Raw genomic sequence first — 144,179 nt, 5'->3', positions numbered from 1 at the left:
GCCATGCCCCTAGGGCGGCATCCACGCGGCATCACCTCTCGTCTGAGGGACTATCACATGTTAGATAAGACTCACGCAAGTAGAAAACCTCGGTGTCAGGATTAGCGATGAGACAGCATAGAGTAGGATGCCAACATACTCACACTCACAAGGGATTCATACAAATACTGGGTTCTAGACCACATGGCTGAGTTATGTACACTCCACCCCTCCCAATCACTTATCTCTCAGACACCCTCTCCCTTTCCATGGTAATCAGGCCCACCACATGGTGTCAACCGGAAATACAACTGGCTAACGATATCACCATCATGTTTATAGTTAGTTAGAGTAGGCGTTTAATGTATTTTTTGTTGTTGTTTATGCTTCTGCTGTATCTCTCTCCCTCTTTTCTTCTGTTCCTCCATAACTCCTTTGCTGTTCGCTGCTTTCTCCTAATAAAAGAGGTACGTTGAATGATCACATTGAATGTATGTCATACTCCCATGTGATACATTAAAACTGTTCAGATCAATCAGAGACACTGATTCCCATTCTCAATGTCAAGCAGCTGAACAGGACAGGTTAAAAAAATGAATAAATTGCTTCCCAGCATCTCAGGCAAGATCAAACCTTAACGTCTGTCAATCATTGTTAACTTGTAAGCAACTCCACTGCACTGCCTGACCAAGAAAAGCGGCAGGCGCTAAAATGAGAGACTACATGATCGGATCGGGACAGCTCTATAAAATACGACATTTATTTATTTATTTTTAATTGAAAAAAAAAAAACGTGTGAATCCCACTCAAACGGACTGAAATTCATGCACGTTTGGAGAACATTTTCGGGCAACATATCCCTTTTAAATGTTAATATCTGTATCTGGGTGATTTGAAGCTGGAAAATTGGAAAGGCAATGATAAACTGTTGAAAATTTTACTAGCAGCCATTAAGAAATCTATTTCTAGGAGATGGATTAAAAAAGAATCACCTACAATGGAAGAATGGATAGATATTGTAAATTAAATTTATATCATGGAAAAGCTATCATTTTCACTCAAACTTGAGATTGATACGTTTTATTTGATATGGTCCAAATGGACAGAGTACATGAAACCAATTAGAATGGACTTCAATTGAGGCTCAAAAAAGAAAGTACCTCCTAAGCATGTTGTGTGAAAAAACAATACCTGGTGTGCTCCCAAATGTTTTAAGTTGCTGTTGGTTATTTTTATTTATTATTTTCCTTCTAAATTACGTTTATAATTTTTTGTTTTCCTTAAAAGAAAAATGTAAGGAATCGAGAAATGGACTATATTTACTCATCACTGTAAGTTTAATGTATATTATTTGTGAGATGTTAAAATATTAAAACAAAACAACAACAAAAAGAATACTACACAAACAATTTTGTGTTTATTGTACGTTATAGGTAGGGCTGTCAAACGATTAAAGTTTTGAATCGAGTTAATTACTGCTTAAGAATTAATTAATCGTAATTAATCGTAATTCAAACCATATATAAAATATGTCATGTTTGATATAAATTATTGTTGGAATGGAAAGATAAGACACAAGATGGATATATACATTCAACATACGGTACATAAGTAGTGTATTTGTTTATTATAACAATCAACAAGATGGCATTAACATTATTAACATTCTCTTAAAGTGATCCATGGATAGAAAGACTTGTAGTTCTTAAAAGATAAATGTTAGTACGAGTTATAGACATTTTATATTAAAACCCCTCTTAATGTTTTTGTTTTATTAAAATTTGCAAAGTTTTCAATCAAAAAATAAACTAGTAGCTCACCATTGTTGATGTCAATAATTACACCATGCTCACTCATGGTGTTAACACATAAAATCAGTTGGCCAGCAGAGGGCGCCAAACACCAAAAAACAAGTAACAAGCGGACATTATTACACTGTGCTGTCATTTTAATCTGTTTGAACGGGGCATGTGCGTAAATTGTGTCAATTATTTTAATGTGATTTATTTAAAAAATTAATTACCGCCCGTTAACGCGATAATTTTGACAGCCCTAATATGTGTGTATATATGTTTTTTTTGGGGGGGGGGGGGTATTAGCACACCACTATTGTGTAGCCCACTTGAGGGATTTCACAAGAAAACGTGTGAATCCCACTCAAATAATTTTGTGTTTATTGTACGTCAACTACTAAATTTGTAGCTTAAATTTCGAAGCATAAAGACAACATCTAAAGGATGGGTTAATTTTATTCATTTCCATTGAAAAGCGAAAGAAGATACTGACCAAAGCTGGCATGTGACCTGCATGTAGGTGGGAGGTCCGAGGTAGTAGGCGGGAATGGAGGTCAAGCTCCATTTGGCATTGTTTGGCGGACATAAAGGTCCCAGGTCTCTGGCCGAGGCCTGACCTAAACTGTTTACTTTTAAAGAGAGTCTCTGAAAGCAGCGTGATAGATGGCCAGAACTCCCCACAGGAAGGCGTAACAAGGGTCTGGTCAATAGATTATTTTTTATAGGGTTTTGTTCAACACTTGTTGTTTGATACTCTGATAGCGCCTTATTTGGGTGAACTCCCAGGTAAGGGCGGGATAGTATGAGCTTTGGAATTTTTTCAAAAATTTACAGTATGATCGACAAGATTTCCGGTTAACCAGTAAAACTGATTTGGTTTGATTTTTTAAATAAAAGGATCTGAAAATGACAAACATATTGAAAATATGTTCATCTAAGATATTCAGAACCTTCAACTTTAAAGACTTAATCCCCTACTTCTCTCCAGAGAGCCATTTGTGGTTTCGGATTTGTCCAAAATGCAAGCATGCGGTCAACCACAATTTTAACGCCAACGTAGTGCATTATATTCACATTAGCAAGTTTCATGGGAATGTAGAATACCATGTTGATAGGTCAACTGAGGCTCTTCAGTGAAGTGGTTGAACCAGAGCTCTGCAGAGCTCTGCGGGGCCCGAGGGAGGCTACGAGTGGGGGAGGGGGTGTCGGCTCCACTGCTCTAATGCAATATTTAAAATCCAGTGCTTGTGCATGCCCGGATGCCGTAAAAAATAGCTGTCCTGTCTTATCATCGTTCAGTGTGACTCATGCTATCCATGAATTTTCTTGACATTCTCTGCAAGGCTGGAGGGCGGCGTTGGCAAAGACACATGCAGCGACACGGAGGAACACATAGTTTGACCAACAAAACAGACGATTAAAGCTTGGCACTGGAAATAGAACAGTTTTGAGAGTAGTAGGAGTTCGTGAAGATGAAAGCTTAGTGGACTAGCGCTAACTAAAAAGCATGACTTTGACGGAATGAGACTGTCATGATCATGAATTTGAGACAGTGGCGATTGCTCTAAAAGTTAATCAAATGTATAGTGTTGTGTGTACTATAATTTGCGGACTATATTCCACAACTTTTTCCCTCATTTTGAATCCTGCGGCCTATAGTCCACTGTGGCTTATTTGTTGATTTATTTGGGTTAATAGGTAATGATTTCTTTAACAGTGGTGTCATAAGACTGTCATAGGACCGTCATAATTATGACATGACCAGGGGTGAAAGTGGCCAGAATTTCTTGTCGGAACTCCCCGACGTGAAGGTCGCCACGGAGCCAGAAATTTGTTTTAATTATTTATTTTTTCTTTCATTTTTTTTTTGGGGGGGGGGGGGGGGGGGGGTGTCAAACCTCTTAAACTATGCAAAGAAAATTGTTTTAACACAGTTATTTCTATAACACATGCAAAAACTGATTTTCATTCAAAATTGTATTTTTTCAATGATTTGGAAAATAAAAGTTAACAAAAACAGCAATAACCCTAACCTCCATCTCCTAATTTTTATTGTCCCTCATTTCCTCACATACTAAATGCCAAATCTCAATTTTAACTACTTAAGAACAAAGGATATATATTAAAATCGAAGTTAATGTAAATATTTACTTTAATAATAAAGATGTAAGTAACATACATTCAGAAAAATAAGTGCAAATGACTTATATTATGCAGAGTGAAATGGAATATATTTTGAAGATCACACAAACATTGACTTTTTTAAATCATAAGGAAATGAATACAGTAAGTAGCCTCACATAAATGAACAAATATAAGTCCAAAGTTCACATTGACAGCTAAGGTGTTGTGAACCTCCCCATCAGAGCAAATAAAACTAAATATGATAAATAAGCCTCCTCAACTCTTTCGTTGCTCTTAAAGATTTGATCCATTTTATGTTGCATTGCCCTTTTTTTGTCGCATCAATTCAACTAACTTTTTTTTTTTTTTTTTTTTTGCTGTTCCAGAAAACATGCAAATTTGAACCAATCAGAGCTAACCATCTCTGCTGATCACATGTCAGTATGTCAGCCTATTGAACGGATAAATGAGTCCAGGCGTTTTGCTTTGCTGTGTGCATTCGCACATTGACGTGACTCATCATCGTCAGACGTGGATAAAAACTGCAGCAGCTGGGGAAACCTCCATGCCGTCCGTGGAATAAAATCCCCAATACGTATTGGTGGAAACGGATTACGCAACACAAGCACTTTATTATGCTTGTTGTTAACACTTGTGTATGTAAATCTGATATTGGTAGATTGTTTTCTTCTTGGAGCTGAAATGCATGTGTGGCAGCTTAGCATTTTTTTTTTACATAGCGTTTTGACAGTTGCTGTCATCTTTTCGGAATCAAAGCACCGCGTACCGGAACAGCATTCCGGCCCTGAATCTTATACCGGAACTGCGTACCTGACCGTTCTGGCCCACTTTCACCCCTGGACATGACACTATCAGGGGCATGAATGAATGCTTATGACAGATGTCATTAAGTGTCGTCCAGAAAATTGTGCCAATAACTCCATTTATGTCCAGCTCGGATCTTTTATATTGATTCAAAAGTGAGACAATTTGCCGGATGACACTAAATGACATCTGTTATAAGCATTCGTTGATGCTCATGACATTGTTATGTCATAATTATGATTGAATGACAATGAATGGTAAATGGACTGTACTTATATAGCGCATTTATCTGCATGTTTACCATGCCCAAAACGCTTTACATTAGCACACATTTACCATTCACGCTCACACACCAATGGGACTGCTGCCATGCAAGGCGCTGTCAACCCATTGGAGGCAAATCAGGATTCAGTGCCTTGCCCAAGGGCACTTCGACAGTGGGCAGTCGCAGCTGGGAATCGAACCAATGACCCTTCGGTCCAAGGACAACTCTAACTACCAACTGCGCCATGGCCGCCCCAACGAATGATAGTCTATGGTGCCACTGTCAAATAAACTGTCACCAAATACCATAACTAGCAATGAATGAAACCGCTGGAACAGTAACTGAAGAAATAATTAGCACAGAACATGAATTCGACCGTTATTTTCATCTGTAGCGCTGCAACGCATGCTAGGAGGCATGTTGGACAACAACAGTGTTGACAGCAGGTGGCAGCAGAGGTTGACCATCTCCCCCAAGGAGCAGTGATGGCCAAATGAAACTTGTTGAAGCAATGAAGCTTTGCAGCCAATTGGTTCAAAGCTTCATGGTGGTTCGTTTGGTCCTATGACAGTCTTATGATGCCGCTGTCAGGACAACTGCGACTTATAGTCCAGTGTGGCTACCTATGAACGAATGTTGTTTTCGTGTCAAATTTGGTGGGCGGTGGCAATGAAATGAGCAGTCAGTGATCTTGTCGTATTAGCATCTGCGGGAAGCATTTTTCAATTTTCATTCCCTTGTTCTGAGTTGAACTGGAGACTTTCATAGTTGTCCTAGCAACCCTTGCTTTGTTAAATGGATCCTCTATTTTTGAGACAAGTAATTCTTAAAAGATAAATGTTAATATGAGTTATAATAATTTTATATTAAAACACCTCTTAACATTTTTGTTTTAATAAAGTTTGAAAATTATTTTAAGCGATAGGTCGCCATTCTTGTTACGTCGCAGTGCGTGACGTCACCTGGCCCGTTGCCGAAATTCCAGCGTGTCACTCGTTAGCTTTCCCAACATGTCGTCGGTTCTACCCTTCCTATTTGAACCAGATCTGAAAAGTGAGGAGCAGGACAGCACTGTTGGTCGTTCACAAGACGAGCTTCAGGGAAAAGGCGTGCAGCAAATGCTTGATAAGACAAAAGTTGGGCAAAAGTCTCAATTAAAACAGAGCGAGAGAGCGTATGCTGTTGGGAACTCCGGTTGGGAGCGAGAGTGTATGCTGTTGGGAACTCCGGTTTCATTAGCAGATATTCAAGGTAAGCATATTGCGTTTTCAAACTTATCCCAATATAATTGTGTAGATTGTTAGCATCCAGAGCTGTCGTGTGCTTTACATACAGTACAGGCCAAAGAGCACACCTTGTGTAATCCATATCTTGTACATTGTAACGCGTGGTAGCTAGGATACGTGTATAAAAGTACCAAAAAGGGGAGAACCTTCCACTATGCACATTTATTCACAAAAAATAATATTTCCACCTTCACCACTCTTCACTCTGTAGCTCAGCGGTGCGCAAACACGCATTCCCTGACGAACTCCAACATTGTTGTGAGGTTCATGTCAGAGTCACTGTCATCACTGTAGCGTGCCATAGTGCTTTGATTATTTGGTATGATTTGGGGAAAACTCCCACGAAGAATAGTCAACAAAAAAGATCCAAATCCGCGTTTTTTACTCACTCCGGGATCCAGGAATTAGACCAATCCCATGGCAATGTCACCGCCGCGATCAGGCCGTCGATTCCACAAAATACTGATCCGAAAAGCCGCTGTGGGACCGGCGAATAAAAAAAATAGACAGATCCCAAAACCAATATTGCAGATGCGGTGGGACCATCGGCTCCAGAAAATAGACGGATCCCTTACTTGACTGAGGATCCAGGAAAAATGTTCGGGCGCCAGTTGTAACGCGTGGTGGGTAGGATATGTGCATACAGGGACCAGAAAGGGGGAGAAGCTTCCACTTATGCACATTTATTCACAAAAAATAATAATTCCACCTTGACCACTCACTTCACTCCCCTTGTTTCCATTAGACTGGAAATTGCATCCAAAAGCAGCACATCGTGGCATTTTACTTCGCAAGTTTAGGCAGCAATAAGCAATTGTTGAACACGCTACACATTTGGAAAGATCCCAATGACGTCATCAATGCGAGCCCGCAAACCATGGCGCCAACTATTGGTCAAAATATGTAGTAAATATTATAAAATATTGCCATTGATTTAACATTTTATGTGTTTCTAACAACATATTTTAGTACAAGAGAACAATTGTGGTTTATTAGGGCCTACATGTATTTAAGGTAGAGGATCGCTTTAAAAATGACTAGTGAAAAATTGAGCTTTAATTTCTGGTGTTTTTTTTCTATTGCAGCTACATGTGTCTGGAGACTTGACTTCTGGCATCCTAGTTTCTTTCCCTACCAAGTAGCGGGTGCCGCCACCATCACAAAGCACTCACAGGCAGACACACTTTGAGCTTCCCTCCATTTAAAGACCAGCATCCGCCACTGCTTTGAAGCTACTAAAATGAACACCAAGATATTGAGTAGATGAGCTAGATTCAAGAATAAGACCAGGGTATGTGAGACTAAGTCAAAACCAGTACTTTGGAGAGTTGAAGACAAGTCCAAGAAAGCTAAAACCAAAACCTGGAGGAGTTGAGTTCGAGTAAGGACTGAGGCAAAGAGACGTTGGGAAAAATTCAAGACAAAGTGAGGTCAGGACCAAGTCTTTAAGCAACTAAATTTAAATCAAACCTAAAACCAAACCCAAGACGCCTGCCCACTGAATTGCTCATAAACAGGCTCTTTTCAATTCCTTACAAATGCAGCAGCAAGTTTTCCTTACTAGTTTTAACTGTGCCCCGAGAAGTCCCAACAGTCTCTGAAATAGAAGTCTGCTTGTTTTGTGAGAACTGATATTTTTATCTTTTCCCTCGCTGAAAATGGCAGTTCTGTGGCTTCATTCTCTGCGACACGTCGCTCTCTTTATGGAAGTAGTAATCAGAGAGGTTCCCGCCTGGTCTTCTTCACCATGCCGGCAGCAAACTCTGGAACGGAATCTTTGTACGGACTAACACATGCGACTAAAAACATAACTTGATTTAAGATGGTGTTGGGGTGCGACAGTATATTTAGTAACATTCTTATGTAAACAATGTTGGCCGAGGAGGCGGCAGCCCATACGCTCGAGCGACAAATCATGCCAAGGAGGAGAAATTCTCATCATTATGGAAATTACAGCTTTTCTGCTCAATCAGGCGGCATCTCATTTTGGGAAGAACAAAATAATTGCCTGTTGGGGAGGCCGCGGCGGATCGTTATCATGTGGAGACTGTAAATTCTGAGTGTTGACATGGGACTTAAAAAATCAACTGTGCTAGAATAAGTGTTTGTAATAAAAGCTGGTAAAATGCAAGGTTATTTTAGATCACGCGTAAAGGTGGCAAATGTAAGAATAAGGCAAGTTGACACTAAATTGAGACTGAAATTTTGCGTGGTTGAAATATCCAAGACTAAGGGGCCGTTTACATGGTGATTCATGTGACCATGTTGCCCAACGATAGCCCCAAAACATCTCTGCTCTAGAGGAGATCTGCATGGAGGAATGGGCCAAAATACCAGCAACAGTGTGTGAAAAGCTTGTGAAGAGTTACAGTAAACATTTGGCCTCCGTTATTTTCAACAAAGGGTACATAACAAAGTATTGAGATGAACTTTTGGTATTGACCAAATACTTATTTTCCACCATGATTTGCAAATAAATTCTTTAAAAAGCAAACAATGTGATTTTCTGCTTTTTTTTTTTTCCACATTCTGTCTCTCATGGTTGAGGTTTACCCATGTTGACAATTACAGGCCTCTCTAATATTTTCAAGTGGGAGAACTTGCACAATTAGTGGTTGACTAAATACTTATTTGCCCCACTGTATATGGGCCCGTCTCGATTCGAACAATGTCGCAATTCGGCATGAAAACAATGTAATATTCATGCCAAGCCCTAGGGGCAGTGCAGATTTACAAAGTGACAGCGAATGATGCACTTTGACCCCACCAAGCTCCTCAACCCGGAAAAAAATGCTTGCCCACTCGAAGCAATGGCATTTTTCTTTTGTTCAAAAAGGCAGAAAAATGGAAACATTCAACATATTTAATTTCAAAATATTATGAAAACTGTAAATTAAAGCAGACATTCTGCCATATTTGCTGTTTTTAATGTGTATTAGCACCGCTGCGCACGCCCAATGTGACGTGTACGAGTGCTGACGTTATCGGCGCAAGCCCCCCTAAATCCCCCGCAATCGGATTCTTCCACTTTGGAGGCAGGATTCAGAATCTTTCGTCTTCACCGACACCATATGCACGCGAGGCCATTCCGCTTCTCAGTCATTGCGTCTTTGTGTTGCAGAGTCGCCATGTAAACTACCCCTAAGTCAGGTTGAGACTAGGTTGAGGTCAAGACTAAGACACATTTTCAAACCAAGACAAGGTGAAGACGTAGGAATGCTGAGTGCTGTTCAATACTTTGTAATCTCAAGTATTTTTAGGGATTGAGACAAATCTATTTCACTCAGATTACAGTTTAACGGTTCACAATACCTGGCTGGCAAGGTGGGGGGGAAACAATAACTTCCAAGTAACATTGTGGGAGAGCAAATGATGGGTTACTCCATTTAATAATACATGCGAGAGGAATTCCTGGCAGTGGTAAATTATATATGATAGTGGGGGTTGTGGGGTGACTACAAAACAAAGGAGGCACACCACGTCGCTAGCTTCTAGGTACAGAGGAGGATTTGGGCTATCGTTTAAGAGATTAGGACACCAAAGATGGGCACCAAATTGAAACGAAGATATTAAGGGGGTCAAAATAGGGTCAAGACCGAGGAAAATTGAGACTAAAGCCCCTTTCACAAACATATCCCGGTAAATCCCTGCGTAAGGTGACACGGGATTTACTCGCATCATTGCTTTCACGCATGTAGAGACATCCCGAGAATGACAAGGGTTGGACACTTTCACAGATTGTCCAGTGTTGCCCACTGGTGCTCTCTGTGCAGGGAGGGTTGCTGGCGCGATTTTGTAATGCGGACATTACGTCATTTTTGGTCAGCATCGGCTGTCACGATGTTGGTCAAATCGTTTTTTGTTACAGAGCTGGTTGTGGGAGCGTTCCCGACATCGTAACTGCAGCCAATTCAAGCTCATCAAGACTGTATTTAAGCCCAGGCGAGCCAAGAGAAGGGTGCCGAGATATTAACTTGCTGGGCGCCTTTTGAGACCTCTGTTGCCCTTGTTTTGAAATCCCCTACGTTGTGCTGGTATTTGAGAGTATTCGTTTTGTTGTCTTTTATCGGCTGTCTGCCTACCGCTTAGGTTAGTATTATTGATCCCCGTCGACCTACTGTCAAGGACCAATTGTGTTATTCCCCCGTTTCTGCGATCGCGTGTATTTTTGTTTGTATTTAATAAATCTATGAACGCATCCCTCCGTTGTTTTCTGCTTTGAGATACAACCTTGTTTCCGCAGTTGCGGACCCTAATATTGGCAACAAAATAAACCACATATTTCCAAAGATGGACGATGGACTCTCTTCCTAGGCTCTACAATGTAGTAGCAATTTAATTTTGTTTCGTTTTCAGTTTAATTTAGCTATTTTCAGCTTGCTTTGTCGATAATTGCGATGGTTGATTACCGCTTTTAGTCTTATTGCGAAGAAAGAGGAAGTCACGATGGGCCCGCCATGATATTTACGTCATCAGCAATCGTATTTGCTTTCACATACGCCTCGTCCCGGGAAAGTCCCGGACATTATACTAAGACGCGACCAGTTAAATATCCGCGTAATCTCTGCGTCAGTCGACCCGGGAAATTGCTTTCACATACAAGGGCTGCCCGTTTAAATTCGGGATTTTCACGGTGATCAGGCGTGTGTGAACTATGAAAGGGGCAAAAAAAAAACTAAATTCAAAGGCTAGGGTATGTGGAGATCGAGTCGAGGGCAAGTCAAGACCAAGGCTGTAGCAGGCTGAGGCTAATTTGAGAGCAAGATTTTGAAATGTTGGGACCATGTCAAGACTACCAAGACAGAATAGGACTGAGTCGAGACGTAATGGATAAAACAAGGGAGACCAATTCAAGAACAAGACTTCAAGCGATTGAGAAGCGAAATCCAAGTTCAAGGCAGGTCGCTGACTGGACCAAAGCCTTAAGGAGTTATAACCAGTGCTTAATTTGTAAATTATAAGTCGCCGGAATGCAAAGTACGTATGACAGCGCAGAGATGACGAGACGAGCACAGGTCCCGGAACATACACAGAAAATGGTGTTGAAGACAACACGCAAATGCCCACTTGCCATGCTGTAGGATTTACAAGCCTCGATTTCAGATAATATCCATGGTATAAATGTTAAGACAACAATTTACAATTATTTAGGCTATACTCTGCACAGCACGGGCAATTGTCCACATAACCACGGTGGGACTTACATACTGGGACAGTACACAGTCAGCAATTAGTTTCTCAACAGGTCTCACTTAAAAAACATTTAAAAACAAAAAACAGAAATTATAATAAATAACACAAACCCATTCTTTTGCGAGTTTCATCCATGCCCATCTTCTCTGGGCTCAAAGTTCCCACCGCCTTACAAATTGTGCAGCCCAAACCCGAATTTTCCATAGGGGTACTGGCCTGTTGCTCTGGCTGTTGGTGGTCTACCTGGCGCTGTAGCTGGCCCCCACTCCGGGTGGCACTGAACCTGACCAGCTGCGACCAGTGTAGCAGCCTCCTGCCCCGGCTTGCCAGGCTGTCTGTGAACCTGGCAAGCTGCTGCGGCGCTAGCCTCCTGCTGCACTCTGTCCTGCCCGTTAGCATGATAGCTGCAGCTGCCCTCATCGCCGGTTGTTGCTTTTCTGACTCGTTTTGAACCATCTTCCTTCTTTTTGAAAAAAAAAAAAAACACAGTAAATACAACAGTCTTTTTGGCATGTTGAAATACCGTTTGATCCTGGCTGCTTGCTCCCCAGATGCCACTGTTTTTTGTTTTGTTTTAATGTCAGGGGCGTGATTTGTTAGTCCAGTTTTTCAGTGTATCAAAAAATCTCCGACTCTTTCAAATGACGTTAATTTTTCTATAAACAACATGCAATTCTTGGGATTTGTTCCATAAATGAATGTATGCATATTATCGTTTTATTTTATACATTTTTTAAAAACATTTTAATCATAAGCAGATTTTAAGGTGGGGTCAGGGGGACGAGCCCCCCCCCCCCCCCCCCCCCCCCCGTGTCCGAAAAGTGTCATTGCATGTAATTGACTTTCCTATATATACGTATATAAAAGTTGTAAAGCAATAAAACAGCAACAAAAATGAAATTAACAAAAAAATATATAGTTTTATAATGGGTCAAAATTAGTTTTCGAGCATCTTAGACAGTCATTTGCTTTGCAGATAATTTAAAATATATATATGTTAGAAAAAAAAAATTTTTTAATGATTTTTTTTTCTTTGATCGAAATTTTTATTTTTTTCGATTGAAGCAACTTTTTTTTAGGATTGAATGATTTAGACACAATTGTCCTAAACATAATATGGCCCAAACAAAAAAAGGATTGCTTCAATCAAAGAAAACGTTTTCAATGAAAAATTAAGTGTTCAAATGCAAAGTTTTCAATCTAAAATATTTTTTTCGCATTGAAAAATTTTTCTATGATTGAATTTTTTTTTTTTTTTTTTTTTTTGATTGAAGTGATTTTCTTTTGAAAATCTATATATTTTTTAACTTATTTCTTGATTGAATAATAAAGACAAAAATGTCCTAGCCAAAATGTTGCAAAATGTGTTTTTTTTGTTTTGTTTTGTTTTTTGTTGTTTTTTTTTTAGTTTTTTGAGTTTCAAATTATTTTTGCATTCAAACACTTTTTTTAAAATTTTGTATTGAAGCGACATTTTTTTGGTTGAATAATAAAGACACAAATCTAAATCCATATGGCTCCACCCAGGGGATACAATTTTTGACTGGTGTAACTACATTGGCACGACATCGGCGGGCGTACCATATTCAATGGATGACGATCTTCGCAAAAAGTATTGCCTAAGCAGCCTGATTTAGAATTCCCCTCAAGAATGATGGGGAAAAAAACGCTCATCGTCAACTTATTAGTATAAATATTCTTGTAAGTTAATTTTATTCCTGGCATTGTGTTTCGGGGTCATCAACATGTTGTCCCCCCCCAACCCAAAAGTCAAACTCCGCCTGTGGTTTTAATATTATTATTATTTTCTATACACGAGAGATGCCGGATCTGCCCAAATAAGTCCCGGAACACAGGGTGGCGAAAAACAAGAGGTGCCGGATCTTGTTCCGGCAGGATCCGGCACAAATTAACCCCTGGTTATAACAGAGTCGAGGTAAAGGCCAACACAGGTTCAGACTGCATCAAGACCAATACTTTGAAGGTTGGTGATAAGATGACGGACGTTAAAATCGAGGCAAGACAATCAACAAAGCAAGGTTTGATCAAGTTCGTCTGTCTTGACGACAGCTCAATCTCATGATCTGAACTTGGTCAAAACCAGCCTGGTTCTTAGTCCTACTCAATCCAAACCCCTCACAGTCTTGGCCTCAACCTTTACTCTCCTAATGTCCGAACAAGAACACAAATCAAATGATTTGTTGGAAAATTACGAGAGCAAAGGTTGAGTCATGATACTAAGAGTCGCCTTCAGCCCTTTGAGTGGCGTAACACACCAAATCAAACTCCATTTTAGTACATGACGGAAAAGAGGAAGAGAATTCGTGTTCCCCATTTTTGTCAGTTTTATGTCCATAATTTCTGTTCCCCGCCTGTCAACTTGTCCTTACACAGCATCTCATATCTCACGCGGCCTTGGCAAGTGTCGGCCGTCTCAGCCTTGTAGGTTAATCATAACTCTTACACAAGATCACTGGAAAAATACCAAGTAGGGAAGAAAATTCAACATTGTGGTTCACCTCTAGCATACTAAATAAAACACAACACTTACACTATTGGCCATCAGTGAAACATTAAACAAGTTTATACTAGTGAAACAGAGTTTTGGGGGATTTGTTTAATTCCACTTGTTCACATTAGAGGGCACAATAGCGCCCCCCTTAACTCATGTGGTGACCATAAATAGGTGGGCATGTCGCAGGCAGTGTTGTCAACTTGGTGATTTTCTTGCTAAATCTGGCGACTTTTTTGGTCTAAACTAGCAAAAAGCAACTAGCGACAAATCTCGCGACTTTTTCATGGTGTTTTTTTATAACTCACTTTTCGCTTCTCCCACTACGTTATTCTTCTCTCCTACATCGTCCATTACAATTACTGTAATTTTCATACTATACAGTTGTGGTCAAAAGTTTACATACACTTGTGAAGAACTTAATGTCATGGCTCTCTTGAGTTTCCAGTTATTTCTACAACTCTGATTTTTCTCTGATAGAGTGATTGGAACAGATACTTCTTTGTCACAAAAAACATTCATTAAGTTTGGTACTTTTATGACTTTATTATGGGTGAACAGAAAAAAGTGATCAAATCTGCTGGGTCAAAAATATACATAATATTTGGTAACATGTCCCTTGGTCATTTTCACTTCAATAAGGCGCTTTTGGTGGCCATCCACAAGCTTCTGGCAAGCTTCTGGTTGAATCTTTGACCACTCCTCTTCACAGAATTGGTGCAGTTCAGTTAAATTTGATGGCTTTCTGACATGGACTTGTTTCTTCAGCATTGTCCACAAGTTCAAGTCAGGACTTTGGGAAGGCCATTCGAAAACCTTAATTCTAGCCTGATTTAGCCATTCCATTACCACTTTTGATGTGTGTTTGGGGTCATTGTCCTGTTGGAACAGCCAACTGCGCCCAAGACCCAATCTTCGGGCTGATGATGTTAGGTTATCTTGAAGAATTTGAAGGTAATCCTCCTTCTTCACTATCCCATTTAATCTCTGTAAAGCACCAGTTCCATTGGCAGCAAAACAGCCCCACAGCATAATACTACCACCACCGTGCTTGACAGTAGGCATGGTGTACTTGGGGTTAAAGGCCTCACCTTTTTTCCTCCAAACATGTTGCTGGGCATTGTGGCCAAACAGCTCGATTTTTGTTTCGTCTGACCACAGAACTTTCTTCCAGAAGGTCTCATCTTTGTCCATGTGATCAGCAGCAAACTTCAGTCGAGCCTTAAGGTGCCGCTTTTGGAGCAAGGGCTTCCTTCTTGCACGGCAGCCTCTCAGTCCATGGAGATGCAAAACACGCTTGACTGTGGACACTGACACCTGTGTTCCAGCAGCTTCAAATTCTTGGCAGATCTGCTTTTTGGTGATTCTCGGTTGAATCTTCACCCTCCTGACCAATTTTCTCTCAGCAGCAGGTGATAGCTTGCGTTTTCTTCCTGATCGTGGCAGTGACAAAACAGTGCCATGCACTTTATACTTAAAAACAATTGTTTGCACTGTTGCTCTTGGGACCTGCAGTTGCTTTGAAATGGCTCCAAGTGACTTTCCTGACTTGTTCAAGTCAATGATTATTCAAGTCAATAATCACTCACAAGAAATTGCTAATTCGTGTTGCTGTATGTATATTTTTGACCCAGCAGATTTGATCACTTTTTCTGTTAACCCATAATAAAGTCATAAAAGAACCAAACTTCATGAATGTTTTTTGTGACAAAGAAGTATCTGTTCCAATCACTCTATCGGAGAAAAATCAGAGTTGTAGGAATAACTGGAAACTCAAGAGAGCCATGACATTATGTTCTTCACAAGTGTATGTAAACTTTTGACCACAACTGGAAGGCGCACCTGACTATAAGCCGCACCCTTCAATTTTTTCTTGAAAATGGCATTTGTTCATTAATAAGATGCACTGGACTATAAGCCGCAGCTGTCCTCATTGTATTATGGGATAGTTACACCAAAAGATACTAGTATTAACCGGTAACACTTTATTTAACACCGGCATCATACAACTGTCATAAGACCAAATGAACCACGATGAAGCTTTGAACCAATTGCAAAGCTTTATTGCTTCAAGAAGCTGGTCATCACTGCTCCCTTGGGGGAGACAGTCAACCTCTGCTGCCACCAGCTGTCAACCCTGTTGTCGTCCAACATGCCTCCTAACATGCATTGCAGCACTACAGATGTAAATAACAATCAGAATTCATGTTCTGCATTATTTGTCCAGTTACTGTTCCAGTTGTTTCATTAATGGCTAGTTATGTTATTTGGTAACACTTTATTCGATAGTTGCGCCATAAGACCCATTAGACAATCATAATTATGATATGACACTGTCATGAGCATTAATGAATGCTTATAACAGATGTCATTTATTGTCAAATTATCTCAATTTTAATGGATGTAAAAGATCCATGCTGGACATAAATGGAGTGACAGACCTGATTTGTTGGATGACACTTAAAGAGCATACGACAGGAGAAAAAAAGTCTTAAATAGCATTACTATGTGAAATACAATCATATTTTGAGACGATTCGACTATATACAACAATTTAGCAAAGCGCAGATGACGAGAAATTAGTCTTTTAATCTGCCGGTTAGCCACGCCTACCATTATAGGGGTCTAGCGTCCCCAACAGGTGGATGACGTCAGTGGGTGACTGGGCTCATCAGTTTTACTTTTCAGCCCATTGAGGGGGAATTATTCAGAACGAGGAAAACGCGACGAAGAGAGCCGCAAAATGTCATTGTTTCAGTCTCTCTACTCCAATATTTTTACAGGATATTCTTTTTATCCAAGTATTTTTTTCCCCAATAGCTAAATAAATGGCTTGAGAAGGACCAGTCAGCCCGTCGAGGGGGAACTATTCACAACGAGGAAACGCGACGAAAAGAGCTGCAAAATGTCATTGTTTCTGTCTCTTTACTTCAATATTTTTACAGGATATTCTTTTTGTCCAAGTATTTTCTCCAATTGCTAAATAAATGGCATGGTCATGACAAATAACAGTCTTGTGCTAAACTGTCGACTTCACCTTTACTGTCGCACCTCCCGAACGATATTTTATGACGCCTGAATGGGACATATGTCATTTCCCTGCCCCGGCTTCGGAGACTGTAAACAAACCAAGAGGCGTGACAGCTAGCCGACATGCTAACCCGAACCGAGTGATGTTTCAAAGTCTTCGAAGCGGACAATCACACATAACTAGCCCGGATTATTTGACATGACGACTGGGTTGTCGACTGTCTTCGCGGATCGGCAAACCACCCAGCGGAGAGCAATTTACATCTCGTACCCCGGAGGAGGGCGGCTGCAGGTATTGTGCAGCTAACGTGCAGCTAATGTGCATGAGGAGAGCTTTTTATATGCCTATCAATGATCAAAAGTAAGAAGTCCTTTATTTAAAGAAAGTTTGTAGTGTTTACTTTGTATTCGCTGTATTCGTATTTGACATAATACAAAACAAGATGTTTACTCACTTCCTCGTAAATCCACTGGTCCCACAGTAGTAGGGCTTGTTTTGGCCAATATCCACGGTGAATGGGAACCTTTTGAAACTCCAAAAAGGTGCACACGCCTCTCCCTCATAAAGCAAGATTTTTCTGCAGCCGTTTGGCTGGCGTGATGCGAAAAATAAACGTATTAATCCGCAAAATCAGCTGAATCCTTAGTCCTCATACACAACAGTATGGCTGTTTAGTGAAGAGGACGCCTTCACCCGTACACGTCACAGCGCCCTCCTCCTCAATGCAAGACCGAAGCCGGAAGTCACTCATTTTCTTGGCGCGGGATTCAAAAAACTAAGTAAATACAGCGATCGCTTCCACATACATCCAAGCGGTCCATATCATTCAGGAGCATAAAATACCGCGTGTATTATGAAATATACATTCTTTTTCGTGCCACATGCACTTTAAAGTGCCTATGACAGCAAAAAGCATGTCTATTTCATATTTTCTTCTGAATGAAATGGACTGCTTGGATGTGTGTGGAAGAGATCGATATATTTATTTAGTTTTTTTAATCCCGCGCCATGAAAATGAGCGACTTCCTGTTTTGACGAGGATTGCTAATGTGACGTCAGCGGGATAGTCATGTACAGTATACAGCCAATACAGTATGCACAACAACTGCGGATTCAGCTGGTTTTGCGGATTAATTTGTTTAGTTTTCGCATCACGCCAGCCAAACGGCTGCAGAAAAATGTTGCTGCACCAGGGAGAGGCATGTGAGCCTTTTTGGGGTTTCAAAAGGTTCCCATTTACCGGTGGATATTGGCCAAAACAAGCCCTACAACTGTGGGACCATTGGACTTACGAGAAAGTGAGTAAACATCGTGTTTTGTATTATGTCAAATATGGGATCATTTTAATACGTAGGTGGCTTGCATTTTGTGGCTGACATGCTAGTTGTCCCCTCGGCCGACGACTGGCGGCTTGTCGCACATCCCCCGCCGGGAGAGCACTGTCTTGCTATCTTCATCTGCCTGATGTTCTGTCAAATTTTCTACCCGATCAGAAATTGCAGTTTTGCATTAAAAATGGCCGCAGATACAGCGGTTACAAAGTAAACACTACAAACGTTCTTTAAATAAAGGACTATTTACTTACGGTTGATCATGGATGGGCATGTAGAAAAGCTCTCCTCACCTCCACATTCTGTCATCTTAGCTGCAGAACAACTGCAGCCGCTCTCCTATGAGCAGCCACTCTCTGTTTATATCTTCGCCCTGTGATAAGGCATTATTTTGCCATATTCGTGTTGACCATTTGGCAGCTACGCTCTCCTCCAACGTCGGTGGTTTGTCCGTCGGTCATTGTCCAGCTGCTTCCCTGCAAACGAGCCGTCTCCCCTCAGAGGGGGAACGACGAGCTCTATCTTGCTCGCTACCGGGCGGTTTGCCGATTGGCGAAGACAATCGACAACGCCGCCGCAATGTGAAATGGTCCGGGCTAGTTACAGTGGGGAGAACAAGTATTTGATACACTGCCGATTTTGCTGGTTTTGCAAGCCATGTAGAGGTCTGTAATTTGTATAATAAGTTCTCTTCAACTGTGAGGGACGGAATCTAATACAAAAATCCAGAAAAATCACATTGTATAATTTTTAAATAATAAATTTGTATTTAACTGCATGAAATAAGTCTTTGATACATTATCAAGTAGTAAATATTTCGTCTCGTAGTTCTTTTTTAAGAACCCCTCCTGTTCTCCACTCATTACCGGAAGTAAATGCACCTGTTTGAACTTGTTACCTGTATAAAAGACACCTGTTCACATGCTCAAACAAACAAACTCCAACCTTTCCACAATGGCCAAGACCAAAGAGCTGTGTAAGGACATCAGGGATAAAATAATAGACCTGCACAAGGCTGGGATGGGCTACAGGAAAATAAGCAAGCAGCTTGGTGAGAAGGTAACAACTGTTGGAGCGATTATTAGAAAATGGAAGAAGTTCAAGTTGACGGTCAATCTGCCTCGTTCTGGGGCTCCATGCAAGATCTCACCTCGTGGGGCATCACTGATCATGAGGAAGGTGAGGGATCAGCCCAGAACTACACGGCAGGACCTGGTCAATGACCTGAAGAGAGCTGGAACCACAGTCTCGAAGAAAACCATCGAAAACACATTACGCCGTCATGGATTAAAATCCTACAGCGCACGCAAGGTCCCGATGCTGAAGCCAGTGCATGTCCAGACACGTCTGAAGTTTGCCACTGACCATCTGGATGATCCAGTGGAGCAATGGGAGAAGTTCATATGGTCGGATGAGACCAAAATGGAACTTTTTGGTCTAAACTCGCCTCGTCGGGTTTGGAGGAACCCCAAGAACACCATCCCAACCGTGAAACATGGAGGAGGAAACATCATTTTTTTGGGGCTGCTTCTCTGCCAAGAGTACAGGACGACCGCACTGTATTGAGGGGAGGATGGATGGGGCTATGTATTGCCAGATCTTGGCTGACAACCTCCTTCCTTCAGTGAGAGCCCTGAAGATGGGTCGTGGCTGGGTCTTCCAGCATGACAACACCCCAAAGCACACAGCCAAGGCAACTAAAGAGTGGCTCCGTAAGAAGCATCTTAAGGTCCTGGAGTGGCCTAGCCAGTCACCAGATCTGAACCCGATAGAAAATCGATGGAGGGAGCTGAAAGTCCGTGTTGCCCGGCAGCAGCCCCGAAACCTGAAGGCTCTGGAGAAGATCTGCATGGAGGAGTGGGCCAAAATCCCTGCTGCAGTGTGTGCAAACCTTGTCAAGGACTACAGGAAACGTTTGGTATCTGTAAAAGCAAACAAAGGTTTCTGTACCAAATATTAAGTTCGATTTTTCTGATGTATCAAATACTTATTTCATGTAATTAAATGCAAATTTTATTATTTAAAAATCATACAACGTGATTTTCTGTTTTTTTGTATTAGAGTCCGTCCCTCACAGTTGAAGAGAACTTATGATACAAATTACAGACCTCTACATGCTTTGCAAGTGGGAAAACCAGCAAAATCAGCAGTGTATCAAATACTTGTTCTCCCCACTGTATGTGTGATTTTCCGCTTCGAAGACTTTGAAACATCACTCGGTTCAGGTTAGCATGTCGGCTAGCTGTCACGCCTCTTGGTTTGTTTACATTCTCCGAAGCCGGCAGGGAAATGACAAAAGCCCGACTAATTTCGGTGGCATAAAATATCGTTTGGGAGGTGTGACAGTAAAGGTGAAGTCGACAGTTTTACCATTATGGAGAAATTTTGCCATGTCGTACTGAATAAATGCATTTATATTGTTTCACATTCCATTTGGCACAAGACTGTTACTTATCATGGGCATACCATTTATTTTGCAATTGGGGAAAAATGCATGGATTAAAAGAATATCCTGTAAAAATATTGGAGTAGAGAGACTGAAACAATGACATTTTGTGGCTCTCTTCATCGCATTTTCCTCGTTCTGAATAACTTCCATTCACTGGGCTGAATAGTAAAACAGATTATTAAACCATTCTCCTGCCGACATCATCCACCTGTTGGGGACGCTGGAGCCCTATAATGGTAGGCGTGGCTACCGGCAGATTAAAAGACTAATTTCTCGTCATCTGCGCTTTGCCAAATTGTTGTATATAGTTGAATTGTCTCAAAATCTTGATTGCAATTCACATAGTAATGCTATTTAAGACTTTTTTTTCTCCTGTCATACGCACTTTAATGACATTTGTCATAAGCATTCAGTAATGCCCATGACAGTGTCATGTCATAATCATGACGGTCCTATGAAAGTCTTATGGCCACTGTCAAATGAAGCGTTACCCATTAAACCAAATAAATCAACAAATATGCCACACTGGACTATAAGCCGCAGGATTGAAAATGAAGGAAAAAAGTAGCGTTTTATCGTCCGAAAATTACGGTACATGCAAGTTGCAAGTTATGCAAATTGGGTGTTGAGGTCATTTAGCGACTTTTAGGACAGCCAATAGCTACTTTTCTGACTGGGGAGTCGTCAACACTGGTCACAGGTGTCGCCAGTTGTATTTTTACCATCATTGAGGTGAGTTGGATAGCATTGCTAATTTGCTATTAGCTTAGCGCCACAAAGCTAACCATTTTAATTAGGGTTGTTCCGATCATGTTTTTTTGCTCCCGATCGTTTTAGTTTGAGTATCTGCCCATCCCGATATTTCCCGATCCGATTGCTTTTTTTTTTTTTGCTCCCGATTCAATTCATATCATTCCCGATTATTTTTCCCAATCGTATACATTTTGGCAATGCATTAAGAAAACAATGAATAAAACTCGGACGAATATATACATTCAACATACAGTACATAAGTACTGTATTTGTTTATTATGACAATAAATCCTCAAGATGGCATTTACATTATTAACATTTAACATTTCTGTTAGAGGGATCCACGGATAGAAAGACTTGTAATTCTTAAAGGATAAATGTGACTTTGTATACTGTTACTAAATATTGCCATCTAGTGTATTTGTTGAGCTTTCAGTAAATGATTTTGTAGCCATTTAACTGTTCTGCCCAAATGCATGATGGGAAGTGCAACCATGATTGTGCGTAGTGGCACCAATTGATATATCTTCTCTGCGTTGGGAAGTAACATAGGGTGTTAAGGAAAAGATCAACCACTACCGTTCTTCCCCACATTGCTTCCCACAATATTTCTAATTGTTGAGAGAGGGATTTTAAGGCTTTAGCTAATTAAAAAGAGGCTCCAAAGCCTGCCAAAATTCTCTCTACTCATTTTACGCTGCCTGTTTGCTCTATTTATAGGTAAAACGGCACCATTATAGATTGAACGTGACAATGCCTGAGTGGGTCGTGCAGCGCATGCGTTAATTGCGTTAAATAATTTAACGTGATTAATTTTTGAAAAATTAATTACCGCCGCTTACGCGATAAATTTGATAGCCCTATTTTAAGCCAAAACCAAAGACTCTGGATGAATGTAAGACATTTTGTCTGTAACGTTAAATACAATTCGAAAACGATTTAATTAAAAAATATATATACAGTGCCTTGCAAAAGTATTCGGCCCCCTTGAATCTTGCAACCTTTCACCACATTTCAGGCTTCAAACACAAAGATATGAAATTTAATTTTTTTGTCAAGAATCAACAACAAGTGGGACACAATCGTGAAGTGGAACAACATTTATTGGATAATTTAAACTTTTTTAACAAATAAAAAACTGAAAAGTGGGGCGTGCAATATTATTCGGCCCCTTTACTTTCAGTGCAGCAAACTCACTCCAGAAGTTCAGTGAGGATCTCTGAATGATCCAATGTTGTCCTAAATGACCGATGATGATAAATAGAATCCACCTGTGTGTAATCAAGTCTCCGTATAAATGCACCTGCTCTGTGATAGTCTCAGGGTTCTATTTAAAGTGCAGAGAGCATTATGCAAACCAAGGAACACACCAGGCAGGTCCGAGATACTGTTGTGGAGAAGTTTAAAGCCGGATTTGGATACAAAAAGATTTCCCAAGCTTTAAACATCTGAAGGAGCACTGTGCAAGCCATCATATTGAAATGGAATGAGCATCAGACCACTGCAAATCTACCAAGACCCGGCCGTCCTTCCAAACTTTCTTCTCAAACAAGAAGAAAACTGATCAGAGATGCAGCCAAGAGGCCCATGATCACTCTGGATGAACTGCAGAGATCTACAGCTGAGGTGGGAGAGTCTGTCCATAGGACAACAATCAGTCGTACACTGCACAAATCTGGCCTTTATGGAAGAGTGGCAAGAAGAAAGCCATTTCTCAAAGATATCCATAAAAAGTCTCGTTTAAAATTTGCCACAAGCCACCTGGGAGACACACCAAACATGTGGAAGAAGGTGCTCTGGTCAGATGAAACCAAAATTGAACTTTTTGGCCACAATGCAAAACGATATGTTTGGCGTAAAAGCAACACAGCTCATCACCCTGAACACACCATCCCCACTGTCAAACATGGTGGTGGCAGCATCATGGTTTGGGCCTGCTTTTCTTCAGCAGGGACAGGGAAGATGGTTAAAATTGACGGGAAGATGGATGCAGCCAAATACAGGAACATTCTGGAAGAAAACCTGTTGGTATCTGCACAAGATCTGAGACTGGGACGGAGATTTATCTTCCAACAGGACAATGACCCAAAACATAAAGCCAAATCTACAATGGAATGGTTCAAAAATAAACGTATCCAGGTGTTAGAATGGCCAAGTCAAAGTCCAGACCTGAATCCAATCGAGAATCTGTGGAAAGAGCTGAAGACTGCTGTTCACAAACACTCTCCATCCAACCTCACTGAGCTCGAGCTGTTTTGCAAGGAAGAATGGGCAAGAATGTCAGTCTCTCGATGTGGAAAACTGATAGAAACATACCCCAAGCGACTTGCAGCTGTAATTGGAGCAAAAGGTGGCGCTACAAAGTATTAACGCAAGGGGGCCGAATAATATTGCACGCCCCACTTTTCAGTTTTTTATTTGTTAAAAAAGTTGAAATTATCCAATAAATTTTGTTCCACTTCACGATTGTGTCCCACTTGTTGTTGATTCTTGACAAAAAATTAAAATTTTATATCTTTATGTTTGAAGCCTGAAATGTGGCGAAAGGTTGCAAGGTTCAAGGGGGCCGAATACTTTTGCAAGGCACTGTATATATATATTTAAAAAAGGCATGTCTGATATTTTTTTGCCGATTCCGATACTTTGAAAATGACGTTATCGGACCCGATCGATCGGCATCACCTTTACTTTTAATGATTCTTTCGCATGTTGTGGTGAGGCATGTGCGACTGACTAGCTCACATTGTATACATGTGCTATGCTGACAACAAAGAGTCGAAACCATCCACTTCTGGAAATATTTAAAACACACATAACTCAGAGTCCAGGAGTTTGAAGCTCAAAGCCGCAGCAGAGAAACAGGGATTACACTAGCATGCTAATAACATTTTGAAGTCTTAAAAAGACACAAACTTAAACGCGGTATACAATTGTAATGCCACAAAGTTACAGGAATCTCTATTTAAGGTGACACTGTTGTCTAATGTGTGGAATCTAGTTTTACTAGGTCGTATAAACTCGTAGCACACGTAGCCTGGGGTTGCAGAATCCACATTGAATCAAATGTCAAGCGTGCATCGGACGTCATCGTACCTCCGAGCACTTTTCATGGCCTCCTTTTGATGTTCAAAGTAGGCTCCCCCGCCTTCATCTCTCTTTTTGGGTCGTGCCAGATGTGACCTGTATGGACAGAAGTGCTGAGCGAGCGCACCTTTCATGACAATGAAGTAAGAGTTATAGTCTACTACACGGAACACAGAGAGACGGAACGCCTTGGAAAGTGACTCAAAGCCAAACCTGAAGTCTGGTGTACAGGAGGAACTATTTTAAAATTCCTATTATTAGGATTAAAACAGCATGTAGGGCAAAGAAACAACTGCAGCAAAGGCATCTTGGCTTCCACCTGAAACTCATTTTTCGGCATAGACAGCAAGACATATTATACAGTAACACAACGTCACTTTTTGGAAATTATACACAATAGAAGAACCTCAGTCTACTTAGAAGGGTTTTTCAGGTCACGTTACAGCTATTTGAGTTCTTAAACTTTTTGTGGTCAGAAGTTGAGCACTTAGCTCAGGAATGCCCGGTTAAACCATGAAGTTGTTGAGGTCAACAGATGACTTTCTAAAAATGTTTTCGTCTCCAAAATTAAAAAAAAAAAAAAAAAACTCCCAAAATAAATAATAAGTAGACAACTTGGTGATTATACACACTCAGCATGCAGTGTTGTCAGTAACGCGTTAGTGTAATCTGATTACTTTTTTCAGTAACAGGTAATCTAACACGTTCATTTTTCTACACCAGTAATCTGATCAAAGTTAGTTTCCTTAGTCTCTGCAAGTCTGCATTACTAGTTTTTCATTGCTTCATAACGCATGTAGAATGAAGAATATTGTACTCATGTACGAAGAGCATTTTGAATAAAAAATGCTAAAATAAAAGCCTTCCGGTACGTGTTTCCATGACAACCTCTTAGCTATTTCCTGTTTTGGTCTCGCGTCACGTGCTGTGGGACTGAGGCGGGTGGGCATTCGCGCCGAGTGTTGAGACGTTGCGAGGGAATGTTGATCTGTGGGTATCCATGAATGACGGTGAGTATTTTTCCTTCATTCAGGAGAGTATTAGCAAAAGGTTGGACCCCCTACATGTGCGGCCGTTTCGTAGCTTTGCCGTAGCAACGACGGGCAGTCATCGCTCTAAGTTGGCAAGCTTTGTTTACATCATACGCGTGTTCAACATTTATGCCGTGAGGTGATATGTTCGTTTAGCATCTGTGGGATGTGTTATTAGTCCGATTGAGTGTAAAGTGCTTAGTTGCCGCCACGTTTTGTGGCCAAATTGACCGCGTGTGCGTTGAGAGGAGTACTTCCGGGCTGTGCACGCGAATCCGCGCCAGCCACCACCTCTGTGTTTATTGCACTGTACAATCCACTTGTGTGTTGCTGATTTTGTGCCGTCATTTATATTGGCACTGATATGCTGTTAACCATAACCCGAAATTCAGAAGTTTTGACATGAGGCTTGATCGTGACTTGGGATTTTTTTTTTTTTTTTAATCAAATAATTGCATACCTGTCAACCCGATTGCATACCTGTCAATCTTAAAAATAGTGACGTATGCCCTTACAAAATAGTGATTAATCTAACAACGTTTTATAGAGCGTGCAATATGAAACAAAAATAAACCTCAATTTTTTAAAATAATATAAATTTATTGGTAATATTGTCAAATGGATGAATGAAAGAAATCCAAGAAACTATATTTATACATTTTTCATACACTTTTATAGCTTGAGTAAAATTACAGTGCATAACAATATTTTCGTTGACGAAATTAAAAACCTCAATTGATAAAATTAACTTATCGATCCAATCTTTGAGTCAGGCAACAATTCTTTTGCTACAGCAAAACTGTGGTCCTTTTGTTATGAACTAAAATTATACAACATAAAATATAGAATATAAATGAATACTACATCACATTTGTAAGACATGAATACGTAATAACATAAATAATAGCTCGTATATAAATAAAATAAATTCAAATGAGTTAAAACACCTGAAACTAGAAACTGCAATTTCGGGAGAAATTACTTCTGGTCTTTGCCATGTGGAGATACAGATCTTAGCCCCAGCCTAGGTTGGTTTGGGGAGAATTTGGGGACAATATTAGGTCACTTCCTGTCTATTTGGGGACATTTATGGGGACATTTATTTGGGAACGCTTGGGAGGCGTGGCCTATTCATATCAGGTCATTTGGGAGCATTTGGGGGCGTGGCCTAGTCATATCAGGTCATTTGGGAACATTTAAGGGCCGTGGCCTGATCATATCAGGTCATTTGGGAACATTTAGGGGGCGTTGCCTGATCAAATAAGGTCATTTGGGAACATTTGGGGGGCGTGGCCTGATCGTATCAGGTCATTTGGGGGCGTGTCCTATTGATATTTGGTTATTTCCTGTTGATTTGGAAAACGGAAAATTTTTTGGGGCCGTTTGACAAAAAGCCACAGTCGCACGAAAATTCCGGACGTGTCGATACCTGAACGGTGCCGATCGGTGCAGCGGTACAGGCTGTGCGGTGCGTCGGAAAAATGCGGAAAATAAGTTGATTAATAAATAAATAAATAAATAATAAAGTCGCAAAATAACATTATCTGGGTTTGCCAAAAGGCAAAGACCAGATAATTAAATAATAAGAATAATACAAAAATCCTGCTTACACAATTAAATGTATCAATTTCTGCGTGGCGCTTTAACTTGAGAAAAACATCAATAAAGCTTTAGAAAAATGTTCATAAGGGAAAAAGATGCATTGAGGCATTTCATTTGTAAAAAAAAAAAAAAAAGAAAAAAAAAACTTGTTAAAACTTTCTCATTGGGATTGCTTTACTCTTTACTCAGAACGGAGAAATGCACGAAAAAACGTACAGATTTTGAACGTACGGCGTACTTATTTAAAAATCAGTGCTCACTTGTACAAATTACGCCGAAACCGTACAACTTCACAGATATGTAAGTGCGCCAAAAAGGTTAACAATCACTGCTTTAGTGGATAACTTCAAGCAATGCAATGCAAGCTGATGGGTTTATTAGAATGACAGCGTCATCTGCTGGTAAATATACACACACGCAATAGGCCAGGAATCCAAAGCAGTTAGACAACTTGGCACTAGAGGACGCTGTTGTTTAATTTGAACAAAAAAATGAACTAGTCATAGTTTACAATGGTATTGATTTTTTATTCATGCAGGCCCATTGACCAAAATGCGAATTTGTTAGAGTTAGGGTAGGCAGCAGGGAGCGGTTCTTCTAATCTAATCCGTTATATTGTAGTGAGGAAGCGGATGGGTGTTTACATCATTTGTGAACTTCCTAAATTGTTTAAATGATTGACACAAAACTGCCTCGTTTCCCATCAATGCTGGGATTTCATCATGTGTGTCAATGGTGCAAGGTTCTTTCAAGTATAGATCACTAGGAAGGATGAATGAGGCAAAGTACTGTGTGTGCATCAGTGTTGTGTTTGGCAACCCTCTTAAATTTCGCCTTCGTCTTTTGGATGATAATACTTATTAGTGTTAGTCATATTTTAGTCATCTCAAAATGTGTTTGTCTAGTTTTCGTAGACGAAAACCAAGTCTAATTTCGTCTAATTTTAGTCGACGTTTACTAAAAAATGTTTTCTCTGTAAAATTAAAAAATTACTCCTAAAATGAATAAATAAATAAATGTTTCCAGCTATTACGAATGAACATTGACGGACATACCGCATTCTTTACATTCTACATCTTTACAAGGACAATGCCAACTTGGTGATAATACACACCCAGCAGGGGAACAGTACAATATTTTTCAATTAATTATACCCACCTGGACATCATTAACTGTATGTTAAAAAAAAAAAAAAAAAAGTTGGGCATTAGACTAATGCTAACACGGTGTATGCTAACGCTACAAGTTACATTTAGTGTGTGATGATCACTCAGCACAGACCTTTAAAAGCTAAAGCAAAATTGCATATTTTCCCTGGCCAAGATAAGAAAAAAAATCTTACCGTGTCCTCAAGCCTTGACAGTAGAGGATTATGCCGAGTTGAGGGGGGGGTTCAGCATGTCAAATGAGTGACACAACCAGAGACTGCTACGATGCAGGCTAACTGCATATAAAATGTTACTCATTCTGAAGATGTGACGGAAACTAGTCCACATTTTCGTCTTGTTCTCGTCTCATTAGCCAAAAATTGGCATTTGTCTCCATCTGTTTTAGTCCCCCAAAACACATTTTTAGCTCGTTCTCGTCGTCGTCATGAAAAAAGTGTTTTGACTAAATATTTTCGTTATCGTCATTGTTGACGAAAAGAACACTGGTGTGCATTAGGGGTGCACGTTATCCATTTTTTGAAACCGATACCGATATCGATAACTTCCTGCTCCTCAAAGCCGATACCGATTTTGATAACCGATATTAAATATATTTTTTTTAAAATGTATAACCTGAGTTTTTGAACACCTGGAGGTTTAAAAAAAGAAATAGTGGTGGATTGAACATAGGTTTGCCTTTGATCTCACCAGATTTTTCATAATGACATTAACAAAAAAGTGTGTTTCACTTCTGCACTGCCCGACAGCCAGCTAAGAATGAATGTACTTCCATAAACCACAAAGCTTGGTCTTTTCTTGCTTTTATGGGAAGACACTCGTCTTAATATTGTGAAAGTACAACAGAAAAATACACATATTCAATACTCAATATACAACAAACTGCACAATACACTTATATACTGTACACAACTATTATATGTATAGCATAGCACACTAGCTTGAGCTATTAAAGCATTGGCTGGCTTCCATAACACAACTTATGAAGTTCTGTACATATGACCCTTCCCCACAGAAGCAAACTTATATTGCAAATCCATGTTATAGTAAACATAAAATACTTACATATATTTCCGAGGCGGAAACGTATCAGAAAGCATTCACGACTGTCAATGCTACTGCTAGACACCGCAATGTGTAAGTGATTGAACCAAACTACTGTAACAAAAAATAGACGCAGTGAATTAATCTGACCAGCAGGTGGGAGCAATGCCCCGCAAATGGTCAACTGATTTCCAATACTAGTGTGTAACCTGTAAAACCAGAACAGTACATATTATCGGTCCTATTATAATATTATTGGATTTATCGGGATTACGTTATAATTCCTATTATCGGACCAATAATTATCGTGCACCAGTAGTGTGCATCCACCAGTAAATGTTGAACACCTGATAAGAAATATATTAGGACACCACAAAACATTTTGGTGACATGCATATGGTTAGCAAAAGATTGCTTCTCAATGATCTTCCAATTAGTGCTGCAAAGATTAATCGATTAACTTGAGTAGTTCGATTAGGAAAAAAGCTTCAGATCAAATTTTGCAGCTTCCGTGTATTCGTTTAATTAGAGTGGTGTTGCAATGGTATGTTTTGAAAGTGTTTGCATTTAGTTTTATTGATTTGGGTGGATACACTGCCCTCTAGTGGCAACAGTAAATATGACATAACTAATTTAACATGGCTGAAACCAGCCGCTCCCTATTAAGACCAACATAAGGTAGGTTTTTGTTTGAGCTAATATTTCTTTTATGCTTTCGTAATTTCGTTTAGAGGTATATTTAGCCGTTTTTATATTTAGCCGTTTTTGTGGGAATGTGTTTAAATGATTTGTTGAGAGCATTATAGGAAAAAAATCATTTTGTAGCATTTAAAGGGCAACTGAAGAGATTTTCGGATTTCGCTCTTGAGTGTTTTACTCGGTTGAATTGTATTAAATGCATCATTCGCTGTCTCAAAAAGTCACATAAAAAAAAAAAAATAACAATTGACCGCATAGTTTTTGAGTTATGGCCATAGCAACACCATAGCAACGAGGGAAGCACCGCTCTGCCGACCGCTACCTGATGACGTAGCTTCCAGGGAGCGTCGCCACCACTCTGAACACGGAAATATAGCACCACGCTATCCTCGCCATATATTGCTAACATTTTCTGGGTTTTACTCGCGAGATTCGTCATGCCATCTCGATGTGAAGCGATGATTTGCTCACAGGAAGACTCGAGACTCTATGAGTGCTCCAAAAAAACTTCTCCTGCAAAGGTTTGGACCGTTTTTGTGAGCATGCATACAGGTCCCCAATTGGCTCATGGTTTTCATCATTTCAGCGATGACAGCTTTGAAAACCTACAACAATGCAACCTTGGTTTTAGAAAGACGTTGGTAGACCCTCTGATTTTAAAATTTGATGCACTTCTGTTGATAAATGAGGGGGACTGCTACTGCCTGTTTGTTGAAGCGCGACATTTTTTTTTGTTGCTGTTGCCCTGTCATAAGTAGATAGGTTTGCTGACAGGTCTACTCATGTGATTTTATTACTATATCAATAGGTATTATGTAAATTCAAATGTCCCCAGCACCAAATAGGTCCTTGGCTCGTTGTTTTTTGGCCTGTCAAAGGTTAAATATAAAGTCTCAAAAATCAATAACATATCATTCATTTAGCCACATTTAGGCTAGCTTTACCATATTTAGATCGGTAGGAGCTGTCCCATTACCTAATATCCAGTTTTAGCTACGTATGTGGAGAGCATGAAAAAAATATACAACCATGTAATCGCATTCTCTCAAATAAAAAAAATCACGATGCTGGACTTAGGCTTACCACTCACTCTCCCGTTCGTGAAGTGTCGAGCTGTCAATTGGCGTCATGACGACATCTGCTGTGTCAAGTAAATCGCCATCATCTGACGCCTCAGGTTCAAACCTGTGGGATTAATTGTAGTTCATCTTTCCTGGGAGCCTTTGCCATCGGTAGCGTCACGAAAGAGCGATCCTGAATGGTTACCTTTGGTGGAAATATCACTGACATCGTTGTTGCTGCTATGCTAGCTGTGGATAGTCTTCTCTGTTGCGTCGGGGAATCTACGTCACACTTCCGGGTTTGCGAAGGGACCATTAACGGAGTGCAAAAAAACACCAAAAAAACGCAAATTATCCTTGCAATTACGTGTTGATAATTTCATGGTTTTTTTGACGAACTCGTCCAAAGTTTATATTCGTAAAATTGCACCGAAATCCGGAAAGGTCTCCAGTTGCCCTTTAAGGTAGCGTACTTTTGCTATGCAAGTTAGCCAATTGTTCTTTGGTTGTACGAAGATCCTCATTTATTTATTTTTTTTAGACCATATGAGGCTAAGATTTTAATGTATTTTCACATGAAGGTTTGAAGAAACACTCGGGGATTTTACTTTTTATTCTTGTTTATTGCTCTTTTGAAAGTGCAATCTTAGCAAGCTTTTGTTTTACATCTCCTAAAATGGCCTATTAACCTATTAAATGTTCCTAATCCAATTACTCGATTGTTCGAACAAACTTGTTGCTAGATTAATCGACTACAAAAATAATCGATAGCTGCAACCCTACTTACAATTAATTGTCCTTATTTCTTACTGGCAACACCACAAATGTTTAATGATCCCACTTCTAAATTATGTCAGGAACTCTGAGGAGGAATTACTACAACTAATATTTAAACGCAAGTCTCTTGGATTAGAAATAAAAACCCATGACACCAATGGCTCTTTGTCCTGGTCGACAGATCAGTTACTTCACACTACTGACGTTGTCACATACCTTCAACCTAAGATTTCAAACCAGGTTCATTGATTGAATTCTTATACACTGACTACAACATTGAAGTGCATAGCACCCTGGAGACAATGACAGAGACGGTGACTGTCGCAAATAATCAATGATCCCCAGATTGGATTAGAGAATAGATACAGTAAATGTCGCTGAGGAGCAGCACCAACCCAAAGTCCGCTGACGTCAACATCAGACTTTTCAATCGATTCGGCCTGCAGGATCTTAGAATCTGCTGTTGGATTTACGACGGTGACCCAGTATGAATTTGAGATCTAAAACCAAATGGAGTCATAACACCGTCATGTACATCATTCCTGTCCCTTCCCAATGGTTTGGAGCCTATTTGAGGATTTGCTTCTGACACACAGCAGCTGGATAGCGTCCATCTTTCTCTCTCTCTCGGTTGACTCTTGCTCTCCTGTCTCAGAGCTCTGCAGCATCCTCTGGGCGATCACAAATATAACTGCTCTAATGAAGACCACTGTATTAAAACAAATGCAGTCCTCAGGGTAGCATTAGGTTAGCTCATGGGGTGTGCATTAGGGGTGTGACAATGTCTAGAAAGTGATATACGGTGGGGCAAATAAGTATTTAGTCAACCACCACTTGTGCAAGTTCTACTTGAAAAGATTAGAGAGGCCTGTAATTGTCAACATGGGTAACCCTCAACCATGAGAGACAGAATGTGGGAAAAAAAACAGAAAATCACATTGTTTGATTTTTAAAGAATTTATTTCCAAATTAGAGTGGAAAATAAGTATTTGGTCACCTACAAACAAGCAAGATTTCTGGCTGTCAAAGAGGTCTAACTTCTTCTAACGAGGTCTAACGAGGCTCTACTCGTTAGCTCTATTAATGGCACCTGTTTTAACTCATTATCGGTACAAAAGACACCTATCCGCAACCTCAGTCAGTCACACTCCAAACTCCACTTTGGCCAAGACCAAAGAGCTGTCGAAGGACACCAGAGACAAAATTGTATACCTGCATTAGGCTGGGAAGACTGAATCTGCAATAGGTAAAACGCTTGGTGTAAAGAAATCAACTGTGGGAGAAATTATTAGAAAATGGAAGACATACAAGACCACTAATAATCTCCCTCGATCTGGGGCTCCATGTAAGATCTCACCCCGTGGCGTCAAAATGATAACAAGAACGGTGAGCAAAAATCCCAGAACCACACGGGGGGTCGTAGTGAATGACCTACAGAGAGGTGGGACCACAGTCACAAAGGCTACTATCAGCAACACAATGCGCCGCCGGGGACTCAAATTATGCTCTGCCAGACGTGTCCCCCTGCTGAAGCCAGTACACGTCCAGGCCCGTCTGCGGTTCACTAGAGAGCATTTGGATGATCCAGAAGAGGACTGGGAGAATGTGTTATGGTCAGATGAAACCTAAATAGCACTTTTTGGTAGAAACCCAGGTTCTCATGTTTGGAAGAGAAAGAATACTAAATTGCATCCGAAGAACACCATACCCTCTGTGAAGCATGGGGGTGGAAACATCATGCTTTGGGGCTGTTTTTCTGCAAAGGGACTAGAATGACTGATCTGTGTAAAGGAAAGAATGAATGGGGCCATGTATCGAGAGATTTTGAGTGGAAATCTCCTTCCGTCAGCAAGGGCATTGAAGATGAGACGTGGCTGGGTCTTTCAGCATGACAATGATCCCAAACACACAGCCAGGGCAACAAATGAGTGGCTTCATAAGAAGCATTTCAAGGTCCTGGAGTGGCCTACCCAGTCTCCAGATCTCAACCCCATCGAAAATCTGTGGAGGGAGTTGAATGTCTGTGTTGCCCAACAACAGCCCCAAAACATCACTGCTGTAGAGGAGATCTGCATGAAGGAATGGGCTATAATACCAGCGGCAGTGTGTGAAAAGCTTGTGAAGCGTTACAGAAAACGTTTGGCCTGTGTTATTGCCAACAAAGGGTACATAACAAAGTATTGAGATGAAATTTTGGTATTGACCAAATACCTAATTTCCACCATGATTTGCAAATAAATGCTTTAAAAATCAAACAATGTGATTTTCTGTTTTTTTTTTTAAATCCACATTCTGTCTCTCATGGTTGAGGTTTACCCACGTTGACAATTACAGGCCTCTCTAATATTTTCAATTGGGAGAACTTGCACAATTAGTGGTTGACTAAATACTTATTTGCCCCACTGTATAGCAATACTTTGGAGCCCAAAAGCTTATTGATATGCTCTCACCAAGAATCTATGGTTCTATGCTACTCATTCAATGAGGGAAAGCTCAAAGTGTGTCCGCCTGTGAGTGCTTTGTGACGGTGGAGGGTTCTCAGCGGCACCTACGGCTCAGTAGGGAAAGTAACTAGAGTGCCAAAAGTAAAGTCTCCAAACACAAGCAGCTACAAAATAAATCACTTATCATTTTTAACAAAGCAAGTGTCGCTACTCAGTATCGGCATGATTTTTGAGTTTGCCAAAATGCCAGTACACCTATCAATTAATTAGGTTCATATTGGTGAGAAATGTAGCCCTGACCCCCATTCACCAAATATGTTTGGTCTTGTTAATGTCCCGTCCCAAGCAAAAAGTGTACATGCAGATTATGCTGTTATATCATCCCTACCAATATTAAGACCAAACCTATGCCCTTGAATCCTGACATATGTATAATTTTTCTTTGTAGAATAGTAATTGTTAATTGAGAAAGGAAAATGTAGAGCTTAGTCTACCAATCTAATGTAGTACTGTCCAGGGGCGGAACTCAGGGAGGTGCTGGGGTTACGACTGCAGGCATAAAATGGGCATGGTTGGGTGAGGGGAGGGTCTACCAGTAAGATGATGCGCGGAGCTGTAATGTCGTGTTTAAGTGTTAAAATATCTCTGCCAGACCCCCCTCTTGGCCGGTTGTCTGGAGGGTCCTGCAAAAAAAATCCACTTGAATCACCTACACACACGTACACACACACACTGGACGACCGTCTTGAGGGTCCGCGAATAATTGTCGTCCCCCCAACCCATCTGGCGGTCCACTCATCGCACCCGGGCTCTGTTCAGATTTGTTCCATCACTGTGTAGTACTGTCATCAGTGGTTGTAATTAAACCATAAATTATGTCTTATTGCGGTTGTTGTGGTGTAAGCAGGCATGATATTTCTCAATGCTTAACCACTTTGTAAATTAACAAAAAATGTCCATCAAACTGTTCAAACATGCAGGGATTTTTGGTGATTTTTAAAGGGAACTCTGGACTTAAAGACTTGTAGGCTCTAATAAGCAACAATTTTCTTCTTTTACTAAAATATGCTCTTAGAAACACATTTATCATTACTAGGGTTTTTCCGATCATGTTTTTTTGCTCCCGATCCGATCGCGATCGTTTTAGTTTGAGTATCTGCCGATCCCGATATTTCCCGATCCGATTGCTTTTTTTTTTGCTCCCGATTCAATTCCAATCATTCCCGATAATTTTTCCCGATCATATACATTTTGGCAATGCATTAAGAAAAAAATGAATAAAACTCGGAAGAATATATACATTCAACATACAGTACATAAGTACTGTATTTGTTTATTATGACAATAAATCCTCAAGATGTCATTTACATTATTAACATTCTTTCTGTGAGAGGGATCCATGGATAGAAAGACTTGTAATTCTTAAAGGATAAATGTGACTTTGTATATTGTGACTAAATATTGCCATCTAGTGTATTTGTTGAGCTTTCAGTAAATGATACTGTAGCCATGCCCAAATGCATGATGGGAAGTGCAACCACGACTGTGCCTAGTGCTACCAATTGATATATCTTCTCTGTGTTGGGAAATAACATAGTGTGTTAAGAAAAAGATCAATTACTACCTTGCTTCCCCACATTGCTTCCCACGATATTTTTAATCGTAGGGAGAGGGATTGTAAGGCTTTAGCCAATTAAAAAAAGGCTCCAAAGGCTGCCAAAATTCACTCTACTCATTTTACGCTGCCTTTTAGCTCTCTATATAGGTAAAACTGCGCCATTACAGATTGAGCACGACAATGCGTGAGTGGGTCGTGCCGCGCATGCATTAATTGCGTTAAATATTTTAACATGATACATTTTTAAAAAATTTAATTACCGCCGTAATCGGGATAAATTTGATAACTCTACTTTAAGCCTAAACTAAAGACTGGATGAGTGTAACATATTATGTCTGTAACGTTAAATACAAGTAGAAACCGATTTAATTAAAAATACATATATATATATTAAAAAAAGGCATGTCCGATATTTTTTTGCCAATTCCGATACTTTGAAAAGGACGTGATCGGACCCGATCAATCGGGACCATTGATTTAAAAATGTATAATATTTAGTCCATGTTTTCACGTCGGAGGGCACCATGTTTTACGCGAGCAATGCACGCTAGGGGTGAGGACACGGTTGGCCTGGACTGAGAGAAAAGCTGTGCTAGCTAGCAAGCGAAGCTAGTATGACAACTGGTATAATTTTGTCACATTCTGCTGCTGGTCAGATTGTTTTGTTACAGAGATGTGGGATGAGTTCCCAATGTCGTACCTGCATCCAATTCCAGCTCATCAGCAGTGTATTTAAACCGATCCTAGGCGTCTTACCGAGATAGACTTTTTGCCATTTGACAGTCTGTATATCCTTTTGTTGTCATTGGCATCACTGCCTTGTTTTTTTCATTTGTCTGCCTCTAGCCGCGGTTTTCACTTTTTTTTTTTTTTTTTTTTGATTGATCCCGACCTACTCTTACGGACCCTTTTTGTGTGTCTTTTTTTCGCGATTGCGTGTTTTTTGTGTGTTCAATAAACCGTTTTACGCAATCCCTATGTTATTTTCTAATTCCGTGGTCAAGCCAGCCGCACTTTCTTTTCAGTTGCGTTTCCCTTTTTGGCCTGGACTGGGAGAAAAGCTGTGCTAGCTAGCAAGCAAAGCTAGTATCACGACTGGCATGATTTTGTCACATTTTGCTGCTGGTCAGATTTTTTTGTTACAGAGATGTGGGATGAGTTCACGACACTGTACCTGCATCCAATTCCAGCTCATCAGCAGTGTCTTTAAACCGATCCTAGGCCGCTTGCCGAGATATTGACTTGCTGCCATTTGACAGATTGTATATCCCTTCGTTGCTAGTTGCATCATTGCCTTGTATTTTTCGTTTGTCTGCCTCTCACTGCGGTTTTCATTTCAGTTGCGCTTCCCTTTCAGGTTTTACCCCACAAACAGGTGATGACGCGGTTGGCCTGGACTGGGAGAATAGCTGTGCTAACTAGCAAGCAAAGCTAGTATGACGACTGGCATGATTTTGTCACATTCTGCTGCTGGTCAGATTGTTTTGTTACAGAGATGTGGGATGAGTTCCCAACACTGTACCTGCACCCAATTCCAGCTCATCAGCAGTGTCTTTAAACCGATCCTAGGCGGCTTGCCGAGATATTGACTTACTGCCATTTTAAAGTTTGTATATCCCTTCGTTGCTAGTTGCATCTTTGCCTTGTTTTTTTTTTTCGTTTGTCTGCCTCTCACTGCAATTTTCCCTCAGGTTTTTATTTTTATTTTTAATTGATCCCAACCTACTGTCACGGACCCTTTTTGTGTCTCCCTTTTCGCGTTCGCGTGTTCAATAAACGTCGTACCTGCATCCAATTCTAGCTCATCAGCAGTGTCTTTAATCCGATCCTAAACGGCTTGCCCAGATATTGACTTGCTGCCATTTGACACTTTGTATATCCATTTGTTGCCTATTCAAATCCTGCTGTAGACTTTTATTCAATTGCTTTTGCTGCTCGTTTTGTGAAATATCGACAGTGCTGTCCTGCTCATCACTTTTTCGCTCAGGTTCAAATTGGAAGGGCAGAACCGACGAAATGTTTATGTAGCTAACGAGTGACACTGGGGCAGTACGGCAGTGCTGCCCAGTGATGTCAACGCATTGCGTCATCAACAACAATGGCGACCTACTGGTTAAACTAATTTTTCAAATTTTCTAAAAATGAAAACGTTATGAAGGGTTTGAATTATCATAACTCATACGAACGTTTATCTTTTAAGAACTACTAGTCTTTCTGTCCGTGGTTCCTTTTAAAATCCATTTATGTGTGTGATCCATTTCTTTTTCTAGGGTAATCATTAACATAGTTTTTGTTCTCTCAACAGTTGCACAAGGACTTTATAACAAGAAGTAAACCACTGTGTTAAACCATGCAAAACCTGCTCATACTTGACTACAGGAAATAAACTTGCTAGGCCTCTGGCTACGCCGGTACACCCGTCAAGACTTGGCCTGCCAGAATACCAAACAGGCGAGGCTTCCGTTTGAACGAAAATCAAGAAGCACTGGTTTTCTGCGAGTGCGCAGCTGTGCCCTTACTGTTGTTGTTTCAACCGGATGCCCTTTATGATATAATCTGTCCTTAGTAGTAAAAATGAGTTTGGTGTTTACAACTTGATAAACATTAATTTGTCGGCACAATCCATTTCCTGTTTTATGGGTACCATCACACACTTCCTGTTTGGCTTTATAATCCTATTTCCTGATCTGTGAAGAAGATGCTTTGATGTGTAATTCTCTTTGATAATAACATATATAAAGATGCTAAGGGGACAGTAAAAAGACCAACCAGGCCAGTGAAAACTATAACGCAATTAGGAGAGGCAAAGACAAAGGACGGCTGTGTCCAAAGTTGACTGGACGCCATCTAAAATGAACATGTGGTGAAAGCAACCGACGAAACGCCTTTGATAAAGAGGTTTGAGTCATGTCTAGCTAGCTATAAGTGAAGTGGCAAGTTTCAGAGGCATCTCCTAAAAGCCTAAACAAACTGTAAAACATGGTTGAAAAAGAAAACGTTCTTTCCTGCAGCCCCTAGTGACCCATTGTGATCGTGTCTGGACAGCATGAATTAATTCTGTAAACATATGCAGCCACATTACAGTCGGGCCTTCTTGAATACTGATGATTGCATTTGGGTGCTTTGAATTAAATTACTCAGAGACAACATTTAACAGAAAAAAATGTCTTCCACTAACTTGATGATGGAATTATTGGAGCCTGGTCTGTCTCTATGGAAATGGATACTATTTATGACATCCATTTGATTTATGCTACTCACCTGCGGGATCCCCTGTTGCTAACATTCAGACCAATGTTAAGAGTTTTGCTCTCACCAAAAAGCCATTAAATTAGTAAGTAGTAAGTAGACAACATGAAATATTTCTGGTTTTATTTTGAAAGAATTGATGTTTTTGGCAGCACTTTTACATTTTGTTTTAGTCTTTTGGATTATAATACTTAATAGTTTTAGTCCTATTTTGTGACTGTAACTTTATGACTTTAATGTGTTTGTCTTCGTGTAGTTTTTGTTGACGAAAACCCAAGACTAATTTCGTCTAGTTTTAGTCGACGTTTATCCACAATGTTTTTGTATGTAAAATAATTTCAAAATTACTCCAAACATAAATGAATAAATAAAGCTTTCCAATTAGTTTGAATAACCATTGACAGACGAGCACATATTGTAGTGTCTACAAGTACACCAAATTGATGATAATACACACTCAGCTGGAAAACAGTACAATATATTCAACTAATTATACCTTCACGCCACGAACTGTATGTAAAAAAAATTTGTCCGAGAGCTTAAGAGAACGCTCGCCATTAGCAGTGGGCTAACGCGAACGCTATGCTAACGCTACGAGTTACATTTACTGTAGTGTGTGATAATCACTGAGCACAGACTTTTAAAGGCTAACGGCTGATTTATGCTTCTGCGTAGAGGTGACGGCGGACCTACGCCGTTAAGGGCCCAAATACACCAGGCACATCTTTGTTTCGGGTTCAGTCTGGCTCAGGCAGAAAATTGTGCCGGAGCCAATTCATTCCCATTATACCTTATTGTTCAATGTATACCAGCCGCATCAGTGCTCCGGCGGGCTCTGGCACGCCGGATGGTTTAGGCTATTTCCTATTTTTGCCAGAGACACATCCGTCAAAATGGGCGGATCCAGGCCTGGAGTCAGCAGCCCAGTGTCTTATTCATGGTTTAAAACGCGAGCGAACATGGACGAAAAACATTTCATCATGGAGGTGGAAAGTCACAAAGTGATTTATGATGCAGCAGATCATTATTATAAGGACATCATTAAAGAGGAATTGCAAGATGACCTATTATGTGTCTTTTTCTGGCAATGATGTTAAACAAATGATGTGCTAAAAACGTTGTTTTTATTAACACACGGTGTTTACAACACGTCCTCAACCTGTGGCTCTCAGTAGACTGTCTCTGTTTCTCACTTCAGCATCACATGAACAAAACAACATCACCGTAGCGTGCACTTAAGGGTGCCTCGGAAAACATCCAATCAGACTATTACCCATGGAACGCCATAGCAGAAGCTATGAGGATGGACGGGGAGTTTTTATGCAAGTCATGTAATTTAAAATTGTAATTAAATAGTGTCGCAAACTCGTGGTAAAAGCAAAAAAAAAAAAAAAAAAAAAAAAAAAATCTGGGAAAAAATGTTCAATCAAATCAAGTCCACCTCTCTCTCTCTGCTTTTCTGATGAGTACAGACTCCATGTGACCCATAGAAATGTAGTCCAGTCAATCCTCATACACAAAGTAGGCTATGTGCCAACTAAACATTTTTATAAATTACTATCTTGACAATTGTCCTTGACAAATTGTTATTCCCATTCAATTGATATTCTCATTCAATGTTCTAGATTGCACACAAACAAAAACCGAAATAAACTGACAAACTATTCAACCAGCATGTTTCCAAACGTAGCAGTTCAAAACTACGATTTACTTACGCAAAAATCAAACTTTGCTATTAAAGTTTAGAATCATCGGAAGCGCAACGATGCAACACCAAACGGGATTTTACAGTCAAAGCTCCGACAGAAGTCAACAGTTGCCATTATATACGTATTTATCGCAGAAAACTTAACTGGGCAGGCGTTGTGGCCAAATTGTCAACCCAGTAGATGGCGGTAATGCCTCATGATAGGGGTAAACTGCCAACAAAAACAATAAGAAGTACTCCTTCCCTCCCTACTACTAGGAGACATGTCATCGCAGGCAGTCGCTGCCACCCAGGGGCCGGAGAGATTCTCTTCAAATTGGTCCCGTGAAAAATCATAAAAACCGGACATTTTTATGAATTTATAAAACCCGCCCGGACGACAAGGATACTACGTGAAAGTAGGACTTGTCCTGGCAAAAGAGGACGTTTGGTCACCCTGCAATATACAAACTCACAACATTTATCCTTTAAAGAGCATACGACAAGAGAAAAAAAGTCTTAAATGGCATTATTATGTGAATTAGAATCATATTTTGAGACGATTCGACTATATACAACAATTTAGCAAAGCGCAGATGACGAGAAATTAGTCTTTTAATCTGCCGGTTAGCCACGCCTACCATTATAGGGCTTTAGCGTCCCCAACAGGTGGATGACGTCAGCGGTAGACTGGGCTCATCGGTTTTACTATTCAGCCCATTGAGGGGGAATTATTCAGAACGAGGAAAACGCGACGAAGAGAGCCGCAAAATGTCATTGTTTCAGTCTCTCTACTCCAATATTTTTATAGGATATTCTTTTTATCCAAGTATTTTTCCCCAATAGCTATATAAATGGCTTGAGAAGGACCAGTCAGCCCGTCGAGGGGGAACTATTCACAACGAGGAAAACGCGACGAAGAGAGTTGCAAAATGTCATTGTTTCTGTCTCTTTACTTCAATATTTTCACAGGATATTCTTTTTATCCAAGTATTTTCCCCAATTGCTAAATAAATGGCATGGTCATGACAAATAACAGTCTTGTGCTAAATGGAATATGAAATAATAAAAATGCATTTATTCAGGACGACATGGCAAAATTACTCCATAATGGTCAAAACTGTCGATTTCACCTTTACTGTCACACCTCCCGAACGATATTTTATGACACCTAAATTGGACATATGTCATTTCCCTTCCCCGGCTTCGGAGAATGTAAACAAACCAAAAGGCATGACAGCTAGCCGACATGCTAACCCGAACCGAGTGATGTTTCAAAGTCTTCGAAGCGGAAAATCACACATAACGAGCCTGGATTTATTGACATGACTACTGGGTTGTCGATTGTCTTTGCGGATCGACAAAACCGCCCGGCGGAGAGCAATTTACAGTTCGTTCCTCGGAGGAGGGTGGCTGCAGTTGTTGTGCAGCTAACGTGCTGCTAATGTGCATGAGTAGAGCTTTTTACATGCCTATCAATGATCAAACGTAAGTAGACCTTTATTTAAAGAAAGTTTGTAGTGTTTACTTTGTAATCGCTGTGTTCGTATTTGACATAATACAAAACAAGATGTTTACTCACTTCCTCGTAAGTCCAATGGTCCCACAGTAAATATCCACGGTGAATGGGAACCTTTTGAAACTCCAAAAGGGCGCATACGCCTCTCCCTCATACAGAATGATTTTTCTGCAGCCGTTTGGCTGGCGTGATGCGAAAAATAAACGTATTAATCCGCAAAATCAGCTGTATCCTTCGTCCTCATACACAACAGTACGCCGTGTAGTGAAGAGGACGTCTTCTACCGCACACGTCACAGCGCCCTCCTCCTCAATGCAAGACCGAAGCCGGAAGTCACTCATTTTCATGGCGCGCGATAAAAAAAACTAAATAAATATAGTAGGGCTGTCAAATGATTAAAATTTTTAATCGAGTTAATTACAGCTTAAAAATTAATTAATCGTGATTAATCGCAATTAATCGCAATTCAAACCATCATAAAATATGCCATATTTTTCTGTGAATTATATATATATATTCTGTAAAATAATTTGTTGGAATGGAAAGATAAGACACAAGATGGATATATACATTCAACATACGGTACATAAGGACTGTAGTGGGCATTTCACTCTACTGTCATTTAAATCTGTCTATGCTGTCCTCACTCCGAAGCGTCTACTTTTTCCAAAGCTAGACAGCTAGTGAACGACGCCTTAATAATCAGACTTCTTCCTTTTTCATCTGATTTATTAATAAAATGGCCTCAAACCACTGTCCTCTTTAGACCGTAGTGAAACTACAAAAAAAGTACACAAGCATTGCATTAGCAACAACGTTAGCTTAGCACGCTATACAGGTTCACTAAACATAAACAAAAAGCGTCTCATACAAAAAATATAACATTTCGCTTACTAACATAATATGTACGTTCTTTACAACAACCATACTTACGGACAAATCTTGTCCAAGGATCATATAAGCACAACATTACAACGTAGGCGTCAGCCCGAGACGTCGTGCAGCCATATTGAACTGGCAAGAAAGCAATAAACCATGTCGCGACGCGACCACAAAAAACCTTGCTGTAAAACTTACCAAAAGGCAGAATACTGTCTGAGCGGGACATGAGCGTTAATTGCGTCAAATATTTTAACGTGATTAATTAAAAAAATTAATTACCGCGCGTTAACACGATAATTTTGACACACACATCCAAGCGGTCCATATCATTCAGGAGCATAAAATACCGCGTGTATTATGAAATATACATGCTTTTTCGTGTCACATGCACTTTAAGAATGACAAGTCTTTCTATCCGTGGATCCCTTTCACAGAAAGAATGTTAATAATGTTAATGTCATCTTGTGGATTTATTGTTATAATAAACAAATACAGTACTGATGTACAGTATGTTGAATGTATATATCCGTCTTATCTTTCCATTCCAACAGAAATTTACATAAAAATATGGCATATTTTAGAGATGGTTTGAATTGTGATTTATTTTTAAGCTGTGATTAACTCGATTAAAAATTTTAATCGTTTGACAGCACTAAAAAAAATTGGGAGGGGAGGCGCTACTTCGCGGTTTTTCACTTATTGCAGGGTGTTCTGGTCCCCATTGACCGCGAAAAACGAGGGAACACTTTAGTGCCGTGCATTTAAAAATGACTTGCAGAGGGTGATTATCAAAGCAAATTTGTTTCAACGTGAAATGAACCAAGAAAACACATGATGAGAGTCATGAGACGGTGTCCCTCCCAACGCCGACGGCTTAAACCTCCATGCCTGTCAGTGTCGCTGTTTCACAACTACCGCCTTCCCCTCCTTACCAGGCGTTTTCCCTGGAATACACGTTGAAGGCTTTGAAGGTTGAAAGAAGCAAACACACAACCACGCGACATGAGCCGAGCAGTTAATAGAGGCGACCTGGCTCATCAAGCCGGGTAAAAAAAGCGACAAACACCGCCCCTACGAGGCGGTCTACATCACGGTTGTACCTTCCCTAAACTGACCCTCGCCAAGGTCCTCCTCCTCCTCCGCCTCCGCGGGGGCGGGAGACGCCTGAATTGCCACTACACGCACACGCGGACATTGACTAGCAAAACCATTTGAAAAAGTTCGCGTTTACTCGGCGACGAGACAAAATGCGGCGCGGTTGTGTCGCAGCTGCACGTCAAGGTCAGAGCAGAATCCGAGCGACGCCGCCGCCTCGCGAGCGACTTTGCCGGGAAGGGGACGGAAAGACGCGGAGGGGGATGCCGCTGCCTGTCGCTTGTCTCCAGCATCAACAATGACACCTTTCCCCGGAGAGGACATCCGCGCTTGTTGCAAGTCACGCGGACAAACTTGTTAGAACATTCCGGAAAATTTCGTGGTCTTACATATTGTACGATGAGGCTCTTTCATTTTTTGTGACGTTTCCTGCTTCCCTTCCACGGCCCTCGGCTCCTCACCTGGCTAGCCAAGACACTCCACATCGGTTAGCTAACCGAAAAATATCCCTATTCCGAGTCTTTGTCATGGTTCCACACTTGTAGACTCGGTTTGTTCATGTGGCGAAGTTCGAACCAACAAACGTTCCAACTTCTTGAACTTTAAACAAGCCTCGTCACCTCCATCTCTTCCCTAAAATGTCCCCGAGTACAGGCTCGCGTCACCCGGGCGGGTCCGGTAGCAGCTTATCGGAGCGCGGACTCATCATGCTGGTGCTCCTGGTCCTCCTGGTGGTCTCCGTCCTGCCTCTCGGAGCCTCCAGCTCCCCCGACGTGGGTCACGGAGATGAGTCGAACGACCATAACGTGGAGAAGGAGCACCACCGCAACTTTACCAAAAAGCCTTTCCCGGTGCTCAGTTTCGAGTACAAACACATCCAGACCCCCTTCGAGATCTCATTATGGGTCCTACTGGCGTCTTTGATGAAATTAGGTGAGTCATACTCTTGTATTTACAAACAAGCTTGTTTAAAAAGGTGGGTAAACTTGCAATGATAGTAGCTTGTATCAAAAATGTTTCCTTGACATACAGAATATGCTCATGAATTAATCATTGAGTGCTCTTCAACCTGCACTGAAACACAGTGGTTCGTTGACCAGGCTGACAGAAGCTAAGAAAGGCTCGACTACCGTCATAATAATGATGTGTAGTTACACGTACTCATAAAGAACCCTGCAAATGAACTCTGTCTGAAGTAGTAGAACATATCTGACCTTCTGTTTCTAGATTTTATGGTGTGAAAGCACAGCATTTTGCCTACAAGTAACTTAGTGCTTGCAATGCGTGCCTGCCTTATACTATGCACACCCACTTGCTTTACTCACCCAACTTCCCTGGAAAAGCAATTTGATTGACAGTCATGTCACAGCAGCACTAAAGGTAGAGGTGGGAATCTTAGGGCACGAAACGATTCGACTACGATTAAAATCGATCACAAATCGATTATTGATGCCCCCCCCCTCCCCCCACACACACACTTTTAATGAGGCCTGAACGATATTGGAAAAAAACTATTGTTGCGATTTTTGGGGGGTTTGCGATATATTGCGATATTATATTGCGATTAGGGCTATCAAAATTATCGCGTTAACGAACGTTAATTATTTTTTTAAATCAATCCCGTCAAAATATTTGACGCACTTAACGCACAAATGCCCCGCTCAAACAGATTAAAATGACAGCAGAGTGAAAGGTGTAGTTGTTGTGTTTTTCGGAGTTTTGCCGCCCTCTGCTGGCGCTTGGGTGCGACTGATTTTATAGGCTTCAGCACCCATGAGCATTGTGTAAGTAATTATTGACATCAACAATGGCGGGCTACTAGTTTATTTTTTGATATAAATTTTTAAAATTTTATTAAAACAAAAACATGAACAGGGGTTTTAATATATCTTTTAAGAACTACAAGTCTTTTTATCCAAGAATGTTAATAATGGTAATGCCTTCTTGTTGGTTTATTGTTATAATAAAGAAATACAGTACTTACAGTGGGGAGAACAAGTATTTGATACACCGACAATGAGAAAACCAAGTATCAAATACATGTTCTCCCACTGTATGTACCGTATGTTGAATGTATATATCCATCTTGTGTCTTATCTTTTCATTCCAACAATAATTTACAGAAAAATATGGCATATTTTATAGAAGGTTTGAATTGCGATTAATTGCAATTAATTACGATTAATTAATTTTTAAGCTGTAATTAACGCGATTAAAAATTTTAATCGTTTGACACCCCTAATTGCGATATTAAAAAAAATATATTTTTTTTTAAAAATAAATTTTGACTTGGTCACTTGAATAGCTGTTTGGAAAGACTTTTGATGACTCGCCATCACCACAGTGTACAGTGATCCCTCGTTTTTCGTGGTTAATGGGGACCAGAACCCGCCGCGATAAGTGAAAAACCGCGAAGTAGCGCACCCCCCCCAATTTTTTTTTGTGTGTGTGTTTTTTGTGCTCAATGTAATTATTCCGATTTGGCATTGGAAACACACATAGAAGAAATGTTTTTTTTCCTCACTTTTCCCCCCAAAGTGATTTTAAAAAATGTATATAAATAAATGGTTTCTAAGCACTTCAAATGTCATAATTATGATCAGTTTTGAACAATACTGTCCAACCAAATAATTTTTGAACAAGACTAAAGTACTGTAGTAGATAAAATGCTTGGCTTTATTAAATATTTCTGTTTATCTACCTTAGCTGTGACAGTTGGAGTGACATGTAGAAATTTCAAACTCCTAATGATCACTTCTGGCATTTATATGTCTCCAACGTCTCCACACGCACGCACGCACGCACACACATTCATTCCAGCGCGGCTTCCTTGCAGAAACTGTTTAACAAGTTAAACGATGATTGACAGATTGCTGCCTGGATTCTTTGGCCAGATCAAAGCCATCGTTAACTTTAATAAGCAAGTGCTGCAGTGACTGAGAGGAACAAAGGGCTGGGAGAGGGAGGGTGTGAGGCTGTGCGCAGAGCAGAAAGCAAGGCGTATGTGGATTAAAAAAAAAACAAAACTATCGCACGTGCTTGTGATGGGACTATCGCGCACGCGCACATCGCGATGGCGATGTTTAAACGGTATATTGTTCAGGCTTACTTTTAATGTTACATACATTAGTTCCAAAATTGTTCAAAAATCTTCTCAGGCTAAACCAAACAACTACTATTTCAGTATCAAGTTAACAGTTCAAAACAGTAAATAAAATAATCAAAGACCCATTCTGTATCAGCAGCTTTAAAGTGCGTATGACACCAAAAAGCACATTTATTTCATATTTCATGCAGTGTTTTATGCTCCCGAATGAAATGGACCGCTTGGATGTGTGTGGAAGCGAATTTTTTATATATTCAATTTTTGAATCCCGCGCCATGAAAATGAGTGACCTCCGGCCTTAGTCTCGTGTTTAGGACGAATGAGAATGTGACGTCACCCGGGTCAGCATCTCACAATACAGCATTGCTTTATAGCATGCAGATGGACTGCGGATTCAGCTGAATTTGCGGATTAATTCGTTTATTTTTTGCATCACACCAGCCAAAGTGCTGAAGGCTTTTGTAGCTGCACCAGGGAGAGGCGTGTGAGCCTTTTTGGGTTTCAGAAAGTTTCCGTTCACCCTGAGATCGGCCAAGACAAGTGTGCGACAACTGTGGGACCATTGCGAAGACCGTGCTGACTGTGTTTTACTTCCGCGAAAAAACAGATATGACAAAAAATCAGAATAGTGCATTAAGATGCACCTGCATGAACCTAGCCATAGCTGCTGGCAAAAATTGATTATCAAATTTTTTGGCAACTAATTTAATAATCGAGTAGTTGTTGCAGCCTTATTAAGAAGCTACTTTAGGCTGTAAAATGCCTGAATATTGGCAAATATGTGAATTGTTTTCCAAAGTAAAAGCAGATTTTTGTTGATGTCCTACTTTGAACAAAAATATAATGAAGAAATATATATATAAATAAATATTTACAACTGAAAAGTTGTATATATGTTATGATTTCAAGAATTTCGACAAATTTAAGGTGAAGAAGTTCCTAAACAATTAATTGCTTATCAAAATAGTTGTCATTTAATTTGCTAATCGATTAGTTGTCGATTAATCGACTAGCTTAATCTTTAAACTGTAAATCTGTACTGGAACCAAACACTACATGATCAGAAAAGACTTACGGAAAGGGAATTGGATGGTGCAACTTTTTTTCCCCTTTATATTTGTTTAATTCACGGGAATGCGGATGAAAACAAAACAAAACAAAAAAACATCATTTCTAGGGGAATGAGGGCTGCAGCTATGGATTATTTAAGTAATTGATTATTCTATCAAATAGTACAATGCAGAATAAATTTCAGGAGATCAAAAACAAAGGCTTGCCAAGATTGCACTTTCTAAAGAGCATTAAATGCAAATACAAAATAGGATCGCCGAGTGTTTCTTCAAACTATGCAGAATTGCACTTTCGGCAAAAATAAATTAAAATACTTGAGCTTAGCCTCAAACGGTATAAGTAAAATCAATGAGGATCTAAGTACAATAAAAGAACAATTGACTAACTTTCATAGCAAAAGTCCGCTAGCTTAAATGCTATAAAATGCTAATTTTAACAATGCTCTTAATTAATTGTTCAAACACATAATTCCACAAAAACAGCTAAATATACCTACATTGAAAAAAATAACTGGTGGATTTACTTGATAAAATCATTGTAACAATTTGCACTTACTTTTATTAAGTAAATTTTACTGCTTGTGAACGGAATTTAATATTGCAAGGAGTAAAATTTACTGAGTAAAAGTGCAAATTGTTACAATGATTTTATCAAGTAAATCCGCCAGTTATTTTTTTCAATGTAGGTATATTTAGCTGTTTTTGTGGAATTATGTGTTTGAACAATTAATTAAGAGCATTGTTTAAAAAAAAAAAAAAAAAGAAAGATAATTAGTTAGCATTTTATAGCATTTAAGCTAGCGGACTTTTGCTATGCAAGTTAGTCAATTGTTCTTTTATTGTACTGAGATCCTCATTGATTTTACTTATACCCTTTGAGGCTAAGCTCAAGTATTTTAATTTATTTTTGCTGAAAGTGCAATTCTGCATAGTTTGAAAAAAAAAATCGTAACAATTTGCACTTACTTTTATTAAGTAAATTTTACTGCTTGTGAACGGAATTTAATATTGCAAGGAGTAAAAATTACTGAATAAAAGTGCAAATTGTTACAATGATTTTATCAAATAAATCCACCAGTTATTTTTTTCAAAAAAATTTTTCTGGGTCTGTTGTCCTCTATTTAAGGGCCATGAGATTTAGCCCGCAATTTTACTCCTTGCAAATTTAAATTCAGTTCACAAGCAGTAAAATTTACAATGAACGGATGTTCATTCGCTGCCACCCTCCCAGTTCAAATGAATTGGACGTCTACTAATTGTAAACTCAATTCAGTTCACAGCAGAAATATATATATATATAAAAAAAAGCTTGTTAGATGATATTCCGAGTGTTGGTCCGGGTCTGTTGTCCTCCATTTGAGGGCCAAGTGCTTTAGCCTGCGGTTTGAATCGCAATCACATGCCGGAAAGAGAAGAATGGCTTATCCAGAAGCAGCGCAATGCTGATAATTCACACGGATAAAACAAATCTTCGCTGCATACAATGTTTAACAGATAACAAGCCTTTTGCAACTCTGTTTACTGATGCTGGGATTGGAATTGGTGGATAAACAGCTGCATTTGTAAGTTCCATTGTGTTTGCTCAGTTTGGCCATTCACTCAAGAAAAAAAATCTATAGTGATGATTTCATGTGACGAGCTGAGAACTCCTGTTTGTTATTACGGCTCGCCACAGTGATGATTAAGCAGTACTCATACGGCATGGGATGACAGTTTGTCTTGTATCGCAGTAATAATGATAATTGTGTCACTTTAGGTTCATTAGAATTTGATATAAATGCGTGTAATTGTCCTAAAAAGAGGTGAAATAGTATGAAAATTTTTATAATTAAAAACTCTTTCAGGAAGCAATGTATCTGAATGGATCTCAATTTCCGTTAAAAAAAAAAAAAACAAGTTTACTTGCCTGCTTTAAAAATAAAAGGTAAATGTAATACTGTTCCACTCCTGTGCTGTAGGTGGCAGTCACGTGTGTTACGATATTTACCACACACACAAAGTTTTGTTTCCACAGTCACTCCCAACTATCAGATCAATGTGCACATTGTAGGCTAATGGATTAAAACTAAACTAAATTCAAATAAAGTATTTCTCGGTTAATGTTAACTCAACGGGAGACATTTGAAGACAAGATGGTGGATGCAGGAGGCAGACGGACACACAAGTGTGACTGTCCACTGACCGGTGGCCATAAGCCTCCAATTTATCCAGGAAGACTAGAAAATAGGTTGTGGGTAATTGAATGTGGCTGCTTCACTGCTCTGCCCGGTCCCCGTGTCGGCGCCTGATGGATCCCTCATATCTTACATGGCTTGTATGTGCCGTCCCCAGTCCATTTATCTCCTCGGCAACCTCCGTCTGTGAACATGAGATGTAATATATGATTCTCCGGTCCCTTAAACTAACCTCATCTTCACTTGCTGCACTCCCAATCAATTACATTTATAAAACTGAGTGTGACACATCGAAAAGGTGATATGTCGCGACACTTTGTAGCCCAAAAGGTTATAGATATGCTCCCATCAAGAATCGATATATCGTTTTACAAAGGTGGCACTGTTTAAAAAAAAAAAAAAAAAAAAAAAGAACCAACAGGTTGCAACCAAAATCTAGAATACTGTCTACTAGTTCACTGACTACCAATGACGGTGCTAGACATCTAATTCATTTTGACTGGATTGGACGTCTAGCGCTGTCAATGGCACTGAAACCAGAGCATTCACAACCAGGCTCATGGGCATTTATATGATATCAACTGCAGGTCACAGCTTCTTCTCTGAAGCAAGGTCATAAACATAACACAGCTGCCAAGTAAAATTCCACTTTCTTGGGAGCATCTTAATGGGTTAACATGGGGGCCTGCCTATCTATACTGGAAATGATAAAAAAGTGTATGTGCTGAGATTTCGGGGCAGATTTTTTCTTAGGCACTGGGGTGAGGCTCTCTGGTGCGTTTGTCCTGGCCTGCCAGCTTTTAACCCTTACATGCACAAGTTACTGGACCCTACACTCTTCCATAAGTGGGTCAAAAATGACCCATATTAGAACCAATGTGTTTTTATGCCATTTTGGTGAAGAATAATCACTTGTATATTAATTAGTATGATATTTAGGGCCACACAAGAATGATTTCATGCGTGAAATATCTTTGATTCAATTAACATTTTTTTGAAAAAAAAAAACAAACAAACAAAACAACAAAACAACAAAAAAAGACAACAGAATAGCAACAGACTTCATCCTTCCTTGTATTTTATCATCAATGATGAAGAGCTCCCATGCATCTTTTTGGTGAGACAGCGGTGCTAAGCCCTTGTGGAGGCACTGACCGATTTCTGAGGATATTGTGCCTCTGTGTTCTGCCCTGGGTGGGAGGAAATTCTCTCTAGTAAGAGCTCTACCAACTCATTCTGTTGGCCATGATTTGGACACTTTCTACTTCAGAGGACACTTAAGTGGAATTTTATGAGTCACATTGATCCTGTTCAGTTGGATTTCCAGGTGGACAACTGCCACCGCCACCTGGACAATAGTCTGGGTCGTCATCATCAGAAATTTCGGACACTTGAGTCCAACCCCGTCACTGCCTCTCCGTCATCCAACATCTATAGGACCATTTCAGCTGTAAATCTAGCACAAATCCGATTTTTTTGTGTTTTTCCGACTCGACTGAACGGGAAAAGTCGCATAAAAGTGGACCATTTTTAAATTCGATCCAGGTCACTTTCGTAAGTTAAGCGAGAGACAGGGTCCTACGGTAGTGGTGCAGATGTGCATTAGCGTTAGCGCCTAGCTTGAACGCGGCTTTTAGGGAAGGAGCGGGCTTGACAACAGTCATGAAAAAATAAAATGGGTTGAGAATAGCCTGACAATGCTCGGTTTTCTCTCTGCTCCAATGCGCATGCGGGCCAGTTTGCTCAACGTATCTCGGTCTGCGAATTAGAGCGCATGTGTGATGGACAAACGCAGTCTGAATGGGTACGCCAAAAAAACAGATATGACAAAAAATCTGAATTGTGCATTAGGACCTAGCCTTAGTTAGCTAGCTAGTTATGATGTAGGTTAATTTGTTGATAAATAATCATAGTCATGAAAGACACACACACAAAATACTATATGGACATAATACTTACAGTACACGTATCAGCTCTTGCTGTGTAAAATACTCTTCTTAAGGGATGTCAATTTTTACATACATCGTCTGTGTGGTCCACGATAAATTTATTCCTGAGAGCCAAAGTTGATAAGAATGAAAGATTCCCATTGGATTCCATAGAAAATGCTTAGGGGTCATTTTTGACCCACTTGTGGAATCTTAGGGTAGTAATACAAAAATGACAATTTCTTGAAATGTATAAAAGTTCATCAAAAATTTGAATGGCATTATATCAAAAACATGTTTTTTGAGGAATACCTGGAATATTAATTGATAACAATTTTTCATTCCGAAGATATTTCAAGAAAGCAACCTCACTGGGTCATTTTTGACCCACTTATGGATCTAAGGGTTAATTAAACTTTCCTTAATAAATGCATCTAAGGTGATGATTGCTTTCTTTTTTTTTGTCCCTGTCATCATCTCCTGTTTGTTAAGACAATGAAAGAATCTATGAAAGGGGAAAATTGACTTTTTTGTTCTTCACTTCCTATTCCCTTGGGGACATTTTTGCGTCACTTCCTTTTCAATAACCCAACATCAACAAGAAGTAACCTGTAAATGCCCCAAAGTTAAACAAGAAGTGACCAGTAAAGGCCCCAAAAGGAAATGGTAAATGGAGAGTGCTTATATAGTGCATTTATCTACCATAATTTTCGGACTATAAGCTGCTACTTTTTTCCCTCATTTTGAATCCCGAGGCTTATAGTCCAATGCGGCTTATTTGTTGATTTATTTGGGTTAATAGGTAACACTTTATTTAACAGCGGCGTCATAAGACTGTCATAGGTGTGACATGACATTATCATGAATGCTTATGAAAGATCCCATTAAGTGTCATCCGGCAAATTATGTCACTAACTCCATTTATGTCCAGCCCTGATCTTTTACATCTATTCAAAGTGAGATAATTTGCCGGATGATACAAAATGATGTCTGTCATAGGCATTCATTAATGCTCATGGCAGTGTCATGTCATAATTATGATGGTCTTATGACAGTCTTATGGCGCCACTGTCAAATGAAGTTGTCACAAAGTTCCATAGCCAGCAATTAATGAAACAACTAGAACAGTAACTGAATAAACAATTAGCACAGAACAGGAATTTTGTTATTTACATCTGTAGCGCTGCAATGCATGCTAGGAGGCATGTTTGACGACCGGTGACAAGGTCAAATAGTGTTACCTGTTGTAATCTTTTGGTGTAAATATCCCATATTAAGTGAGGACAGCTGCGGTTTATAGTCCAGTGCGGCTTATTTGTCAACAAATGCCGTTTTCATGCCAAATTTGAAGGGTGCGGTTTACAGTCAGGTGCGCCTTATGGACAACTCGAGCTACCAACTGCACCACGGCAGCCTGAAAAGGAACTGACCGAAAATCAACGGGAAGTGACATCAAATGCCCCCAAATTAACTCATTGCCTGGCAATGGCTGATACTGACGACCATAGACGTCCAATCCGTTTGAATTCGAACGGATCGGACGTCTACTAGTGATTTAAAACGCCCTAAAGTCCTTTCAATTCTCAACACCCAAAGTGCTTAGTGTTTGTTCACTTTTGCTCTACTCTGTATTGCTGTCAGCATAATTCATTGCTACCAGCACATTAGCGAAATGACCTCCTACTCTATTTTGTTTGAGGATGTAAATAAACACACAAATGTAATGAATAACTTCTTATCGTAAAGCCGTATAATCCAAAGTAGACTGTTTTATTGTGACATCAAACATCCAGCAGATTACAGATAACAGATTAGCATTTGAAAAACACCCGCCGCCACTGCTACAGCTTCTTATTCTTCTTCTGTTCTTGTTTAAATTCTTCTTTGCTACTCACATAGAATATTAAGAATGGGTCTCATTACATATTTAATTAAACTCCATGTTTTTGGCTGATGGCATTTATGTGGAGTCTGGGCTGTTACGTACTACAATCGATGCGAGAAATTGCATGTCAAAAACTGAAATGCTATCAAAAGGAAAATTGCCTGAGACAAAAGTGGACTGCTATTCAGTATATGACAGTGCTCGTTAAGGGTGGGAACTTCTGGGTAGCTCACGGTACGATTTGTGATACAAGGCTCACGGTAACAATCTCACCATATGGCGATACAACAATTATCGATACATAGGTCAGGAAATCATTCTGCAATAGATTGATTTTTGGTCACTTCTTGTAGATTTTTGGGCATTTACGGATTACATCCTGTTGATATGGTGGCATTTACAGATTATCAACTAGTTCGAATAATAGAGTAATCTGATTAAAAACTTTTAATTCGTGGCAGAATAAGTTTTAGAAGATGTAAAACAAAAGACTAAGATTGCACTGTCAAAAGAGCATTTAATGCGAATTTGAAATAAAATTCCCCGAGTTTTTCTTCATACTTAGCAGAATTGCAGTTTCATTTAACAAGAGCAATAAATGCATTTAAAAATAAATTAAAATACCTTATCTTGGCCTCAAACGGTATAAAAAGATAAATGAATGAGAATCCAACAATAGAACTAGCTAACTTGCATAGCGGAAGTCAGCTAACTTAAATGCTTTAAAATGCTAACAATTTTTTACAATGCCCTTAACAAATCATTCATTCACATATTCCAACAAAACAACTGCTAAATATACCTGTAAACTAAATTACGAATGTATTAAAAAACATATTAGCTCAAAGAAAAACTTATGTTGGTCTTAACAGGGAGCAGCTGGATTTAGCCATGGTAAATTTTGACATTTTCACAGACGCTCGAAGACGAAGGACGCATTTACTATGAAATCTGAGGGTCAAAAATTGTTATTCGATATTTTCTGCGTCCTATATGGTATACTGGGGGCGGGTTTCAATAAGCTTCAGCTTCTCCCGTCTGCCCTTTTCTTTTCGGGTTGAATTAATTGTAAACACATATAAATGCTGTATGTTTGTTCAGATTTGTCATGCCTGAAGGGAAAATAAATAAAAATAAATAAATGAAATAAATGAGTTATATGTCATTCACTGTTGCCACTAGAGGGCAGTGTATCCACCCAAATCAATAAAACTAAATGTAAACAATTTCAAAACAAACCATTACAACGCATCTCTTCATCAAATGAATACTCAAAGCAGCAAAATTTGATTCAAAGCTTTTTCTAATCAAATTACTCGAGTTAATTGATTAATCGTTGCAGAGCTACTTTTAACAAATCGTTCAAACACATATTCCCACAAAAACTGCCAAATAATAATAATAATACATTTTATGAACATATTAGCTAAAACAAAAACTTATGTTGGTCATAACAGGGAGCAGCTGGATTCAGGCATGTTTTGTCATATTCATTGTTGCCACTACAGGACAGTGTATCCACCCAAATCAATAAAACTAAATGCAAACCATAACAATGAAACTCTTAATTAAACGAATACTCGAAGCAGCGAAATTGAATTCAAAGCTTTTTTGTAATCGAATTACTCGAGTTAATTGATTAATTGTGGCGGCACTAACACAGTGACGCATTTTTAAAACGATCTAACTAGAGCTGCAACGATTAAGCGATTAACTCGAGTATTCGATTAGAAAAAAAAGATTCAAATTAAATATTGCTGCTTCGAGTATTCGTTTAATTAAAGTGGCGCTGCAATCGTTTATTTTGAAAGTGTTTGCATTTAGTTTTATTGATTTGGGTGGATACACTGCCCTCTTGTCTGCCTCATTTCACATGGCTGAATCCAGCTGCTCCATGTTAAGACAAACATAAGTCTAGTTTTAGTTAACATAAGCATAAGTTTTTGTTGGAGCCAATGTTTTTTCTAATGCATTTGTAATTAAGATTATTGGTATATTCAGCAGTTGTTGTTTTTTTTTTTGTGGGAATATGTGTCCGAACTATTTGCTAAGAGCATTGTAAAAAAAAATTTTTAAAAAAGCTTTAGTGTTTTATAGCATTTAAGCTAGCGGACTTTTGCTATGTAAGTTAGCCATTGTTCTTTTGTTGTACATATATCCTTATTTATTTTATTTTTTTTATACCGTTTAAGGCTCGGCTCAGTTATTTTAATTTTTCGTGTTCCTTATCCAATTACTCGATTATTCGAACTAACTAGATCATCGGTTAATCGACAACTAAAATAATCGATAGCTGCAGCCCTAGTTTCAACGATTTACATGGAAAATAAAGACGCTTGACCGAAAATGGTTAAATATTAGATGAAATGTCTTGTTTTCTCATGTATATTAATAATTGCTCTGTTCCAAAAATAAAATCTTTAATCCAATTACCCGATTAATCGATAGAATTTTCAGTCAAATACTCGATTACTAAAATATTCGATAGATGCAGCATCCCTAGATATAACGGTTCTTGGCGGGAGCATATCGATAACCTTTTGGAATACAAAGTACTGCGATACATCCTCATTTCGATATACTATTAGACCCCTCATCGACACCATGCAACGACCATGTACACCGTCATAAACCCGTGTTACACTAATTATTAGCGTCATTTTCCTAAATTGTGTTTGAAAGTCTTTGTAATCCCCAAAATTCGCTGTAAAAGAACAAAACAAGAACATTTAAATATACTGTCGCACCCTTAGTGCTAATACAAAATCACTACATCCTTGGAAAATTGACGCCCTGCGGCCTGTACTGTCAGAGTTATTAACAAATTAACTAAATTAAAAATTATAATGCCAAAATCAGATTGAATGCTTGATCAGGGCTTTTTGGCAATGATATTATTGGTTTTCCGTCTGTGGTTTCATCTTTATTCTTTTTGCAGTTCCCATAAAACAAGACAATATTTTGCAACTAATGCATGTTTGGGCAACCCTAGACAAAACATGAATGTGTTTTAAAAGTGAGTGGAATAATAGTACCAAATTAGAAATGATGGATAAGCCCTCGCATACCTGTGCCAATGGTTTTATAGCTTGTCATCAAACTTTTCTGACACCATCTGCTCACCCACACTCAATGATACAAATTTAAATTATTCACAACTCTCCATCAGTCCCATTTACTTTGTGAAAATTTACTAGCAACTATACTTAAACTATTGAAAAAAAAAAAAAAATTGAGAAAAAAAAACATGAAAATTATCACTAGTTACTTTGCCAAGTAACTAATCTTACATTCAGGTAACTGAGTTACTAACGCAATTACTTTTTGGGAGAAGTAATTTGTAACTGTAATTAATTACTTTTTTTAAAGTAAAATTAACAACACTGATTGGCAGATTATCAAAATCAGGTGACTTGGACTCGGGTGCAAAAATACGCGATTGGGACATCGCTAGTATTTATATAATACAGTTTAATCCGATCTAAGATGGTTTATCTATGAATGATGAAGATAGGTGTATATAAAAGGGATCTGTCTCTGCACAGTTGTAAAGAAAAACAAACAATGGGCGAAACAATAGTAAAGGCCTTGACTAAACTGTGATTCGACTTGACGAACGTTTTATTTGACATGACTCGTCTTTACAACTTTGTGACTTGGCTCGACTCGAAATGACCTCGAGACTCGACTCGACCTGACTCGACATAACCCCATGACTCGACTTGACTTTCCCACAACAGGTAAGACTCGGGACGTATTTGTGAATCGTGCAATTGTCTGCAAAATGGCCCTTTGAAATCAAAAGTAGCAGACTTTTATTTTAGTAGGGTTTTGGTTGGTTTACTTTTGATAGACATGTCGCCAAGCGAAACTGTCGCTAAGCAAAACAGTTTTTTTTTTTTGCGGATGAATTTTACAACATTAATGCAGCAAATGCAAAAGACCTGAAAATGATGATTAGTTTTGTATAGCAATAATGATATGCAGGTGAAGCAATTACAAAAGGGTCTTTACACAGCGGGGTTCCTCCACCCACACATAGACATAATTCAAAGACATAATGTTTGCCATGAAGGCACATTGACCTGGCGGCTCTCATTAAGTTAAATGATTATGGTTGAGTCCAAAGTAACATGACTGCAACAGACCAATCAGGAAAAAATAAGTATCATGTAGCATCTTTCTCTGTAACATGTATAGGAAAAACTCCAGGTTAACAATTTAAAACCTCACCCTGAGTCTACTTAGTTGAGCTATTTAGGTATGAGATAAAGGCCCTTTATCTATTAAGTTTGTCATGCCGCGTATTGTGTAAACAGCATTGCCAAAGATGGCTAATCTCTACCATGTGAAAGACCGTATAAGTGGATGATCTTGTGGATATCATAAATATAGATTTGTTTGATTTCTAAGGAGCATTGCCAGATATTTTTGAGTTCGTGACAATTTATTTGTATCTTAATCTCTATAAAGGCGAGTTTGTCTGTGCGGCTGCCTGTGTGTTCGTGTTTTATGGACGCCAAAACAGCTGGGTGTATTATGACGGAATTTTACCCAGTTGTACTTTATGTGTCTGCGGGTTTTCTTAGTTGGGTTTGATCTCTGTAGGCCTCCATTTAGTGTGGGAAAATTTCTTTGTTAACTCGAAAAATGAGCATAGGAAATTTCTGATTGTGGAGGCAAGAGCGTCTTTTGGGCAAAAGATGCGTCTCTTGTAGTGCTGCAACGATTAATCGATTAACTCGAGTATTCGATTAGAAAAAAAGATTCGAATTAAATTTTGCTGCTTCGAGTATTCGTTTAATTAAAGTGGCGTTCTAATGGTTTATTTTGAAAGTGCTTGCATTTAGTAGTTTTATTGATTTGAGTGGATACACTGCATTATAGTCTGTCTCATTTCACATGGCTGAATCCAGGTGCTCCCTGTTAAGTCCAACATAAGTTAAGTTTTTGTTCGAGCCAATGTTTTTTTTTTTTTTTAATGCATTCATAATTTAGTTTATAGGTATATTTAGCCTATTTTTTAGAAATATGTGTCCAAACCATTTGTTAAATGCATTGTAAAAAATGTTAGCATTTTATAGCATTTAAACTAGCGGACTATTGCTATGTAAGTTAGCCAGTTCTTTTGTTGTACACAGATCCTCATTTATTTATTTTTTTATACCGTTTGAGGCTCAGCTCACGTAATTTATTTTTTTTATGTTCCTTATCCGATTACTCGATTATTTGATCTAATGGTTTATCGATTAATTGACCACTAAAATAATCGATAGATGCAGCACTAGTCTCTTGCGACTGCAATGTCGCAGATGGCTTTCAAACTTTACGGTTTCATGTACACATTGCCAAAAAAGAAAAATAATAATGAATAAAATAAATAAAAGAATAAGAATAAAAGTAAAAGCAAAACAGACACAAGCACAGATAAAATCAGATACTAATCAAGTACGTTATAAATAAAATGCATTATTATTATTATTTTGCGTTCATGTGACACAAATCTGAGCAACCCAGGGGAGACCACGAATGTTATGTTTAAAAAAAAAAAGGGATCTGGCAAGGAGATTCAATTGTACGAATGTTTAAATTTAAAATGTCAAAATTTAAGTCTGCAGCTACCGTATTTTTCGGACTATAAGTCGCACCTGAGTATAAGTCGCACCAGCCATAAAATGCCCAACGAAGAGTAAAAAAACATATAGTCGCACCAGAGTATAAGTCTCATTTTGGGGGGAAATTTGCTTGATTAAAATCCAACAAATAGAACAGATATTTCTCCTTGAAAGGCAATTTAAGATAAACATACAAAGGAGAACAACATGCTGAATAAGTGTACAGTATGATAATATTACATGATGCATGAACAACGAAATGCAAACGTGGCCAGTATATTAATGTAACATAGCTATCGAGAGTTATTCAGATAACTATAGCATAAAGAACACGCTAACAAGTTCACCAAACCATCAGTGACACTCCAAAACATCAAAATAACATGTGAAATGATATAATAATTAGAGATGTTAGAGATCGATCGGGATGCCGATTGATCGGGTCCGATCACGTCATTTTCAGTTTCGGAATCGGCAAAAAAATATCGGCCATGCCTTTAATATATATATATTTTTTAATGAAATCATTTTCTAATTGTATTTAACGTTACAGACATAATATGTTACTCATCCTCTTTAGTTTAGGCTTAAGGTAGGGTTATCAAATTTATCCCGATAACAGCAGTAATTACTTTTTCAAAAAAATGTATCACGTTAAAATATTTAACGCAATCAATGCGTGCGCTGCACGACCCACTCACGCATTGACGCGCTCAATCTGTAATGGCGCCGTTTTACGTATATCGAGAGATAAAAGGCAGCGTAACATGAGTAGAGTGAATTTTGGCAGCCTTTGGAGCCTTTTTTTAATTGGCTAAAGCCTTGCAATCCCTCTCCCTACGATTAGAAATATCATGGGAAGCAATGTGGGGAAGCAAGGTAGCAATTGATCTTTTTCTGAACACCTTATGTTATTTCCCAACGCAGAGAAGATATATCAATTGATAGCACTACGCACAGTCATGGTTCCACTTCCCATCATGCATTTGGGCATGGCTACAGTATCATTTACTGAAAGCTCAACAAATACACTAGATGGCAATATATAGTCACAATATACAAAGTCACAAGTCTTTCTATCCGTGGATCCCTCTCACAGAAAGAATGTTAATAATGTAAATGCCATCTTGAGGATTTATTGTCATAATAAACAAATACAGTACTTAGGTACTGTATGTTGAATGTATATATTCGTCCGAGTTTTATTCATTTTTTTCTTAATGCATTGCCAAAATGTATATGATCGGGAAAAATGATCGGGAATGATTGGAATTGAATCGGGAGCAAAAAAAAGCAATCGGATCGGGAAATATCGGGATCGGCAGACACTCAAACTAAAACGATCGGGATCGGATCGGGAGCAAAAAAACATGATCGGAACAACCCTAATAATAATGTGTTAATAATTTCACACATACAGTGGGGAGAACAAGTATTTGATACACTGTCAATGGGTTTTCCCATTGGCAGCGTATCAAATACTTGTTCTCCCCACTGTAAGTCGCTCCAGAGTATATGTCGCACCCCCAGCCAAACTATGAAAAAAAAAATGGCGACTTATAGTCTGAAAAATACAGTAGTTTCATTTCACATCAAGTGTCGTATCAAAGATCAACAATTGATGTACCAGCTGTCTGGAATTTTTAATATTGAAACTAAGCCTGATATTTTGCAACTTGAAGCACAAAATGAACCACATCAAGTAATCTCTCTTCCTAAAAACATGTTTGACACACAGTCATGTTCAGACTTCACAGCTAATATGTGACACACTGTCGATTTTGTTCACAGCAACACTGTTTGACACAGTCTTTGGTCAATTGTGTTCAGATCTAGTTTTTGATAGTAGTGCTACTCTTTGATACACGGTTGGTCATCTCCAGTTTAACACTGACATCTTCTTTGGTAAGGTCGTGTTTAGAGCTAGCTACTCTATGTTCAGAGCAACTCTGAAACACTTAGTCGGTCATGTTTAGGGTTCGTCTTTGACATCTAAGGCTTCTTTTTAACATGTGGCCTTTCATGTTCACAACTACTCTTTTGAAACATGTTCCGTTTATGTTCAAAGCTACTCACTGTAGATGTTCATGTCCAGGAAATGTGTTCATTGTTTTCGCCACCAAGGAGTCAGAATGTCTGTTGATCTTACAATTCGGCTGCCGGTTTCGTACAATTAGTCACCTGGCATTTGTGACATGGTTCCTGACCTTCTATCCAGTGCTGTGCTGAATGGATGAGCTGTTATCCTTTGCTTAGCTTTAATAACGTCTCTGCTGGAAGGCTCCCAGGAGGGAGTGAGGGGCAAGGACACATTAGCAGCCATTAAGAAGCAGCCACGAATGACAAGTGGAGTTCAGGAATGTGACCGCCTAGGTTTTTCACAGGGGTGGGAATCTTTGGGTAGCTCACAATACGATACGATTTGTGATACAAGGCTTACAAAAATGATGATTTCACAACATGGCGATTAGGCATGTGCTAATATGATATTGTGAAGGTATGACAACCATAGACCAAAATATTGCGGTATCACGGTATTGCAATTACGGTACATCTCTAAAATGTTTTACTTTGAGATATCTGGGTAAAAAAAAAATGTTTAAAAACTTTTTTTCCATTAAACAGGATTTTTATTTTTCAAAACATATTAACCCTCGTATTGTTTTGGGGTCAGAATTGACCCGTTTTCAAATTTTCGTATGCAAAAATCAATGTAATTTTGACGAGTGCTGCAACGATTAATCCATTAACTCGAGTAATTCGATTTAAAAAAAAAAAAAAAAAAAGCTATGAAATTTTGCTGCTTCGAGTATTCGTTTAATTAAAGCGGCGTTGTAATGGTTTGTTTTGAAAGTGTTTACATTTAGTTATATTGATTTGGGTGGATACACTGCCTCATTTCACATGACTGAATTCAGCTGCTCCCTGTGAAAATCAGCATAAGCTAAGTTTTTGTTTGAACTAACGTTTAAAGGTATATTTAGCCGTTTTTTGTGGGAATATGTGTTTGAACCATTTGCTAAGACGAATGTAAATAAAAAAAAGTTGGCATTTTATAGCATTTAAGCTAGCAGACTTTTGCTATGTAAGCCAATTGTTCTTTTGTTGTCTATAGATCCATATTTAATTTTTTATACCGTTTGAGGCTCAGCTCAGGTATTTTTATTTTTCATGTTCCTTGTCCGATTACTCGATTATTCGAAATAACTAGTTCTTTGAGTAATCGACCACTAAAATAATCGATGGCTGCAGCCCTACTTTTGACATACCCAAACTTGAAAATGGGTCAATCTTGACCTGAAAACAATATACTTAAAAGATTTAGTATTTTCATGCAAAGTTAATTTACAGATCAAATTTAATTCAGTAGCAAAAATTTGCTAAATTCTAACACAAGACACGGGTTAATAAATTGGAACATAAGTATAATGTTAAGTTAAAAAAATATAAATGAAATTAAAATAAATGCAGTCCTCTAGGTGAGCCTAAACCCACAGCCACAGCTCAACATTATTATCATCAGAGTAGGGCTGCAGCTATCGAATATTTTAGTAATCGAGTAATCGACTGAAAATTCTATCGATTAATCGGATAAAACATTTTTTTAGGTAAAGAGCAATTATTAATATACATGAGAAAACAAGACATTTCTTCTAATATTGAACCATTTTCAGTCAATCAACGTCTTTATTTTCGATATACATTGTTGAAAACAGCCACCAATTGCATCTCAGATGTGACTAGAATAAATAGACTAATTCACTGCTTTTACTTAAAAAAAACTTCTAGATCTTATAAAAAAAATATATATTTCTTACCTAATAATGTCATTACGCTGGATAACACACATCACTTAAAAGTTAGGTGTTTTTTTCCATGTGTTTCAATAGAATCTCCATTTGTGTCAAGCTATTTTTAAGTTCTAGTTAAGTTTTAAGTTAGTCTAAAGTGTAAGTCCTGATAGGATTTTGAGTTTTTGCAGTGTTCAGAATAAATGTACGTATGATACCTGCTGTATTGGAGCATATTAAGGACCAGTGCTACTTGGTGTTTTATCCAGCAATGACTACTGAGCTAAAATTGACGGTTAGCATTATTAAGTTTTTATTTTACACCCCAATCACTCTACAGCACTATGTTTTCACAGATTAAATAAAGCCTGTATGTAAGACACGTCAGCCACGTATCGACAGTGGTCATAACTGATAGAAACTAGCCCTCCGCAAGGCTAACGTCACGAGCTAGTGATAGTAGCGTTAATGTTATTTATTCGCGCTATGTAGTCTACTGCTTTAAGATGGCGGCTATTTACTAACGCCGCTCTGTCATTTCGCATCTAGTTCTACTTACATATGATATCTATGAGACGCATCAGAACTTGGCTTCCTGCTACCACCGTAGCAAGCATCATGCGGGCGTAGTTTTTAGCAACGTCGGCGTAGCTTTTAGCGGCTGTCGCCTGCAGCAAGGTTTTTTTTTTTTATTGGTTCTTCCTCTACGCACGTGACGTCAGTGCGCTGTCCCGCATTATAAGTACTCCGGTCAAAACCTGGCAAAATTAAAAGATTCTTCAAGGTGAATAAAATAACTCGGATCAGTTTTTTAACTCGAGTTACTCGAGTTGCTCGAGTATTCGTTTCAGCTCTACATCAGAGCAAAAATAATTGAATTATTTTCCATAAAAAGCACGTGTGTATGACTCGTTTCATGTTTACATTATACACACACATACACTTTTTCTCAACACAGACAGTTGCCAGTGAGAAAAAAACACCATGTTTTACCACCGCTAGACACACTAAACACGCTGGAGTTAACTCTAAATGCAAAATCATATTGGAGGCATTGCCACCTCGGCAGCCACCCTCCGCAAACATATCGGTTGGCCCTCCTTCTCTAAGCTGTGGCCGTCTGTAACTTTTCTGAAGCCGAAGTATTCCCATACCAGTGATTTCGTTTTCTTTGATGGGGGGGAAAAAGTTCAGGAGTTTCAAATCCTCCAGCCATTGTGTAGCACAGCTGACTCACTGACACTGAGCAACAAACGGTGGGGGAGGGTTGAGCCTTTTAGCTGCAAGCGAGGGATTTCTCCATGCACTTTTGGGACAAAAAATAGCTAATACCTCAGGGACGGTATAACAGAAATGTTTTTGCGGTTTTGAAACCTTGACGTTTTCATACCACGGTATACCTTGAAACAGGTAATCGACACATGTCTAATGGCAATACAACAATTATTGATACGTGGCGTGGGTCAGGAAATCAACCTACAATATTTTACTCTACAAGTAATAAACAGAAAATCGAGCTCTTTTCATCCTTCTGCTGTGAATTGGAGTGAGTTAATCACTAGTAGAGCGAATGAACATTTGTTCATCACCTGTCCCCCAGCATGTTTTTTTCTCTGACCTAGTTTTATTGAGGGATTTATCAAAATTCCCAAAGGTTTGAAGCTGTGAATTTAAATTGGCTATTTAGTCTTTAATTCACCAATTACTGATTGCGCCACTGCAGAAAGCAAATGTCATTAATAAGTGTTGTACCCAGTGGGGATTACTTTGTTTGTGTCTTCCACGAGGACTTCGCCGTGTATCATTTAATTGTTGTCATTGTGATCGTCTTTGTGTTCTCTGCTAATATCAACATTCTGCTTGCCAAGTACTAGTGGCTTGTTTGGGCAAGCCTTTTGGCTCTACAGCAGAACCATCCATTAGGAAATGAGATCAATTGTGAGGACAGGGAATCATCCCTCTAGTCATCAATTTTGGAAACTGCTAGCTTTGAGCGCTAGCTCTCGGATTGTAAGCATTACCTTTCACGCATGAAAATACAGTTTTGGCATTGGTTGTAGATGCACACCAATGATTCAAAATACGACTGCGTGTTCATTAGGGGTGTGACAAAATCTCGAAATGGTGATATATCGTGATACTTTGTATCGCAAAAGGTTATCGATATGCTCCTGCCAAGAATCGAGATATCGTTTTAAAAAGGTGGCAATGTTTAAAAAAAAAAAAAAAAAAAAAAAGGGACTAACAAGTTGCTACCAAAATCTTCCACCATAATAGTGTCTCAGGTAACGAAGGCTGCCATTGACGGTGCTTGACGCCTAATCCATTTAGACTGGGAACGTTCGTTCATTTGAAATAGGGCTGCAGCTATCGATTATTTTAGTAGTCGATTAATCGATGAACTATTTAGTTCGAATATTCGAGTAATCAGATAAGGAACATAAAAATATTTACCTGAGCTAAGCCTCACACGGTGTATATACAGTATATATACAGTATTGATATTAGAGCTGCAGCTATCAATTATTTTAGTAGTCGATTAATCGATGAACTAGTTTGTCGAATAATCGAGTAATCGGATAAGAAACATGAAATATTAAAATACCTGAGCCGAGCCTCAAACCGTATAAAAAGAATTAAATAAGGATTTATCTACAACAAAAGAACAATTGGCTAACATACATAGCAAAGGTCCACTAGCTTAAATGCTATAAAATGCTAACTTTTTTTTTTTTTTAACAATGCTCTTAACAAATGGTTCAGACACATATTCCCACAAAAAAAAACGCTAAATATACCCATAAACTAAATTACGAATGCATTAAAAAAAACATTAAGTCTAACAAAAACTTAATCTTATGTTGGTTTTAACATGGAGCAGCTGGATTCAGCCATATGAAATGAGGCAGACTAGAGGGCAGTGTATCCACTCAAATCAATAAAACTGAATGCAAACACGGTCAAAATAAACCATTACAACGCCACAATAATTAAAACGAATACTCGAAGCAGCAAAATTTATCCGATGTTTTTTTTTCTTATGGAATACTCCAGTTAATCGATTAATCGTTGCAGCACTAATGTATATATGTATTAGGAATGTCAAACGATTAAAATTTTTAATCGCGTTAATTACAGCTTAAAAATTAATTAATCGCAATTTATCGCAATTCAAACCATCTATAAAATATGCCATATTTTTCTGTAAATTATTGTTGGAATGGAAAGATAAGACACAAGATCGATATATACATTCAACATACATAAGTACTGTATTTGTTTATTATAACAATAAATCAACAAGATGGCATTAACATTATTAACAGTCTGTTAAAGCGATCCATGGATAGAAAGACTTGTAGCCCTTAAAAGATAAATGTTAGTACAAGTTGTAGAAATTCTATATTAAAACCCCTCTTAAGGTTTTTGTTTTAATAAAATTTGTAAAGTTTTCAATCAAAAAATAAACTAGTAGCCCGCCATTGTTGATGTCAATAATTACACAATGCTCATGGGTGCTGAAGCCCATAAAATCAGTCGCACCCAAGCGCCAGCAGAGGGCGACAAAACTTCAAAAAACACAAGTAACATGTGGACATTGCACTTTACTGTCATTTTAATCTGTTTGAGCGGGACATGTGCATTAATTGCGTCAAATATTTTAACGTGATTGGTTTAAAAAATTAATTAATGCCCGTTAACGCGATTATTTTGACAGCCCTAATATGTATGTAATATATATATGAGGCTCTATGTACAACAAAAGAACAACTGACTAACTTGCATAGCAAAAGTCCGCTAGCTTAAATGCTATAAAATGCTAACACTTTTTTTTATAATGCCCTTAACAAATGGCTCACACATATTCCCACAAAAAAATGGCTAAATATACCTTTAAACTAAATTACGAATGCATTCCAAAAAATCATTAGCTTAACTCATTTGCTCCCGGAAACGTATGAATACGTTCTATTTTTAAATGCTCAACTGTCCCACAAACGTATTTATACGTCTTTTGCGTTTTTTTTTAATAAGAAGCATATATAGCTTCCGCTGTATCTGACAAACAAAGAACAACGCTCCAAACCTATTTTAAAGCAATAAAACTGGCCACTGGAGGGCAGTAGCGCATTTTGAAATACCACGCAACCCGATTCAACAGCAGTGGAAGCCGGGTAGCATTGTCAGAGCACTGGCGGCATGAGCCCAGGCGGCGCTCCGACCGGACAAAACAACGTGAGGACGCCTGGGACGCCAGGCGCTGGATGACCGTGCAAAACGAGTGAAACCCCCCCGTGGAGCGGCTCGCCAAGCAGACCCCGCAGAAATGCAAAAATAATCCATCTTTGTGAGACGGACAACGATGAGGGAAAAGTTTACACAGCTGACGTGGCGACAACGGCGTCATCTCGGTGACAAACCGTCATCTCTCAGTAGTCGTGTGTGAATAAATTGTTACTTTGCTATCTAAAGCTCTATTTGTCTGGTTGTTCATAGTATTTTGTAAAAGGAAAACATTATTCAGATGTTTATAATGTAACTAATGCAAAAAATAGCTTTGTTAAAGTCAAAGTTATGTTTGAAATGTATGCGTTTACAAAAAGCTCATTTTCTCCGTTTTTTCATCAGAAATTGGAAAATTGCTCAAACTAAGCTATTTTCTAATACTGATTTCTAAAGAATGGAAAAAGACACGAACTTACTTTTTTTTGTGCTGAAAGAAGAGAGTCTAATCTTTTGGTGGGTTCCAAGTTTATATAGCAATAGAACATAATTTTCTGTGGGCCTTGCAAAATCAGTCAAAATCCAGAAAAAACGGCCGGGAGCGAAGGGCCTTGCTCTAATGAAAATGGCTGGGAGTGAAAGAGTTAAACAAAACCTTAGCTTATGTTGGTCTTAACAGGGAGCAGATGGATTCAGCCATGTGAAAGGAGGTAGACCAGAGGGCCGTGTATCCACCCAAATAAATAAAAATAAATGCAAACACTTTTAAAACAAACCGTTACAATGCCACTTTAATTAAACGAATACTCGAAGAAGCAAAATTTAATTTGAATCTTTTTTTTTTCTCTAATCGACTACTCGAGTTAACCGATTAATTGTTGCAGCACTAATTCGAAACCAGAGCATTCGCAGTCTTTCTGTCCGCTTTTCGGGGCATTTACAGGTCACTTGCTGTTCATTTACAGGTCATTTCCTGTTCAGTTTGAGTCACTGCCTATTCAACTAACACAAAAAAAATAAAAAGGAAGTGACCCATAAGATACACCAAAATCAACAGGAAGTAAGTGAAAATCAACAGGTAAATGACCTTAAACGGCCCAAAATGAACTCATTGCCTGGCATTGGCTGCCAATGACGTCTACTAGTGATAAACTCATTCCAATTCGCAGCAGAAGCTTGTTTTTCTGCTTATTAGTTGTTTGTAGAATATCTTACAATTATTTCCTGACCAATGTATCGATAATCGCTGAATCGCCATATCGTCAGATCATCATTATCGTGAGCTTTGAATCGCAAATCATATCGTGTCGTGAGGTAACAAGAGGTACCCACTCCTAGTGTTCATTGAGGGTTGTCGTCACGTTCATAAAATAACTTCCAAATACGCGTGCCTGCCACCTTTTATCGTTGGAGTTGGCTTTCAATTCCCACTCCATTGAGGCCTATTTTTTGCATCATGACTCAGGGCTTTGACGTCTGCCTTGCCAAAGTCATTTGGCACGAGTTCATTTTACTTAAGGTCACTCTGAGGGAAAACCATCCCATCAGGAACTTCAAACCACCACCTTTATTTTCACGCTGCAAGACTTTCGAAGTAAGCAGCAATAGATCATGCAGACGTCACGTTGCTAGAACGCTTAAAGTACGTGCTTGTTATGCAAAAGATTAGTGATTTGATTGGATAAAAGGAGCTGCTGATTAAGGAATGATTAAAAAAAGGTTAAGATCCACAAGTCTGTCTAATATCAAGGGATTTTGTTTAGTGTTTTTCTGGAGTAGTATTGACTCAGCTTGTGCATACAACTGGAGGTGACTACCTGTGTATTCACTACATTCTTGAGTGTTTTTTTTCCCTCTTAGCTAACAAATGTAAAGCACAACTTCCCTCTAGGCCAAACTTGAGCTGTTTGCAGGCCTTTTGTTTCCTTTTATAGACAGCACCTTTTTCTCACAGAACAGGTTAAACAAGCAAAATGTAAATACTAAAAAGCTATCGACCAATGCTTTCAGGTATGGCTTGGCTTGTCCTTCTACTGCAAGTTCCCAATTTGAATAAACTGTAGGGCTGCAGCTATTGATTATTTCAGTAATCGATTAATCTACCTTTTAGTTAGTTCGAATAATCCAGTATAGGGCTGCAGCTATCAAATATTTTAGTAATTGAGTAATCGACTGAAATCTGATTACTCGATTAATCGATATAATTAAAACATTTTTTTTTTAGGTAAAGAGCAATTATAAATATTAGGCCTGCAGCTATCGAATATTTTAGTAGTCGAGTAATCGATGGACGAGTTAGTTCGAATAACCGAGTAATCGGATACGGAACATGAAAAATTAAAACACATGAGCTGAGCCTCAAACGGTCTAATTTAAAAAAAAAATAATAATAAAGATCTATGTACAAGAAAAAAAACAATTGGCTAATTTACATAGAAAAAGTCCGCTAGCTTAAATGCTATAAAATGCTAAAGTTTTTTTATTTTTTTAATTTTTTTTACAATGCTCTTAACAAATGGTTCAGACACATATTCCCACAAAAAACGATTAAATATACCTATAAACTAAACTATGAATGCATTAAAAAAACATTAGCTCAAACAAAAACTTAAGCTTAGCTTAGCTTAAGTTGGTCTCAACAGGGAGCAGTTGGATTCAGCCATGTAAAAAGAGGCAGACCAGAGGGCAGTGTATTGACCCTAATCAATAAAACTAAATGCAAACACTTTCAAAATATACCGTTACAACGCCACTTTAATTAAGCAAATACTCAAAGCAACAAAATTTAATTCGAATATCTTTTTTCTAATCGAATACTCGAGTTAATCGATTAATTGTTGCAGCACTAGTCCATTTTAACAAATACATACTTGCATTTTTAGGTAAGAAATATGCTTTTTTTTTTTTTTTTATAAGATCTAGAAGTTTTTTGAGTGAAAGCAGTGAATTTTTTTTTCTAGTCACATCTTAGATGCAATTGATGGCTGTTTTCAACAATGTACATCGAAAATAAAGACATTGATTGACTGAAAATATTTCAATATTGGATTAAATGTTTTTTTTTCTCATGTATATGTATCATTGCTGCAACGATTAATCGATTAACTCGAGTATTCGACTACAAAAAATATTCGAATTAAATTTTGTTGCTTCGAGTATTTGTTTAATTAAAGTGACGTTGTAACGGTATATTTTGAAAGTGTTTGCATTTAGTTTTATTGATTAGGGTCAATACACTGCCCTCTGGTCTGCCTCTTTTTACATGGCTGAATCCAACTGCTCCCTGTCGAGACCAACGTAAGCTAAGTTTTTGTTTGAGCTAATGTTTTTTAATGCATTCATAATTTAGTTTATAGGTATATTTAGCCGTTTTTTGTGGGTATGTGTCTGAACGATTTGTTAAGTGCATTGAAAAAAAAACTTTTTATAGCATTTAAGCTAGCGGACTCTTTAAATTTAAGTTAGCCAATTGCTCATTTGTTTTACATAGATCATCCCCAAAAAAAAAAAAAAGTTTGAGGAGGCTCAGGTATTTTAATTTTTTTCATGTTCCTTATCCGATTACTCGATTATTCGAACTAAGTAGTCCATCGATTAATTGACTACTAAAATATTCGATAGTAGCAGCCCTAAAATGGACTTTCTCCTGTGACACAGGAAAACGCAACTTGGACTAAATAGCCCATTTATTTACAAACATTGTAGTGTTGTTTATACTGAAACTAAATTCTACCTCATATACTGTATTAGTCCCTCAAGAGATGTGTGGTGAAGAAGTGGTTTATGTTGCACTCAAACGCTTGTTTAGAAGAATTGAGAGGCAGATTTGATGAGGTCACTGCGGTTTGGTACCTGGTCAGACTGTTGGAATGGTTCTATTGGTCACCGTGACAACCAACGACCATCGGTGTAATGAACCAATTCCCAATAGATGCTGACATTTAGTTATAAGTAGCTAAATGTCAATCAGCCCCCAGTGCAGATCAATGTAGAAACACCTTTAGAATAGACAGTCAAGCGTACGATAGCTTTAGGGATTAGTTGTGTAATTCCCACACCGTGCATCATATTTCATAGGAAAACACATATGCTTCTTCTTATCAAAGGCTGTCTTTCATTGAAGCTCAGCTGAGTTGGCGGCGTTCGCTGAGTAAGTTCTATGAAAAGACAATCCTCGACTGCTGACATGTCCGTGACGGAAATTCCAGTTGTGCGTTCCCGCCACAGACATTGAATTGTTGGGCTCGCGTACTCAAACAGTAATGGCGTTGTCTACGACATGTGAACAAAACGACTCCCTCCCCCGACCTCAGACTTCTTGTATTCCCGTTAAACTATTCCTAATGTCTTGGTCTGCCCCTCTGTACTCTAAAGTGTGCTTGTAATGCTAGCAGTGATGCTGGAGTCCTTGTCTAAAACTAGAATGGCAATAGCCGAGGCCTGAATATTCTTAATATGGACCCACCATGGTATTAAAGACATTCATATGATATTTCTAGTGCTGCAACTATTAATCGATTAACTCGAGTATTCGATTAGAAAAAAATATTCAAATCAAAATTTGTTGCTTCGAGTATTCGTTTAATTAAAGTGGCGTTGTGATGGTTTATTTTGAAAGTGTTTACATTTAGTTTATTGATTAGGGTGGATACATTGCCCTCACCTCTGCCCCATTTCACATGGCTGAATCCAACTGCTCCCTGTTAAGACCGACGTAAGCTAATTTTTTGTTTGGGCTAATGGTTTTTAATGCATTCGTAATTAAATTTATATGTATATTTAGTTGTTTTTAGTCGGAATATGAATCTGAAGCATTCGTTAAGAGTAGGGCTGCAGCTATCGAATATTTTAGTAATCGAGTAATCGACTGAAAATTCTATCGATTAATCGAGTAATCCGATAAAACTTTTTTTTTTTTTTTTTTTTAAGGTAATGGGCAATTATAAATATACATGAGAAAAAAGGCATTTAATCCAATATTGAACCATTTTCAGTCAATCAATGTCTTTATTTTCGATGTACATTGTTGAAAACAGCCAACAATTGCATGTAAGATGTGACTAGAAAAAAAATTCACTGCTTTCACTCAAAAAACTTCTAGATCTTATAAAAAAAAAATTATTACCTAAAAATGTAATTACGCTTGATAACACACTTGAAAGCTACTTGTTTTTCCCACGTGTTTCAATTTAATTTCCATTTGTGTCAAGCTATTTTTAAGTTCTAGTTAAGTTATAAGTTAGTCTAAACTGTAAGTACTGATAGGATTTTGAGTTTTTGCTGTGTCCAAAATAAATGTATGATACCTGCTGTATTGGAGCACATTAGGGACCAGTGCTACTCGGTGTTTTATTCAGCAATTACTACTGAGCCAAAACTAACATTTAGCTTTATTATGTTTTAATTTTATACCCTCATCACTCTACAGCGCTGTGTTTTTACATATTAAATAAAGCCTGTCTGTAAGACACGTTAGCCACGCATCAACAGTGGTCATAATCAATAGAAACCTAGCGAAGGGCTAACGGTACGTGAGCGAGTTACAGTAACGTTATATTTATTAGCGATGAGAAGTGTACTGCTTAAAGATGGTGGCTGTTTACTAACGTTGCCCAGACGCGGCTGAGTCTGTCATTTCGCATCTAGTCCTAAATGCATGCAATATCTATGAGACGCATCGGACACTACCTGCTACTAGCATCATGCGGGCGTAGTTTTTAGCAACGTCGGCGTATTTTGTAGCGGCTGTCGGCTGCGGTAAGTTTTTTTTTGTTTTTGTATTATTGCTTCTTCCTCTACGCACGTGACGTCAGCGCGTTGTCGCGCATTAAAAGTAGTCCTGGCAAAACGTGATGCTTTAGAGCTGGTAAAATTAAACGATTCCTCAAGGTGAATGAAATTACTCGGATCAGTTTTTAAACTCGAGTTACTCGAGTTGTTCAAGTATTCATTTCAGCTCTAGTTAAGAGCATTGGGGGGGGGACATTAGCATTTTATAGCATTTAGGCTAGCGGACATTTGTTATGTAAGCCATTTGTTCTTTTGTTGTACATAGATCCTCATTTATTTTTAATACCGTTTGAGGCTCAGCTCAGGTATTTTAATTTTTCATATTCCTTATCCGATTACTCGATTATTCGAATTAACTAGTTCATGGAATAATTGACTACTAAAATAATCGATAGCTGCAGCCCTAGATATTTCCCTCATATATATAAAGACAAATGGTTTTAAAAAGGCAGTTTTGTGTAGCTAAAGCACATGCTTTTCAGGTTTCTTGACAACGCGGGGTCACTAACTGCTGGCTCTTCATATTGCGGTGCTTTCAGTCATTTTTTATGTCAATATTTATGAGCCGCTGGCATGCTTGTTGAGCCCTCATGGGAGCATGTAGCCTTACCTGGGTCATGTTTCTGTATGTGTGTGTTTGCATGTCTGGGATGAGTTAGTTTTGCCCTTCATGTCAGCTGGCACTGTGCTGCACCTATGTACAGTAAATATAGCCGAGGAAAGACTTCTCACTATGGGATTGACGTCGGTGCCTCTTTGAAGGCTTCCTTCCTCTCTTACATTGGCTCTGGTTATCCTGTTGCCTCACTGTGTGATGTAATAGTGGAACTTTTAGCAAAGGCATAATTGGGGATGTGACAACATATTGAAATGGTTATATATCGAGAAACTTTAGATACCAAAAGGTTATCGACATGCTCCCGCCAAGAATTGATACATCAATTTAAAAAGGTGTCACTATTGAAAAAAAATTCCTAAATCATTTACTAGAATAGTGGCAGTATAGTATTAGTGGCAATAAACATCAGCCCCGATTGAAGTGGTAGCGATTATTCAGTGTAGTGCGGCAACGATTAATCGATTAACTCGATTAAATTTTGTTGCTTCGAGTATTCGTTTAATGAAAGTGGCGCTGTAATGGTTTATTTTGAAAGTGATGGGATTTAGTTGTATTGATTAGGGTAGATACACTGCCCTTTAGTCTGCATCTTTTCACACGGCTGAATCCAACTGCTCCCTGTTAAGACCAACGTAAGCTAAGTTTTTGTTTGAGCTAATGTTTTTTAATGCATTCAGAATTTAGTTAATAGATATTTTTAGCCATTTTTGTGGGAATATGTGTCTGAAACATTTGTTGAAAGCATTGTAAAAAAAATAAATAAATAAATAAACTTTAGCAGTTTATAGCATTTAAGTTAGTGGATTTTTTCTATGTAAATTAGCCAATTGTTCTTGTCAATTGTCCAAATTACCGTAATTTCCCGAAAATAAGGCGCACTTTTTTCCCCCAAATCCACTTGTAAAATCGAGGGTGCGCATTATACACGGGTATATGGATGGAGACAGAAATAAATACATATAAATATGTATATTTTAAGACTTTTTCTTTATTGACACGGCCATGTTGTGTTGAAGAAAACGCATACGGTGATCTGTTGCCGCCGTTACGGTATATTACCTCACCGTTTGTTTTGGTAATACTTCACTCTGATTGGTCGCATGACTTCCGTGAGTTCGTTTCGTCTGCGCTGTTATGAGCTCCTTTCGTTTTCCCACTTCAGTCGTCACTTTTACTTTACAGTATAATTCCAAGGAAGATACATTTGCGGTGTTTCATGATGATGAAACGAGCAAGCTACAGGGCAGCCTTCTAAAGGAAAGTAATTTCCGTATCTGAGGAGGCTGGAATTCGTGAAGTGGCAAGACGGTATGACGTCGGAGAATCGAGTGTGCGGTATTGGAAACGAATGAAGAAGCAGCTGGAACAAGCAAAGTCATCAGCAAAAGCAATTGGTAGGGGCAGAAAAGCACTTATAAGAATGCTTTAGATGTTCATGTATAATACAGATATGGCTGTTTTGTTTTCTCACGGGTTCTCTTAAGTTGGAGAAGTTGTTAAAGGTTGTTACAGTAATGTTTTGCACTACCGGAACGGTAATTATCACTGTGCTATGCTTGTGCTGTGTTATGTCTGTTTATAATTTGTTAAATTAAAATGACATTTCTGTATTTCTACACGAGCTGTTTTCTTTCTACCGTATTTATTGGTGCTAAAATTAGGGTGCGCGTTATACACGGGTACAATAATTTCCCCTAGATTTTGCAGGTAAATTGGGGGTGTGCGTTATACACGGGTGCGCCTTATATTCGGGAAATGACGGTAATTGCTCTTTTATGTACATAGATCCTCATTAAAAAAAAAAAAAATTGTACCGTTTGAGGCTCAGCTCATGTATTTTAATTTTTCCATGTTGCTTATCCGATTACTCGATTATTCGAACTAACTAGTCCATCGATTAATCGACTACTAAAATATTCGATAGCTGCAGCCCTAATTCAGTGCCATCCCTCCTACTTCTAAAGGATTGTACGTATACTAGTAAATACTCATTTCTATTCACAGCTGCTATTGGTTGTATTGTTTTGTATCGTAGAATGATTTCCTGACCCATGCATCGATAATTGCTGTATCGCCGTATCGTGAGATAATCGTTATCGTGAGCCTTGTATCGCAAATCGTATTGTACAACGAGCTACCCAGGGGTTCCCACTAGAGCTGCATCGATTAATTGATTAACTCGAGTAATTCGATTAGAATTAAAGCTTCGAATGAAATTTTGCTGCTTCGAGAATTGTTTAATTAGTGGCATTGTAATGGTGTCTTTTGAAAGTGTTTGCCTTTACAAGGATACACCGCCCTCTAGTAGCAACAGTGAATATGATATAACTCACCTAACATGGCTGGATCCAGCTGCTCCCTGTTAAGATCAACATAGGGTTGTAAGATTTTGTTTGATTGTTTATGCATTCGTTATTTAGTTTATAGGTATATAAAGAAGCTTTAAAAAAAAAAGTTTAAAAAGTTATAGTTGTAGCATTTAAGCTACCTGACTTTTGCTTTGCAAGTTGTTGTTGTTCTTTTGTTGTACTTCGAAACTTTTTTTTTTTTTTTTTTTTTAAACCGTTTGAGGCTAGGCTCAGGTATTTTAACTATTACTCTTGTGAAATGAAAGTGCAATTCTTTGAATTTTTATTTTGTAATCACATTCAATGCTCTTTTGTGCAATGTTAGCAAGCCTTTGTTTTACATCTCCTAAAGTTTATTCTGCAACGCATTAAATGTTCCTAATCCGATTACTCGATTATTCGAACTATTTGATAGAATAATCAATTACTTAAATAATCCATAGCTGCAGCCCTCGTTCCCCTAGAAATGATGGTGTTTTTTTGTTTTGTTTTGGTCCGCATTCCCCTAAATTAAACATATATTAAGGGAAAAAAGTTGCGCCATCCAATTCCCTTTCCGTAAGTCTTTCCTGATCATATACTTTTTGGTTCCATCGCAGATTTACAGTTTAAAGGTTAAGCTAATCGATTAATCGACAACTATTTTGATAAGCAATTAATTGTTTAGGACCTTCTCCACCTTACATTCATCGAAATTCTTGAAATTATAACATATATAAAACTTCTCAGTTGTAAATATCAGATTTCTTTATATTTTTAAGTCAAAACAGGACATGGACAAAACTCTGCTTTTTCTTTGGAAAACAACAATTTACATTTTTGCCAATTTTCTGACATCTTACAGTCTAAACTAAGTTCTTAATAGGGCTGCAACAACTAATCGATTAAATCGATTAATGAATTAGTTGCCAACGAATTTGATAATCGTTTTTCGCCGGCAGCTATGAGCTTTAGTTGCGAAGTATAGAGTTAGATTGTCTTGTGTGCTGATAGATCCAGAGTGCCTCCGTCAGAGGTGAGTAAATGTAGCCAATTGATGAGACGTTATTACTTAGCACGGAGCATTAAGATAGTTAGCGATTATGCTAATTAGTGTCTTAAGTTTCCGTTTGTATTCTGTTTTGGAGAAGGAAAGTAGCAGTTGAGTTATTGATAGATATTAGGGCTGTCAAACGATTACAATTTTTAATCGAGTTAATCACAGCTTAAAAATTATTCGTAATTGCAATTCAAACCATCTATAAAATGTCATATTTTTCTGTAAATAATTGTTGGAATGGTAAGATAAGACATAAGACGGATATATACATTCAATATACTGTACATAAGTACTGTATTTGCTTATTATAACAATAAATCAACAAGATGGCATTAACATTAACATTCTTTTAAAGCGATCCATGGATAGAATGACTTTTAGTTCTTAAAAGATAAATGTTAGTACAAGTTATAGAAATTTTATATTAAAACTAGGGCTGTCAAACGATTAAAATTTTTAATCGAGTTAATTACAGCTTAAAAATTAATTCATCGTAATTAATCGCAATTAATCGCAATTCAAACCATCTACAAAATATGCCATATTTTTCTGTAAGTTATTGTTGGAATGGAAAGATAAGACACAAGATGGATATATACATTCAACATACGGTACATAAGGACTATTTGTTTATTATAACAATAAATCAACAAGATGGCATTAACATTATTAACATTCTGTTAAAGCGATCCATGGATAGAAAGACTTGTAGTTCTTAAAAGAAAAATGTTAGTACAAGTTTATATTAAAACCCCTCTTAATGTTTTCGTTTTCATAAAATTTGTAAAATTTTCAATCAAAAAATAAACTAGTAGCCCGCCATTGTTGATGTCAATAATTACTTACACAATGCTCATGGATGCTGAAGCCTATAAAATCAGTCGCACCCAAGCGCCAGCAGAGGGCGGCAAAACTCCATAAAACACAACAAGTGAGCGTTTCACTGTGCACTGTCATTTAAATCTCTCTGAGCGGGGCATCTGCGTTAATTGCGTCAAATATTTTAACGTGATTAATTTGAAAAATTAATTAACGCCCGTTAAAGCGATTATTTTGACAGCCCTAATTAAATCCCCTCTTCATGTTTTCGTTTTAATAAAATTTGTAAAATTTTCAATCAAAAAATAAACTAGTAGCTCACCATTGTTGATGTCAATAATTACACATTTCTCATGGTGTTTAAATCCATAAAATCAGTCGCACCAAAGCGCCAGCAGAGGGAGACAAAAAAAAAAGTAACAATTGGCCATGACACTGCTGTCATTTTAATCTGTTTGAGCGGGGCATGTGCATTAATTGCGTCAAATATTTTAACGTGATTAATTTAAAAAATTAATTACCGCCCATTAACGAGATAATTTTGACAGCCCTAATAGATATTAAAGTTATCTCATTTCTTTTTATAAAGAAAGCACAAACATAAACCCTATTCATATTAGTTTTTAGATTCTCCCACTCAAACTAAATTGTCATACAAGAGAGTGTGCTTTGAAATTGTAATTTTGATTGTATTTATGAACAGCTGTTTGATAAAGAAAACTGATTGATTACAGTCTGCTCCTCCTTACTCGATTTTGTAGTTTAGTTTAACACAATTTATATTAGCACTTTGCCCATAAGAAAAAAATGTCAATCAGCAGCACTTTTTTTATTTTTATTTGAATGAACAGGACTTTTGTCTGCTTTATGTATTGACAAATTATTTTGATGTTTATACTCAGAACCTTTTATGAACAAATATTATTTACTTAAAAAAGTACAGTTGTAGACGACAGTTAAGTCAGGAATCTGTAAAAAAAAAAAAAAAAAATTTGGGGGGAAGAAATAATCATCCATTTTGTCTTTGTTATTTACAACATGCCTAAAACAACTTCAAGGTAAATTGTGAAGGTAATTGGAAAAAAAAAGTGATATTTATCAGATTAATCGATTAATCGTTTAATTAATTGTCCGATTGATCAATTATAAAGATAATGGTTAGTTGCAGACCTACCAGAGTAATATAAAAAAAATTCAAGCCTGATTAGTCGACTCATCCCTTAATTTTACGTTGTTCTTTATTGTTTCCAATTTAACTGTTTGCCGTTTTATGAAAGCAATTAAATAACCACCGATTGAAAAAAATAGTTTATAAAGAGTTGGGGAAAGCTTCAGCTGCAAAGTGGAGAGACGAGATCAGCAGCAATTGACATGTGATGTAGCCACAAGCAACGCACCTTAGTAAAATGAGCTATAGCTAGCTAGAGATGATTGAACAGGAGCGTGACTAACTATCAAAACAATGCAAATGGAAGCTCGTGTTTCAGCAGAGTGTAATTAATTCCACTATTTACTTTACTTTGAAAATGAGGCTCAGATGCAGTGTCAACAACAAAAAAAAGACTTGTGACACCTAAAATGCCATTAATTATAAAAGGATCAACAATGGTGTTAGCTTTGCCATATGTGATGTGTAATATGAGTCTCACAGCCAACGTCTGAAAGGTTTTGTGAGATTTTAATTAGTTGGAGCTCAGTCAAAATTAGTTTGAAACGAATGCGCAAGTGGTATTTGAATTTTCCCCATTTACTTTGTTTCAGAAATCTAAATCGTCAAGCTGTCACACCGCTTTGTCAGGTTTGTCAGTGAAACATTTTTGAATTATTTTTCACTTAGCATAACTGTCATGATGTGTCATACTTAAACTCCTTCTGTTAACCTCGAGTTCCACGAGCAAGGCATGTTGTAATGCTTTGCGTCAGTGTGAAGGCAAGCACAAAATGTTCGTTTCTTACAGCAATCAATGACTTTGTAACATTGGTCGTTTTGTTTCACAAAGATTCAGGGATTACCTGATCACATTATTATGCACCGGAGTTCAAGTCACCTGATTTTAGGTACTCTGCAGGTCTCTAGACTGTTCCTAAAGGGGGGCATTTCACCCCTAAAATTTGACACAATGCAAGTAAACTTTTCGTCTACTTGCACCTTGCAAGTGGGACTTTTACAAATTTAATTTAAAGAAAAAAAACATTATTTTTCTTTTTTTTTTTTAATTTTATTTGTGGCTGACAAACTTCTACTCCATACTTAAGCCTAACTGCTGGTGGCAATGTGCAAATAAGTTGCTAAAGCATTGCATTTATTAGTTATATCAGGGGTCGCGTTAACCGAATATTTTCCGTCGTTGACCGGTTTTTTAAAATGGTGACGGAAAAAACTGAAGTCCATCTGTCATTTTGACAGGTTGCAATTCACACCCCAGACCACAGGGTGGCGAGTGATCATATTAATTAGCTGTTGTCTCGCTTGATGCATGACGTCGTTGGCCTTACTCGGAAAAATATCAAGGCAACTGAGTTTCCGAAGTTTCGTCAAAAAAGTTTCTTCTTGAGACATTTGGTTATGCACAAGCGGGCACGCAATTCAAGTCCATGCGCACCAGGAGGAAGGTGTGCGACTGCGTTCAGGCCACAGCAGGTGAACTGTTAATTTCATTGTTCCATATGTAGCCTACCTACTGGGGCCACAGTCAGCTGTTTTTGTCACTGCGGAGAAAAAGTTACATATTCATCTGCTTGATGTGTGATGGCACGGTGTGGATTCTCTGTTAAGCTTGTTCGGACAGAATATTAATTAAAAATGAATGAAAACTAAATACTATTGAAATATGTCATTATTATCATTTTAAAAATTTAAGTGACGGGTAAAAATAGATTATGACTGGATTTTTATGACCCTGTCAGTCAAAATGAGAGACAACGAAAAAGTCTAGCGCAACCTCTGAGTAATATAGTAAAAATGAGCGGAAATGAAAATATTGACAGGGTTCCTCTTGCTCATGAAAAGTTAAATTCAAGACTTATTATTGTTATTTGAGATCAATTTTGACAACAAACCAAAATTGTGGGTGGTAGTGGCCACAACAAGATGTCAAGTAGTGTGATCTAGTCGTTGCTAAAAGTCAAACCCAATCAACCGATAAGTAGAGCCACATTAACAACATAAAGTATAAGGAAGTGATATCACTCGATTTATCTGATTTTTCCTGACTAGAGCTGTCCTGACTAGTCGACGTCATCGATGACGTAAATGCGTCGACGAGCACAACATCTTGTCGACAGTTAATGAAAGGTTGAAAAATATATTTGCATGTAAAGTTGTTACGGGGGTTACGCGCAGTGTTGGTGACCTTGTGTCCGTGCGTGGTGGAAATGATGTGTGTTTTGACATTCAGCCAAAATGACCATATTTATTTGATTCACAATTTACAATCCACACAGCTCTTACTGCTGGGGATGATTACGTTACTGGTGCACGATAATTTTTGGTGTGATAATAATCGGTCCGATAATACGAATTATGACGTCATCCCGATAAATCCAATAACATTATTAATAGGACCGATAATATGTATTGTGCGGGTTTACAGTTTACAGTGACTTTACACACTAATATAGGAAAGCAGTTGACCATTTGCGGGGCATTGCTCCCACCTGCTGGTCAGAATAATTCGTTGCATCTATTTTCTCTGTCACAGTAGTTTTGTTCACATTACAAGCTCATTCACATACACATTGCGGTGTCTAGCGGTCGCATTGACAATTGTGAATGCTTTCTGTTACGTTTCCGCCTCGGAAATATGTAAGTATTTTATGTTCACTATAACATATGAATGTACACCATATGTTTACTTCTGTGGTGAAGGGTCATATGTACAGAACTTAATAAGTTGTTGTGTTATAGAAGCCAGCTTTAGTAGCTCAAGCTAGTGTGCAATGCTATACAAATAATAGTTGTGTATATTAGTTATTGTGCAGTTTGTAGTATATTGAGTATTGAATATGTGTATTTTTCTGTTGTACTTTCTCATTATTAAGACGTTTGTCTTCCCATAAAAGCAAGAAAAGACCAGGCATTGTGGTTTATGGAAGCGCATTAATTTTTAGCTGGCTGTCGGGCAGTGGAGAAGTGAAACGCATTATGAAAAATCTGGTGAGATCAAAGGAAAATATATGTTGAATCCACCACTAGTTTTTTTTTTTTTTTTTTTTAAACCTCTAGGTGTTCAAAAACTCAGGTTATACATTTAAAGAATTATATATTTATTATGTTATTTATATCGGTATCGGCTTTGAGGAGCAAGAAGTTATCGATATCTGTATCAGTTTCAAAAAATGGATATCGTGCACCCCTAGATTACGTCATAACTAAATGCATTGAACACACATACACCCATCTGCTACCGTAACATTGAGTTAGGACGAACACGTAAAACAATGCTTAGCAAAAGTTGAGAATGGCGGACGCACGGGATGCAAGTGGGGAAAGCGGCGCAATGCCAATAAAGCGGACCAGAGTGGCCAAAGAATGGACTTATTTCAATGAAACAAAGGAAGGTACTAGGGGTGTGACAAAATATCGAAATGGAGACATATCGTGATACTTTGTATCCCAAAAGGTTATCGATATGCTCCTGCCAAGAATCGAGATATCATTTTAAAAAGGTGTCAATGTTTAAAAAAAATAAAATAAAAATTTAAAAAAGGATCCAACAAGTTGTTATCAAAATCTTCCACCTTAATACAACCCCTAGCAAAAAGTATGCAATCACCAGTCTCGGAGGCGCGCTCACTCAGACATTTTAATCATGTAGAACAAACTCGGATAAAAAACTTGAAAAAAAACAACAACAATGAATTACCGTAATTTCCCGAATATAAGGCGCACCCCTGTATAATGCGCACCCCAAATTTACTTGTAAAATCTAGGGGAAATTATTGTACCCGTTTATAACGCGCACCCTAATTTTAGCACCAATAAATAGAAGAATACAAGAAAACAGAGCTCGTGTACGGATACAGAAATGTCATTTTACTGACTGTTGAAACACAGCACAAGCATAGCACATTGGTAGTTCAAAACATTACCATAAACTGACAATATTTACGGTAATAATATTTGACAACTTCTCCAACTTACCAGAAAACAAAACAGATGTGACGTTTCTTTTAAATGCTGCTGTATAACTCGCTCGTTTCATCATGATGAATAAATGTTTCTTCCATGGATTGATACGGTAAAATGAAAGTGAGAACGTAAGTCTGAAATCCGTGAGAGCTCATCACTGTCAACATGACAGTAACAATAGGAACTATTGTTATTTGGGTTTGAGTTTCCCGAGGGACCTATATAGTTGACCAGGCATGAAAATCTCTCACCTTTCGGCGAAATTTGCCGTTTTGAAGTGAAAAAGGATGACCTACGTGAATCGTGTAGATCCGAGGAGAAAATTTTTAAGGGGGGGGGGGGGGTCGGGTGCAGGCATGTGCCGGTTACCTTCACGGTTTATCATGCTATTAAAACGTCGCGGTTACAAAACCACTAAAATTTTTCGTCATACAGTAGTACGTAATCGTTATTTTTCATGTGTCAAAAATGCAGCCAGAAGTGGCTTGGCGTGGCAGCGCTTACCCTTTCCCCTGTTTGATGCTGCGTGTGCCAGTGACACTATTCCAGCAAACCCAAAAACAAGCACTCTAAACGCAAGGCGTACTTCTCTGCAATTTATTGATCTCTCACATCGTGGCAACTGAAATATACCAAATGAATACATTTAAAACGTTGTACAATCGTATTTTTCCAAGTGTGAGTAGCTTCAACAGTTTAGCTTCATGAAAAAGTTCGCCAAAAAAACCCCCCACACATTTTCCTTTCAAATTCAATACACAAAGTGACTAAAAACTTACAAAGCAGAATGATAGGCAAGGCTTAGCAAGGAGAGCAACTTCATTGAGGTTAATCACAGCCGCTGAGAGAGAAACAAGTTTGAATGCAGGGGGGAGAAAAGAGTGTCAAAGATCGTTAATTGCGACAGATGATCTTGTTCTAAGTACAAAATCACGTTCGCTGGAAGAGGAGAGGTCTCACTCCCAATTTTTTTTAGATGAATGCATTTGCCAGCATATTGAATTTGGTGAGTAATGGTTTCAATCGTTTTCATATTTTGCGTTATGACAAGTTACTGCCGTTCGTTCCAGCTTGCATTGAATACTGCCAGAGCTAGCCAAATCTCTGGTGAAAAAAATAGCTCCTGTTAAGTTAGCGTCAAGCTTGTGTATTTAATGGTAATATAAAAGCTGTGTTGTCAGTAACGCGTTATGTGAGTAATGCGTAACTGTAATCTGATTACTTTCTTTCAGTAAAGAGCAATCTAACGCGTTCATTTTTCTAAATCCGTAATCTGATTAAAGTTACTTTCCTTGATGCCTGTGCGTTACTATTTTGTTATTGCCCCATAATGTATGTATAATGAAGAATACTGTAGTCATGGGAGTGACAGCACGTGTCACATTTTCTAATCGGGTATGGAAAAAAAACAGGTGACGTGTTTTACCATGATGCGTGAGCCGTGAGCGCTGGGAATTTGCGGTCAAAACAACATAGCCTTGCTATCTCGCCAGGATGCAATTAAATAGGCAGGAGATATACTACAAACGGCTGCATTTGCACACTGGAAACACAGCCATTACTTCACATTTTTGTCCAGTAAAGATGACAAAAATATCTCCCTGCGCTGGCTCTAAAAGACTGTTGACCGCTAAAGCATCCAATTCAAGCACCACCTGGAATTACAGCACAACAGGTAACAAGACAGCCAGGACTTTTTGATACTGCTCGTGCTCAATCCTCTGTTCAAGCTCAGTTGTTGTTGAGGGTTTTGAAAGCTTAGGTTTAAAGAAATTCTAAATATCCATCTTGCCTCCTCAGCTGTAGTTTTGGCTAAGCAAAGCAAACGGCTGTCTCTCAGGTGCTATAGTCACAGGATCTGTTCGAAAAATAATTTGGACCCATTATGAAATACTTTGAAGGATTCTTATTCATTTCATTCATTTTTGTTGTTTTATTGCTCGAAAACTTTTATAGACAACATTTTAATGGTCATATTCAATGGTCTATACTTTAAAGGGGAAGTTCAGATTTTTTTTACATTAGGCTTAATCTTTGAGTTAGCCTGGGTTCAATTAGTCACTGGAGTTGATTTGAACAAATTCTGTGCAGTTTGCCAGTTATTTGATAGTTTCAGGGCTTCGGAGTGAGAGCGCGAGTCAATGGTGGTTGAAATCAACCTTCAACTAATTAAACCCCTGCTAATTTGAATATTAGGCCTTATGTGAAAAATTAAAATTGTCAAATTCGCCTCATGTTTCGCCGACGGAGGACATTTTGGCAGAACGCCGGAACATATTTCCTCCACACCCTTCTCACCTTTTTAACCCCTGACCCATTTTCATGCCTGTGACGGACACAGGAAGTGTGTGTGCTTATGTTTGTTATGGTCCGAGTTGCGGAGCTGCAATAAACGCCGACTCAAATGAGTTCAAGAAACTAAATTCTGTGCTTTAGGAAGAGTGAAAAAAGCAAAATTTAACACAGACAAAATTTGGCCGATTAGAGTGAAGTATTACCGAAATAAATGGTGACGTCACGTACCGTAATGGTCGGCAACGGGTCGCCGCATACGTTTCTTCAACACAACGTGGCCGTGTCAATAAAAACAAAAATCGGTTTATATATATATATGTAGTATATATATATATATATTTCTGTCTCCATCCATGTACCCGTTTATAATGCGCACCATGATTTTACAAGTTGATTTTGGGGAAAAAAAGCGCGTGTTATATTCGGGAAATTACGGTAGATCAAAAGTGCAACTCTTTAGCATTCAGAAACACTAAAAGAAATAAATAAAAAATATTGTGGTGGTCAGTAAATGTTAATTTTATAGAGCAAGTGCAGGGAAATATATATGGAATCACTACATTCCACAGGTTATCAATAGGGTTGGGATCTGGGCTATTTGTAGGCCATGACATTGACTGGATGAGTCTTTCTCCAAGGAATGCTTTCACAGTTATAGCTCTGTGGCATGATGCATTGTCATCTTGGAAAATGACAAACATATTTTCAATTGAAGGGATAAGAAAGCTGTCTAAAATTTCAATGTAAATTTGTGCATTTATTGAAGATTTAACCACAGCCATGTCCCCAGTGCCTTTGCCTGACATGCAGCCCCATATCATCAAGGACTGAGGGAGTTTTGATGTCTTCTTCAGGCAATCATCTTTGTAAATCTCACTGGAACGGCACCAAACAAAAGTTCCAGCATCATCACCTTGTCAAGAGTCAAGAATCTGCATTGGACAAGGTGATGATGCTGGAACTTTTGTTTGGTGCTGTTCCAGTGAGACTTTAAATGGCCCAAAATTACCTAATTGCCTGGCATTGACTGCTACTGACAGCCATAGACGTTCAGTCCGTTTGAAGTGGGAGGGATGGCGCAGTTCAAATGGATTGGACGTCTACTAGTGATGAACTAATTCCAATTCACACTAGAAGCTTGTTTTTCTGTTAATTAGTTGTTTGTAGAATATCCTAGAATGATTTCCTGACCAATGTATTGATAATCATTGTATCGCCATATCGTCAGATCATCGTTATCGTGAGCTTTGTATTGCAAATCGTATCGTATCGTGAGGTACCAAGAGGTTCCCACTCCTAGAGGGTACACTGTTCAGTGTAGCGCCGTCACCCAGTTGTAATTTTATAAGACGACAAGAGACAACAAGCTAGCAGATTTTAAGTCCATACAACTAACTAACTACGTTTTTTTTATTGAAGTTGCCCTTATGTGTGTTGTACGACTGAGTATTGGGGCTATTGTTAGGGTAATGTAGTTAAATAAGGACCTATGTACTTTCGTAACGTGTTGCCGCCTTCGTAACATTCAACAAAATTGAAAGCATCTTGTGTTTTAGATTCAGTTTTACAAATAAGGAGGTCCTTATTAATTTGCTCCATCTACGTCAAATTATACGTCGTCGCTCCCAGCTAAGGTACCTAGGCAGACTGCAGTTTTTGGAATATGTAAAAAGGTTGTCCGCCCGATTGCCTGCCTGAGTGGTCCACTGTCCGAAAAAGCCAAGGCAGCCCTGCCCTGCAAACACTCAAGATGCTAATTGGAGCAATCCAACCGTGTGGCTTTGCTAGTGCTTATGGGAATGACAAATGAGGACCTCAATGCTCACAAAAGATATGCCGATTAGGGTCAGATGACCCTTCTGTGGATACAAAAGTGGATTTGTATCAACTGATCCACCCTTGGTTGTTGTAGTGTTTTAAACCTGTCCTTATCAGCTGCTTGACACAGAGAATGAGAATCTGAGTGTCCTATTGGTCTGAACAGTTTTAATGTATCACATGGGAGTATGATATACTCCCATTGTGATTATTCATTGTTTCGTTTATGAGGTGAAAGCAGCGAGCAGGAAGGGGTTATGAACTTTCCTAGAGGTGATCAATGATAACTTCTTCTTCATCTGTTTTGCTTTGTGTTTTTTCGGCGTAATGTGGAGTTTTTAGTTTAGGCGCATTCCCTCTACCGCCCCCTGGAATGGAGGAAGACTAACTCCAACATGGATGTTTTTTTTTCTTTTTTTTTACTCAAGCGTATTTGCCATCTAACTGCGTGCTCCAAACCGTGATGCCCATACCGTCACAAGTACCTTTACACTCTTAACTCATTCACGCCCAGCCATTTTCACCAGAGCAAGGTCCTTCGCTCCCGGCCGTTTTACTGGATTTTGACTGATTTTGCAAGGTCCACAGAAAATTCTGTTCTATTGCTATATAAACATGGAATCCACCAAAAGACAGATTAGACTCTCTTCTTTCAGCAGAAAAAAGTTAGTTCATATCTTTTTCCATTCTTTAGAAATCAGCATTAGAAAATAGCTTAGTTTGAGCAATTTTCTGATGAGAAAACGGAGAAATTGAGCTTTTTGTAAAAGCATACATTTCAAACATAACTTTGACTTTAACACAGCTATTTTTTGCTTAAGTTACATCCCAAACATCTGAATGTTTTCCTTTTACAAAATATCATAAACAACAAGACAAATAGAGCTTTTGATAGCAAAGTAACAATTTATTTACACATAACTAACTGAGAGATGACGCTGATGTCGCCGCGACAGCCGGGTAAACTTTTTCCTCATCGCTGCCTGTCTCATAAAGATGGATTTTTTTGAGTCTCTGCGGGGTCTGCTCAGCGAGCAGCACGGACTCAACGGCATCTTCCACTGCACTGGTGGTCCCGGTCGTTCTGCTCGGTCGTCCAGCGCCTGGCATCCCGGGCGTCCTCTCGGTTGTTCTGCTTGGTCGTCCGCCGCCTGGCATCATTCTGCAGGCGCTCCGACCTTGCGGCCTGGCCTTTCGTTGCCGTTAAATCGGGTTGCAGGTCTTACCAAAATGCGCTACTGCCCTCCAGTGGCCAGTTTTATTGTTTTGAAATGGATTTTCAGCTTTGTGCTTTGGAGCTCAGTTGAATCAGAACCCAGAGATGTCTCTTATGAAAAAAAAAAACGTAAAAGACGTAGAAATACGTCTTTGGGACCCTGAAGCAATTAAAAATAGAACGTATTTATACGTTTTTGGGAGCAAATGAGTTAATTCCTATGTCGGTAAATCATCTTGATTCATAAAATGAAGTGACGTGAATAAACAAACACCACTGTCTTTTCAGGATTTCACCTCATTCCTCGCTTGCCTGGAATCGTGCCTGAAAGTTGCCTGCTCATTCTGGTGGGCTTGCTGGTGGGCGGACTTATCAAACTAGCTGGCCAGAAGGTGCCCCCGGTGCTGGACTCCAACTTGTTTTTCTTCTGTCTGCTTCCGCCCATCATCCTCGATGCCGGCTACTTCTTACCCATCCGCCCCTTCATGGAAAACCTGGGCACCATACTGATGTTCGCCGTGGTAGGCACGCTGTGGAACGCCTTCTTCATTGGTGGGCTACTGTACGCCGTCTGTCAGATCCAGCCCAACAACCCTTCGGACCTGCACTCGTTAGATATTCTGGCCTGCCTGCTGTTTGGCTCCATTATTTCCGCCGTGGACCCCGTAGCTGTGCTGGCCGTGTTTGAGGAGATTCATATAAATGAGCTGCTGCACATCCTGGTGTTTGGCGAGTCGTTGCTCAACGACGCCGTCACTGTGGTGAGTCATTTTATACAATTACATTCTATTTTTTACCTTTCATTGGTCATTTTATGAACGAGATGCCGACTTTATGTTTAGGTGCTGTACCACCTCTTCGAAGAGTTCTCAACTGTGGGCAAGGTGACGGTGCTCGACGGCGTGCTGGGCGTCATTTCCTTCTTAGTGGTGGCATTGGGCGGTGTCCTGGTGGGCGCGATTTACGGCATCCTGGCGGCGTTCACGTCACGCTTCACGTCGCACACACGCGTCATCGAGCCACTTTTTGTGTTCGTGTACAGCTACATGGCCTACCTGTCGGCCGAGATGTTCCACCTGTCGGGCATTATGGCGTAAGTTTTGAAAAAAATATTACTTTGAATTGTCCCCTCTTTAAAATACCATGTGTTCATGTAATTTGTGTGGTTTTGTGTGTGTTAGTGCAACAATTAATTGACTAATCGATGCGCAAATTAATCGATAATTAGCTATTTTGATAACTAATTAATCCTTTACGACCATCTTCACGTTAAACTTAACTGAATTCTTGAAATTATAACATATATATATATAACTTCTCAGTTGTAAATATCAGATTTCTTCATTGTAGTTTTGTTAAGTCAAAGTTGCACATGAACAAAAATCTTTTATTTTCTGACATCTTGCAGTTTAAACTAGCTTCTTAATGAGGCTGCAATAACTAATCGATTAAATCGATTAAAATCGAATAATAAATTAGTTGCCAAGGAATTTGATAATCGATTTTTGCCGCCAGCTGTGAGCAGTCCAGTTTGGGTCCCTGTTTGTGTGTAATGTGAGGCTGCGAGCGTGCATGCCATTGATTAGAGCAAGAGAGAGGGAGAGTTCGCTGCTACACTCAGGTTGGGTTGCTGGATCAATAATATTACAAAATGTTGAGAGTTACATTGTCTTTCATGTTGGTCCTATGTGCCTTTGTCAGAGGTGAATAAATGAAGCCATTGCATTGTTTGTATTCTTTGTTAACGAGATGTTACGACTTATCAAGGAGCGCTAAACTAGTTAGCGATTATGCTAATCAGTAGAGGTGTGTCATCTAAAGCACCCTATGATTTGATTTAATTACAATTCAGGGCGCTACCATTCGATTATTGAACGATTACGATGATCACGATTTTTGATGCCCCCCCCCCCCCCCCCCGCCCCCGCCCCCACACACACATACAAACACCTTTCAGGATTTCTTTTTTTCTTACTCTGTGTCTACTTTATACTTTTAAGCAAGGTATATTTGGCATGTCTGTTACGTTTTTATTTCAATCGCCTAATGATCCAGCAGGAACAATGGAAACATGCCCATAGAACACAAAACTGACCTTAAGCCCTCTTTTCCACAAGAAGGTGCAAAAACATTAGCTGTTTCAAAGGCAGTGCTTTCAACAATACAATAAAATTTACACTGGTGGAATGGATTCCACATTTTCTGAAGAACCAAAGTGCCTTTAGAAATGAGACTTTTTAACCAACTTTGTTTTCAGATTTCTGTACTATTTCGCATGTTTGTAGTGTTACTGTACGTAATCCTGGTTTTACACGTTCTGCATATGGAGTAACTTTTCTACAAACAACGCACAAATCGACATGGAAATATAAGTTAGCAAATTCGCCAATTAGCTTAGCGCTCGGCGCTAACTGTTAACATTTCAAAAACAACAACAACTAGGCCTGCAAGCAGGACTGAACGGGCCCTCGCAATCTAGCGCAACTCGGACGTCACGCAACTCGGACTGTGTGCAGGTCAGGGTGGTGGCAGATCCTCCTCTCTAATCATCTCATTAGAACCTAAGATGCTCGAAAGTAGCCTATATACATTCCCACACCCAAGAGATAAAAACCCCTATTGGAGAGAGTACTACAAAAAAGGAGCCACTACTGAGCTGTGCAGCCAAGCCCTTATTCAAAACCCAAAACTAATCTTCTAAGTGGGCCAATTCGACCAAGTGTGCCAAATATTGTGGCTCTATAAGCTGCCTGAGTCTCTGAAAAAAAATATTTCCTTTAAATGGCGAACAAAGGGTCGTCACGGCAACAGACAGAGACACGTGGACATGGGCCGTAAATAAGTATTTTAATAGGTCTTGAAACTACAATGACCAACCTGAAAAGAACTGAACATGTATTGGAAAAACGAGTGACTTTCTATTGCCACTAGTTGGCGCTGTAGGTTTGATGCAAATGACCCCTACAAGGCCCTTCAGGGTATGACTCTCAACAAGCACGGGAAGTTTGGCGCAGATGTGTTGTATATCTGCCGAGTTATGACTGTTCAAAGTTTTTGGAGAGAAAAATTGTTGACAGTCATTTTCACTTTCCTGTTTGGACCCCTCCGCTTCAACGAAACTTCAATATTTTTCATCAGGCACCTGAAGACAGGTCTTAAGGCTTCCCTTATGCAGCTTTGAGGTAGATTGATTTTTTCCCTTTAGAGGAGGAGTGTGTCCCGTAAAAAAAGGGCATTTCCTGTTCCCACTAGGAGGCGCCAAGCACAAATGGTAAATTTTCAATCCAGTCCTGCTCAGGCTGGTATACCTCACACACATGCCAGATTTAAAATAGATTGAACGTTGTATGAGGGAGTTATCAGTCATTTTCCGAATTCGGTGTTTTGGCGAAAAAATGGCCGACTTTGGCACCCTGCCCAGGTCAGGCCCGTGAATGAAAACACACCATTTTGATAATTTAAGATTTCATATGCCTCATGAACAGTCTCGCCAATTTTGAGAATGATCAAACTAATTCCCTAGGTGCCAAGGTGTAAAATGTGCACACTGTACATCGATAAAAATTTCACATTCAATCCAAAATACCCGATTTCCTGTTGGGTTTGGAATATGCATGAAAGAGACTTTTTGGAGCAGTTTTGTACAAGGTATCGACTCCCCAAATTTCATCACTCTCTGTTGAAAAAACCTAATAGGAAACGCCTTTTTGAAAAATTCAAGGGGGCGCCACTGAGGCATTTTGCTACATTTTTTCGTAACATTGCAAGATTATCGAACGTTATGCAAAGCCACATGTATGTCCAAATTTTTGTGAGTTTTCGTGCATGTTCAAGCCTCCAAATGTAAACTCCTACTGTGAACCGATAAAAATTTCACATTCGATCCAAAATACCCGATTTCCTGTTGGATTTGGAATACGGGTTCATGAGACTTTTTGGAGCAGTTTTGCACAAGGTATCGACTCCCCAAATTTCATCACTCTACGTTGAAAAAACCTAATAGGAAACGCCTTTTTGAAAAATTCAAGGGGGCGCCACTGAGGCATTTTGCTACATTTTTTCGTAACATTGCAAGATTATCGAACATTATCTAAAGCCGCATGTATGTGCAAATTTTTACGAGTTTTTGTGCATATTCAAGCCTCCAAATGTAAACTCCTACTGTGAACCCATGAAAATTTCACATTCGATCCAAAATACCCGATTTCCTGTTGGATTTGGAATATGGGTGCAAGAGACTTTTTGGCGCAGTTTTGCATAAGGTATCTACTCCCCAAATTTCCTTGCTCTATGTTGAAAAAACCCAATAGGAAAGGCCTTTTTTAAAACTTCTTTCTGTCGCCACTAGTTGGCACTGTAGAGTTGATGCAAATGACCCCTACAAGAACCTTCAGGGTATGACTCTCAACAAACACGGGAAGTTTGGCGCAGATATGTTGTATATCTGCCGAGTTATGACTGTTCAAAGTTTTTTGCGTGACAAATTGTTGACGTTCATTTTCACTTTCCTGTTTGGACCCCTCCGCCTCAACGAAACCTCAATATTTTTCATCAGGCACCTGAACACAGGTCTTAAGGCTCCCCTGATGCAGGTTTGAGGTCAACAGATTTTTTTCCCTTGGAGGAGGAACCTGTCTCGTAAAAAAAGGCATTTCCTGTTCTCACTAGAGGGCGCTAGACCTAATGGGTAATATTTCAATGCACTCGTGTTAAGGGTGGGATACCACACATACATGCCAAATATGAAAAAGATTGAACGTTGTGTCAAGGAACTACAAGTCATTTACTGAATTTGTCATTTTGCCGAAAAAATGGTCGACTTTGGCACCACGCCTAGGTCAGACCCGTGAATGAAAACGCACCATTTTCAAAACTTAAGATTTCATATGTCTCCTGAACAGTCTCACCAATTTTGAAGATGATCCAACTAACTCCCTCGGCGAAAAGGTCTCAAATGTGCACCCTGTAAATCGATAAAAATTTCATATTTGATCCAAAATAACCGATTTCCTGTTGGGTTTGGAATATGCGTGTAAATGCTTTTTTGGAGCGGTTTTGGACAAGGTATAGACCCCCCAAATTTCATTGCTCTACGCTGACAGACCCTAATGTTATAGGCCAATTTTAAAATTTCAAGGGGGCGCCACTGAGCCATTTTGTTATATTTTTTTGCAACGTTGCAAAATTATCGAAATTTACAATTTTCCGGACGTATGTGCAAATTTTGGTGACTTTTCGTGCATGTTGAGGCCTCCAAATTGGCCGTTTTCATTTGCCCTGAAAAAAAAATAAATAAATAAAAAAAAAAAAAATAATCCTTTGCAAAACAATAGGGCCTTCGCACGTCTAGTGCTCGGGCCCTAATAAAGGTATAAACAGTACAAGAGGGTTCGTGTACTCACCTCTTAAAGACACACATGGGACTTAGCAACACACTCAGGACATTTTTCAATTAACATGACTTAAAACTACTGGTGGACAACTGAAAGGCAAGGAGCAGTAAACTATCCATCATCCCCTCTCGCTCTAAAAAATAAGTTGCGCATAGAAGAGAACTGAAAGCGCGACCACCAAGAGCTTGCCTGTCTCATACACAAATTTACTTTCGAGTCTTTTGTACAGGAGTAAATCTCTCACTCAGTAACTTCCGCTGCCACCATCCTCACATTGTGCGTCCCTTAAGCTGTCCGGGCGGCAGATGTGTCTTGAATTTCGTTCCGCTAGCAGCGTCTGTCATTGTTATTAGGCAAAATCATCGTTTTTGAACATTTATGAATGGTAATCGTATCGTCACGTGTCGAATCTCAATGAATGTAATAATCGATGTATTGGCACACCGCTACTAATCAGTGTCCTAAGCGTCGTGTGTTTTGGTAAGGCATATTGGCATTTGAGTTATTGTTAGATAGTAAAGTTTTTTTATAAAGAAACCACACACATAAACCCATTCATATAATAGCTTAGAGTCCCATTCAAACTGTAAATTGTCATACAACAGAGTGTGCTTTGAAATTGGATTTGTCTTCATTGTGACTTACGACATGCCTAAAACAACTTCAAGTTAAACTGTGAAGGTAAATGGAAAAAGTGACGTTTATCCGATTAATCTTTAATTAATTGGCAGCAGGGGTGAAAGTGGACGGGAACGGTCAGGAATGCAGTTCCGGTATAAGATTCAGGGCTGAAACGCAGTTCCGGTGTAAGATTCAGGGCAGGAACGCTGTTCCGGTATACGCTGCTTTGATTCCGAAAATATGACGACAACTGTCAAAAAGCTATGTAAAAAAAAGAAAAATATAAAGCTGCCACACATGCATTTCATCTCCAAGAACAAAACAATCTACCAACATCAGATTTACATACACAAGTGTCAACAACAAGCATAATAAAGTGCTGTGTAGGGTAATCCGTTTCCACCGATATTTATTATTTATTTTATTCCACGGATGGCATGGAGGTTTCCCCAGTCTGACGAATCCACGAGGCAAAGCAAAACGCCTGGACTGATTTATCCATTCAATTGGCTGACATACTGACATGTGATCACCATAGATCAGGGGTGTCCAAACTTTTTGCAAAGGGGGCCAGATTTGGTGTGGTAAAAATTGGGGGGCCGACCTTGGCTGACGTTCTTTACGTAGAACAATATATTTAAGCACATTTTAGCAAGCCATTCTGTGTGTCACATTTGCTTTATTATGTTTTCTTTTTTTTATTAATGATTTCAACAATCTCGCAACTAGCCTTTGTGACGTTCTCTTTTGACTCTCAGGATCTTGCGAAATACTGCTGCTGTGAAATTAAACTAGCTTCAAGTTGCTTCAATTTCTCGTTGCATATCTTCCCTGTAATCTTGACGTACATGTCAGCGTGTCTTGTTTGGTAATATCGCCTCACATTGAACTCTTTAAAAACAGCAACTGTCGCTTTGCAAATGAGGCAGACACAGTTGTTGCGTATTTTAGTGAAGAAATAGTCCAATTTCCACCTATTCTTGAAGCGTCGGCCGTTGCAGTCAACTTTTTTGTTGTTGTTGATTGTTGCCATTTTAGAAAATTGGTCAAGGGTCACACGGGGTAATGTTGCCTAGACGGCTGCTGCCTTTTAGTGGGTAAATGAGGAGCAGCATTTAATGTGTAAGCAGAACTGCTGACAAATTTAATAAGTCTGTGTGTGGGCCAGACATTATTGATCTTATGACAGAGGCTGGGGGCAGGATGGAATTTGACCACGGGCCGCATTTGGCCCCCGAGCCGCACTTTGGACATCTCTGCCATAGATAGTTAGCTCTGATTGGTTCAGATGTGCAATTTTTCTGAAAAAGCAAAAAAAAAAAAAAGGGGGCAATGCAACAGAAAATGGATCACATCTTTAAGAGCAAGGAAAGAGCTAAGGTGGCTTATTTATCATATTTCTTTTTATTTGCTCTGATGGAGAGGTTCAGAACATCTTAGCTGTCAATGTGCACTTTGGGCTTATATTTGTTAATTTGTGTTAGGCTACCTATTCATTTCCTTATGATATAAAAAAGTAAATGTTTGCGCGATTTTCAAAATATATTCCATTTCACGCGACATAATAGAAGTCATTTGTACTTATTTTTTATGAATGTATGTTACATAATGAGAGAAAATAAAAATTAGGAGATGGAAGTTATAGGGGTTATAGCTGTTTTTGTTAACTTTTATTTTGCAAATCATTGAAAAAATACAATTTAGAATGAAAATCAGTGTTTGTATGTGTTATAGAAATAACTGACCAAAACAGTTTCCTTTGCATTTGCAGTAGTTTTGACACCCCCCCCCCCCCCCCCCCCCCAAAATAAAAAAATAAAATAAAATTCTGGCTCCGTGGCGACTTTCACGTCGGGGAGTTCCAGCAAGAAATTCTTACCACTTTCACCCCTGATTGACAGATTATAAAAATAATCGTTATTTGCAGCCCTAGTTACGTCACATAACTAGTGGCACATACTTGCAACTGTGTGCTCTCGTCTCTTCGAATTAGTCCAGCTGTTTCTTTGACGTCTCTCTTTGTATAATTTCTAGATCTTGATCAGTCCCTCAGCGTACTTATCATAGGTCTAATGTGACCTTGATCCCGCCAGGAAAAAATCCAATGCGGCTGCTCCGGCTCGACTTTTTAGTTTTGTGAGGTGTAAATTGTGGAGTGCCATGGGATTTATAGGCTTTTGCAGCGTTCTCGTAAGTGTTCCACTTTGTATTTAAGCTCCCTCCAGCGAGCAGATAACTCATTCCTTTTTCTTCATGTTGAGGAGATAGGCTTACAAAAGGGGGGAAATGGTTTTGCTTGTGTAATAGGAACCACCCCCTCAGAATTTCTACAGTAGGGGGAATCCAGTGTACAGCTTTCCTTACAATGAGAGCTTTAGGCGTTGCTGGGGTGCAAATTATTCAGAATTCTCTGAAAATGTGATTCATTGCGGATGGCCCATCAATTATGCTAACAATGATCTAGAACAGGGTGTCAATTGTCGCCAGCCACATTGTAATTATGATTTTTGCCAACTAGAGCTGCCATGATTACTTGACCAACCAACAAATCGATGATTAACTTAACTATTTTGATAGTCGATTTTACATTGAGTTATGAAGGATTGCTTTTTAACACACTAAATATAATCAATCAGGGAATAGTATCATTTCTCGTATTTACTGTTTGACTGTTGGTATTACTCTAACACACCCAATATAAAATAAATAGCATTTATACCATAGTTTAAAAAAACAAGCAGAATATAGGGCATAAGAGATAATCAACGCCTTCTTATCACGGAAGCCCAGCGCGTGCGTCATGCAACTGACGCACAAACTCTTGCAATCAGTTCTCCCTGACAGTCCAGAACAAATGACGGGAAGCTCTGTCCCAACACAAGGAACACAGGAGAACGCCCGATATCCAACTGATAAGACTGCTGACAAGACTCCAAGAGTAGGGATGGGAATTGATAACATTTTCACGATTCTGATTCCATTATCAATATTGCTTAACGATTCGATTCTTTATCGTTTCCCTAATCGATTCTAATTTGGACTAATGTATGAGGTTGTGGATTCAGTATGTTTTATGGTTCATTCGCCTCAGGTTGTCGGTTAGAACACAAGGAGCGGAGAGTGGAGTTGGTCTTTGGCACTTTTAATCCAACTTGGCAACAGGCACAACTATATACAGGCAATGGCACTTGATATGACAATCACTCAATGAGCAGATGAGAGCATGCGTGGCAAGATGTTGATGTATGTGTGTGTGGAAGACTGGAATGTGTGGGTATATGTGTGGTTCTGAAAGGAAAGAAAATGGCAACGGTCACTCGGTAACGACTCTCTCTCTTCAGATTACACGAAATGAAAAGTGTTTCCATGAGCAGATATGTAGCTGTGGTTGCCGATTCGAACGTGCATAACATGCGTAAGTTTCGAGCTGCAAATCATGCTGGGTGGAATCTATGAGATAATCGTTACATAAATTGCCAAACGATTCCATGGAATCGAAACACACGGGACCGGTTCTCTATAAGAACCGGTTCTCGATTCTCACCCCTTTAACGCTGAGGTGTCAAAATCCACAACCATCGTTGCCCGGACAACAGTAACTCTCAAATCTTCCTGTCCAATCCACAAACAGACAATAATCCTAAACACACCCTTCTTCTTGCCCACAGCCTGCCCCTCTAGAGCCTTTAAAAGACAATGTTTAACTAAGCGTTTTTTCTCGGGAACCTTTTGTCGACGTGTGATAGGGTGATCTTGCCTCCTCGCTTGAGTGTTTCTGTTTCACCTTTTTGTTGATCGCTGTCAACCTGAATAAATCGTCAACTTGTTTTCGGTGAGCCTTCTTTAAACCTTTGAAAATGGAGCCAGTACAAAGGGTTAAGACTAAGGTGAACACGCGGCTGGCTAGAAGGTCAGATTCCTTCAGTCAGTGCGTTGTTTTACCTAAAAGTTGTATAATTTTAAAGTTGAATAATTTTACTCAACATTTTCGAATTTCTTTTTATGACGTGATGCTGACAAATTGTTCTTAGCTCCTCTGTTCGGTGTCTAATTTACCCCCTGACTCAAAATCAATAATCAAATCTAGCAAGACCTATCGACACTTATCATGTAGATGTATGAAATGGCTGGAAAAAAACTGAACAAGAGGTTATCAACCTATGACTCTTTGCCTTTGCATGTAAAACGCATAATTTTGACCCGCATCTTGTCAGGAGACTTCTGTGGCCGGAAGATTTAGCAATGTGCAATATGCCCTGGGATGTCAAGGCCAATGTTTGATGCTCGACTCCAAGGTTGTTCTTATCCTCTCTTCCCCAAATCCATTCCTGGATTTGTCACAGTGTTTTATCTCTTTATAAAGGGACAAGTTATCAATTTAAATCCCCTGCTTCCTTTCCCTGGCTCCAACGTGGTCGAGCAGCTGCAAAGGCGTATTAAAGGAACCTTTGATGGATTTTATTTTATTTTTGGCGCCTTGCTTTTGACATAGCATGACGGTAGACTTTTAACAGGGACGTGGCAAGCGGCAGATGAGATCGCACTTGAGAAATAGGGCGTTGTGGAACTCGAGACTGGTAACTGGAGCTTTCATTTAGCGGCTGGAGTAACAACACATGTATTTATTATAGTGGCGGGGAGTGCTCTCCTGCTGTAGGTAAATTTGAGGGCAACCATTGAAGCATTTGCCTGGCTGTGCATTAGTTCTTTATGCTGCAGTGTTATACAGTAATCGCTCACTACTTCGCGCTTTAAACTTCGCGCCCTCGGTCCATCGCAGATTTTATTTTTCTCAATTAAAAAATAAATAAATAAATACATATGAGCTGTACGAGCCGATCGCGTAGTCTCTCCCTCCCTCCCTTTCCCTGCTCTTTGTTGGTCAGGCAGTGCACTGGACTTGCTTATTAAAGTTAACAATGATTGACAGACGGTTAAGATGATTGACAGACGGTTGATGTTTGATCTTGCCAGAGACGCTTACTTCAAAGCTTTGCATGCGTCAATCATCTTTTAACTAGTTAAACAGTTGCTGTGGCACCTCATTGCGTGTAAGTAAGCAACCTGAGCAGATTTGAGTGGACTCACTCAATGAAGCTTTTAATGAAGTCAAGCATTTTTTTACTTTATTCTTGTTTAAAAATAATTCGGTGGGACATGGAACGTTTTTAAAACTTATCATAATTATTACATTTGAATTGCTTAAAAAACATTTGTTAAAATATATATATGGCGGAAAATACAGACAAGGCTGAAAAAGCTGAGCTTGCACACCTCTTTAAAATAAGCTGTTGTATTTTAAGCCAAAAGAACAGCTGTTTGCAGTTGTTTTTGACATGTTGCTGTTTTCTTTTAACATATGACAAAAATGGCTTTTGGCATATAGCAGTTATGGCAGTTGTTTTGACATATGCCTTATGCTCAAAACCATTTTGCCGTACAAAAAAAAAACAGCCATCTGCCAAAAGGCATTTTGCCATATGTCAATGCCCCTTTTTGTTCTTGGCCCTGCTGCATATTTTTCTATCATTTCCATCTTAATTTCAATGCCGAGCGTGACCTTTTTACTTTTTTCACCATCTGCACTGACATTCTTCGGACCCATGTTGATTTCTCCCACAAAAAAATCTTCCGTGTGTCCTTCTTTGGAAATACAATGAAATTGCGTCGTATTTCGAGCATGTCATCATATGTCGAGACAAATGACGAGTCCAATTTTCGGTCTGATGTCGAAAGGATCATATGTCGATGCGATCGTATGTCGAAGTACCACCGTATCACCATTTAGATATATTTTCACACCCGTAGTCCGCAATCCATATACATGGACATCACATTTTGCGTCATGTAGGCAACAATAATAACTGGTATACAAGTGTAACCTTCATATTCATATTAAAATGAGTAATAAGTGAAGCACACTGTGGTTATGGTCGCTGATAATTTGATGGTATTTTGCTGATTACGATCCATTGACAAAATTAGATGTTTAATTCATTTAAACTGAGGGGACTGGCTGTGGAATGCTCGTCTGTCCAATTTGGCTGACAGCGACTATCGTTATTATGCTATGCTTTTAAAGTTTGTGCTATGCTTTTACATAGCCTCCTGGATCCCTTTTATATACAGTACAGCAATCTTCTAACTCCCTAAACCTGGATTAAATGGTATTATATCAATACAATGTGGTTATGGTAAGTCGACCAGTCTTCCCGAACAGCTATTCAAGTCAACTGGTGAAAATTCTTCTAGTTTTTATCACGCAAACTCCCATATAGTCACAGTGATAGTTTTTTATCCAATATCGTTCAGCACTAGCGTCTAGTGCTGTTAATGGCAGCCAATGAGTTATGAATGCCCTAAGAGTTAATGGTACTGTGCTGCTTTCCAGATTGATAGCATGCGGGGCGGTGATGCGGCCATACGTGGAAGCCAACATCTCCCACAAGTCGCACACTACCATCAAGTACTTCCTGAAGATGTGGAGCAGTGTGAGCGAGACGTTGATTTTCATCTTCCTGGGCGTGGCCACTGTAGATGGCAAGCACCATTGGAATTGGACGTTTGTCACTGTTACCGTCATTCTGTGCTTGGTGGCACGGGTCATAGGTAGGTCTGCATTTCATTGTTTTAAATGGTACAGTTTTAGAAAAAATATATACACATATTTTCATATTTATTTTCAATCAAGTTTTAATGGAATATTCACAATGTGCAATATTTAATATTTGCAAACTTAAAAAAAAAAACAATGTAACAACTGTAGAGCTGAAACGAGTACTCGAGCAACTCGAGTAACTCGAGTTTAAAAACTGATCCAAGTAATTTTATTCACCTCGAGTAATCATTTATTTTGACAGCTCTAAGCATTACGTTTTGCTCGGACTACTTTTAATGCCGGACAGCGCGCTGTCACGTGCGGAGAGGAAGAAGGGGGAAAAAAAAAAACTTACTGCAGCCGACAGCCGCCACAAACGACGCCGACATTGCTAAATACTAGCCCGCACGATGCTACGTTGGTACAGGTAGAGTCTCATGCGTCTCATAGAGATCACATGTATGTTGAACTAGATGCTAAATGACAGACTCGGCCGCGTCTGGGCAGCTTTCGTAAACAGCCGCCATCTTAAAGCAGTACAGCGCTAAGCGCTAATAAAGAGCGCTAAGCGCTAATAAATAAGATTAACGTTACTGTTCTGAAGTAACGTTAGCCCTGCGGAGGGCTAGGTTTCTATTAATTATGACCACTGTCGATGCTTGGCTAACGTGTCTTACATACAGGCTTTAACATAACATAGCATTGTGGAGTGATGAGGGTGTAAAATAAAAACTTAATCATGCTAACTATCAATTTTAGCTCAGTAGTGATTGCTGGATAAAACACCAAGTAGCACTGGTGCTAATGTGCTCCAATACAGCCTGTATCATACATTTATTTTGAACACTGCAAAAACTCAAAATCCTATCAGGACTTGCAGTTTAGACTAACTTAAAACTTAACTAGAACTTAAAAATGGCTTGACACAAAGAGAAATTCAATTGAAAGACGTGGGAAAAAATCCAAACTTTTAAGTGATGTGTGTTATCAAGCGTAACGGCATTTTTAGGTAAGATATATATATATATTTTTTTGTAATAAGATCTAAAGTTTTTTGAGTGAAAGCAGTGAATTAGTCTTTTTTTTTTTTTTTTTTTAATTCTAGTTACATCTGAGATGCAATTGTTGGCTTTTTTCAACAATATACATCAAAAATAAAGACATTGATTGACTGAAAATGGTTCAAAATTAGATGAAATGTCTTGTTTTCTCATGCATATTTATAATTGCTCTTCACCTAAAAATATATTTGTTTTATCCGATTACTCGATTAATCGATAGAATTTTCAGTCGATTACTCGATTACTAAAATATTCGATAGCTGCAGCCCTAAACAACTGCACAAACAATCAAACTCTTTCTCATGGAATACAGTTTTGAATAATTGGTTGTTTTTGGCAAAACAACAACAACAAAAAACTATTAAATTGTTTTTTTATTATTATTCACAATTTTTAAAAAATGATTCATAAAACTGGTTTAACGCCAAAGCCTAAAGTCATGTTGATAAAATTAAAATTCTTATTCAAATAAAATGGTCCTACTCAGAAATTGCACATAATTCTGCAAACATCTGAGCATTTATCTTGAAGTGTAGCCAATATTTTTCAAAGATCAACTGAAAATATTAGTCTGGGTGTAGTGCAGAGCAAATAAAAGTTCAATGCCACTATAAATAATGATTCCGCCGCATATTTTAACTTTGTGTAGTACATTTCTTTGATGCAAGATTGCCCTTCAGTCGCCCTCTGGTTTCCCTGAAGCCATTTCAATACTCAAAAAGCAGGGGTAGACAATAAGGGAAATTAGCCTTCACTAGCCCCACTATCAAAATCACTGGTCAACGCGTCAGTTATTGAACCCAATAATCACGAAAAAGAAACATGGATTTTTTTTATAGGTAGATTTAATAAAAAGTGCAGCAAAACAGTGAAAAAAACATGCATCTAATGCAAACAATGCTATTCCAATTTAATAATCATTCCATAATCACTACAGTATACATGAATAAACGCAAACCGACTCCACCTACCACTTACACATATTTTAATTTTTTCGGGAAACAAACACACACAAAAGAACATTTTTTTTCTTGGGTACTCCAGGGGGAGGCGGGCCCTCAGGAGAGCCCCGTGCCTAGAGTAAGCTTTCCCGTCTTCCCCTTACCGCCCTCCGGAAGTCTTCCTTGGTTGTCGTGGCAACAGTTTAGAAGTCAAAGAGATGACTAAGGCAATTATGGCTAACGATTTTCAAGCTACACCATCGTTATGACGATATTATTTTCTCTGTATGGATCTGATGAATTATCACGCTGTGTTCATACCATAGATTTCCTACTCGTTAACTTTTCTCCAACTTACTTGTCCGTATATGTGGGCATTGATCTGCACACCTCACAGTAAGTCTCAATGTTTTTTTTCTTTTGTCTCATCGTAGCCGAGCCAATTCCGGCGATCTCGCCACCGGTGCTGAAACTTTCTCTCCGTTTTCTTTTCATATTGGAGGGCAAATAAGGATTTAGTCAACCACTAATTGTGGAAGTTCTCCTACTTGAAAAGATTAGAGAGGCCTGTAATTGTCAACATGGGTAAACCTCAACCATGAGAGATAGAATGTGGGGGAAAAAAACAGAAAATCACATTGGTTGATTTTTAAAGAATTTATTTCCAAATTAGAGTGGAAAGGGTTATGTTAAATAAGTATTTGGTCACCTACAAACAAGCAAGATTTCTGGCTGTCAAAGAGGTCTAACTTCTTTTAACGAGGTCCAACGAGGCTCCACTTGTTACCTGTATTAAGGCCACCTGTTTTAACTCATTGTCGGAATAAAAGACACCTGTCCACAACTTCAGTCAGTCACACTCCAAACTCCACTATAGCCAAGACCAAAGAGCTGTCGAAGGACACCAGAGACAAAATTGTAGACCTGCACCAGGCTGGAAGACTGAATCTGCAATAGGTAAAACGCTTGGTGTAAAGAAATCAACTGTGGGAGCAATTATTAGAAAATGGAAGACATACAAGACCACTGATAATCTCCTTCGATCTGGGGCTCCATGCAAGATCTCACCCCGTGGCATCAAAATGATAACAAGAACAGTGAGCAAAAATCCCAGAACCACACGGGAGGACATAGTGAATGACCTACAGAGAGCTGGGACCACAGTAACAAAGGCTACTGTCAGTAACACAATGCGTCGCCAGGGACTCAAATCCTGCACTGCTAGACGTGTCCCCCTGCTGAAGCCAGTACACGTCAAGGCCTGTCTGCGGTTCGCTAGAGATGGATGATCCAGAAGAGGACTGGGAGAATGTGTTATGGTCAGATGAAACCAAAATAGAACTTTTCGGTAGAAACACAGGTTCTCGTGTTTGGAGGAGAAAGAATACTGAATTGCATCAGAAGAACACCATACCCACTGTGAAGCATGGGGGTGGAAACATCATGCTTTGGGGCTGTTTTTCTGCAAAGGGACCAGGACGACTGATCTGTGTAAAGAAAAGAATGAATGGGGCCATGTATTGAGAGATTTTGAGTGAAAATGTCCTTCCATCAGCAAGGGCATTGAAGATGAGACGTGGCTAGGTCTTTCAGCATGACAATGATCCCAAACACACAGCCAGGGCAACAAAGGAGTGGCTTCGTAAGAAGCATTTCAAGGTCCTGGAGTGGCCTAGCCAGTCTCCGGATCTCAACCCCATCGAAAATCTGTGGAGGGAGTTGAAAGTCCGTGTTGCCCAACAACAGCCCCAAAACATCACTGCTCTAGAGGAGATCTTCATGGAGGAATGGGCCGAAATACCAGCAACAGTGTGTGAAAAGCTTGTGAAGAGTTACAGAAAACGTTTGGCCTCTGTTATTGCCAACAAAGTGTGCATAACAAAGTATTGAGATTAGAGCTGAAACGAATACTCGAGCAACTCGAGTTTAAAAACTGATCTGAGTAATTTTCTTCACCTCGAGGAATCGTTTAATTTTGCCAGCTCTTAGCATCACGTTTTGCCCGGACTACTTTTAATGCGGGACAACACGCTGACGTCACGTGCGTAGAGGAAGAAGCAATAAAAAAAATACCTTACTGCAGCCGACAGCCGTTACAAACTGCGCCTACGTTACTAAAAACTACGCCCGCATGTTGCTATGGTGGTAGCAGCCTAGCAGATGCGTGTCATAGATATCACATGTAAGTAGAACTAGATGCGAAATGACCGACTCGGCGGCGTTAATGAAACAGCCGCCATCTTAAAGCAGTACACTTCTGAGCGCTCATAAATAAGATTAACGTCACTGTCACTCGCTCACTAATGTTATGCCTGCGGAGGGCGAGGTTTCTATTCATTATGACCACTGTCGATGCGTGTCTCACTCTTACATACAGGCTTTATTTAATCTGTGAAAACAGCGCTGTAGAGTGATTAGGGTGTAAAATAAAAACATAATAATGCTAACTGTCAATTTTAGCTCAGTCGTCATTGCTGGATAAAACACCAAGTAGCACTGGTGCCTAATGTGCTCCAATACAGCACAGCATTTATTTTGAACACTGCAAAATCTCAAAATCCTATAAAGACTTACAGCTTAGACTAACTTAAAACTTAACTAGAACTTATAGCCTGACACAAGTGGAAATTCAATTGAAACACGAAGGAAAAACACCTAACTTTTAAATGTGTGTTATGAAGCGTCATTAGTATTCGGAGTGAAAGCAGTGAACTAGTCTTTTTTAAGTCTTATTTTTTAGTCACATTTGAGATGCAATTGTTGGCTGTTTTCAACAATGTACATTGAAAATAAAGACATTGATTGACTGAAAATGGTTCAATATTACATGAAATGTCTTGTTTTCTCATCTATATGATTACTCTTTACCTAAAAAAAAAATGTTTTATCAGATTACTCGATTACTAAAATATTCGATAGCTGCAGCCCTAATTGAGATGAACTTTTGGTATTGAACAAATACTTATTTCCCACCATGATTTGCAAATAAATTCTTTAAAAATCAAACAATGTGATTTTCTGTTTTTTTTTTTTTTTTCCAAATTCTGTCTCTCATGGTTGAAGTTTACCCATATAGACAGTTAGAGGCCTCTCTAATATTTTCAAGTGGGAGAACTTGCACAATTAGTGGTTGACTAAATACATATTTGCCCAACTGTATTTATTAGAGGTGCACGATAAATATTGGTCCGATAATAGGAATTATGACGTCATCCCAATAAATCCGATAACATTATTTATAGGCCTGATAATATATAACATTTTTGGCACGGTCTCGGTGGATTGGGATATGCGCGTTTGTTTCTACTCCTGTTTTGCCAGTATGCAAAGTTTTGTTACTGTTCTAGAGGCTGAATTTTTCCATCAGTGAGTGATAAAGTGTTTTACAGTGTTAAGTTTACAAGTTCTTCAGAGGCTAGAGAGGAAGTTATTGATAGGCTTGCTGTCCTATAATTGCCAGGTTAAGAAAGTTGTTTCTCCTATTGCACCAAATGTTTTTTTCTGCTGACAGACCACAATACCTGTTGGGTTTAGGTTTGTTCTGTGCTCATTGTACAGAGGTACACTTCGTCAATGAAATTGACTGATTGACTGTGATTGACTCAAATTATATTTATTTTTAAAAAAATTAATATGGGTACTTTATTTGAAGTCAAAACTGTTCTTGTCTTTGTTTTGTTCATTATAATAATGTTCATGTCATCATGAAAATTCTGGTTAGGTCAAAGGCAAATCTATGCTGAATCCACCACTAGAATTTTTTACCTACAGGTGTTCAAAAACTCATTTAAAAATTATATATATATTATCGGTTATCGTATCCGTATCGGCTTTAAGGAGCAGGGAGTTTTTGATATCTGTAACTGTTTCAAAAAATGGATATTGTGCACAACTAACATTTATATTGTCATCTCCTGAAAAATATTGTAAAATATACCTTTTTAAGACTGTTTTAATATCTTACCTCCTTCAAAGTTCTCTGGGATGAACACCAAGAAAGTGTTGCCATATTTTCTATTCGTATGCAAACTCAAGGGAGATGAATGTTTTTCAGCACATGATGGTAATGAGGTGCTAAAAAGCCTCATTACGCGACTGCGGGTGTGACTGGAATCATTGCTGAATATTACTTCGGCAACTCGGGGCTGTCGTGCTTCCTTTTGGTGGCAGATTCGGGAGACAGAAAGTGGAAGCGCGATTAAGCGTGTTGCATCATGCCGTCACATGTTTCTTGACTGACAACACTCTGACTCAGTCGTTTTGTCGAGTCATTATTTTGCTAGAGAGTTGAAATACCTGTTGTGACAGAAAGCAACAAAAAAAATATTGTGTGGATTGTTTGCACAAAACACTGTGAGGTCATGTCCGGTTGTGAGTTTTCCTGTTTCGGTTTTCTACAACTGCTGCCATTCTTGTTCTTGGGTTTCTAGACACAGGGTTCGGGTTTCTAGACACAGGGTTCATCTGGGTCCTTGAAATCCTTAAAAATGCTTGAATTGTGTTAGGTACACAATATTTCTCTGTATTTCTGTTTATCGATCTATTAGCTGCAATCAGTAACAAGTCCTCAGAGGAAAACAAACAAATCTGTTACGGTCCGTGAATGCAGAAACAAGCAGACAACTATAACAAAGGGATTGCGGAAAAGGCTTTATTGAACACACAAAAAAGCACGCGACCGTGAAAAGGGAGACAAAAAAAAGGTCTGTGACCTTATGTCAGGATCAATACTTTTTTTTTTTAAACCCGAGGGAAAACCGCATTGAAAGGCAGACAAACAGAAAAGCCAAGGCATGGTGCAACTCGCAATGAAGGGAACAAGAATACAAACTAAAATGGCAGCAAGTCAATATCTTGGCAAGCCCCCTAGCATTGATTTAAAGACACTGTTGATGAGCTGGAACTGGATGCGGGTACGACGTTGGTTGCTCGTCCCACAGCTCTGTAACAAAACAATCTGACCAGCAGCAGAATATGACAAAATCATGCCAGTCGTCAAACTAGCTTCTTTTGCTAGCTAGCTGCACAGCTATTTCCCAGTATTGCCCAACCGCGTCATCTCTCCGAGTGTCCATTGCGCGCGTAAAACATGCCGCCCTCCGTAGGTCAAACCATGTACTATAGATTGTTAAATCAATTACAATATTTTATTTTTCTAATAAACATATTTTAGTAAAAGAGAACAGTCTGCTTGGCTGTCGCATGTTTGGTTGGGCTCAGGTGCGGCCGGTTGTGATTGGGTGCACTCGATGGGTGGTACTGTTGCCGGGATTGGCGGTGGGGCGGCGTATTGTCGGTTGTCAACGGGCTTACACTCACAAGGGATTCACATGATTACTGGGTTCTAGATCACAGTGCTGATTTGTGTACACTCTACCCCTCCCAATCACTTAACTTATTGTCTCCCCAGCCCCTCCCCCCTTCTTTCCCTGTTGAACAGCCCCCCCCCCCCAAATGGTGTCAACCGGAAATACATCTAGCTGACGATAGCACCAACATATTATTAGTTAGTGTAGACGTTCAATGTGTTTCTTGTTGTTGCTTTTCTCTTTGTTTTCTTGTGTTTCTTTTTCATAACCCCTTCCTGTTTGCTGCTTTGTCATAATAAATAAGGTATGTTGAATGATCACATTGGGAGTATGTCATGCTCTCAATGTGAAACATTAAAACTGTTCAGACCAACCGGACTCTTAAACTTCCATTCTCTGTGTCAAACAGCTGAACAGGACAGGTTTAAAAATAATGGTCCCCATTAACCGTGATAATTGAGGGATCACTGCACTGTACATTTCTTTTTCGTAAACTGTTCATTCTTGCGTCCGTCACAGGTGTGGTGGGGCTGACGTACATCATCAACAAGTTCCGTATCGTCAAGCTGACCTCCAAGGACCAGTTCATTGTGGCCTACGGTGGACTGCGTGGGGCCATCGCCTTCTCCCTTGGCTTCTTGCTGAAAAAGGAACACTTTCCTCTAAGGAATATGTTCCTCACCACCATCATCATCGTCATCTTCTTCACAGTCTTTGTGCAGGTAGACATCAAACCATGTGGGATAAACCTGATGGAAAAAGGTTAAACTGCGGTGAGATGTTGGGGTTTGAATTTGAGATGAAATGACAGCATCATAAATTAAAAAAACATGAGTTTGCTTCCCGTTTTGGTGTTTGCTTACTTACCGTATTTTTCTGACTATAAGTCGCAATTTTTTTCCCCATAGTTTGGCTGGGGGTGCAACTTACTTTGAAGCGACATGTGTAAAATTATTAACACATTATTGTGGTAGAAAACACTCAGGTTGCTATTAGTTGTATGCAATCTAACAATTACCTCAGGGCCGTGCCATGCTTCTCTGACAGATACCTAACCGTGTACTTGGCGTTGCGGAGGGTTTTTTTCAGAGTGCACGGCTCTTCTGAGAGAGAGGAATTTTAATTTAATTTAAATTCCAATACCATAGTATTTTAATTTTCGCAAGTGGGCGTTCTAAATAATTTTTCAATTATGATTAAAGAATGTGAATGCAGGGAATAAAAGGCTACATAATGCATACAAGTGAACATATAAATGTGAGTACATAACACTATCTATTTGTTGTGTTTAGCCTCGAAGCCTAGGACCTAGGCTTTATAATTTAAGCATCTAATGTATCTAATACATCGATATCATCCCATAATAAGCAGTCCAAACAGGTCAAAAAGATAATGGATACCAGGCTAGTCAGTTAGCCTGCTCTGTATATAATTTTCGCGCTCGGGGTCAACTGCAATGTACGTCTTTTTTTTGGCTTGCGCTACATTTCCGGTAACTCGTTGCATGATGAAACGTGCACAGAAATTAAGACAGACTGATTTTAACAATATATCACGTACTTACCTTGTTTCAATCCAAAAACTCCGTGTAGCATGTATCACCGAGTGTAAAGACACAGCTGTGAATTGCCACAGTCGGGCTTTGTTTGGCTTTTATAGCCTAAACATGGTCATTTAGCAAGGGGCATGATTCAAAAGTCACAAGACACAAACATTAAACATATATTTTTTTAGGGCTGTCAAAATTATTGCGTTAACGGGCGTTAATTAATTTTTTAAATTAATCACGTTAAAATATTTGACGCAATTAACGCACATGCCCCGCTCAAACAGATTAAAATGACAGAACAGTGTAATGTGCACTTGTTACTTGTGTTTTTGGTCGTTTTATCGTCCTCTGCTGGCGCTTGGGTGCGACTGTGTGTTTCAGCACTATGAACGAGCATTGTGTAATTATTGACATCAACAATGGCAAGCTACTAGTTCGTTTTTGATTGAAAATTTTACAAATTTTATTAAAACGAAAACATTGAGAGGGATTTTAATATAAAATTTCTATAACTTACTAACATACTATATAATAACCTACTAACATTTATCTTTTAAGAACTACAAGTCTTACTATCCATGGATCGCTTTAACTGAATGTTAATAATGTTAATGCCATCTTGTTGATTTATTGTTATGATAAACAAATACAGTACTTATGTACCGTATGTTGAATGTATATATCCGTCTTGTGTCTTATCTTTCCGTTCCAACAATAATTTACAGAAAAATACGGCATATTTTATAGAGGGTTTGAATTGCGATTATTTACGATTAATTAATTTTTAAGCTGTAATTAACTCGATTAGAAATTTTAATCGTTTGACAGCCCTAATTTTTTTCTCAATTTTTCTTTGTTTGGATCGATTATTTATCATCTAAAATATCAGGGCAAATGCAACGGTAACAAAAAATATATATTAATTAAGCAATAGTTATATATATTAGACATCAATTAATGATCCAAAGGTAAAAATGATAGATAATTCGACTAACAAGCAGTTGTGATATGACCGTAAATGGGGGTCTCCGAGGGAAAATGGACCTATTAAAAAATAGTCCAGGGGCATATTGCGCCATGAAACTGCTATGGCAGCATACAGACATATTGTTCTATAAAAAACACAACAATTCTTTTGGCATAAAATACAATATGATTGTTTAAAAGGTGATTGCAAGGATAGAAACTGCTTTTTCAACCTGTTTGTGTTTTCCGCCTGATATCATTTCACATGTTATTTTCACACTAAACCGCAAGATGATGGTTGGTAAACTTGTTAGCATTTTTTTATGCAGTTATCGAAATAACTATTAAAAGCTATGTTACGTTAGCTGACCGTACACTTGTTTAGCCTGATGCTCTCTATTCTATTTTTTTATGTAAATTGCCTTTCAAGATGGTGAGTCTGTTCTTGGTGTTGGATTTTATCAAATAAATTTCCCCCCAAAATGCGGCTTAGTCCGAAAAATATGGTACTTTTAGTGCAAACTAGTCAAACCCTCACTTGTTGCAGAAAACTAGGCAGGCGATTATATCCTCGCCATGTGAGTGCAGCTTCCTTTGCAGGATGCGCTGGAAATGGAAGTTATTATCCACTCCAGGCGCTTCTACTTAACCTGACAGGCAGTTTAATCAGCTCACTGAGGTGACGATAAGCAGCACACCAACGGCATCTGAATGGCTCAATCTGTCAATTCGTTAGACAAAAGGATTGGTCTGGGCTAAACATAGTTTGCTGCAGTTTTTGCACCTCCGCACGCAAGTGATTGAAAATGATGATGATGAACAATTGGTTGGTTTGTATCACAGGGCATGACCATCAAGCCGCTGGTGGACCTGCTGGCCGTGAAGAAGAAACAAGAGGCCAAGCGATCCATTAATGAGGAGATCCACACTCAGGTATATTTGCAATAATTGATTTTTTTGTCATTTAAAAGTGTTCCTCCGAAGCAAAAAAGGGTCCTTGGTGTATGTTGGTAAGTTAAGAGCACTACTACCCTCTACTGGTAAATTGGTGATATTTCCTCATGCCACTTTAAAACATCCTTCAGAAAGTGTTTGTTTCACATGAATGCCTCATTACTAGTTATTTAACAGACTTTTTTTCTTCTTTTTTGTTTGACACGCAAATATACATGCACGTGACGACTACATTGCACAATACCTGAAGCACTATGAAAACTCACATGCACAAGCCAAACATTTAAACTGGGTCAGCATTGCTTTTGCTTAAACACAAATAATAGCTTTTCTTCCCCTTTTAAAGACCGCAACACTGCTTGAATTCAAATTATTTGCCAACTGAAAATTCCATACTGACAATAATAACAACAATGAGAGAGCCCAATTTTTCTTCACCAAGCACTCATTGTATTGAACAAATTTGCCTTGTGCGATAATGCAGGAAGTTTGTCAACACTCAGCCTATTCTCATATTTCCAGACAATTCATGCACACTTTTTTATATGTGCCCAATTATGATGAACTGAGCATTCAAGCTAAATCATCATTTGAGTGTTCTCACTAGAGCTGAAACGAATACTTGAGCAACTCGAGTAACTCGAGTTTAAAAACTGATCCGAGTAATTTTATTCACCTCGAGTAATCATTTATTTTGACAGCTCTAAGCATCACGTTTTGCTCGGACTACTTATAATGCGGGACAACGCGCTGATGTCACGTGCGTAGAGGAAGAAGCAAAAAAAAAACTTACTGCAGCCGACAACCGCTACAAACGACGCCGACGTTGCTAAATACTAGCCCGCTCATGCTACATTAGTTGCAGGTAGCGTCCAATGAGTCTCATAGAGATCACATGTATGTTGAACTAGATGCACAGTGACAGACTTGGCCGCGTCTGGGCAGCGTTAGCAAACAGCCGCCATCTTAAAGCAGTAGAGCGCTAAGCGCTAATAAAGCGCGCTAAACGCTAATATATAAGATTAACGTTACTGTCACTACTAGCTCACCTTACGTTAGCACTGCGGAGGGCTAGGTTTCAAATAATTAAGACCGCTTTCGATGCGTGGCTAACGTGTCTTACATACAGGCTTTAACATAACAGCGTTGTGGAGTGATGAGGGTGTCAAATAAAAACTCAATAATGCTAACTATCAATTTTAGCTCAGTAGTCATTGCTGGATAAAACACCAAGTAGCACTAGTCCCTAATGTGCTCCAATACAGCCTGTATCATACATTTATTTTGAACAGTGCAAAAACTCAAAATCCTATCAGGACTTACAGTTTAGACTAACTTAAAACTTAACTAGAACTTAAAAGTGGCTTGACACAAATAGAAGTTTAATTGAAAAACGTGGGAAAAAATCCTAACTTTTAAGTGATGTGTGTTATCAAGCGTAAAGGCATTTTTAGGTGTGTTTATATATATATAATATATATATATACTTTTTAAAAATAAGATCTAAAGGTTTTTTGAGTGAAAGCAGTGAATTAGTCATTTTTTAAAATTCTAGTTACATCTGAGATGCAATTGTTGGCTGTTTTCAACAATATACATCAAAAATAAAGACATTGATTGACTGAAAATGATAAAATGTCTTGTTTTCTCATGTATATCTATAATTGCTCTTCACCTAAAAATATATTTGTTTTATCCGATTACTCGATTAATCGATAATTTTCAGTCGATTACTCGATTACTAAAATATTCGATAGCTGCAGCCCTAGTTCTCATGTTACATTACTATCCATCACCAGTAGTGCTGCAACGATTAATCGATTAACTCGAGTATTCGATTAGAATAAAAATATTCAAATTAAATTTTGCTGATTCGAGTATTTGTTTAATTAAAGTGGCGTTGTAATGGTTTATTTTGAAAGTGTTTGCCTTTAGTTTTATTGATTTGGGTAAATACACTGCCCTCTAGTCTGCCTCATTTCACATGGCTGAATCCAGCTGTTCCATGTTAAGACCAACGTAAGCCAAGTTTTTGTATGAGCTAATGCATTTTTCTAATGCATTCGTAATTTAGTTTATAGGTATATTTAGCCATTTCTTTGTGGGAATACTGGAGGTGCACGATAATTATCGGTTCGATAATTATTGGTCCAATAATAGGAATTATGAGGTCATCCCAATAAATCCAATAACATTATTTATCGGTCCGATAATATACTGTATGTTTTTGCCACGGTGTCGGTGGATTGGGATGTGTGCGTTTGTTTCCACTCCTGTTTTGCCAGTATGCAAAGTTTTTTTTTACTGTTTTAGAGGCCGTATTTTTCCATCACTGAGTGATTAACCTTACTATATCAATTTTCAATTTTTTTCAATTTTTACAAATTTACAGTGTTAGTTATAAGTTAGTAAGTTATTGAGAGACCTTTGGGTTATTGTTAGGCTTGCTGTCCTATAATTGCCAGGTTAAGAAAGTTGTTTCATGGGCCAAGACCACAAAAATCTCCTGTCCTGTTGCACCAAATGTTTTATCTGCTGACAAAGCACAATACCTGTTTGGTTCATGTTTGTTTTAGTTCAGTGCTCATTGTTCAGGGGAACACATAGTCAATGGTATTGACTGATTGTGATTGACTCAAATTATACTTATTTGAAAAAATAAATTTCGGCTCTTTATTTGAAGTCAAAACTGTTCGTGTGTTTGTATAATCTTCATGTCATCATGAAAATTCTGGTTAGGTCAAAGGCAAATCTATGCTGAATCCACCAGTAGTATTTTTGACTCACAAGTGTTCAGAAACTCGGGTGAATATACATTGAAAAATTATATATATATATGTGTATATATGTGTATATATGTGTGTGTGTGTGTGTGTGTATATATAATCGGTTATCGTATCGGTATCGGCTTTGAGGAGCAGGAAGTTATCGATATCGGTTTCAAAAAATGGATATCGTGCACCCCTAGGGAATACGTGTCAGAACCATTTCTTAAGAACATTGTTTAAAAAAACAACAACAACAAAAAACTAAAAAACGTTTGCGTTTTATAGCCTTTAAGCTAGCGGACTTTTGGTATGTAAGTTAGCCATTGTTCTTTTGTTGTACATGGATCCTTATTAATTTTTGTATACCGTTTGAGGTTTAGCTCAGGTATTTTAATTTTTCATGTACCTTATCTGATTACTTGATTATTCGAACTAACTAGTTCGTCGAATAATCGACGACTAAAATAATCGATAGATGCAGCCCTAATCACCAGCAAGTTCAATAATTAGTTCCCTGCTGAGCCTAATTAACACTGAAGAAATTAACTTTTTTTTTCTGGCTATAAAGAAAGACCAGAAAGGTGTCAAATGACCCCGACACCAAACTGAGTACTGGGCTTTGTCAAACAATAGACCACTCAAACAAGCAATCAAGCATGCAACCCCCCTACACACTCCTGTGGAGTTGCTGCCTAGGTGTGAAGGGGGGGGGGGGGGGGGTTCATTATGGATAGCTGCAAATCCAGGGCTCGCTTGGCTTTGTTAAACACGGAGGAACACGGCGATGGCCAGTCGCCATGTTCTACATTATGATTGACATGGCAGCAATGAATGCATATGTCATCAGGCATGCACCAGAAGGCAAAAAAGACAGGTGGACTTCTTGGTGGGTCTTGCAAAGGAATTGGCTCACTCTCATGTGGGCGCAAAGAAGGCGCAGAAGGAAAAGGACGAAGTGTCATATGTCACCACATAAAGATGTTATGCTTTGTTTTTTATTACACCGTACCTTGTACTGTAGGAAAACTGCAGCTTTTGGAATATGAAATCGTTGTCTGCCCGATTGCCTGCCTGAGCTGTCCACTGTCCGACAAAGCCAAGGCAGCCCTGCCCTACAAATATTCAAGATGCTAATCGGAGCAATCCAACCATGTGGTTTTGCGAGTGTGAATGGGAATGACTAATGAGGACCTCAATGCTAACAAAAGATATGCTGCAAAAGTGATTTGTATCAACGAATCCACTCTTGGTCGTTCTAGAATGACTTGAGTAGGATGTTTTGCATGATTAAGGTGGTCACAATTTGCAACACTTTAAGGAAAAGCCATGTGAAATTGATTAAAACACCAAATATTTCAAGGAAAACATCATTGTCCCGTTAATATGGCGTGACTTAGAGACCTAACCGGTTCATTTTGTTAAGGCATAAAGGAAAGTTTGAAAAATGTATGGATGAATCATGGTTGTGACTCAAAATAAACAATCTCAGATAAATACACCCTGTGGAAAGTTCGAGTGTACCATTGTACTGTTACATGAACTGTAAATGAACTGTATGACCCAGAACAAACAGTTGAGTTCAGATAAGGGTGTGTTATGGAAATACCTATTGACGAACAGGCATTAACAATGATATTCTTACCTGTAGATGATTTAAAGTCTTCATTAAGCCTAAGGTGCCTGTTTTGGGGCCTTGGCAGGAAGCTGGAAACTCACGAAAGAGTCAACCACAAACCTTATGGGCCATTTACATGGGGACGCTCCGAGAATATGACACATTTCCTGTTTGGATTTACATAGTTCTGTCTCCAATCGAACAATGTCGCAATGCCGCGTGAAAGCAATGTAGTATTCATGCCAGGCCAAATGGGTAGTGCAGTTCTACAAGGGGACAGCCAATGATGCGCTTCCTTGACAACAACCTCCTCAGCTCTGAAGGCAATTTACCCGCCCATTGGAAGTAATGGAGTCCACGGTTTTTTTTCTTTGCGAACATTAAATATATTTCAATTAGAAATATTATAAAAACAGTCAATTAAAGCTGACGTTCTGCCATGTTTGCTGTTTTGAATGTTTAGTACCAGCGACTGCGCATGCCCAAAGTGATGTGTGCGAGTGCTGACGCCATCAGAGGGAGAGCGTTCCGTTTATCTGGGGGCAGAGGAGACCTCGCAATCGAATCGGACCGCTTTGGAGGCCGGGACCAAAAGTTTGCGTCTTCGCCTTCCGTATTCGCCGTCAACATTTAAAGGCGATACCATTCCGCAACACAATCGTTGCGTCTTGGTTTGACAGCCCCTTAGAAAAAAAATAAAAAATTAGTGAAGAAATCTCATGGTGTGTACTGTTCACCATTATACCCAGACCTCAACCCTATTAAGAACATGTCAAGTGGCTACAGTAATAGGGCAGTAGTTGGGTCACAAACTTTTCGATTTGGCGGGTTTTCTGGGGCAGGGCCTCTCTTTGTTCTGCTTTCATCTCTCGCCCCGGGCCTAGTGTGCGATGGGGGTTCCACAGTGTGCCATGCTGGTTAGGGAGTTGCGGCGGTGGCTGGTGGCTATGTTAGGCAGGCGGTGGTGTGTTGTCATCCCTTCCCTGAGAGCTGGTTAATGGAGGCACGGATGGTCCGGGGGACTGTGGCCCCATTGCCGGAGCTGCGGAAGGATGGGTTAGTTGCGCTCACTCCGCCCCCCCTTGAACGGCTGGGGCAGTACCAGCCGCCAGGGCCCTGGGGCATCCCCCGTGCAGCACATCCACTTTTCTGCAGGGTTATGACACGTTAAAGTGGGTTCACGTATGGGTGCCACTACACACTCGTGCCCCTTTCCCACTGAAACTAGTGGGTCAACGCGCGTTTTTTCCAAGCCGATGCAACCCACTAGCAATTGGCATTTGGCACCTTTCCCATTGATAAAAAAAAGCCGTGTCTTTTTTTTTCACCCGTCTAACCCCCAACCCCTCCTCAGCCGTGCTAAAATGCGCGTCAACAATTCATTCAGATCAAGGAAATAAACAATGCAGAGCAACATGGAAGCTTCCTTTCCATTTGTGTTCTCCGTTTTCATGCTTTTTACTGCCCTCAAAATGATGGAATGCAGCAAAGGATCAACACTCTGCTTGTGCAACGTAGGCGACGTGAATTCTTCTTCTACTAGCTTTGTTATGAGCATCGACGTAACTACGGTTGTGGGGCGTGTTAAATGGTAGGCGACTGGCACGTTGTTATGATGCAGTACGTAAGAGCCTACGTCACCACGTAGATTAGGGTGTTGACTGTTGACCCGGGGTTTTGTTTTCACACTGCATGACGATCAGAACCGAGGTGATTTTAACGCGGGTCGCTTAGCGGGTTGATTGACACGGGTCGAGGCGGGTCGCAGCACCTTTCCCACTGCCACCAAAAGCCGATTGTTAGTGGGTTGACACGGGTTTTTTGGCCAGTGGGAAAGGGGTATCAGATAGAAAGATTGCCCGTACCAGGATTAGTGATCAGGTCGCATAGAATAGGATGTCAGCATATCCACACTTAGAGGTCATTCACATAATTCTGGGTTCCCCACCTCACATCGCTGGAATTGTCTACGCTCCACCCTGCCTAATCACGTTTCCTTTTACCTTCCCTCCGCGTTCTCCTCTGTTATCAGGCACCCACATGTTGTCCACGGCTAAATATAATTAGCTAACGATAGCACCATTATGTTCTTTGGTAGCATAAGCATGTAATACTGTACTTGTTATTGTTTGTTCCTCTCCTTTGTGTCCTGCTCACTAGGAAGGAAAATAGAGGTGCAACAATTTGTCGATTAATCTACAACTAATCGATTAGCAAATTAATTGACATCTATTTTGATAACCGATTAATTGTTTAGGACCTTCTCCACCTTAAACTTGTCTAAATTCTTGAAATTATAACATATATAAAACTTCTCAGTTGTAAATATTATCAGATTTCTTCATTTATAGTAATAATGAAAAATTCGGAGAAAAAAATAATGCTAAAATCTTCAATAATTATGGCGTGCCTGTTTTTGAATTTTGGGAGGAAGCTGGAAAAGAAGCAGAGTCAACCCCAAACCTGAGAAAGACATAAAATATTAATGAAGAAATCTCACGGTGTGTACTGTTCACCATCATCCCCGGACCTCAACCCTATTGAGAACCTGTCGAGCATATGCACTGCGTAGAAAGACTTCATGGAGTCAGTCTAACATTTAATTAACATTGGACGTTTTACTGTATCCTCACCTTCTTGTTTGTCTTGTTTTACATTTAGTTCCTTGACCACCTCTTGACTGGCATTGAGGACATCTGCGGACATTATGGTCATCATCATTGGAAGGACAAGTAGGCTTTTAACTTACTCATTTTGGGAATCCGTTTGATATATTCATATTTCATCTACTCACAAATTGCAGTGTCTCCAGTATATTGCAACTAAAAGCTTCCGTTTCGCTGTACTTTTAGACTGAATCGCTTCAACAAGAAGTATGTGAAGAAGTGCCTGATCGCCGGCGAGCGTTCTAAGGAGCCGCAGCTCATCGCCTTCTACCATAAGCTGGAGATGAAGCATGCCATTGAGCTGGTGGAGAGTGGAGGCGGTTCCAAATTGCCTTCTGCCATGCCTTCTACTGTCTCCATGCAGTAAGTAAAATCAAACACAGTATTCTAGAATAAAGCTTTTGAGTTGACACTATCTACGTGTACGTCATACACACTGAAGAGAAACTGGCATGAAGTCCACCACATAAATAAGTTTAACAAAACGAGAGATGATCAAAATCAAAGACTCAGCTAGTCGATACAACAAAATTGTTTATACAGTACTTTCTTTGCAGTCACAGCCCTCGTGGCCCACAAAATGTTACGACTTCGTGGCCGCAAATTCCAACGGCGCGATAAAGTAGCACATTGTTCCCCGGCTTCTCTTTACGACCGGTCGAGTCATTTCTCACCGAATGGACGTAAAAGTTGAATGGAAGAGAGTCCACCGGTCCATTTCGTCACAGTCGATAACACAAGATGATGCGCTGCCGAAAGTGAGAATTATGACCCGACGTTGCGATTTTGCATCATAGAAACATCCAGCCAAAGAAGCCGCAACCCCCCAAGCCCCAGGAGCGTGCTTTGCCTCAGCTCTCCAAAACCCGGGAGGATGAGATCCGGAAGATTCTTCGGGGCAATCTTCAGAAGACACGGCAGAGGGTAACTTCGAGCTTACTATGTCCCAAAGAGATTAAATGTTTTCTTTCAACTTGTATTTAACGATCAAACTTAAGTTCTGCAAGACTAATACAAACTTTTCTGTTTTCAGTTGCGCTCCTATAACCGGCACACCCTATTGGCCGATCCGGATGAGGAGAACATTGGTGAATTCCTCCTCAAGAAGCAGAAAATGATGGCGTTGGATAAAAAGGTACACGGAGTTTACGATTTTTATGGCTTAAAATGACGCAAATGGGTTTTTTTTGTTATCTGCGCAGTCCACGTTGCCTGTAGGTCTGTTATACTTCCTCATGCCAAGTGTGAGTCAACCTTCCACTGAGCAAACTGGTTCCTCCTTCCATTAGAGAGAGGGCTAACAGTTAAAAGAAATGGAATAAAGCCTGTAACCAAGATTAAAACCTACTAGAAAACAACACATTGCCTTTAGTCAGCGTACGAAAATAGAGCCCTGTGTGTCTAAACCTTCGGCGAACCCTTTAGACTTACTCACCTAGCTCCTGGGGTTCAATCCTACCCAGGTTAAGAACCTAGAAATGCAAAGTCCAAACACTTTGCAAAAGAAGAAGGGCTCGAATGCATGCTGCCACAAAACAGTACCCAATTCCTAAAGCGCGATTGCAAATAGGCAAAAGCACTAACCCCAATTTCCACAACATGAATGCACGCAAAACGAATGCAAAGGCCTCACAAGACGAATGCAAGAAGCCACTGCACGACTGCAAGAAACCACAGCACGACTTCAAGAGGACGACCCTGAAAAAATTACAAAAAAAAAAAAAAAATGGGGGGGGGGGGGGGGGGGGCGGGCAACACTTTGTGTATTACTAAATGTGTTTAGTTACCATCACTACAGACCTCCGTGAAGTTGGGCCCCCAATCAGATGCTTTAACCCTGTTAAAGCTAGGTCTGGAGGGCTCAACTCTTATCCAATTTAACTGAATCTTTGATATGTTCTAGGGCTGTCAAAATTATCGCGTTAACAGGCGTTAATTCATTTTTGTAATTAATCACGTTAAAATATTTGACGCATTTAACGCACATGCCCCGCTCAAACAAATTAAAATGACAGCACAGTGTCATGCCCACTTGTTACTTGTGTTTTTTGGGGTTTCGTCGCCCTCTGCTGGCGCTTGGGTGCGACTGATTTTATGGGTTTCAGCACCATGAGCATTGTGTAATTATTGACATCAACAACGGTGAGCTACTAGTTTATTTTTTGATTGAAAATTTTACAAATTTTATTAAAACGAAAACATTAAGAGGGGTTTTAATATAAAATTTCTATAACTTGTATCTTTTAAGAACTACAAGTCTTTCTATCCATGGATCGCTTTAACAAAATGTTAATAATGTTAATGCCATCTTGTGGATTTATTGTTGTAATAAACAAATACAGTACTTATGTACAGTATGTTGAATGTATATATCCGTCTTGTGTCTTATCTTTCCATTCCAACAATATTTACAGAAAAATATGGCATATTTTATAGGTGGTTTGAATTGCGATTAATTACGATGAATTTTTAAGCTGTGATTAACTCGATTAAAAATTTTAATCGTTTGACAGCCCTAATATGTTCATTATAAATGGCTATATTTTTTCATTTTATTACCTTCTTGCAGAGGATTAATCCCATTGTTTATCAACTCCTCTTCCCTCCTCTTTGAATCCATGTCCCCTCTTTCTGGAGACTCCTCATCAGACTCTGCATAATTTACTGCTTGTACTCCTGGTGTTCTACACCTTCCTCTACCTCTGCCTTGCCGTTGTGATGCCATATTTCCAATATAATTGTGATCAAAAGTTATTATCAAAGTTGCAACGATACTGATACCAGTATCGGCAGGGGGCGCTGATCTGGCCCGAATTGTTGGTATCGGTATCGACGAGTATCAACATTTAGGGCGCTGATACAATCTACTGGCATCACTTGAACGCAAATGTACTGTCCTCCCCACGTGAGCTAACTTCCCAAATCCCAATGCATGACATCTGTATGTCTTTGTCTCGAAATTACCAAACCAAATTATCACCTTCGTCTCCAATATTAAGGGTATAAACTACAACGCATATCTGCGATATTACGCTGCTCATCTAACATGGCATTCACAAACGATTAGCATGCGTCAGCTAACGCCCGCTGTTGTAGCGCCGATAGGATCAGAAAGGTTAAGACCGTGGGAGACTAAGCAAACTCATGGTTTTATGAACAATGAGTGACAAATTAAGAGCGCCGTACTTCAAACTCGTCCTGTTTATGAAAGTCGATTGTCATATGCTTATTAGAAGAAAAATAAATAAATAAATAAATAAAAATAATAATAATAACAGTTGTATTTTCTGTTTCAGAGCATTAAATGTATTGAATTGTATCGAAAATGGTACCGAATCGTGACTTAACTGTATCGTTGCATCCCTTATATGTACATATATATATTTGTATATACAGTATATATATCATTATATATAAAAAAGTAAAATACATATATGTGTGTATATATATAGTTTTTTTTTTTTTTTTTTTTTTTTTTTTTTTTTTTTTTTTTTCAAACAGAGTGGTATCGGTATCGGGCCCAAAAAATGGTATCGGTGCAACACTAGTTATTATACCAGCACAGAGAGGATATAAAACTTCACGGATGCAAGATGGAGGCCATTGACACGGACTTCGACTGGAAAACACATTTAGTTACGATGGGAATATGCTTCCATCTGGTGTTGAATGAAAGAGCTCCTATTCATCTACCAGTATATACTGGCCAAAAATGACGTCTTTATGAAGAGTACAGCTGACGTGGGAAACAGCGAGAACCAAAAGTGGTATTTGCCATGTGTCAGAAATTTTTGCCATGTGGCATTTTTTCCCCCCCCATTTGCAAACTTTTTTTGCCATGTGGAATTATTTTTTTTGCCATGTGGCAAAATGTTTCTGCCATGTGGCATTTCTTTTTCCATGTGGTATTTTTTTTTTTTTTTTTTTTTTTGCCATGTGGCAAAAAAATTTTGCCATATGGCTTTTTTTTTGCCACATGGCAAGAAACACTTTTGGTTTTCGGCCCTGCTGACTGACGTTTTCACCCACATAAATCAAGGACGGTTGTACAGCACAGAGTGTAAAGGGTTAATATACAAGCACTGCACTTACACAAATTTACACTAGAGGACGCTAAAGTAACACCTTTTTAAAATGATACCAATTCTCAGCAGGTGCATATCGATAACCTTTTGGGATACAAAGTATCGTGATGCATCACCATTTTAAAATACTGTCGCACCCAAATCAAGTGTACAAGTGTAGACATGTGTAAGTGCAATGCTTGTATGTTAACCCTGTACACAGTTATAAACCCAAGTTACATAAACTATTAGCGTAATTTCCTAAATTGTGTTTGAAAGTCTTTGGAATATCAACACATGCACAGTAAAAGAATAAATTCAATTGCTTCCACTTAACCTTTACACACTGTAGAAAGAAATAAAACATTCGATTAGTTATGGATTGGCGTCTATTGCTAGCAATGGCAGTCATGAGTCAAGCATTTCCTCAGCCATTACAAAGTTACATTTCAAGCCACACAGATATTATCTTCTAATGCCCTTGTCTTTTCTTAGATCAAAGACATGAATAACTACTTGACGGTGCCCGCCGCTCCCCCCGACTCGCCGACCATGTGCAGAGCCAGACTGGCCTCAGGTAAATACATCGATCTGCGCCTCCCTAAACGCCGAGCGCAAACACTACCGCTTTACCGCGCCGCTGCACACAGGCAATCACACCTACAACACTTTTTGTTTGCTGTATGTTCACACACCAATATTAATAATTCTCCCTGACACACCAGCTTTATATTCCGCTCAAGATATTTCCCCCAGCCGATGGAAATATGTTTGCATGTGGCGACCGCCATGTAAACCAAGAGTGTGGTCTCATTTTTTTAGGCAGAGAAAATGATTTCAAACCCACTCAGCAGCAGAAAGCGGACACTGTCGGTGCAGGTATGTGGCCTGAGGAGTAACGATGATGATGATAATCCCTCTCGACGCAACTAGTCACCATCACCAGAGCGCTAACACGCATGCCTCACACGTGCTGCTAGTCAACTTAGTTCAGTTCATGGTTTAAAATGATCCTGATTTACAGTCCCTGCATTGTGCATTTCTTTTTCCTAATGTTTTTTTTTTTACTTGACTTATGTCCTTACCCGGGGAATGTGTTCATCCTGTGTGCGCACGCCAAAGGAATGACTGCGTCCCCATTAACAGGAGTTTTTTTTTTTTTTTTTTTTTTTAAATCAAAACCAAAAACAATTTGAAATAAATGGGCAACACAAATTGTGTTAGAACACATGGATTAGGTGTTTGCCAGAGAAACAGTTGGTTCTCTCTCATTAGGTCTTGTCTATAAGGCTGTTTTAGCCTATCGGAAGCAGAAAAAAATGACATCACATGGATATAACAAGGAAATTAATTCTGAATGCCATCACTCTGTCAAAAACAAAACCTTTTTTTTTACATTTTAAAAAATGGGTACTACAAACGTTTAGGTGCAGTATTGCGTTTTTACATGATAGTCATCACATTTTTAGATGATCGTTATAACCTTTTTACATGAGTTACCACGTTTTTACATACTTTTTACGTTTTTACTAGGCATGTACCGAAAGCAATATTCCTGGCCGAAACCTAAAACCGAATATTGGAAACACTTGGCAAAAAACCGAAAGGCCGAAAAATTGACGTTTTTTAATTTTATTTTTTACAAATTCATTTTATTTTCACTATTTTCAGTTTATGGCCCTTTGCCTTGGCATTGGTTCTACAACCCCAAAGGCTCGAGTTCCGTTCCTACGCTAGCGACGTAACCCGAATTTCCGCGCAAGTCGGAATTAACCCTTTAAGTACACCTAAATCTCAAAATAACTATCCAAAAATGTCCAAACTTGTACAGTGGTGCCTCTACATACGAAGTTAATTCGTTCCAGGACCTTGTTTGTAAGTCGAAATGGTCGTATGTTGAGCAGGATTTTCCCATAAGAATGCATTATGATTAGTGCTCCAACGATTAATCGATTAACTCGAGTATTCGATCAGAAAAAAATATTCGACTTAAATTTTGCTGCTTCGAGTATTCGTTTAATTAAAGTGGCGTTGTAATGATTTGTTTTGAAAGTGTTTACATGTAGTTTTATTGATTTGGGTGGATACGCTGCCCTCTAGTCTGCCTCATTTTACATGGCCAAATCCAGCTGCTCCCTGTTAAGACCAACATAAGCTAGGTTTTTGTTTGAGCTAATTTTTTTAATGCATTCGTAATTTAGTTTAAGGCATATTTAGCCAATTTTTGTGGGAATATGTGTCTGAATCATTTATAAAGCTCATTGTTAAAAAAAAAAAAAGGAAAAAAAAAAAAAAGCATTTTATAGCATTTAAGCTAGCGGACTTTTATTACGGAAGTTAGCCAATTGTTCTTTTGTTGTACATAGATCTTTTTTTTTTAATGCCGTTTGAGGCTCAGCTCAGGTATTTTGATTTTTTTTTATGTACTTTATCAGATTACTTGATTATTCGAACTAACTAGTTTATCGCTTAATCGACTACTAAAAGAATCAATAGCTGCAGCCCTAATTATGATTCCATTAATATGTTCCACAGCCCAAAAACCTACACTGTATCCTTAAGAAATACTGCTGATACTATTGCAAATAGCAATTACACAGTCGAATAATAATGTAATAACAGTAATAATAATAATAATAATACCTGTAATAATGTATTGAATCTGATTCTAATGTGGCGAATGTGTTTGCATGGTGTACCCGAATGCATCGTATGGCTGACCTGACAGAATGAGATAGGACTTTTTACTTTCACTTTGTTTACTTCATTCAGCTGCAGCAGACAGTCGGCGTGTTGTGTTGCACAAGTTAATGGAATAAACAATTAGAAACCTGACGATTTCTTTGGCGATGTTACCACAATACTAATTGTCACATTAACTTATAAAGACTGGCGAACTGAGGTCGGAGGAGGACCGTCGAGAGTAGACATTCTACTGCCGTAGTGTCGGGCCAGTTCACGGATTTGCACACGGCGCTCAAATTTTTTTTATCATTTCCATCTTCAATTTAATGGTAAGCATCACCTTTTTCACCACCTGCACTAACATTTTTGGAACCCATGTTGATTTCTCTCACAAGAAAATCCGCCGTGCGTCTCTCACGCGAAAACAAGGAAACGGCGTCGTTATCATAAATCGTCGTATTTCGAGCATATTGTCGGATGTAGAAATAAATGTTGAGTCAAATTTTACGTTGGATGTCGAAAAGCTCGTGTGTCGAAACGATCGTATCTCGAGGTACCACTGTATTTTGTTTAATAATGGAGGATACACTGCCCTCTGGTGGCAGCGTTGGGTCTGGCTGGACTGCCCCTTTGAATGACTGAGCAGACTCGGACGTCTGACGTGGATAAAGGATAGCTACGCTCTGGTTTGGCCCACATAAGGCTGTAAGTTGTTTCAGCTAATATATGTTTGTGTATGCATTTTTAATTAAGTTTACAGCTACAGTTTGTGGAGTTATGTGTGAGCAATTTGCTCTGAGGATTGTAAATATGTTAGCATTTGTAGCATTTAACTCATTCACTCCCAGCCATTTTCACCGGAGCAAATCCCTTCGCTCCCGGCCGTTTTACTGGATTTTGACTGATTTTGCAAGGCCCACAGAAAATTCTGTTCTAATGCTATATAAACATGGAACCCACCAAAAGAAAGATTAGACTCTCTTCTTTAAGCAGGAAAAAAATAGTTCATATCTTTTTCCATTCTTTAGAAATCAGCATTAGAAAATAGATTAGTTTGAGTAATTTTCCAATTTCTGATGAAAAAACAGAGAAATTGAGCTTTTTGTAAACGCATACATTTCAAACATAACTGACTTTAACACAGCTATTTTTTGCTTTAGTTACATCCCAAACATCTAAATAATGTTTTATATAAATAACATAAACAACAAGACAAATAGAGCTTTTGATTGCAATGTAACAATTTATTTACACATAACTAACTGAGAGATGACGCTGTTGTGGTCACCCTGGCCGGGGTAAACTTTTCCCTCATCGCCGCCTGTCTCATGAAGATGGATTTTTTTGAGTCTTTCCAGCATGGACTCAAAGGCATTGTCCGCTGCACTGGTGGTCCCGGTCGTTCTGCTTGGTCGTCCAGCGCCTGGCCTCCTGGACATTCATTCGGTCGTCTTCCGCCGGCGCCCTGGCCGTGCAGCCAGCCATTCGTTCCGTTGAGTCTGGTTGGGGGTCTTACCAAATGCGCTACTGCCCTCCAGTGGCCAGTTTTATTACTTTAAAATGGATTTTCAGCTTTGTGCTTTGGAGCTAAGTTGAATCAGAACCTAGAGATGTCTCTTGTTAAAAAAACGTAAAAGACGTATACATATGTCTTCATGACACTGAAACAATTCAAAATAGAATGTATTTATACGTTTTTGGGAGCAAATGAGTTAAGCTAGCGGTCTTTTGTGAGGCAAATTAGGCTAATTTAATCTACTAAACTTTCATATTGATCAGACTAGAGGGACGTTTGAACACCAATTGTTTTGTGTCAAGTGTTTCATTGTTAAAATGCGTGTCGTTTTAAACATAAGTGTGCCTATGTGTGCTACAGCTTTACAAATTGTCAAAAGTGAAGGAAGTAAAAAGCTTCAAAAAGCACAATTGCCTTGTTCACATTTAGTGAGGCCAGAACAAATCTTATTAATAAAGTAAAGTCAAAAATCAGATACTGTGAGAAACAATAAGGTACTTTTTATGTGACTAGAGACGAAATGGCGGACGAGATTCCGGCGTCATAAAGTTGAATTTGCGTAAATTGTGTACGTCGTAACCCGGGTACCACCTGTACAAGCAAATTAGGTAAAAAAAGGGTATTAATTCAAATGGAATACATAAACATATCGACATGAAAAAAGTTTTCTAGCATTTCAGAATATAATCATGACGGCAAGAGCTTTACATAATAGGCTTTTTCAAATATATTGCATAAATCCCATTGCTTTGGAAGTGAACAAAATTGTATTTATAATCACGAGTCTTGTAAGACGCCGTGCGCACAGGACGCGCCGACGTGTCGACAGACCTTAGAGGGTTAGGTATGACACGGCAGATCAGAGATTGATCTAAAGTACAAGGTACAATCACACAGTGTTCATACAAAAGCATGGTGAAAATATTCACATAAGCTGATAGTGATGCACTTTAGGTACAAAAAATATATAAAAAGCGTTCTGTAAAACATCCAAAATATTTCATAAAATGATACTAAAAAAAAAAAAAACTCCTGTTTGTGTGGACACGCTGTGTGAAATGGCTCCCCTATCCATTTAGTGTTCATTTTCCACTTTTAACACCTCCGTACCTCCTGCAGACCCTCAAGCCTACAGCATGAAGCCAGCGTTGGACAGCGTTCCCACCATCCAGGTGGACCTGGCTTCCCCCCAGTCACCTGACTCGGTCAACGTCTTGGATGAGTTCCATCAGCAGGCGGCGGCAGAAGGCGAGGACGACGGCGGTCTCACCATGATACCGCCCGCCGCGCCCAAAGAGCGGCATAAGGAGGAAGAGCTTGACGCCAGCGCTCGAGAAAAGCTGCTGAGGTGCCTGAGTGACCCCGGGCCTCACGCCGAGGACGAAGACGAGGATGAACCCTTCCTGCCTTAAAAAGTTGTCACGTGGAGGAAGGTGCGTGGAAGAGGAAAAAAAAATACAAAGAGCCATTAATCCTTTCGTTGTCATCGCTCTTTACTTTTAAGAGACTCAGTCACGGTTACGAGACATTCAGGAATGAACTATGCATTACCAAAGGGACTGTTTGACGTTTTCAATGATAATTTCATTTTGTTTATCATTTCTGAGAGGCGAGATTCTCCAGTGCGACAGCGAAAAATCAAAGCCAATCACAACCACGCCGTCACTTGAAATCACGCAGAGTGGGGAAGCGCTAGTCGCATATTTTTGCCTTATTTTATGTCACTTTTTGCATTTTTGTTGTTGTTGACAGCGCTGCCTTTTAATTTCAGGGATTGTATATCAGCTGGTATAAAGTAGTAATATGGCCACTTTAAAACTAAAATAATTGCAGTATGAACTTGGGCTGCCACAATTAATCGACTAATTGCTAACTATCAATAGTTTAGAGCAGTGTTGTTTTCGTCAACGATGACGACAACAAAAATATATGACGAGATGTTAACGAGCTAAAAACGTGTTTTGGGAGACTAAAACATAACTAGAACGAGACAAAAATTCGCAATAGTTTCCGTCACTTGTTATGTGTGGTTAGCCTGCATCGTCGCAGTGTCTGGTTGTGTCACTCTTGACATGCTGCCCCGCCCCCTTCTCCCGACTCAAGCGTGTGTCGTCTCCAGGCTCCATGCAGGCTTGCGCACATGGTAAGATTTGTTTTCCTGGTCAGCGAAAATATGCAATGTTGCCTTTAAAGGGATCCTCGACCTTAAATACATGTAGGCTCTAATAAACCACAATTGTTCTCTTGTACTAAAATATGTTGTTAGAAACACATACAATGTTAAATCAATGAGAATATTTTATAATATTTAGTATATATTTTGACCAATAGTTGGCGCCATGTTTTGAGGGCTCGCAGTGATGAAGTAAATGGGATGTTACGAGTGTGTAGCGCGTTCAACAATTGCGTATTGCTGCCTAAACTCGCGAAGTAAAATGCCACGATGTGATGCTTTTGGATGCAATTTCCAGTCAAATGGAAACAAGGGGAGTGACGTGAGTCTCCACAGATTTCCTGTTGATAAGAAGAGGAGAAAGGTTTGGCAAAATGCCGGCAGACTGGCAAAACTTTCCAACGACCTAGGGATGCACGATATCCATTTTTTGAAACCGATATCGATAACTTCCTGCTCCTCAAAGCCGATACCGATAACCGATAAATTTTAGAGTTTTTGAACACCTGGAGGTTTAAAATTTAAAAAACAAATTTCTAAACTGTGGTGGATTCAACATAGATTTGCCTGTGATCTCAATAGATTTTTCATAATGACATGAACAAAACAGTGCGTTTCACTTCTGCACTGCCCGACAGCCAGCTAGGAATGAATGCACTTCCATAAACCACAAGGCTTGGTCTTTTCTTGCTTTTATGGGAAGGCACTCGTCTTAATATCGTGAAAGTACAACAGAAAAATACATATTCAATACTCAATTTACAACAAACTGCGCAATTATATGTATAGCATAGCACACTAGCTTGAGCTACTAAAGTATTGGCTGGCGTCTATAACACAACAACTTATGAAGTTCTGTACATATGACCCTTCACCACAGAAGTAAACATTTATTGCCCATCCATATGTCGTAGTGAACATAAAATACTTACAGTAACAGAAAGCACTAACGATTGTCAATGCTACCGCTAGACACTGCAATGTGTAAGTGAATGAACCAAACTACTGTAACAAAAAATAGATGCAGTGAATTATTCTGACCAGCAGGTGGCAGCCATGCCCCGCAAATGGTCAACAGCCAGCACAGTACATATTATCGGTCCTCTTAATAATGTTATTGGATTTATCGGGATGACGTCATAATTCCTATTATCGGACCGATAATTATCGGACCAATAATTATCGTGCACCAGTACAAGGACCCAAGGCTTTGTTCTCGGCATTTTTGTCCTACCGTGTTCAAGGCTTTTAGTCGACGACAACTTAAGAGCTCACCGGAGCAGCTGGATATAAGCGCAGACTAAAACCAAATTCTGTTCCAACCATTTTCCCTCACAAGAAGCCTCAACGTGCTCTGATATCGAGTGAAATGCGTGCAATAGAGCGCCAAAGACAAACTGTTGGCAGCTCTTTAGCAGCCAAGCCGCTCCTGTCACTACAGCGGTAGGCGAACCTTCGGGCGTACCGCTAGTCACAGAGGAAGCTAATAATTCACTTCTACCGTCAGTTCATCAGGCAGTAAGCATGTCTGTTCAGTATTCACCTAATATGAGTGATGCTGCTACTCAAACTGATCCAAACACGTCCGATGCAATGGTACAATGGCCAGCTGATGCGCGTCGAGCATGGACCACACTTACGTAGCTAAACGTGAGTTGGATGTACAAGACACGGAGGACACTCGATCCAGATGACGAATTTAATGAGGACAGTCAGCCACGACACGACTCCGATCCTGACTATCACACGGCTGCATTCATAGTTTTATTACCTTCAGTGAGAGTTTATAATGTCAACAGTCATGAAAATAAAAATGCACGAATGACAAGGTGTGTTCAAACTTTTGGCCTTTACTGTATGTAAAGCACACGGCAGCTCTGGATGCTAACAATGTACATAATTATACTGGGATAAGTTTGAAAACGCAATAGCTTACCTTGAAGATCTGCTAACAAAAACCGGAGCTCTCACCAGCATACACTCTCCCGCTCCGTTGTCAATGAGACGTACTAGCCGCGAGTACATCACCAGTTTTGCCCAAGTCTTGTCTTATCAGGTATTTGCTGCTCCGCATTTTGCCCTGCTGGTCGTGTTGTGAACGACCGACAGTGCTGTCCTGTTCTTCACTTTTCCGATATGGTTCAAATTGAAAGAGCAGAACCGACGACACGTTGGGGTTTTAACGAGTGACACGCTGGAAGTTCGGCAACGGGCCCGGTGACGTCACACACAAGAATGGCGACCTATCACCTAAAATAATTTTACAAGCGCTATTAAAACGAAAACATTAAGAGGGGTTTTAATATCAAATTATTATAACTCATACTCACATTCATCTTTTAAGAATTACTTGTCTTAAAGATCGAGGATCCCTTTAAAGGTCTGTGCTGAGTGATCATCACACACTAAATTTAACTCGTAGCACTAGCGTAGCATTTGCGTTCACATTACTAGTAGGCTTAGGATAATGCTAATGGCGAGCGTCCTCTTAAAATCTCGGACAGCTTTTTCTATTTAAAGTTCATGGCATGCAGGTGGGTATAATTAATTGAAAGTAACGTAACTCCAGCTACCAGTTAGTAGGCAAATACGGTATATAATACAATATTTTCAAGTAAGTATGCCCTTTTTTTTTGTTTTTGCATCTTAAATCCGAATCTTCACCATTTGGTTTTATTATTCCTGCACCACTTCTTTCAAAAATATTTTTTTTGTTTTGTTTTTTTTCCATTGTGGCCATAATACTCCTTTATCGGGTTCCCCTTTTCGGTGGGATGTCATTTAAAGCTGATTTCTCCCCCCCCCCCACCACCATTTTATCGATATGTAGAGTTAGAAAACTCACTTTTCCTAATTAAGGAAAGAGCAAGACGACGAATGTTCTGATGTCATCCATCGCACGCTTTATTTTTATAATCCTTCCGATGTTAAATGTGTATTTAATGTGGAAAGTAGCACCCTTCAAAAGTCACTCCAGCAAACATAAACAATCAAAGCTCGCTGTCTTAAAAGCGTACACGCACATTTTCTTTGCTCGCACTTTCTTCATCACTGTGCAACGGGAATCCATGCTTCGAAAGACGTCTGCATGGCATGGCTAAACAATTAAGAGTTCTATGCAGCAAAAAAGGGGAGACAAAGTGTATAAAAATATTTATATTCTATTTATGAACCCTTTAGATGACATTAAGATGTCGAGGTGGAATATTATGAGACGGGAGTCATGAATACTTGTTTTATTGACATAGGAAATTACATTGCACATGTTTGTTATGCAGAGTATGTTAGGGCTACACTGAAAAAGAAGAAATATCACTACAATAACAAGATATATTTAATAAGTTTATGGGAGTGTCCGAAAACTTATAACATTATTTCAAGATCAACAATACAAGGTGACCCCCAAAAATCGGGAAGAGAGTGAGTGAAGAAGTACATGAAACCTTAAAACATGAAATTTAAAGCAACACTTGGTAACTTTTCAACCTTTTTAAAATATTTTCATTACATTTGGGATGATATGTTGACTGACAACTAGTTGAATGACACCGCTTTTATATCTTGAGGGGGTCTGTATCGCAATTAACTTTGAGGAGGGTGGCAGGAACCCGCCACACAAAAAGCGGCATACGCCACTTCCCCCTTTCCCCATAAAGACAGAAGTCGATACGAACACTTTCACACGTATCCTGCAAAGATGGCAGAGCAACAAGAGACAAAAAGTTTTGCCGGAGGATGAAAAAAAAAAAGGAAGGCTACCAGGATACTCAAGAATACCGAACTCGTCAACGCTGATGACTTCGGGTGAGGTGGGGGGGGGTTAGCCACACTAAGCCACACGGTTGCTAACTGTCATATGCTAGTGTTTAGCCTCAACTGGATTCCTTACCTTATTACTATTCATCCTTCACACAGTCGCTGGAAACAGAAATGTTGTTCAATCCATCTGCAGGTAACAGGGAGATCATGATTTTACAACATTATGCGGGTGTGTCCTCATGGGAAACACAGTCTTCCTTAAGGCAAAAATACTACCGCTTTTGTCCACCGGCTTTGCTAAAATCCACAAAAACTGGAAAGCTACGTAGTGTTGCCTTAAGAGACAATTATGGAATTTTCACTCAAAATGAAAAATGGCGTCCTCCTGCATTCTTGAAATCTGCTACAGGAATTTTTGGGTATTGGCAGTAGGGGTGTGACAATATAAATAGCTGACATATCGCCATACTTTCTAACCCAAAATGTTATCGATCTGCTGTCACCAAGAATTAACGAATTTTCATAAGCTGCCACCCTCCCACTTCAAACGAATTGGACGTCTACGAGTAAAATTCACAGCAGAAGGGCTTGTTTTTCTGTTGATTACCGTAATTTTCGCATTTGTTCACAGAAAAGCCGCACTGGACAATAAGCCGCAGCCGTCCTAATTGTGTTATGGGATATTTACACCAAAAGATATTAACCAGTAACAGTAATTTACATCGGCATTATAAGACTGTCATGAGACCAAATGAACCACCATTATTGCTTCAAGAAGCTTCATTTGGCCATCACTGCTCCCATGGGGGAGACTGTCAACCTCTGCTGCCACCTGCTGTCAACACTGTTGTCGTCCAACATGCCTCCTAGCATGCATTGCAGCATTACGGATGTGGATAACAATCAAAATGTTCTGTGCTAATTATTTATTCAGTTACTGTTCCAGTTTCATAATTGCTAGTTCTGGTATTTGGTAACACTTTCTTTGACAGTGGCACCACAAGACTGTCATAAGACCATCATAATTATTACATGACACTGCCATGAGCATGAATGAATGCTTATGACAGATGTCATTTTGTGTCATCCGGCACATTATCTCACTTTTGAATGGAGGTAAAACAGTGGTCCCCAACCTTTTTTACACCACGGACCGGTCTAATGTGGGCTTTTTTTTTGCGGACCGGCAGTGTGTGGCAGAAAATGACAGTAAATATAAAATAACACGACAGGGCTAAAAATGAATATTAAGTGCAGGGAAAATGTCACTCAGCATGCGCTGAATCAACCTTTTTTTTAACAGCGGCATCTCCTGAAACTTTACGGCAAATATCTGCGGTTGCAAGCAAAATGAGGTTTCTTGGCTTTTGCAAAACGGTTCGCCATAAGGTATGATGCTTTCAGTGGATTCGCTTTTATTGCCTCATTTTTTTTTAGCTTTTAGCCATGTACTATGCAGAATGGACTTAGTTGTAGGCTCCTCTTCTGGCTCCGCAGCTGGCCTTTTCCCCATAAAAAGCTGTCCAAAGACGTCTCCGCCCGCAGCAGATAGCTAACAGCAGCTGAAGTTACTGTTTACATTGACAGGCTGTGGGCTACATTAGTGTGCAAACACACCAGTAATTACAGCCAACCGCTAGATGGCGACCTACACAAAGCTTTACTCGGATTAGTCTGTAGAGTAGCCAGGGATATTGCTGTGTCAAGGCCACAGTCACAGGCCAGATTGCGGTCATTAACAAATAGTTTATTATTTCTCTGCGGCCCGGGAGCAAATGCGCCATGGACCGGCACCCATGACTGTGTCATGTCATAATTATGACGATCTTATGGCAGTCTTATGACGGCGCTGTCAAATAAAGTGTTACCTATTAACCCAAATAAATCAACATATAAGCAGCTCTGGACTAAAAGTCGCAGGATTCAAAATGAGTGTTAAAATTAGCGGCTTATAGTCCGAAAAGTACGGTATTTGTATCGTAGAATGATTTCTTGACCAACGTATCGATAATTGTCGTATCGGCATATGGTGAGATCATGGTTATCGAGATCCTTTTATTACAAATCATCGTACCATGATCAGGACCTGAAATATTTTAACACTTAAACTCGACATTACAGTCCTACACACCGTCTTACCTTTGATTTTGACACTCCACTCACCCAACCACGGCCTGTTTACACCCCCAAACTGGGTCCTATGGAGTCCCTGGCGCGGGTGCGCAAGTACCCGCAGCATCCCCCTAAGCTACGCCCTGGTACAGGAGGACAACATGTAAAGAACGTCATTTTTTTAAAAAACGGAAATTCCACCATTGTTTTTTCAATTACGATAAATTATTCTTTAATCACTCTTAGTTTCAATTGGATTGTTAAAAAGTTCCTGATTTTTTTTTTTTTTTCGTTTCATGCTATATGATGACCTTATTTTTTGCTACCCCCTCCCCCAAAAATGACCTTTTTTATGTGCTGTGAGTTTGTTAAGTAATCCTATAATTTAAAATTATATCATTTTAACACCCACATTTTAAAAATGTGACATTTCTCTCATAATATATGGAATATTATTAATGGAAATATTACAACTCCTATTGCGTCGTCTTTTAATGTTGAGAGTTTCTTTCTGGAACGTTGAGAGATATTTTGTTCTTATAAATAACATTGGGATGGTTTAGCATGTTCATATTAAGAATTTAGGTGCCGTTTTTTTTCCATAATGTCACAAATAATTTATCCTCACGATATTGCAACTTTTACTATTAAAAAAAAAAAAAAAAAAAGACTTTTTGTCGGGACCTTATATCTCAAAATATTACAACTTTCATAATATACATATTGTTCTTTCAAGATTAATAAAGCATTTTTTAAGTACGATAATTTGTCTGGGGAAAAAAAAAACGGGTACATTATTCTCGGAACATTATGACTTTTTGTAGCACTCATTACTCTTCCGTCAATATGTTTTTTGAATATATGTATATATACACATATATTTTTTGTTTTTTTTATAGACTACGTAACTCATTTTTCCTAACAAAAAAGTCAAAAGCCATTTTTTCCCTCATAATGAAACTTTTTTTTTTTTTCCCCTTTCAGAACTTTAGAACTTCTAAGAATATTCAGAATTTATTCTCACAATTTAAGGACTTTTTTCCAGGTTTTCAGTGTGACCCTAATTCTCATTTTCATTGCAAAAAAAAACAACAACAAAAAAAACAACAACATTTTCACAACATATCAGATGATAATCATCAACCGAAACTGTCGTTGAGTCAAAACAAGTGCCGGTCAGAAAGTTTAGCAACCTCTAGTGTAGACATGTGTAAATGCAGTTCTTGTATGTTAATATTCACTCAATATTTTTCCAAAGAGTGTTTAATTCACGAGGACAGAAGGGATATTTTGAGAGCGAAATACGCGTTTCCACGGACATTGTTTGCGTTCAAAAGCCGCTTTCTGTTTTGAAATTGATGAAATCTGACTTTGCAGAATTTTATCATAGCTTTTGCTCTGTGTTTTAAAACCCTATGTGCTGTTTTTTCTTTTATTGCCTTTTGAATTCACTGAGTGTCTTTCATAGCTTTACATGAATTGTGTACGGAGCTTCCCGCGTGCCTGGGTAGACAAAAAAACAAACATTTTTAATATATAATCTGTACCCACAGTTTGCTAAACTGTACCCACAGTTTACTAATCTGTACTCACAGTTACTAACCTGAACACACAGTTTACTAAACTTTACCCACACTTCAGCAATGACCCGGAAACAGTAATCCCTAATTTGGTTTGCTGGAAACTCCTAAAGACGATGGACCAAACAACCAAGCAGCTAAATTTGTACCCACAGGTTGCCAAATTTGTACCCACAGTTTGCCAAATTTGTACCCACAGTTTGCCAAATCTGTAACCACAGTTTGCTAAATCTGTAACCACAGTTTGCTAAATCTGTAACCACAGTTTCGTAAACTGTACCCATAGGTTGCTAATTTGTACCCACAGATTACTAAACGGTACCTACGGTATGGCATGTTTTGTACGCACAGTTTAGTAATCTGTACCCAGAGATTAATAAACTCCGTACAAAACATGCCATATGGATTAATATCATCTGAAAGCGACAGTGTTCATGGCTACCGAAGAAAACATGTATTAGTTACCTTTTAAATTAAAACAATTCAGTTTGTCAAGGACAACCTGTGTACAGCTGCTTGCTTGTTTGGTCCGTTGACATTTGGAGTCTGCGGCAACCAAATCTGGACTATTGTTTCTAGGACATTGCTAAACTGTGGGTACGGAATACTAAATTGTGGGTACAGTCAACCTGTGGGAACAGTTTAGTAAACTGTGGGTCCAGTTTAGCTGCTTGCTTGTTTGGTCCATCGGCTTTTGGAGTCTCCAGCAAACCAAATTGAGGACTACCGTTTCCGCGTCATTGCTAAACTGTGGGCAAAGATTAGTAAACTAAGGGTACAGTTAAAGAAACTGTGGGTACAGATTAGAAAACTGTGGGTACAGAATACTAAATTGTGGGTACAGTTCAGTAAACTGTGGGTACAGTTTAGTCAACTGTGGCCATAGATTACGAAACTGGGTAGTTTCCTAAACTGTGGCCATAGATTACGAAACTGGGTACAGTTAACTAAACTGAGGGTAGAGATTACTAAACTGTGGGTATAGATTATTAAACTTTGGATACAGTTTGGTAAACTGTGGATACATTTTGGTAAACTGTGGATACAGTTTAGTCAACTGTGGGTAGAGTTTAGTCAACTGTGGGTACAGTTTAGTCAACTGTGGTACAGTTTAGTAAACTGTGGGTACAGTTTAGTAAACTGTGGGTACAGATTACAAAATTGTGGCCATAGATTACGAAACTGGGTACAGTTTACTAAACTGAGGGTAGAGATTACCCAATTGTGGGTATAGATTATTAAACTTTGGATACAGTTTGGTAAACTGTGGATACAGTTTGGTAAACTGGGTAGAGATTACTAATGTGTGTATAGATTAATAAACTGTCGATACATTTTGTTAAACTGTGGGTACAGATTGCTAAACTGCAGCTAGAGTTTGGCGAATTTTGGGGACAGATTAGTAAACCGTGGGTACAGTTTGGTAAACTGTGGGTACATATTACGAAAATGTGGGTACAGATTACAAAACTGTGGCCGTAGATTACGTAACTGTGGGTACAGTTTACTAAACTGTGAGGTACAGATTACTAATCTGATAGTTCCAAATGAGTAAACTGTGGTCACAGATTACTAAACTTTGGGCACAGATTAGTAAATTTTGGGGACAGTTTCGGAAACTGTGGGTACAGTTTCGGAAACTGTGGGTACAGATTACAAAACTGTGGGGACAGATTACGAAACAGTGGGTATAGATGAGTAAACCCTGGATAGTTTAGTAAACTGTGGGTAGAGTTTAGCGAACCGTGGGTAGAGTCTAGTGAACCGTGAGTACAGATTAGTGAACCGTGGGTACAATTTAGTGAACCGTGGGGTACAGATTACTGAACTGTGGGTAGCGTTTAGCTAACTGGGGGTACAGATTTAGATGATTTCTTGTTTGGTTCGTCAGTTTTTGGAGTCTCCAGCAAACTAAATTGAAGACTACGGATTTCGGGTCATTGCTAAACAGTGGGTAAGGTTTAGTAAACTGTGGGTACAGTTTAGCAAACTGGGTACAATTTAGCTGCTTGCTTGTTTGGTCCATCGGCTTTTGGAGTCTGCAGCAAACCAAATTGAGGAAGTCAGTTTCTGGGTCATTGCTAAACTGTGGGCACAGATTACTAAACTGTGGGTACATATTACCTATGAAAAATTTTTTTTTTCGACTCTGGCACCAGGGGAGCTCCGTACTTACCAGTCGCTAATGTACCTTTTAATTTGCATATGTATGTTGTGCGCTGTATTGATACATATAATGTGCTTTACATATCATGTTTACATTGCTCTACAAGCTTAAACTGAAATGTTTAAACACCTTCAGATCCGTTCAGAATACAATCTTGATACATTGACAACTGGATTACATGTTATTTAAATTCATTGGTTTCACAATAATGCGCTTAAAGTGCGCTGTAATTCAATTTCTCCCTCGGTTAGGTTTCTTTGGTCAAGTGTGAAAAAACTAAAAAATAAAAACTAAAGATTTTGGATGTTATTTCTCAGGTTAATAACTGTTTTGTGTTATGATATTTTTTTTTTTGTTCTAATAATCTTATTGCTTAGTTCTTGTCACATTTTTAATTTGATCTCTTAACACATTCGTGTGAGGGTTTGACCCTTTTCTCAACCAAGTTTTTTTTTTACTCCTGACTGGAGGTGCGACAATATGGTGATGTATCGCGATACGAACGATATATTGATTCTTGGCAGGAGCATATCGCTAACCTTTGTCACCATGTCACTATGTCACCATTTTGGTGTGTTGTTACACCCCTTGTGTCATAGCAGGTTACTTCAATGCAGTATGAGTTCACCCACCCAAAGATTGCTATTTTTCTTCGAGTTACCTCACAGCGCTCTCCTCTCTCGATGTTAATGACGCCACCATGAGCACTTTAACGGCGCAGAAGAAACCTTTATCTCCAAGCGACGTCAGTCAGAGCAATAAGTCGCATACACATCATCGCTTCATGACAGGTCTTTAAAAATAAACCAAGATGGTTTTAGCGGGAGCCATTTCCCACTCGCTAGGAAAGTCTTTTACGATATACTTTATTTACTACTAATCCTGGTCTTTCGTAGGTTGCTTCGTTAGCATTTCCTGTGCGGAAAATTATTATTTTTGATATACGTTAAATGGAAAAATGTATATATACAAAGAAATGTATGTATTCAAAATGTATAATTGTAATGTACAAAAAAACTATGAAGCGTGCACTTCCCGGATGATTTGTCATAAAGCTTTGAGCATTCCATTCCTGTAATAACGATCTCTATCAAACTAACAGAATATATCTCTACCAAAATAAAGGTTTACTTTTTAACATGTTGTCACTGTGTCTTTTTATTATATTTTTAGTTTATGCAGTCATGTCATTACTTTTTTCTCATAACATCACATTATTGTTGTGTCCTTAACACTTCTGCGACTTTTTTGTATTAAAGAACACAACGTCCGTTCTATCCGGACTGTAGATCCCTAGGTCGCTGTCAGGGAAATTCAACTTTGAACTCCAAGACGAGTGTTGCCTCGATAGCGCGATTACAGAAATGAATACGACCCCAACCATGGATTGCTTTTCTTCGAAGGCTTTATGAACAAGAGCTCTCGGGTACAAACCAATGTGACTCAGCCAGGAGCTGTGATCACCCAGAAAGTACAAAGAACTACAATAGAGGCTGAACATTTATACTATTGAAAGGGCGGTGCCGAAGCCCACCGTGAAACGAAACTTACTAAGAGACGAAACTCATCATCTCACAAACTTGGGTATTTTTCCATACAAAAACATCTTTGAGCTGAGACCTTGAACACTGGCTGTGGCTAGAATGAAGTCTTGAGAAGCCACAGTTGCCACATTGAATTCATTCAGGGCATATTGGAAAACAGGAACATAACAGTACATATTTGGGCATATTGTGAAGGCTATGGGGAGGCACACGCAACAGATTAATGCTACAATGTTGTCATGCAAGCATAACAAAAGCATACAAAATATAAAGTATAATGGTTGTGTTTTAAGCATGAATAAAATTCACAGTCGCTGTTTCAAATCTGGCTCGAAGGACCATTTAAATGTCAAGTTCAAATACAAATCTTTAGGAGGGCATTTACAAACATTAAAAAATATGTAAGGAGAGAAAGCACTTGATTTAATTGAAAAGCTTGCAAGGAGAAGGAGGGAAGCTACAATGCAATACAAGACTACAAAATACAGTTACCACAATCTTTCTGAAACTAAGCCCTCCTTCACCTTTTTAATTGGGATGGCCCTAGCAATAAGAGAGAGTGTCAACCTTAAAAGGATGGGGAGCCCAGCGAGCGACACCTCTGTGAATTTGTTTGGCTATGCGTATGCCTGTAGGTGAGATTATTACATGTGTGCCCGCACATTCCCAGCACATTCCAGCAAAACAAGTCTTTCTTCGTCCTGCTGTCCTTGTCTCGAGCAGGTAAAGCTTCAAGGCAAAGCGTTCCTTCATTGTGAGCAATAATAAGCAAAACATGTCTTTTTCTTGCGAGCAGCAATTGAATAAAGCAAATATATAATAAACGTCGTAATAATCTCATCAGGAACCAGAATTAAAGACTTGTAGTTCTTAAAATATAAATGTTAGTATGAGTTATAATTAGGGTTGTTCCGATCATGTTTTTTTGCTCCCGATCCGATCCCGATCGTTTTAGTTTGAGTATCTGCCGATCCCGATATTTCCCAATCCGATTGCTTTCTTTTTGCTCCCGATTCAATTTCAATCATTCCCGATCATTTTTCCCGATCATATACATTTTGGCAATGCATTAAGAAAAAAATGAATCAAACTCGGACGAATATATACATTCAACATAAAGTACATAAGTACTGTATTTGTTTATTTTGACAATAAATCCTCAAGATGGCATTTACATTATTAACATTATTTCTGTGAGAGGGATCCACGGATAGAAAGACTTGTGACTTTGTATATTGTGACTAAATATTGCCATCTAGTGTATTTGTTGAGCTTTCAGTAAGTGATACTGAAGGCCATGCCCAATGGATTATGGGAAGTGAAACCATGACAAGTGAAACCACGACTGTGCGTAGTGCTACCAATTCATATGTCTTCTCTGCGATTGGACATAATTCAAGGTTATAAGAAAAAGATCAATTGCTACCTTTTCTAATCGTACGGAGAGGGATTGTAAAGCTTTAGCCAATTAAAAAAAGGCTCCAACGGCTGCCAAAATTCACTCTACTCATTTTACGCTGCCTTTTATCCCTCTATATAGGTAAAACGGCGCATTAATTGCGTGAAATATTTTAACGTGATACATTTATAAAAAAAATTCATTACCACCGTTATTGGGATAAATCTGATAACCGTACCTTAAGCCTAAACTAAAGACTCTGGATGAGTGGAACATATTATGTCTGTAACGTTAAATACAATTAGAAAACGATTTAATTTAAAAAAATACATATATATTAAAAAAAGTCATGGCCGATATTTTTTGGCCGATTCCGATACTTTGAAAATGACTCACAAAGGATTCACGCAAATACTGGGTTGTACTCTTCACATGGCTGATTTGTGTACACTTCAACCCTCCCAATCACTTATCTTTCCGACCCCACCCTTTCTCCTTGGTCACCCCCCCCCCCCCCCCATATGGTATCAACCGGAAATACAACTAGCTAACAATAGCACCAACATATTCATAGTTAGTGTAGGCCAGGGGTGTCCAAACTTTTTGCAAAGGGGGCCAGATTTGGTGTGGTAAAAATGTGGAGGGCCGACCTTGGTCTTTACGTAGAACAATATATTTAAGCAAATTTTAGCAAGCCATTCTGTGTGTCACATTTGCTTTATTTTTTATTTTTTTTTAAGTGATTTAGGGATGTCAAAATGATCGCGTTAACGGGTGGTAATTAATTTTTTAAATTAATCACGTTAAATATTTGACGCAATTAACGCACATGCCCCGCTCAAACAGATCAAAATGACAGCACAGTGTCATGTCCACTTGTTACTTGTGTTTTTTTGGTGTTTTGTCGCCCTCTGCTGGCGCTTGGGTGCAACTGATTTTATGGGTTTCAGCACCATGAGCATTGTGTAATCATTGACATCAACAATGGTGAGCTACTAGTTTATTTTTTGATTGAAAATTTTACAAATTTTATTAAAACGAAAACATTAAGAGGGGTTTTAATATAAAATTTCTATAACTTGTACTAACATTTATCTTTTAAGAACTACAAGTCTTTCTATCCATGGATCGCTTTAACAGAATGTTAATGTTAATGCCATCTTGTTGATTTATTGTGATAATAAACAAATACAGTACTTACTGTATGTACAGTATGTTGAATGTATATATCCGTCTTGTGTCTTATCTTTTCATTCCAACAATAATTTACAGAAAAATATGGCATATTTTATAGATGGTTTGAATTGCGATTAATTACGATGAATTAATTTTTTAAGCTGTGATTAACTCGATTAAATTTTTTAGTCGTTTG

General features: G+C 38.9%; 1 protein-coding gene across 1 annotated transcript; it reads left to right on the top strand.

Moving 5' to 3' along the window:
* Positions 1-44,389: 44,389 nt before the first annotated feature.
* Positions 44,390-141,004, top strand: LOC130914429 (sodium/hydrogen exchanger 1-like). The gene is made up of 12 exons (XM_057833602.1): positions 44,390-45,432; positions 89,656-90,128; positions 90,210-90,460; positions 101,773-101,990; positions 109,810-110,012; positions 112,649-112,738; positions 119,804-119,874; positions 119,995-120,171; positions 120,606-120,732; positions 120,842-120,943; positions 124,368-124,449; positions 129,193-141,004. Exons 1-12 carry the CDS (start codon positions 45,138-45,140, stop codon positions 129,483-129,485), a joined length of 2,382 nt encoding a protein of 793 aa, XP_057689585.1. The 5' UTR covers positions 44,390-45,137; the 3' UTR covers positions 129,486-141,004.
* Positions 141,005-144,179: the final 3,175 nt, after the last annotated feature.

The sequence above is a fragment of the Corythoichthys intestinalis genome, chromosome 4, assembly GCF_030265065.1.
Source record: "Corythoichthys intestinalis isolate RoL2023-P3 chromosome 4, ASM3026506v1, whole genome shotgun sequence".
NCBI classification, from domain to species: Eukaryota; Metazoa; Chordata; class Actinopteri; order Syngnathiformes; family Syngnathidae; genus Corythoichthys; species Corythoichthys intestinalis.
Note: the sequence above shows the minus strand (reverse complement) of the source record. Positions and strands in the feature narration are given on the sequence as shown.

Coding starts and splice junctions, on each gene's coding strand:
- LOC130914429 (XM_057833602.1), top strand. CDS start 45,138: ATGTCCCCGAGTACAGGCTCGCGTCACCCGGGCGGGTCCGGTAGCAGC. Junction 90,129..90,209: donor TCAACGACGCCGTCACTGTG/GTGAGTCATTTT, acceptor CTTTATGTTTAG/GTGCTGTACCACCTCTTCGA. Junction 90,461..101,772: donor CACCTGTCGGGCATTATGGC/GTAAGTTTTGAA, acceptor GCTGCTTTCCAG/ATTGATAGCATGCGGGGCGG.